Genomic DNA, 121,973 nt, shown 5'->3' on the forward strand with positions numbered 1-121,973 from the left:
TTTGGCAGCTTTAGGAATCCACTGGCATTTCAGATGTTTCTCTGCGGGGACTGTCTTTATAGTGACTGCAGTTTTCCTCACGAAAATGATGGCTATCAGAATCCCTCTAAATGAAAGTGATGACTCACTGGCTTCCAAACACAGAGTTTTGGTCCATCATCGCCGACTCTTTGAGTCACCATTACTTTATTTTCACTTATGTTTATCTATGAAAAACGTGACCCAACAAAAGACTCTCATCCCAGTGCCAACATATTTGTATTTTTCAATAATATAAGAAACATTTCCCTTATCATCTGTGGCTCAGTGGAGATAAACACTATGAATACAAAAATCCTGTACTACTAAAAACACGAACTTTACCTGTCGCTACTGCTTTATTTACACAAACCGCTTTTTTTTGCTTTGTTGAACTATTTCACTTCAAACCCACATTGTATGGTTGTTACTATTAGCACGATTGCATAAAAACCATATATCTCAACCATATATCTGCAGAAGAAAAATAGTTTCTAATCAAGTAATATGTAGTTCACTCTCTTCACCGCGAAATAAGCAAAATAGAAAAGCAACAACATTTTAATGTGTTTACAGATGACCAACAAGAACAAACAGAAGGTAGCTTTGCATTGACTGCGATATTTCTCAGTCTTTTCCCCTGCTCATAGCCAATGTGATGTGCCAGCATGGGAAAGTGGAGCACGTCTTCTTGTGGTGCTACAGACCATTGTTGAAATACACTTTTCAGCCTGAAGACACTTATGAATGAGGTTGTTGTGCAGTGGTTACTGGACTAATATCTAAAAAGGCTCTGCTCTTTATTTTTTTTGATGAATTGGTAAGATGTTGAGATGAAGGCAGTTCAGCACTAAAAGGTGATTTCTTTGTTCAGGTACAAGCATGTGCATTAATTCATTACCTAGCTATCACTACAAAGCAGCGCTATTACCAAAATGCGCAAGAAGTAGGTTTCGAGAAGGCAAGTGAATGCAATGTTCTACACTTTGCATGCATTGAATTACACCCCAGTTGTATTGTACAGTGGCTGCTACATGAGTGTGAAGTTTCTTTATTCTGGCAGTAACAGAAAAATAAAAAACATATCTACATGTTGCCCTTCTCAGAAAGATTTTTTTTATCACCTCCAGACTGCATCTGACATCAGTATTTAGTGCTATGGGAATGTTTTGAGCAGTAGATGATTCACAGAGTTGCACAGACCCTCTTCAGAACAGAAGTTAAATAGTTTCTTTGCTACTTTTCTCTCCCTTTTAATCTTCAGGTTTTGATTATTTTGGCATATGTGAAAATGGGTTTCAAAGTGGCACATCCGCAATTGGTAGACAACACTAGATTCAAACCAACAGCTTTTTGAAATTATGGAAATTCATGCAATCTGCAATGGCTGAGGTCATCGGGAAGTTTCTTGTCCTTGAAAGTCTGGGCCTGAGTAGGTCTCAAGTGGTCTGAAAGTGAGCCGCGCTCACGGCACCGTCAGCATCACTGCATATTAAATACACGTTGAAACACAAGATTCTGGTCAGACTTGGTTCACGGTCAGAGCACTTGGGGGCGGGGGACTGCTAGTTACATGGTTACTGTAACTGCTGTTCTGTGACGATCATTGTCATGGTTTTCACCACTCCGAGCAATGCGCTGACATCATTTCAATTTCAGGATTGTGGTTCACACTGGAATTACATGGCAATACGCAGCCGCAGGTCTTCTGACGGCCGCCGGTGTTTAGAGCTCGTTGAAGGTGCTGAATAAATCTCAAAGATATATTATTTTTTGATCAAAGATAGAAATTAACACACTCACAATGACCCACGCACTCGTACTGCAGATGTGTGCATAAGTGCCTATGACACACATATAGGCTATATACACAAACACACACATACTGAAGTTGCACTGCACGACTTTCGCATACTCTCGCATACTAAGACAAGTCCTCTTTTCGGAAGTTGTTTATTCCAATAATCTCTGTCTTCATCCCTTCTTCTTTCCAGAGTGGCCTGTCTCTCTGACTTACTGCTGGTGTTGCTTCAGGCTGAAAACAAAACACAGAAAAGAATTTGTTAGTCGTGTTCTGTCTCTGACATAGGCAGATCCGACAAGACAGGGCTCTTTAACCACAGGGAATATCAAGCCCATGGGGCGAAAGATATTTTAGTGTCTGATATGTTTGGTCCCGTGGAAGCAATTTAATTTACCTGTAAATCCACGTCTCATGCCGTTTTTCATATAGCGCAGTCGTCATTTGTAATATAACGAGACATTGTAACCTTGCATTGCTGTTATTATATCGTATTATCCGCTGCACTGAAAAGAATTCCCTTTTACCGGGAGTGACAGCTCGACTTTATGTAAAGCATTAACCAATAATCCGGTTTCACAATCTTCTCATAATTACAGCAGCCTTCTATCTGGCTATACTCCAAATTGAAACAAAGAGGAAAGATACGAGCATAAACCCTCATGTTTAAGGTGCGGTAATTACTGTGGATTTGGCCTTTATCTTGAACCGCTGATTGTTTTTCACGATGACGGCTGCTGCGGCTGCATTCTGCGGCTTTATCGCCACGAAACAAAGCAAGTGCGGCGGCAAACATGCCGCATTTAATTAAAACAAGGAGATAAATCGGATTGAAGATCACGCCACGCAACACACACCTAACTGAGTAGGCATTTTTAGGGCAGGGTGTTCAAAGGACTCAATTCTTGAGAAATCCCATAGCTGATCTTGAGAAAATGAAATGAGTGCTTGGTATTTCACTTTTCTAAATGCCATAACAGAAATCTCAACAATAATGCGCAACACTTCCTTCATCTCGGCGACGCTGTTGTGTAATTGCTCCTCACGTCAGTTTGAGGTGCCTTTTAACTTTCATGATGCTGTTTTGAGAGGTTTTCTCTCCAGTATGAGCTAAACTTCCACAGTTTGAGATAAAAGTCAAGTGAAAATGAGATGTTTGGCTTCATACGTCTGTATCAGTCTGAGTCTGACAACGTGTCCCCTGAAAACCACAACAAATTCCACCATTTTCAGCTCAGTCCTTGTTAAACTGTCATTCCTGTCCTAATTGGGCTGTTGTCCCCACCCACCCAGCATCTCCTCCGCTCACACAGAAACACACACACGTTGCCAGCTGAAATGGAGTGAGAGAAAGAGAGAGGATTCATGGGCACCATAGCTGTCAGCACCTATTCTGGTAATGGCTGTTAAAACAGTGGCCTCTACACCCTGTCTGGTCTGTCAGGATTCATCTAGCACGTTAGATTCTCTGAAGAGTGGAGGGCACGACTCTGGTAGCTTGTATTGTTCTCTCTGAAGGGACAGGTAGCAGCAAGGAGGGGCAGGAGGGCAACAAGGTGGGAGGGGCAGAGCGAAAACACTGTGGGGTAGAAGAAGGGGTCAAAGAAAGTCAACAGAATGATGTGAGCTGATAGAAAGAAAGGGCCTGAATCCAAATTCTTTGTACATTCTACATAAATATGTAAACATCATACACAAAAGGTGTTATTGATACACAAAGTAATTATCTAAACAAATAATTTTATCCAGAGATTTTTGTTTTGACCATTCTACAAATCCCAATCCAAGCACTTGGGACACTGAACAAAACAAAATGCAGCCATTTAAATACAGCATAAACAATTTATTCTGAATAAATAAATAATACCCATTTTGAATTTGATGGCAGGAACACGTCTCAAAGGACCATGCTCACCACTGTGTAGCATCCCTTCTTCATTTAACATCAGGTTTATAGTTTACGGTTGATTCTAATTAGTTTACATTTATTGATTTTTGCGACCACTCAGATGTGGACTGATATTTATTCAAACAATCTTCATATTTTAGGAGGTTCCATCAGCATATGTTTGACATTCTTTCTTGATCCAGAGCATTAATACCGTCAATGATGACAATGTTTATCCGGCTGATGATACATCACAGGTTACAGGTTATTTTAGTGTGTCAAGTACAGAAAGGCAGTGATACATTTTATTGTTGGTTGGCTGAATTGCACAAACTAATGAGAATCACAATTAATTAAAAAGTCAAATCCAGTACAAATGCCATTTTGCTAACATCTGACTAGGGATGGGTACTGGTATCCGGTGCCATGATGGCACCGGTTCTGACATAAACGGTAGTAACCAGACCGAAAAGCAGCGCACATTTCGGTGCTTTATTTTTCCTGAGATGTGATACACTTTGAATTCTACGTTTAATTTTACGGATAGTAGGCGGGCCCAGGTACGTACATTCTTTTAGAGCAGAGCTACAGATTAAAATGCCCAAGGCAAAGCGGTCAAAGTCTGGCTGTACTTCACAGCAAAAGATGCAAACTCAGCAGCCTGCAACAAGTGCTTTAAGGTGATACTGTGATACTGTGCAAAGGAGGTAACACCTCAAATCTGATGAAACACCTGGCGACGCATAGCGTTTTTTTTTAAAGCCGAAAAATGCGCCGTATTTGATAACTTGCTGCGAGACCTCACACCGAGCGCATCTACTGCGGGTGGGTTGCCTGTTATCGGACCGGAGTTAGCAACATCCCCCAAAAACACGAAGAGGAGAGTCCTGGCCCCTAGCCCTGCCAGTGTAACAGAAATGATGACGGATGATGATGGCAGCAGCAGCCGTTCTTCTCTGCGTGAGTCGCGTAATGTTGTCCGTGTGTAATTTACATTGAGTAGGCTAACCACGTTATTACATTAATGCATGTAAGGTGAACTAGCAAACACCGTCTTAGTTACATGTGGCTGTCTTCTTGTTTGATGGCAGATACTCCCTTCACCCTGGCCAAAAAGGCTAAAATGACCAAAGAAAAAGTAGAAAACAGTTAAACATGAGAGGTTTTTGGACAAAGTTAGTGTTTTTTCCATTGTTTAAGCACTGCTTCCAGCCAAGAGTGATACCATATATGCCCTATAGCTGCAGAAAAGGCTAACATTGTTATCTTTTTACAAAAAAACCCAGCTGAATATGAGAGGTTTTTGGACCAATTTTGTGTTCTCCATTCTTTAAGCACCGGTTTGAGCACCGTTTAAGCACCGGCACCGTTTCAAAAGTACCGGTTTGGCACCGGTATCGGATAAAACCTAAACAATACCCATCCCTACATCTGACCAATCATTCTGTGGAGGGACAGACGAACTCACCTTGCTATCGCATAAGTTCATTGGTTGTTAGCTTCAGCCTCAGGTAGTTGGCTAAACGAGCTTCCAGATTTTTTAAAATCTTTGTGTTAAATACATCATTAGACTGGTACAGTTAAGCGGACGATGTTTTTTTTCTTCAATCGCAGGAAGACTCACGTGTTTTACAATTTACAACTTGTCAGCAGGTACACCTTTTAACTCCATCAACAGTGACACGCTCCACCTGGTGGCACAAATATGTACTACAGCAAATCCACAATAAATTTCCACCCCATGTCCTTCAGCTTTTACAGTTGGTTTTCATATGAATGCACAATAATATTGCTAGCACCTTTAACATGTTCAGTGCTGCACAAGGTCAAAACATTTTTCACAGTTTTCTTGTGACTGCCATGTGAAGGGCATATCTCCAGTTGTTTAATAATGCAATATGGAGCGCAGCCTTTTTTTTAAAAAAAAAAATCTTTTTAAAAAAAAATTGTGCATGCAGTGCGCAAAGCCGTGCCAAACATTTGACAATAACTTCAACGGGAAGTCATGCCTGTACAATAAATAATTGATACACACTATAGCATGTTGAGCAATTCTATCACATCTTATGGTGCGAGAGGTACATATATATTTTTTACTCAAGGAGCTTTTTCCCCTGATGCTTGAAAACCAGTGGCATACTTTATTTATTTATTTCTTGTAAGTATAAAGCAATTTCATAAAGGGCAGTGTAATAACTGATTCAGGGAGCTTTATTTTCCATAAAATAATTAAGTAAAGTAAAGGCTGTGAATGGTTTCTAGGATTTATATTATGGTTTGAAACTTTCCCTGGGTAAATTGTAATTGCGTTTAAATTCAGGTCTGTATGTTATGTTTGCTCAATAATATGTTTGAACTTGCAGGTCCCAGCTTCCATTAATTACCAGGTTATTTATCATATTGTTTGGAAAATGTCCCTTGGCGGGTCTGTTTCTATAGAGCAAAATGGTCGAGGGATCTGCTGAGTGTGTAGTGAATACACAAACACCCAACATGTTCCTCCCTTTTGCATAATGCATTCAACTTTTACATTGAGTGCTTTTGACATAGTAAATTTGTAAGCACTTTCCTGTTTCTTTTTGACGTTTACTTAACAAAAATATTTATTATGATTGAATCAATTGAATCCAGTCAAGAAAACATTTTAGTGGTGATGACTATCCTTGAAAAAAGCCCTGCCATACATTTATTAGTCCAGTGTATGAGCAAGATATTACATGGTGAGGAATAGAACGATGGAGGCTGGAAAGATGACAGAGCCAAGAAAAGCAGCAGGACACTAGAAGGTGAAGCTGGGGAAGGGGTACAAATAAAGGTCACGGTCTGTGAGTGGATGAGGTCGTTAATAAATAGACTAATCCAATAATCTCTCCCAGGGCCACACATGTGGGATGTAAGATATATGAGGATGAGAATGTGTGTGCGAAAGAGGGCAGAAGGAGTGCACGAGCCTGTGTGTCCGAGGGAGGTGTTAGTGAGGATGTGAAGGTCACCTTGGCACGCTTTGGATGCGTGTGTGTGTTTTTGCGTGTCAGGTAAACAGTTCAGCAGTGGCAGTTGCAAAGGGAGCTGCGATGTGAGTCATGGTTCACGCATGATCCGGCTAACCCCATCCCCCAACACAAACCACCACCATAAAAAATAAAAATCAAATAAATAAAACTCACCCGTACCTTATTAAGTTAACGGACAGCAACACCCAGGGCGGTGTATGCGTAAGCTTGTGTGTACGTGTGTGTGTGTCTGCATACAAAGTCTGCCTGTTTGTCTGATTTTTGGGTGAAAGGTGTAAGGGAAGACAAGGACAAATACCTTTGGGGAGATGAAAAGAGCCCAAGGCATGAGCCTACCTCTGAGTGTGTGTGTGTTCAAGTGTGACAGAGGGGGCATGTGAGACGAGAGCCAACCGACGAATCCTGAATTAACCTTTTCCTCGCCTTAAGCAGTGAGAGGATGCACACACACATTGCTGGGGCTATTACACATGCATGCATATAGCAAGACTGGCCTATTAGCAGGTCGACAAGTCAACCATTTGCATGGGATTTATCTTACAATAAGCACTATAATCTCCAACTGTCGTTGCCACCCTCTCTCTGAGCCTTTCCCTTTTAAATGTGCATTAGTCTATTTTGTGTCTGTGTTCTCTGACGCTAAATAATTACCAGGGTGAGTAGGCTAAATGGATTGTCCCAGACCTCACCATCATACCTCTGGGGCTTACGGCAACATCAGCATCATCATAAAAAAGTACACACGGTGCACATAAACACACATTAAAGCAAGCCACAGGTCAAAATATATCAAAACAAAGCGCCCAAAAAGCAAAGGCCATGCAAACCTAGTAGGTGATGTGAATGGAAACAATATTAAATGGGCAGTTAAAGTTCAGGCAGTGTCATTGGTCAGAGAATAAGTATATATTATAACCATACTGACAGCTCACATCAAGTGAAATACACTCTACTGCACTTGGTTTTCACTTGTGGGTTCCAAGTAGGTAATTAGTGACCTTTCTTTGTTTACTTTTTACTTTCAGTGTATCTTTACACACATAGAATCTTATCTGGATCTGTCAGTATGCTTTATATTTACTGGAAAATAGCCTTAAAAAAGCCTTTAAGGTAGTCTTTATGTCAATTATGAGTTCTTTAATTGAAGTTTTGCAAGCCCAAACCACTCAAAGTAGTACTGTTGATTAATATTCTAGATTTGATTATAGGAACTAATTAATATTTAAAAAGACAGACATTTAATTGTGAAAAACACGTTAAAATATATAATAAAAACATTAAAAAATGAGATAGAGGCAAAGTTTCTGGCTTGTTAACTGAGTGCTATCCACCTGCAACAGCGCATACTGTGTTGGTGCACACCTAATGCAGCTCTCACTGCTCCAGTCTTCAGACACATCTCAGCAGGAGTAAAGACACAGAGAGAGAGAGCAGTGAATAATTTAGCTGGCTTTAATTAGAGAACATAAGCTGAGGAACTGAAGGTAAAAGGTGTAAACTCAAAACAGTTATCTGGCTCTAACCTTTCCTAGAAGTTTTTATAAATAAATAATAGTTAATACTAAGAGTAAAGCAATTACATACATGAGCTAACTTAATGGATGTAAAATAAAACAATTAAAGATTAAAAATATGAGTTTTTGGCAATTTTGACAGCCCTGAAACCCATCATAGTGAATTTTATTTATGTTTACTTACTGGGTAATATAAAATCTCTTTTATGGAAACTGTAAATAATGCAATATTTGTATGGAGGTAATGCAATTCCAATTATAAAAGGGTAAATATGACACATTAGTGTTAGTGTATTCGGCGGTTTCTTGCAATTGACAACTTTGTGAAAAAAAACAAGTGTTTCTAGTGCAAATCCTTGACAAACAGTTCACAGTAAACAGGAAGTTATACCCGTAGAGTAAATAATTGATAGATACTATAGTGTGTCTATGTACCGGCACATCTGGACCAAGATTCAAAAGTAGCTGACTCCTGCTTCTTCATGGAAAACCGTCCAAAGTCCGTTCACCCTGCTGCTAACTGGCAAGCAATACAAAGAAGCCGTATAACCAGACCTGCTAGGGATGGGAGACTTCTCAGTTCCTCCTGCACACTTCACAACAAACTATTTCTTTATTTTTACATCCTAATTATTAATTCAGTCATTTATAATCTTGTATTTGTAGCATATACAGACTACATCTGCATTAGATTAACTTGTGTTGTATGTCAGCCATCAAATTGATTTTTTTTTTGAGGGGCAAAAAGTTACATAGAAGTTTTAAAAGTTGATCTCATATTACCCATGCTATGAGTGCAGGCTTGCAGTCTCTGCTGGGAGCTGCTTCCCATCATGCGAAGACTTCCCAGATTTTTACACAGCAGTAGGGCTGCAAAAAATCCCAGCTCAGCTTTTGTCGGCTGATGGCCTTATGTTCCTTCTTTAATTTTCACTTTTTTCTACTTAGCCATTAGCACGCAGTAGTCGAGTTAGAAACCAACACGGGGATCTAATGCTCATCTGTCTGTTTCGGTTCTGTCTGCTGCCTACTTGTGTCTCTATCTCCTGGCTATCTTGGTGCATCAATTTAATTGCAACATACTGTAAAGTGTGGAAGCCTTCCATCCAGTTTATCAAGTTATATTTCTGCTGTTATCATCCTGTACAGGTCCAATTACAACAGCCATTCTGAAGCAACTGCTTGGACTCTGCAGCATTTCAACTGACCTGCAGCTGACTGTGTATGAAACAGGCAGCACTGATAAGCAGAGCTGGCAGGTTGATGCATCCAGCTGTTTAAAGAATACAGAAATCTCTTGTTGTTTTACAGTGACACATTCCTAATGCCAAACAGCACACGCTCGTACACAAACTCCCCAGAAACAGACGCACACACGCATTTTTCATGGATGTTTCTTCGGTGAGAGCTAATCCCCTGCCGCTGTCAGCCGTACTTTTTGGAAAGCTCCTTACACAAGCCAAAGCTCATCCTGAGTGTGAAATAACACACATACATTACATACACACACACACAGATTTAAACTTAGGGTGTAAGATTGCACATAAGTTTGCCAAAGTCTTGTCCATCCAGTCTTGTGAAAGGAACAATCATAGAAGCTTCCTTTGCACGTGGTTTTTCATATTTTAACACACATCCATCCATCTATCCATTCTCCTCTGCTCATCCTTTTTGGGGTCGAGGGGATGCACAAAAATATAAAAGACATTTCATCTCGACAGCTTGTTTTTTAAAGGAAATAGACTTGGCAAAAACATTTGTACTCAAGCCATGTGCCAGCCAGCCAACGAAACCAACTAAAGCAAAGGAAAAAAAATGCACTGCCCTCATTCATATCTAAACTAGCAATTCCTTAGAAGTTGTCTGGTCTTTTATTCGTGCTGCAGCCTTGGTGTGTGCATAGAACTGCGTTTGCACTTTTATGTCAGCAGGAAAATACTTTTCAAACGTTTTTAGCACAATAAAACGTGAAAGTGGAATATTTTCTATCATACCCAAACCTGATGCTACACTTTCATTGCGAAGGCTAAAATGGTAAGCGTGCTGATGTAGAAACAGTTAGGAGATGTGCGTAACAGAGATTTATTGGTTTCACACACACACACACACACACACACACACACACACACACACACACACACACACACACACACACACACATCGAGGCGGCTGTTTTCTGTTTCATCTGAGTGACTGGGTGAAGGCAGAGGAAGTGAGACTGATGAGGTGGAACCTTCGGTCTTGTTCTCTGTTTCCCAGTGGATCAATAACAGCAGTGCAACAGAGCTGGCAGGACTCTTTTTACAGTACCAGTTTTTGCTTTCATAGACTTCAGAATTTAGCATGTGCACGCAATAACGCCACAAGGGCTCACAGCTGTCACACTTTTAAATTGCTTGTGCTATAAAGGTCCTCTCGTGGACTTTTGCATACTTTTAACGATAGCAATAAAAAAACAGAAGATGGTAATTTCGAATATTTTTTGCATTATAAATGGTCAAGCCGCTACACTTCTTCTGTTAAACTACACACACGCGCGCACACGTACACACACTGGAGCCTGATCCTGGCTATCATATGATTGAGTGATTATCAGCAAGTCTGAGCACCTCTATAAAGTCAGGGGTACTTTGCTGCTCTGGAGCATTTAGGTGTGTGTTTGTAGCACAGTGCTACAATTTCTCCAGGAGTGGACGTTCCAGCAAATTCACAGCAATACTTAAAGAAAACCCAAGAGTGGCATCTCAGACTGTTCAGGCATCAGTTAACATGATAAATGTTAAACCTTATGACAGTACGTTACAAGAAGACTGAATAAGTATGGCTTGTTTGGTAGGGCTGTCAGTTTAAAGCCTCTTCTGTCCAAAAAGGACATGGCAGCGCGCCTTAGGTAAGCAAAGTACAGAGCAAAGCACAGAACTTCTGGAGCAATGTCTTTTGAACAGACAAGACCAAAGTGAAGATGCTTGGTGAAAATCAAACACAGCATATTAGCACGACTACCTCATGCCAACTGTGAAACGCAGTGATGATTGGGGTTTCTTTTTTAGACAGAGGACCTGGACAATTTGCAGTCTCTGTGTAGACCATGAATTCCCCTGAATAACAAAGTAATTTAGAGTCAAATGTGAGGCAATCCATCTGACAGATAAAGCTTGGCCAAAATTGGGTACATACAACAGAACAGTGCTCCCAAGCAAACCGGCCAATGTATAATACTGTGGCGGAAACTTAAGACAACTGTGTACTAATGAATGTCCACAAACTTCAATTAAACAAATCAAAGCTGTAAAGAAGAGTGGGACAAAATTCCTCCACAACGATGTGAGACGTGGATAAAATCATACAGAAAATTATTATTTCAAGTTACTGCTGCTAAACGTGGTTTTATAAGCTAATGAATCGTGGTTACACGGTGTCTTATGAGAGATTTTTTTCATGCCTATAGGATTAAAGCACTTATTGCATTATAAACTTTATGCCCTTATGTTTTGAAAAAACCTGAGTAAATACCTTTGTTCTAAAAGGAATGACTAAAGACGAACTCTGCAGACATATCCAGCAAACTGTGTTTGCAAACCTTCCTGGAAGCCTGTCAGATAAAATGTGTGAGGGACTTCCTCTGTTTCTGTTCAGTGATCTTTCAGTGGTTTCCCTGTAAATCGTCCTGGTACCTCTCCCTCAGTGGCTCATCTATCATGCCCTGTAAATCCATCACCTCCATCTTAAGCAGTAAAACCTCACAGCTGTCTGCAACAATGGGTTCATCTCACTGTCCACTATATATTTGCTCCACATATCTCTGGTCCCACCTTTCAGTTCAGTTTAAGGAGATTTACTCTGTTGTGATTTTGTTTTACTCTGCATCTTTCTGTCTGTATTACTTCATTGCTGTCTGTCTGTCCCTCCTTATCAGTTTTTTTCCTCAGCCTTTTGTCGTGTCTTGTATACCCATTTTATTTCTTTTTCCTCTGTCCCAAACGTAATGTGTCTGTTTGTATCTCTTGTCCCATCTGTCTCTCGGTGTCTGTGGTGCGTGCTGTCTCTCTAGTACCTATCTGTCTTGCTTACTCTCTCATTCTCTCTCCTAAGTATGACTCTTCCAGTGTGTCTGCCCGCTTCTCTGCTTTGCGACAGTAAAACTGACAGAAGGAGAGAGTTATGAGCCACTGGCTCCCCATGATTTACTGTCTCTGGACAGAGACATTATACAACTCAACAATTGCACATGTCAGGAGTTTAGCTTATGCTCTTATCAAGGTTGACTAGATTGAGTTACCTTTCTTACTGGTATGTGGAAGTAAATGAACAGTGACTTCTGAAATCAATTCTGTGACCTTCAGTCTTACCACCAAGTATTAAAAAAAAAACTTTTTCCTCCGAGTGAGTAGCATCTCTTCTGAAATGTAATCATGGAGTTACTCAAGGTTATTACCTGAACTTGTCATGAAAGTTCAACAACTACGAAACTGGACCTGCTAATTCTCATTTTCAAATCACACAAGCCTCTGATTAGTACATCAGATACTATTTGTACCGATGTGAGAAGCTTCTTTGCATCTCAGTAAATCACAGTAGGGCCAGACAGCACTGTGGGTAGGAAAAAAATGTGGTTAAACTTTGCCTCTATCTCTGTGCCTGACTTGTAGACACACTTTCTCCTTTTTTTAAACAGCCATCAGATGATTAGTGAGATTTCTAGGGTTAAGGGTGGGTTCTGGTTAACATCCACTGGTTTTTATAACATTTTTGCCAAAATCATCCAAATGAAAAATCAGAAATTGCATGAAGACTTTATTTGAAATGTATCACTGTCTGAAAATGCGCCTTTTTTGTGTCACTACAACAAGGGAAAAACTGGTTGTTGCAGTAAGTAGTTAATGTGAATTTTTGTGCATGCAGAAGGCAACAGATTTACAATTTTTGCCAATTGATCATAGTTAATCGCCTTATTATAACAAACCGATTACATGCATTTGCCAACCTGACCCCATTTAATCTCATACTGATGGTAGCAGACTGATACCATATTATTGGAGTTTCATCGCTGCAAGTTGCTTTGAAGATGGCAACTGACTGCCAGTTGTCACAGACCTGGACCCATTTTTAACGCAACTATTTCAAAGGCAACAAGACTGCAAGCTCATTGCACAGTTTCACCAATTTTTTCACCACTGTTTTCCATAGTGTGACTTAGTTAAGCAAAGTACAGGTGCAGGCAATGGTAAAACATATGTCAATTATTTTAAAGTGTCCTCACACTGTATAATCTTTAAAGCTGGCAGAACATGCCTGATGTTTCTCATGATAAACATACAGAGCATCATCTGCTCTTTATGCTTACAATACATATTTTTTCATGGATTAAAGAAAATCTTTGCTTTCTGTTTTTCTCACTTCTTTCTCTCGCTGCCTTTCTCATCCTTGTTATAGCTGCTGCTGCTTTTCTCACTACACCCACCAGTCTCTAAGAGTTAACTTGCTTACAGAAGTTTAGTCTGTGCAGCCCAGACAGCTATACGCTCTAGGGTAGTTAAATACCAAAAAATAAAAAAAGCTTCAAATTTCTAACAAAAGAAAAACAAAACAGCAGAAAGCTGCACTAACAATATAATATCCTCAAGCGCCCTTTTATCTGACAAATACATTCATAAAAGACTTAATTTACACTGTATTCCTTTTTTGTATTCCTAAATACAGACAGATGCATGCACGCACACAGACGAGCACCATTAACCTGCCTATAACCATGCCGACAGCTATCTCATGGCAAACGCATGAAATGTAACGGTTCCATATCACAGTCTCATCCTGCGGGTGGATATAATTTCTGTGATTTTTTGGGATTTTCTAAAATCAGTAATGACCCAAGCCTAATTGTGAAAGACTCATTATAATAAATTCCACATTGTTATTTTTGCAATTCTCAAATCTGCTGGAACTTTTATTATACTTCATTTTACTCACATATACATCCGATAAAACAGAAACTAATGGAACCATCAGTCCTTGCTCTTTGAAACAACATACCGCTTCTAATGTTGGAACTATTTTATAGTATATTTTGTGACGGTGATAAATGCAGCCCCAAATGGTTTTCCTCACACAGCATGGTAAAGTAAAAGTAATGTAAATAAGTGAACGTCAGTTTTTAGGCATTTACAACACAAGTCAGCTCTTGTCATTAAATCTATGTTGTTTTCTATTTTTGTTTCAAGTCAAGACTTTTATTAATTTGTAATAAACATGAGCATAGAAAGTGTATGATGTCACCCATTAGTTTGTGGTTTCTGTTCTGAATCTAATTGTATTTGCATTGCATTTGTCTTGTTTTTACAAAGCAAATGTAACCATATTTGGATAAGAGGGTAGAAATTGAGAGTTGTCAGCCTCTGCTGGCTAGTTAGCTCTTGGTTAGCAAGCCACAACCTTTGGGCTGTATCAGGAAGTATAACAATCCACTGTAGTGACCTGCTTCTGAATAAGGAAGCAACATTTAGCTTGAAAGTATCTTTAACTGGAATGCTAACTTTAGAAAGTGAAATACAAACTTTAAACAAAATGTATTAACTGAACAGCACTCACATGTGAGTCAGAGTTGCCACGCTCTTGATAATGTATAACTACAAACTGTAATATAGGTTCATATAACAACTTTTAGAAATGGGGAAATCAGACACCAAATAATTGTAAAAATGAATTGAATGAATTGAAAGTATTAGCACTGGACTTTGAGCTGGAAAACGAACCGTTCAAAGAAACCATTAAAAGCCCAAAATGACATTTTAAAATAATGCCTGGAATATACTTGCACAGTGAATCTTTATAGCTCTTTATACCCATCCAGGCTGCATTGATGGCGAAGTGTAGTTGCTTATCCAAGGAAGTGCATGCCATGTCATTAAGATGTAGAGTTAACACAGAAGTATAAATCTGCTGTATGTTGTTGTACTCACTTGTTCTGGTGCTTGGAGCCCTGGAGGTGTGCATGATACTGCTCAATGGAGTTGAGGACCACACTACAGACACTGCAAGAGTAACTACTTCGCAGCCCTAGAGAGACATAAACATAATATAGTTACTGTAAGTCACTTTCTGTAAGTATGATTTATAACAAAAGCTGTCATCATCATCATCATCATTTGGATCACCAGCTAGTAGTAGTGAGCCCGACATGAGCAACAATAAAAATCTGTACTGACACTAAGTAACAGTCTAATTTTTACCCTCAGTAGTGCTGGGTAATTTTCCTAATTAGAGTGCATCTGGAAAGAGATTTGATTAGACTGATCATTAGCAGAAAACCAGTTACATTTTTAGAGCCTTGGATCAGTTCCCCCTTCTTTTTAGTGGCTGTGTGTGTGTGAGAGGTTCCTTTTTAAAACTTGCACTAGAAAGGCGGGTACCGCAGAAGAATTTGGACTCTAGGAATCAGAAACGAACAGCACAGTGGGATGTGTGCATGCCTGTTTTGTGTGCATGCACAGTTGTATTGTGTTGGTGAATGCAAGCTTGAGTTGGTGCAGCTCAGACACAGATGTTAACTAATTAGAGGGTTTGCAGGTGGTCGCGATGAACACCCAAAAATAGATAGATGAATTTGGAGATACTCATGGAGTGGGGAGAAGGGAGATTTGGTGGTGCGGAGATGGGGATTAGGTAGAAGAAGCGAGTGAAAGAGAGGAAATATCCAGAGAATAATATGATGTTTTAAACAGAGGAGGGAATGGATAATGATTTATTACACTGCAGCATTGATGTAGCATTCATGCTGGGGTTTAATGACCACAAAAAAATCTGTATCCAAGCCCCAAAATAACGTCCCGTGGTAACTAGAGCACCGATTTTAAAATCTTCTTTCTTTTTCATAAAAGGAAGCAGAGGAAATGATCTCTCTGGGTAATCAGCAACACGCCATAATTGCCCGTGTTTCCCCTGTTAGAGATACAATGAAGAGCTATTTTTGTTTTCTCACTTTTTGCACACTGCAGAGCCGTCACTGCAGAACTTTACTTCCATCGGAAAAAAAAAATCTGCCTTGACACTTCGGGGTTGTATGCCAAAAACAAGTCAAAAATTAATGGCTTGAAGCCTCTCCCTCTCAGTTTGTCCTTTTTTAAATTGTAATTTTCTGACAATGGGTGTGAAATTTTAGTTATGCGGTGCAACTTAAAATTGGGGTGTGCCTGCTTGTGTGTACATGCCCTTTTCGCTGCTGTCATTATCGTCCTTGAGATTTATGACTTGTCTTAGTATTCCATCACCTTTTGACCTTTCGTAGCGGTAATTGGTGAAGTACACTGGGAGATGAAGTTGTAATATAGTTAGGAGTGGTGGGAGGTCGTTTAGGCTTGGGCTAGAGCTGCATAATGTGGCATATCTACTCCCTGTTGCCTCAAGAGTCCCTTAGTCTCTTTCAGGGGTGATTAAGGATAAGCAGTCATTTACAAGAAAGCCAGGACTGAATTAGTTGCCTGAAGTAACTGCTGTCTTGGTTTAAATGTTGATATTTTTGCAACTATTAAGAGCTAATAACTAATTCTGTGTGTATGTGTGTGTGAAAAAGAGACAGAGAGAGTGGGAAAAAAGAGGGCCGGCACATCTTCCACTGCCAAAATGTCATTACTTCTGTTCTCTCTAAATGAAAAGGCTATTAATTGGAGAAGCGATAATTTAGAAAGAAAGGAAAGATAAGTCTCTTTCTTCTTTCCTCTGTCTTCCCCGTAATTCTATACTGCTGCAAGGATTACATAAAGAGGTCTATTCTTTTATGTGTGATTATGAAGTGTGTTACATGTGCATGCGTTCGCAGACAAAGGCAGCTTCCCTGCTTTTAGCCTGATTGATGTCACCTCCACACTGATTGCCCGAGTAGCAGAGATATACAATATGCTGCAGTTTGTGTCAGCACCAGCCTTTTGTAAACACACGCATAAACATATACACATGCACAGATAACGTGTTTTGGTTAATAAAGCAGTTCTGGCATAAGACCACACTGTGCCCTAATCCATGTTAATTACATGCAGGGAAAGTGTGTGTGCAACGGTAGTGACAGCACGTGGCTCAGGGTTGTGAATGTAGGGGTTTTTTGCGAGCATGAGCAGTATTTGTGAGGGAGTTCTAAGCCTTGTTAATTACACAAGAAGATATGCCAAGAAGAGAGAAAAGAGGGGGTGAGAAGCGCTAAGGCAGTGGGTGTGGAGCTGTTTGTGGCTGTCGTTTAACATACAGAGCCTTCTGGCATTGCTGGCACCCCTGGTGTGGAGATGCCTAAACGGTTGTCAAAAAAGTAATGAGTTACATTTTGTGCTTAGAAAATTGGGAAAATGATGTTTGTTTCAAGAGTCTTGTTGCAGCGAAATTCAACATCCTGCTGCAGTTTCAGTGTGTGATGAATTTTAGCTTTCAGCTTTTTCACTATGTCCCAACTCAAGCAACATTAATGACCCATTTGGAGCATGATATTTGTGGCTCGTTCCAATACCATGCGCTGCCAAGCTCTGACTGCAGCTCCTTTTTATGTGAGAGGCTCAGAGGAATTTCAGGTAGCGGTTAGCACTAGCAGTTGTGAAATCTAGTGTTTTGCACACACTTTTGGTGAACGGTGGGATTGTTTGAAGACAAAGAGGGAGGGAAATGGGCCTTGTACAACTATTGAACATCAAGTTTCATATGGATACATTCAAGGTAGAGTTTCCTCTAATTTGCACTCACTGTAGGGTATTCATGTGTAATGTTATTCATGCTTCTTGTAGGATATTAGTTTATGGAGCGCTTACTACCCCAGAGCCTTTGTGCTTTAGTTCACCATGCGCTTTGCAAGATTAAAAATGAACTGAATCCAAGAAGAGCCCATTGAGATGCAATCAAAACTAACAGTCTGCAGCAAATACTTGACAGAGCCTCTCAAAGGAATATATCGCAAATACCATAGAAGAGAGGGGTTGAGATTTGGGTGAGAGTCAGATTAAATCCAAGTGGAATTTTACCAGCAAACTTTGAAGGACTCAGAGAGAGACTAATTATTTTTTTGCAGCCAGTGTGACAGTAATTGGAGAGACCATCTGTTTCAGACAAAGAAAAAATTACCAGGCGCAGGAAACTATCTTTGTGAACTATTGCTTTTAAAAAAGGATTTCCAGATTCTCTTAGATTTTTCTAGTTTTCTAGTTTCTTCACTGTAAGCAACTAATAATTCTTAAAGGTAGCTTTTTAAGATGAAGTTCATGGATTTGGGGATTATTGCCAGAGTCGTTCAGTAAAACCTTTGAAAGACACAATAATAATTATTATTGGTATAATTGATTTACCAATAGAAATGGGCAAAAGAAATGGAAACAGGAATGCATTTAGTGGCATCTTTCTCTTATCTCTCGTGTTTCATAGTCCACCATTTCACTTTATTTTCCTGTCTTTAACTGAGCTTTTGGTCGATAATAACTCCAGAGGGAAATACACAGGTCTTTAGCTGCTAAATGCTCCACTACATTCACCAGGGAGCTGCTTACTTCACATGATGTGTTGCTGGACAGGTAGTTGGTTTATCACTGGTGAGAACAGCTGCTTGCTGCTGCTAGAAATGACACCGTCGAGGGTGGTGAGCCTAAAGAAAGATGTGCCAGTTGCACTGTTAAACAACAACAAGGAGCTGAAAAAATGTTAAAATGCTCCACGCTGCCGAATGGAGCTGAGTGATAATTTTCCATGTTCTTCAGTATGAGTCACTTTTCCACATAACAATATTATTTGAGCCCATTTTATCGGGTTAAATAAGACCTTTTGGGTACTTTTAACATAACTGAGGAGATATATCCTCAAAGAATACTTAAAAAAGCCTAAAAGTATATATTGGTTTTCGGTAAATTTACTGCTTTGTTAGATAAACTGTTTTTAATTCCCAGAGCGAGCTGGTATTCGGACCTACGGTGCTTACACTACATCTTAGTTATGTGTTTCTGCATGTAATTCTGATGTGTGACTGTGTCACAGTAAGTGGGAGAGGAGGTCAGCTCCGTCTCACAACTCTGGCACAGTCATCAATTACACACAATTTTCTCTCGGCTTTAGTGCTTCACCCTCTCTTGGGTCCTGCACACACACATACGCAGACACACTCTCCATTCCTAGACGCTTATCTCACTGCTTCTAATTCTCTTCGGAGTCTCCAGAGAGCAGAGACAATGCGCTGGCTCTGTCTTAAGGGGTTTCTCCCCCTGTCATGATTTATGTAAAGACACAGCCGAGTCAGCCGGGCCCCATCCCTCGTCAGTAGCTACTCCCTCGTCCACCACTGTAATCCATCTCCAAGGATTTCGCCTGGCACCTAGCTGTGGAAAGTCACGACATTCTTGCTTGTGTGCCCGTCTGTGCAATTAAACCAGAGAAATACATATCAAAAAATAAGAACCTGCATGTGTTTAAATGTCAAGAGGTCTTATGATAAGTTTCGTTCATGGCCACAGGGGGATGAGACAACACAAGTAAAGGTCAATATCATCAATAGGACACAACAAGAAAACACAGTAGGCAGACTCTGTAGCCATAGTTTGGAGAGTAAGAGAATATTGGCGTGCAAATAATTCACCTGTGCCTTGTGGGGGAGATAATAAGGATGACAGATGATACATGATGTCAAATTGGACGCCACAGTGGTTTACACAAACACATACATTGAGAAACACTCTAACAAAAACAAAGACTGAGTATGGCAGAAGGAAGGGGGTGGGAAAGAGATAAAACGAACGTAAAGAAAAAACTATTCCACAAAGGGAAAATGAGGACGAAAGGACATAGATGAATCTGTGCTTGGCACAAGCCAAATTCCTGCTTTCTCCTCCCCCTCCTGTGCGTATTTTGCTTAGTTCAGCTGCCACCTCCTGTTCGACCCTCCCACTGCGATTACACTTGATACACCTGTGACTTCACACCTTAAGTGGTGATAAAAAGCCAATCTGACGTGAGAATCTCGAACCAATGGAAATTCGTCTAACTCAAGAGCAAACGAGTACAAACAATGGAGCTTCTCTGTAGTGAACAAAGCGTTCCAGACTAAAGGCCTTGGAACAAACACATGACTGACGACACGTATAATAAATCACGGCAACAGCAAGCTCACTTAGAAAACTTCGACCCGTTAAACGTCTCCTGTTCAAGGGCAGTTAAAAGATTTTGCAGTGCAGCCTTGCTCTTCAATGAGGACGAGTGTCTTAAAAATAAACAAAATTCTAATTAAATAAAAAAAGTGTTTTCCGTGGTTACATTATGAAATTTGGAGTCTGTGGGATCTGGGTCACAGTATGTGAATGGGGGATGATATCTAACATGACACCACTTAAAGCCTCTGAGCCAGTGTAGGCGGCAACATGACTCATGCTTTTAATATGATTGGCTTCTTGAGATGATGATTTGTGTCATGGCACCTGGAGCATGCAGCGAATGGCACTGCTACGGCTTCACAGGTGGATTTATGTTTGTCACAGGCTGTGTGCTGTGTGGTACGAGCATGCGTCAAACTTGTATGTGTGCGGTAGAGGTGTCGTGTGGCACTCATGAATGCATGTTGGACTCCTTTGCTGAAGTAGGATGATGTTTGGTGATATTGGATGATATCACTCCTAAGAACCCGAGAAGGGAAAGTGGTTTCTGTGCCAAATGCTATTCATAATTCAATTAAAGTACCCATCTGTTAGAAATATTTGTGTGAGTGTTAGAATCATTGCCCCATTATCTCCACATTTACTTGTTTAATTTACTAATGTTTGACCATTTCATGTGTCACTTTGTGTGAATCATCACACACATAAATATGCACGCATGTAATGTGGTGGATTTCACCTGTTGAGCCTTCTCTGCTCTGCACTGCATTATCTCTTAAGTATGCTTTTTCCAATGTGCCAGGAGACTTCACATACAGCTTTTGACATATACTGTTGTGTTGTGACCATCAGTGAGACAGATACCAGCAGTAGGAATGTAGAGGTAGTTGACTTAAAGAAGAAGCTTTGGCTAATCCTTGCAAAAACACTTCATGTTTTTATCCAAATGCATGTAAGCTGAGATCTCAACACTAAGTAGTGCTGATGGTGCTAAATTTATCAATGAATAACTGGTTTGCCTTACCTCAGTTTAACATATGATATGTACCCCCACACTGAAAGGCATATCAGCATTTCATGAATCCTCATTCACTGCTGCACATCTTGCAGCATCTTGCACTCCCACTTATCGTCTTTCCTCTGACAAAGTCGTAACACCCCTGCTGCCTTTCATTTGCCACTTTTGCTGGGATTGGGTCCAAGAGGCTGACCTGTGCTCTCTGTGGCATCCAGACTGCCTGCTAGCTGCTCCAGGAGGCGCGCCCTGGCTGCATTCCTGCGGTGTTTCTTGCCCTCGTAATGCTGCTGGGCCATCAGAGGGTTGTTGAACCAGGCTCCACACAGACAGCAATATTTCCCAGCCTCTCTCCCACCATTTCCACTGACCACCGCCATGGGCCAGGGTAGGGCAGGTGGAGGAGGGGGACACGACGCGGGGTCTGTGGGCAGTGGGGTGGAAGGGGAGGAATCTGGAAGCAGAAGTGAAAAGATAGGAGTTAGAGACAAGTCGAGGGTAAGATACTGTAGAAGGAAATGAGAACAGGAGAAGGAAAGGCAGAGTGAGGGAGGGAGGATATTAACATGAATTCAAATGCAAATCAAGCTCTAATGTGAAAATTACATGAAATGAAAATATTTTCATGAAACTCGTTAACATGAAAATTTGATGCATTTGCACAGATTCTCACGCACATACTCTTCGCAGACACATGAATTCTCAAATACATGCTTGAAAAACCACATTTACATTTAAAAACTCCGCAATCAGATTGTACTCATCAAGGCTGAGAGCAAAGAGCAAATGGATTGCTGTGAGCCACATATGTGGAGCATAGATGAGGGCTGGAAGGAGGCCATCTGCACTCCGGGGTCCAGTCTGCAAGTGTTAGAGACTGGCTTCTGAACCTTCCTGTTTTATCTTTTTTTTTTCAACATGTACCATCTCTCCTCTCCTCTCTTCTGCAAGGGAATTAAAAAAAAAAAAAAAGAAACGGCAGATTTCCAGGTGACCTGCTACTCATGACATGGCACTGGTTACCATGGTGATTGCCCATTAATAGCCAACAGGCACGGACATGTCCACAGGACGGGGTTGTAGCTCTCACAGCGAAAACTGCGTACAGGCGTGTGGCTACTCGTGTGTCTGTGTGTGAATGTGGGTGTTTGGGTGGCGGACAGAATGTGTAAGCCACGCTTAAGAAAACGTGTGAAGTCTTGTATATGTGTGCGCGTGCATGTGTGTGAAAGAAGCTCCAGAATAAGCTGTTTGCATGTGTAAGGTACAGTATGTGTACCAAACAAATCATCCTGAGAAGGGAGGGGGTTATGTCCACAGCCAAATTGCGTGAGAAAGCTTACAGTGCCAGATGGCATGTCCAAATGTGCCGATTTGCCATCCACAATGTGTCAATGACTCTCGAGTTATACTGACTGTGAGTACACAGCCCCGATGCCGCACGTTTAGTTCAGATTTTATATCACAAATAAAAGCCCACTCACACATGCTTTGAAGCTCAGATGAGTCATATCACTTCTTTCACAACAACCATCATCTCACTGCTAACAAATGCCTGCATGAATCCTTGACCAGTGACCACGGGTGTGAGGTGGGTTCGTTTATGTGTCTTTTTTAGTGTGGGGGCCTGCGCCGGATTGACTCCAGCCCTTTGAGCTGATTGGCTCCTCATACCTTGATGTGTCTTCAGGCTCTGTTCACATAGTTACTGTATCTATGGCTGTGTCTCTGTTCATCTCACCAACCACACCCACTCACATTCCCTTTGCTTGTGTTTGCCATCGTCTCACTTTCAAAACTCAACCCTGCAACTCTCTTACTGTCATTTTATTTTATTGCCGTTGAGCTCAAAGGAAAGTCCATCATCAAATCTCCGGTGTAGCATTCATGTGTGCTTGCGTGTGCCAGTGCGTAAATGACACTCCTCGGTTCTGACAGCTCTACGGAACTGCATGTGATGAGCAGCAACAGGGAGAGACCCTGTGATGTTTTTTTTCCTCTCTATCCCTTGTTGCACCACCACTTCTCCTCTCCTGAATGTGATCTCTGCACAGTGGAGCAGAAATAAGTGTTTTTCACAGAGTGGGGCATAGGCAGTGTGCACGATAGTGTGTGTTCTGGAGGAAGAGGTGTTGGGTTGAAGTGTATGGGGATGTGATGTGCATCGGGGAGGGAGCGCAGGTACGATCTCTGCTCTCTACCGCTCAAAGGCTTCTCCAACACACACGGACTCTACTATTTCTAATCTCACTGTGTTGTATGTTTGTGGGAATATGCGTTAGTGTGTTTGTTAGTGTCCAAGTGTCCTGAGATGCAAGTGAATGCCATGTGTGCCTGCGTCAGTTATCCTGCCTCTGTGTTTTTCTAATAATGATTGTGCGTGCATGTGTGTGTTTCTATGTCCATGTGTGCTCAAGCCTGTCAGCTTGGCTGTGCATCTTCTGTGGCGCGCTCATCTCGGAATGATCATGAAGGGTGCTTTTTGAATCTAATCTCTCCTGAAATCCTCTTCTTCTCTCCCAGGTCACTCTTTCTCTCTTCTTGTTCTCTTGTTTCTTTTCCTTCAGGTCCTACTGTCACAAAACGAAGCAAACTGCACGACAGTGCCTGTACAGAAGTGACACTTTTCCCAAAAGTAGGCCAGAGTTTAGCAAAAGTCACTCAGGGGCTTGATTATAACACTCCATTTTGTAGCGATTGTGCCTTTATAGCTGTGTGAGTTTCCCCTTTGAATCCAATTTGAATCACATTATGTAAAGCTCCCCTGGAGTCAACTTAGCAGCACAGACACTTAAAAACACACTAATCTTGAACAATCTTGTGCTTCAACAAAATAAATATCAATCAGCAGATGTCTTGATTTGTTAAGAACACATTTTACTAATCAGGAGACTTTTATAAATTAATATCTCTCTGTGTGCCTCATCTGCTAAGTTTTACTTCTTGGGCCTCTGGCATGTTGCCATTTTCAAACACATTTCCCCCTGAATCCCAGGCTAGTAGTTTTGACTGAACCATCACTAAAGCTGTCCAAATCCACTTCAGATAAAAAAAATAAAGCCTTTGAAGTAAAAATAGTTCTCAGTTCAGTAAAACATGTCACAAAGAGGGGATGTATACGAGCAGAGGTGAGAGTCTATTTGACAACTGAGTTATGGTCTCTAGTGATGACAGGCTTTTTGTGTTAAGATCAGGAATGAGAACTTATAGATGCATAGCTTAGCATGGAAGAATAATAGATTGTGTTCTGTCTGTTATGTATTGCTGAATGATTGAAAGGAATTTTTAACATACCTTTTAAATGCTAAAGAGACAAAATGCCTAGTGTAGCAGTCTAAAAGCTTTAAATGTGTTATATTATTAACCAGAATAAAATTAACACTTCTCATTCAAGCTTCTAATCATATGATGTAAAAAAGAATATAAGCCAACAATTAATGATTCAAACTCTGTCAAATTTTGAAACATAGACATGTATAAGAGCCCACGTGGAGAGACAGCATCCTGTAAAGCTCACCATTGACAGCATTTAAAGTTGTTGCCACAAAAAACACCATCAGGACAGAACATGTTTTTGCACTGTGCTCACAGAGCTGGGCTTTTGTAACACCTCTGCACTCATCAGGATCACTTCTCTTACCAAATCAATCGATATCAGCATTGTATATTTTAAAGAGGGTTTAACAACAGCAGTGTGCAAAAGCCTTGAGCTATCCCTTACTTCTTTATATTTTCCTAGAAAAATGGGGAAGAGGTGCAGTGAATTATTGAAATATGTGCAAACATTATGCAAATAAAGCAAAAACGGAGTTTGGACTATTCTAACAAGCTTGTAAGTCAACATTTGGTATGATGACCTTTATTTTAAAACACAGCCTGAAGGTACGCTTTGTTGTAATTTCTTTAAGTAGTCTTCATGAATAGTTCTTGAGGATTGTTGAAGGACATCCAAAGATCTTCTTCGGATCTTTGTGTGATGGGTTTGGGATCATTGCTAAGCTCAAAAATTGTTGTAATTTTCATGATGGTAATCATTGACTGTAGAAAACATGGACGACGCAACCCCGCCTCCTACCATTGTGCAAAAATTAAGCCAAAATACCCCGCTTGTGGAGGTTGCCATCTTGCAAATTTGGAGCCAGAGTCTGCGCAGTAGTGACTTGAGGTGGAGCGACTGTGTAACGCTCCCGCCCACACACCCGCTGGACGTGACCGCAAACACGCCCCCCTACACTTTTTACGTAGCCCGGCTGCTCGAGTTTTTTTTGCTGGTTTACCGCGACTGACGACTCGTTTAATTAAGGTAAATACAACCATGTCACTGTTATAAAAAAAGACACACAGCTTATCATCTTATAGTTCTAAAATCACTCTGTTGTTAATTCGTTAGTTAGCTTAGCCGCTGGCATACGCATTGTGTTGAAGGCTTGTTGCTAGCTAGTTAGCGATGCTACACACCTGCTACTCTTAATAGTCTTCAACACTTATGTTTTTTTTATCCATTTTTAGACAGCGATGAGATCAGCTGCACACTCCACAGAGGCCCAGAGTTACTGTTAATATCAAAAATATAATGCTGTCCTTTGAGATTTTAACATAAGACTGTGAGTGTAATGGATCTAAAACTGTTTAAATCTTCAGAGCCCTCTACAGCCTGGTAACATGGAGACTTTAAAAACAACAGCATGAGGTTTCAGTAGTGTAGTCTAATTTGTTCTTTTCATTTAATAATAGAGTCCATATTATATCAACAGCTACATTTACCCTGGAGATAAACTAGTGAGGGAGACCATCAGGACTAAGCTGGGTTTCTTGGGTCCAGAGGTTTGGAGAAACTTCTTCCCTTTCTTTCATCACAGTTGTCCTGTGCCAGAAGTTCTGTTGACCCGCTGTAAGAGGCATCATTTAAGAAACACCAGGAAGACTGAAGCTCATGGCAGTGATCAAGCAGGACTCATGATCTTCACCAGCAGCTCCCTCACAGGGAAATCTTCAGCACTCCTCCGTAGGTCCACCCCAGGAGATGGATAAACCCAGCATTTCATGAACACTGTGATGGAGACCTTTGTTTTGTGTAATGTTATAAATATTCTGATACTCCCCAGAGGCTCCGGACTTTTACATAAAGATATTATATTCAGTCCTGTAGAAAGTTATATATTTAAAAATATGTGATCCTCTCTGGTTACTCTGGTATGAATAACTCTGAATCACTTTATGGTAAATAACACTATCTGCAAAAAACTGTGAAAGAATTCCAGATGACAAGTTTGTAGTTCAACATACAAGTGACGACCTTTGACCTTCATCAGGTTTTATTTAATTGTGTTAGACAAAATCTCATATGCTCTTCATGCAGCTGAGTACATCAAGTGTTTAAAACGGAAGCTGTGCAGGTCTGAGATCAGCAGCTTTGTGAAACACCAAACTGAGGTCCTGTTAATGCTGATATATAGTGACACAGTTACATGAGTGATTAATCCTTTTGTTTTTTGTCGTTTTTGTTTAACTTTATCAATAAAACAGCTGCAGCTTTCACTACAGTACGTGTGGTACTTTAACCTTTGTACTGTTTTCATCAGTTCATTTTACAGTTAACATATGAACATGTTGGATGATCTGTCTGCTGTCACTCGATGGGGCTGAGGTCTGAATCTGAGGGCAGCTCCTGTAATCACAAAGACAACAGAACCATCAAACTCAGATATAAATAAATAAATTTTATTCCTCAATATTGAAATAAAGCTGACTCTTCTGTCCTCACACACTCAGGATCTGTAGTTCTTCTCTTACATTTTTTCAGTACAGTATTACAGTACACTACAGTACTTTAATCCATAGTTCCTGATTAATGAGGAGTTACTGAAGTACAAGCTTTTAAAAAAATTGTTTCTGTCTTTACAGATGTGGCAAGAGACTGAAAACATGCTGTTGTTTGCACATATTTAATATTCAGCTCTGCACAGGAGCTGAAGCAGGGTGCAGCCTGTTGCTTTTACAGTATAATATAATACTTATAATAAAAGTACAGTAACAGTAATTAGTGACTGAGCAGCCCGGGGCGTTTCTCTTGATTTCTTCAGTAAATTCATTCACCTGCACAGCTAAACGAACCCTGACAGCCGAGTGCTCATTTTAGCTAGCTAGGTCTCAGGAGCTAGCTATGGACGGTAGTTACGGATTAGCTTACAAACACATTTAACTTACCGAAAAAGTGCAGCGGGGCCTCCGGTCCTTCTGTCGGGTAGTCAAGTTTACTGAAGAACACCTCAGGCTGTCAGGTTAAAACACTCGATCGTGTTTTCGTAGCGTAAACGCTGGTCCTCCTCTCAGAGCCTACGCTCTATCTGCTATTCGCGAACAGAGATACGCAAGTTTCTCCGTGACTGCAGCTGTCAGTCAAAGCTCTTATGATGACGTTTCACCCCAATTTAACATCACCGCGGTAGGAATTAGAATCAAACTTATGGGAAAGGAGACCCCTTGAACATCAATCAGCGTGATGAGAACTATTGAAAACAAAAGAAAGAATCTTTGGAAAAAAATTATCTAAGGAGAATTAATTTATTTTAGTCTGACACCAGTCCCATCATCCCTAACATGGAGGAGGCGGGGTTTATGACCTATACTGCAACCAGACAGCAGGGGGCGATAGAGACGTTTTGGCTTCATTTTTCGGGACCTGTCGCGTCGTCCATGTTTTCTACAGTCAATGATGGTAATAGTAGATCAAATCCTGGCAGATTTGTTCTATATTAATAATGCCAGACAAGAACCCCAACCCCACTGGTGAAATGCAGCACCAAACAATGACAGAGCCTCCAGCACGTTTTTAATCCATTTAAAATTTGGATTTATGACTACAAAAGACAACTTGACACTGATTTTCAGTCCAGTTCTACCTACTTTAATACCACAGCATTTTATCCTTGTTTCCCTTCCATGCTTGTTGACAGTGAATATTAGATGGTTTAACTGAAGTGCCAAACACATCTCTCAGTTCCTCTGTCAGATCTTTGCTTGATTCTTTCCTGTTTCTTATGGACATGACTTGAGATATGGTTCATCTGCATTAGATGGTTTCATAGACTTCTTCTTTTGTTATTCAACTTGTCTAGTTTCCTTTGATTTTTTTTTGCCAAAATATGCCAACCTTTCAGAAAATAGCTATTTGGGAAGCATCTTGTTGGTGGTTTTTGAAAAAGAGTGCTAATACCAAAGTGACTAAAGAGACTATTTTCCTTTCATTTTTACTAAGTACACAGCAGTTTTTTAATGCCGAATGAGTCAGCTTAAACAATCAAAGAACAAAATAAAACAACAAAAACGTTATGAAAATGAGTGAAAAATCAGCCAATGTTTCACAGAAAAACTTTGAAAGAAATAAGGACTGGCTCAAGGGTTTTGCACAGCAATATAGCAACAATGAGCGCATGACAGAAGCATGTTAGCTAGGGCATGTTAGCTAGCTAGCTTGTTAGCTGGTAGTCTGTTGACTGCTGGAAGGGGCTTTGTCTCTCATCAACAACAGTAAAGAAAGATGGAGGATGAGGCAAAGAGAGCAGAGATCCACCAAAAACAACTTGTGACCAAGAGCAGAGCTGTGTCTGCTGTTTGTTCCTTAAAGGAACAGTTTAATGCTCTTTTTACTTTTCTGTCCGAACCTCAAAGAATATTTGGACACTGCCTTGACTTCTTCTGCTGCTGTGACTGCTGTAACAGAAAAAAAAGCACTGTGTGCCCGTGTTCATATCTGTGCAAAACAGCTTCTGTGTTGTCGGGCACATCTTTTTTCGATTTTATTCTCAGTAATTTCACTTTTGACAATCTATTTGCTGCATCTGGACCTCTGACATGTAATTTTCTTTTTTTGCAAGACTTGCCTGTCCACTACCATATGCCTTGCCCCTTTCCAACTATCAGACAACAAAAGTCCCTGCTGCGTGTGGTTCAAATCCAGCAAGCTTTTGAAATGGGCTGCGTTTCTGTCAGAATGGTTGTTTGGTTTCCAAGAGCCTCTTTATCTTGCCTGGCACTTTCTTAGCATTAGCAAACTTCTCACAGGTGATGCATTTGAATAGTGTTGACACCTCTGTAGCCAAGAGACATGCAGCTTTTGTGATAGTGTCTGCTGACAGTTTTTTTTTCTCATTTCTAAAAGTTGTGTGTCTTCTGCAGTGATAGGTAGTTACTCAACACAAGAAAATGATGTGTTTTTTCCCCTTATTAACTTCCTTGGTGTCCTTCAGTTCCTTTGATGTATCACACACGGATAAATCCCACCATCCAGCAACTGCAAAATGAGACTGGAGTTCCCTTCATTTATAACTATGGTTGTCATAAAATCTCACAACACACCAGGATTTGGCTCAAAGGCACACTAGCGTGCCTTACTACACCATTTGCAAACTGCTGCACAGCTTTAGTACGTTAAGTTAAATATCTGAGTTTAATCTTTATGTAAAAGTCTAACACGGGTCAATATAGCAACTAGACTGTGTGCGATACCTGTGTTTGTGGGGTTGGCTATGGCTGTGGGTACACTGGGTGGCTCCCCCAGCACCAGGCGGACTCTCTTGGCATGGGTTTTGCCCTGGTAGTGGGACTGTGCCACAATTGCAGAGGTGAAGAACATGTTACACAGGGTACAGCACTTGTTCCTGTCCACTTCTGTCTCTGCACAGTCCTATAGCAGAAACACAGGAAGAGAAATGGTAAAAGAAAGTGTCAGAAGGGTGAAGAGAGGTGTTGAGAGAGAAAAATAAATCAAAGTACAAGAGAGTATAGCGAGTGGAGAGGTGTAGGCTGATGACGAAGGGAATGGTGTGAAAAAAGGCAGGGAGAGGTAAAAGTGAGAAAAAGAAGAGAGACGGGTGGGGGGTGGAAAGATGTAGACTTTACACTGACCTCACTGGGCTTTTTCTCTCTCACTTCCTCTCACACACACATACACACACACACACACACATTCACACACACACACACACGTGCACACATGAAGGCAAAGCAAGGACTAATCAAATATTCATCTGTCTCTCTGGGCTGAGATTGTGGCTTCGGCCTTTCACCGCAGCTGGTTCATTACTAATGATGAGGGAGAGTTACTCCCTACGGAAGAGAGAGAATACAAACAAAAAGACCAACCAACTGCCTGATTGACACAAACATGCAACCACACACACACACACACACACACACACACACACACACACACACACACACACACACACACACAGTCATTCTTTCATCCATCAGAGTATACTGACTTGCCGTTAGGCAATAAACATTTGCCTGACCCCAGTCTTGCCCTAAATCAAAGCGTCAACCTTAAACCAATCCAGAGGGACTGTGACGATACATTTATGTACTCACAGGATGAGTAATACATGCACGCATGTACTTTACTTTGAGCCTTGTCCTGAACACTCAGAAACACTTTAAAGCCTACTAGAATGTGCAACATATCACACATATGACATATGCTGCAAATAACTGTCAATGTCAGTCTTTGTTGTATCTATCTATCTATCTATCTATCTATCTATCTATCTATCTATCTATCTATCTATCTATCTATCTATCTATCTATCTATCTATCTATCTATCTATCTATCTATCTATCTATCTATACATACATATTTTAACAGGGACATAGAACAGGGACAGGTCAGAGTAATATCTGATATTCCAGAAACAGAGACACTGTCATTAGAAGTCTTTATGGTTTATATATGTATAAAAGCTTTGAGAAAGGTACCTTCTTGTTTCACTATGTCAAGGACCTGTTACAGTCAGCTCTGTGCCTTAAATCAACTTAAAAATGGAGCTCGCACGACTGAATTACAAGTCAGCAGAGGAGACCTCTTTATCTCTCATATCCAAGCTGTCCAACTAACCATTTTCATTCAGCTTTAACTAGACTAGGTCAAAGGGTCCCTACACACTATTACTACTTTCATTATTTGCCAGTCAAGAGCAAAGAATTTGTTAGTGCAATGAAAGCAAAACATTTTAAGACAAGACAAGAAATGTATATTGATTTCTTTCTGTTACATGTTTGCTGGGAAGCATCAGGACCCATGCACTTAGAAAGATGCCCCCCAGACAACACTGGTAAGTGGTTTGAGTGATCTGTTTTTAATGTGCCTTCATAGTCTTATCTTACCCTTGTATTCAGCGCTGTCCACTTTTAAAAAGGACACTTTAAAGAAACAGCTGTAGACCGTGTCTACACATTAGTCTCTAGTTCTGCTAATGCTTTAGCATCTCAAACAAGTCAAATCCAGGTGCCAGAATTTGCGGATAGCCCTTGCCACACGACTGGAGGCTGTTATAGCAACGTTTCTATGTCTTCCTTGAACTCTTTGCATTGAACCTCCACCTTCTGTCTGTTCATCCGTGCTTTCTTTCTTTTTCTTTTCACACCAGCGCACATTTTAGTCCAGGTGTTAATTCGGGTTGGAGGAGAGAGAGACCTCACTCTCAGTGAGAGTACAATAATAGAAATGTGTCTGAGACACCACATCTGAGTATGTGGGTGCACACGGTGTGTGTGTTTGTGTGTCTGCATGTGTGCCTTATGTCAGCTCTGGTTAGCATCAGGAACACTGGATGTGAGAGTTAAGGACACCTTTACCTTGCAGGCTTAGCTTTGTCTCTCAGCTGTCCTATCTCTCTCTCGCTCCTTCTTCTCTTACTTTTTTGTCTCTCTGCCTTGCCTTCACTCTTAGCTTTTTTCTATATCTCTTTGCCTCCCTCCATCCTCTCTCCCCCCCTGGGCTCCAGTCTCAGTGACTCTCTGTGTTGTGGGATGAAATATTTATCTGTATTGGCAGGCCCGCGCAACCGCCTCTCCTCCTTCCTCTTCCCTCCTCCCGCCTCGCCTCCTCTCCTCTTCACTGACTCTCCCTGCTGTGATCATGTTAAAGGCTTGCTATGAACTGTCCCAGACCTCCCCCCTCCATCACCATTAGCATTAGAGCTACACTGTTATCTTGCTCTGCCAATATCATCCGCCAATATTGAACTCTGTATTATTTACGGTATTGAACACATTAACGGTATTAGTTATACAATTTTTAATTTTTAATTTTTTTAATTAATGGAGCATATTTTAGAAACAGTGTCATCTCACAGTTTTTCCAACAAATCAGGTTAGACTAAGACTTAAACCATTATCTGCACCACATGGAGCAAACTAAGCAGTGCAGCTGAGCAGGAGAAGCTTGTGGACTATTTGACAATAGTAAGTTGCTAAATAGGTTCTAAAAATCTTATTGGAAAGCACTGTTAGCAAAGAATATCAGCTGATATTTCAATAATGGAATTTATGCAATGGAAACTAATATGGAATTTTTATTAGTATCTTATTAGTAACCAAGTATCTTGGTTTCTTTATTAGCACATGCAGCACTGTCTAATGTGTATTTGCCTTTTTGATTTTGTTGTATGTAAAGTAAAAAACAGCTTATCAATATTTATCCAGTGTTTTTTATTCATGATTGCAGCATGGGGCGACAGAAACTCTGTAAGGACAAGCCTCCGCTTCTCTTTTCTTCTCTTTTCTTCTCTTCTCTTCTCTTCTCTTCTCTTCTCTTCTCTTCTCTAGGAAACTTTTTTCTCTTACTCCATCTTTCCTTCTTGCCTACATTTCCCCTCCTTCCTCATTACCATATCTTCCCCACTGCCTCTCAGTTTCTGTGCCTCCTCTCATCTCCTTCGCTATTTGTCCCATTGTTCTGCTTTTCCACTTCCCCCTCACACACTCCCTATACCTTTTCCTTCCTTGGGCAGTGGTGTTGAGCTCTTGTTCTACTAAGATCTTGCTGTACCAGAAGGAGGAAGATAAACTGCAATAGGCTGATGTCCCATCCTTGTGTGTTTTGGGGTTTTTGTTTTGTTTTTCCAGTTTTTGACTCAGGACAAAAAGCCTGAGCTGTTTCTCTGTGGCAGTCTGCAGCAGTCTAACCCGTCACAACAAACACTAAAAAGTAAGTGAAGCAGTCGACAGAGATGGAACTGAAACACAAAGAAGCATCTACTCGAAAAAAATCAAAGATGTTACACCAGGGATTTAGTGACAGCGCGGGCAATGTTTTAAACAATCTGAAGCATGTGTGGGTGACTGACATATGAATAATTGTCAGCTCATTACGGCTGCCACTCTACCAAACCACTTCAAACAATAAATAGCATCTCTGACTCACTGTTTTTCCTCCATCGTGCAGAAAGTCGTCACCTTTTCGCTTTCTTCGTTTTTGATTTCTAAATCTCTGCCATCGCTCATTACTGTGTTTCTCTCTGTTTTCCAGACCTCGCTGTCTCTACCTGTCGCACCTCGCGCATCTGTTGAGACCGATTTGCATGCGACCTAATTGTTGTGTGTGTTTTTTGTTTGCACATGCCGCACGTATGCCTGTTTGTCCGCTGCCTGACAGTGACGTCTGTATCGCAGATTTTGTTTTTTCTTCTTCATTTTTGTTTGGGTGGCTTCAATCTGCTCACGCACCTAACAATAGATTCCTAATTAGCTGTGTTTATCTTCCTCTCCTTCTGTTTTTCTTTTTTTCTGCTCCTCCTCACTTCTCCCCACTGTTCTGTGTTGGGGTGCTGTGGGAAACATCGCTAAATATACTCGTGGAGCAGCTCAGGGAAACAGAGCTCTCATTTAGAGCTCGAGGATGCTCTGAAAGTGTAAATTAGAAGTAGTCACAGTGAAAATACAGCAGTAGAGGAGAATAAAAGGTGAAGAAAAAAACGTTTTTTTCTTCTGTCTTGCCCTTTGCACAAGTGAAAAACTGCACAGATGGAGAGAGAGAACAGGGTGGAGAATAGGGCAGAAAAATGGATCATGTCTCCTCTTTCATCTGAGAGCACCTTGACGACCTACTTTCTCTGTTTGTTCTGTGACAAAAACTTTCACCTGTACACACATGCACAAAAACCTTAAAGCATGGCATTTTACACTGACATTTCAATCACTCTGCAAAAAAAAAAAAAAGGGGGGGGGAAGCATTTTCTGCAGTTCCCATTGGACTGCACCATGTCAATCAGCACAAAACAGGAGGGAAAAAACATTGGGATGAAGTCTAGAGAAAAGACGTGCAACGCTTCCCCTGGGAGAAAGAAAGATGAAAGAGATGAAAGAAGAAAAGTTTATTCCGAATTGAATGCTGACAGTTTCACCTCGGGAAATGAAATTAATCTCTGCTCATCTTACATCAGTTTTCCCGCCTTGTCAAATAATCAATGTCACATCTCTGCATGAAAGGTTATGAACAAAGTGCTAGCTGTGGCACTCACAGTAGGTTACAGTATAGCAGATGTGGGATGTGTGTGTCTTTGTGCACACAGCCTATTTATGTGTGTTTAGTGTCCAATATGAGGTGAAATCCACAGTGGGCTGAGTCATGTCTTATTTGGTTTTTAGAGAGACAGATGGAGACTCAGGTGTGAATACATCCACAGTATGTGTGTGTGTGTGTGTGTTTGTGTGTGTGTGTGTGTGTGTGTGTGTGTACCCATATTATATTATGAGTGTCTGCAGTGTTATGCGTTACCTTTTTACAACTTTTGTTGTGAACTATGGTTCCATTGGTTGAGTGAGGCCGAGGTCACACAGTCCTAGAGACTAACTAATGACCCTCTTGAAACCACAGGCCACTAGGGGAAAATGTACTATCCCTGACTGGTTTGTGAGTCAAATTGACAGCCTCTAGGTAAAATTGATCACAAAGAAGTATTTGGAGCTGCACCCAAAACCTCCTTGTGGTTCCAGTTTGCTTTCTACTTTTCCGTTTCACTAGTGCACCAGTATTTGGCAAGTATTTGCAGACAAGCTGGAGTCTACTAATGCAAATCGGCAAGTAACAAAAGCAATCACAGGGAGGTTTTTTTGTGTGCGCAGCAAGCTTTGTGCAACCGATTTTACTAAACAACAGTCAGCAATCTCTAGCAACCACTTGCCATTCCCTAGAGACCGGTGGTTGCCACGGAGTCGCTGCTCAGTCGCTGTCGCTGCTCGGTCTTTCATCTTTCATTACAAACCAAATCATAGTTAGTTTTTCTTAATTTCACTTTCCTTTTCAAAATATTGTCACACAGCTATTTCTGACACGTGTGTAGAAAGTAGGCAATATTTATAAAAAAAATAAACAGGAGCTGGCCTTTTTTTTTGTTTTATGTTTTGCCTATAAACTTCTTCAACCTTCTGACAGTTTAGATAACAGATCCTAAAGAGTGTATTTGAAATCTCATAGTTTTGGATTGATCTACTGATCTATGTTTGATCTAAAATAATGCTTCTTAAAATTTAAACGTATGCAATCATTGGGAAAAGAAAGACTCTGCATAGAAGGATAAAGGAAATGGTGTAAAATGATCATGGCTCATGTGAAGGTAAACAGTGGGGGAACAAACCAGTCCATGGACCAAATAACGTAAGTCTGTCGAGAAGCATAGTTTAAACACCACCACTTGTTTGCTCAAGCTCTAGGGCTTGAAACTGTTAATCCAGGTCTGTTTTTACGTTTTGGTCTCGCTGGATTTATTTTCTGAAAACTTTAGAGACTTTCACCCTCTTCACCTCTCCCTCTCTCTCTCTCTCTCTCTCTCTGGAATTGCTAGATTTATCAGTTAGTTTTAAAACCTTTATTTTTCCACCAGCTGTGTCCTCACAGTGTGCACGGCATGTGATTTTAGTGTGTGAGTGTATATTTTATGCCACATGGGACGAGCAAGATAATTGGGACACACAATGTAATATTGTAAATCTTCCTTTACACAATAGTCAATTACACACACACACACACACACACACACACACACACACACACACACACACACACACACACACACACACACACACACACACACAAATTAATCATTACCAAAATAGCAGTTATACTTAATGTTTGAAGCCCAACAATTCAATGTAGGGTACAAATGCCATCTCAGCATTTACCACAGTTACAGAATGGGGCTCTAGAAACAGGGACACAATGGCTTTCCGACTGCACATGCACACGGACAGACACACAAACATTGGTAATGCACTGACCTCCTTTGCTATGGCCTGCAATAGTCAGATACAGAGCTGCTTGGCGCTGTCTGCCTTCACTAAATGTGACCAGAAGCAGGCATAACCTCTCTTGGGAGAATTATAGCCCACAACTGCATACAAGAGATCAAACATTCCCATGAGCGCTTGGACACAATGGTTAAGGATGAAAGTGGACGAGCCTAGCAAAGGATTAGACTAAAGCTAATCAAAAACTTAGGTATTTGTCATACACATGTGATAAAGGGCATTCAAAATAAATGCCTTTATTCATACTAGAGTTTCCATTTAACTGCAATGCAGAAAATTCTTTCAACTTATTTAGTTCATCAGTAAATATTTAATACATTTTTACATACATGTAAAAAGTTTGGCGTGATAATATACATTTTAGGTTTATATTTTATATATTTGCACAGAGGTAGATACACACACACACACACGGACACATGCAAACAGTGAGTGGAAGCATACTGGATTATCTGGCCTCAGTCTTTTGGAAGGTGGTCCTCCATCTTCAGGATGAAGCATGTAGAACAGACGTACCTTGTTGGCATGTTTCTTGCTCTGGCAGAGAGAGAAAGAGAGAAACAGAGGGTCAACTAGGAAGTGAGGTTTTTTTTTTTAATCAACTGTGCCAAGTGGAAAAAAATCAATGACTGTCACTCTATCTTAGCAACTCCCTGCAAGCTTTTAGCTTTCTTTCAGCTGATGATGCTAGTAAACATTTTGCTCCTGGCCAGGTGACTAATGGACTGGCCCTGCCTTAGCTTTGTGGATCCCTGACTAAGATGTGGAGAAGTGTGTTAGTGGTAGACGACTGAAGACTCTTTGCTTGATCTGCACACATTGAACACTGTGAAGTGCTAAATGTTGGAAGTGAGGAAAGACTTTTATATCGGAGAGGAGAAATCACATGCTAATATTCAGCGATAGGTATAACTCCACCGTGTGGCAACATGAAATGACAAGCTTTATACTTTCATATACTCCTTTTGACAGGCTATCCATATCCACCTCAATTGCAACCCAGTATCATGTGTACTAGACAAGCCAGTCCACTGTGTCCATTTCACGCTTTGCCTCTTGAAAACATAAAATTGACACATGCAGAAGTTGCATGACCAGCAGAGGGCGATAGTGAGGGAAAATACGTATGAAGTACATTCCAGGGCCCTTAATCACCAGACACGGTTAAGCTAGACAGCTAATATATATTTACATGTAAATGTGTTAATAATGTCTGCTTAAATGCTTTTTCGTGATTATTTTCATCTTGGCTTGAAATAAAATCTCTCTCTCTGCTGTTACCGCATCTTACTGCAACTTCTGCATGTGTGTACATTTCATGTTTTGGAGAGGCAAAGCATGAAATGGACACTGTAGGCCGACATGTCCATTACACGATTTGCATGACAAATGTGTTCAGAAGAACTTTCAGACCCTAATGATGGATATAAAAAAAGAAAAGAAAAGTGGGTCAGTGGGTGGGAAAATTCATGAAACCTGGTAACCTCAGATGTAATTAAAAACTTCTTGGCGATACTAAGCTTTTCTGTTTTGTGGACACGGTAAATGTCAAGCATAAGCACAAGGAAATTAACAGTGTCTAGAGACCAGGTCTGGAGATATCAAAATGTTGATACTGAGTCACCGTCATAGTCTCTCAGGGCAAAGGTAAATCAATCTTGTGCAACAGACACCATGTAGTAAAGATTTGCATTGTTTATTCAACACATGATATACAGCAACATGATCCTACAAACTCTAAGTGGTGCAAATTTTATTTATATGTCATCCACCTGACCTATGGAGTTAGGGTTGTGGCCATGTTGACCAACAGTTGGCCTGACCAGGGGCATTACTAAGTGGGTGGCCAGTACTGGCCACCCCCAAAATTTGTTGAAGAAGAAGCAGCAGCTAAACGCGGGATGCACAAAAAGGAGTGAAGAGGCTGAAGCTAACGCCACAAAACGGGCAAAGCATTTTCCATTTATCTATGTAGTGCAGCGAGCACCGTCAGGGTAATAAATGTAACGAAGCGCTGTGAGGAGTTAGCATCTAGATGTTTGTTGACATCCCGCGTTCGCACTTGCTGTGCGGTCGGTTGCAATGTTAGATCGTATGACTGGTAAGATAATAAGCTTGAAAACGGTTTATCTTTTCATTCTTTCCCCACCTGGAAGCAACATGAGGCAGCTCATGTATCGGATGTTACCAAAAGAAGGTGTCTAGTCTGGATAGCAGCTGTGAGACGAACTGATATCCAGTTCTCTTCTATCTCCAAATATCTGTTGGTGCTCCAGACATTTTCATTCAGGTAAGTTCTAAATATGTTCATATCACTCTTTATAGCCTATTAGTTTTATTTTCGATGCACTCTGAGGTCATAGCAAATTAGAACAAGCATCCTAATGAGTGATTTTGCAGAACTATCTTCTATTTATAGAGTTGCTAATTATTTGGCATTATTGCGGCAAACCAGCCAATGAAATGGATGAAACACATCGTGACTGGGTTCCAGCGCTACACAAGGGGCACTCCGAAATCCATGCTTCAAACATACCATCTTGAAATGCCTATGTCCATCTGTATTGTATTAACCCCAACATGCACCATGGTGCAAGGACATGATCACTGCTGCTTGCAGCGTTCATTTTTCTTGTATTTCCTTCTGTTCTGCTCTAAACAAGGCGCACTCCAAAACAATTCAATTTGCTCTTCTTACTTTATTGTGTTAACCTGAATATAAAATACTGTAGGAGGCAATCATTCTCTCCTAAAACACTATTCATCAAAGGTTCTTTTACTTTTTTATTTTATTTACTTGTATTTATTTCAATAAGCAGTGAATTAGTTTACACAAATCCAACTGTGCTAACACAAGGACAGTAATCAATCAAGCTACGTACTGCACTCTTGCTGTCAAAGCTTCACTAGCATAAACATGAATAAACACAACAAGAGCAAAGAAACTGTAAACAGGTATTTAACAACCCTAGAAAAACGAATTATTACATGATACGTACGACATTTTAACCAATGTTCAGCCACGAGGAGGTTATAATTCTAAATATGCTTGTCATGTAACCATTTCAAATGACAGTAAAAGCCATTTCAGTTGAAAGAAACCTTTCATTTCAAGGCTTTTGCTGTGGATATTTGCAGGAATATGCAGCACACACGCTCCCCATCATTATCTGAGACTCACCTCTTAATTGACTGTAGATTTTACTGCTGCGCTTGACTATTCTGTTCTGGTTACTAATATGTTATTCTCGCTACACCTAAGCTGTGTTTCTTTGTCTGCATTTATTACTGTACTTAAGGGTATAACCAATATAAGCTATAATAAGCGAGAGTGGTATTTACATGAAAGGACAGCGAGCCGTCCTTGAAGCTGCTAACTGTCACTTTAATGCGGGACAATGAAAATCCCCCGAAACACTGCAGGGTAAAGATTACAGAGTGTGTATGTGTTTTGACAATGCTATCTTGGTTGACACTGCTATCTTCCTCCATACACATAATTTTACTGCCATGCTCTGGCTTTCATTCCTTCCTCCTATATAACGTATATCATCTATAAATTCTAGGGCTGCCATTATTTTTTCAGTGTTGACACAATCAGAAAGATTACACCTTTACTACTCCATATGCAGCAAACACAGATTGTTCAACCAAGTGCAGGCACACAAGTAAAGACGGTGATAATGAAATGCGTCAAAAATGTGGAATTTTTGGATTAATGAGAGAATAATGTGATTAGATCAAAGTAAAAATATTTGTCAAATGCTTTTGATCTATATGACATCATATCCATATGATATGAAAGTAAATGACAAGGCATTGTAGTTGATGCTCCAGTGCTTTGATTGGATTCTTGGCCCTGAGGAGAAGAACCCGACCACAAACTCACGTCTCTTCACTTGTCAGACTACTGTTGATGCATTTTGTCAGTGCCTGTGTGTGTCTTGTGTTCATAGGTGTATAAATGGTCATGTAGTTGATGGCTTTGGGATATGGGCTAAAAGCAGGACCTCATGTCACCATGGTGACCCTGCACTAACCCTCCGTGCTCGCCCTTCTCTAATGGACTATCCATGTCTCTCTGTGTTGTCTTCCCCTGTTTCTCTGAGTGTAAAATCAAGTTGGAGGAGATAGACAGGGCTGGAGACAGCTACATAAAAATGTCTCCCACAAAGGCATTTAGAGCTGTGATATGGCCAGGAGTGACATGGGCAGAAATCAGCCCCAAGATTGAAACCACTAAAGTAAACATAGTTGCAGAGAATCACTGTGCCACCAGAACACTTAAAAACCTTCCTACCTCTCTGGAAAAACTAATTGGAATGGTTTATGGAAGATGATAAGCCCCAGATGTTGGTCCAGCCTCCAAACTCTACAGATCCTAATCTGGGCTGAGAACACTTGTGATGTGCCTGAACAAGCCTGATTGATGGAGGCCCATTCTGCAACTAACTGTGCCAGTGCCAGACAGCAAAGGACATTCCTAGGTCTTATATTCATGTCCTGATATGACAGAGATGCTTTGGCCATTCCATGGTTGAACTTGCAATGTTAGGCATGGCACAGTTATATGTGTGTAGTGATGGGAATTACGGCGTTACAAGTAACGGCGTTACAAGTAACGGCGTTACTAACGGCGTTACTTTTTTCAGTAACGAGTAATCTAACTAATTACGATTCCTATCGTTACAACGCCGTTACCGTTACTAACAAGAAAATGTGGTGCGGTCGCGTTACTTTTTTTCAACAAACAGACAGTTGAAGCTGCGTTCAGCTTACCGCATCTTATATCAGTTGCACGGAAGTAGCTGTCTACGTAAGTAATCTGGGCGCTACAGCTTTAAGCAGCTGCGCGCGCTCCCGCGGACGGTAATCATGATCACTTTTTGGCACAACACCTGGAGCTAAGGGGGCAAACCAATCACATGAGTGCTGCTGTTTGACTGAGGAAGATTAAAGTAGCCGCGGTAAGCCAATCACATGACCACTTCAAGATGACAAGGCAACAAGGTGATATATACCAGTTTTTTAAATTGTGTTGATAGGCCCCGTAAAACCATGATGTAGATGATAAACAATATATATGCGGCATTTTTTCCTCAACAGTTTCGTCTCGTCTAACATCTAAGGACAGCGGTAGCAAGCACTCTCTGCTTATGAGCAAAAAATAAAAAAAACAAAACAAAAAAACTTAGTTTCGTGTTGGTGGAAAAATGCACCATGTCGACCAATCAAAAAATGATATGGCAACATGACATTTGGTTGTTCAGGAAGAGGTGGAAGTTTTATGAGTGATGGCGAAAGAGAGGGAGAGAGACAGAGAGAGAGAACGACAGCAGAAAGAGAGAGAGTGAGTACGTACATATTGAATGCAGAACACCTGATTGTTATATAAATAGTTTGAAATGGTTATAAAAAAAAGAGGGTAAAAGGTAAATAGCTGCAAATAACTTTGTTGTTTGCAAAACTTGTGCACATGAATTTAAAATCGTAAAATTTATATTTGCATTTAAAGTTATGAAATACGATTCAATAAACATGTTTGTGATTGTTAAAAAATATAACTTTTTCTACTCGGATTTTATGTTTTTTGTCTGATTTCAGATCAATTGTGTTAATGCAGTATGTCAAAATGAAAACATAACTATAAATTCAGAAAGGTGAGGTTTTGCTGAAAAGAATGATACCAAACAAGGCAAAGTAAATAGTTTTTAGAGGGAAAATGTGGAGGGAAAATCAAAAGTAGTTAAAAATGGCCAATTATACCCTGGAGCCCAGAGGGTTAAACATTTTTTTAAAAGTAACATAATAGTTACTTTTCAAGTAATTAATTACTTTTAGAATCTTGTAACTCAGTTACTAACTCAGTTACTTTTTTGAAGAAGTAACTAGTAACTATAATTAATTACTTTTTCAAAGTAAATTGCCCAACACTGTATATGTATAAGCAAAAGAATCTTGAATCTTTGAATCTTTGAAAAGTGTTTTGAATCACATGTAGGACATCTCAAAATGGAAAGCAGTATTGATTGGCTCACAATTAGAGAAGTGTCTCATCAAACAGTGAATAAAGCCATCACACATACACTGTCTTATGCTACGGAAGAATAAAAACGTGCCAAGATAATGCTAGAGTTGTCTCTATTCAAATCCAATAAAAAGGATATACTTGTCAGTGTCAGTGGCAGCTGATGGAAATTTCCCCTCTGCCACACACAAAGCAGAGGGGGAAAAGGCTATGAAAAAGAATGAAACCAAGAAAAAGACCATGATGGCTGGCGGTGATGATGGAGGAGCATGTGGTCAAAAAAAGTAGGCAGACATGCAAAAGACACTGCACTGTGAAAAAAAGTGGAAGGGGAACTGAGAAAAGGAGGCTTACTTAAAGGGACTTAATGAAGTGCTTAAATATATCTTTGTTATAACCTTTACAATCAAATGCTTAAGTGTGTGAGAAATGAAACTGAAGATAAAAGAAGAGCTAGTGCAATGGCCCTCAATGCCCTAACACACAAAGCAATTTTAAAACCTTTCATATAAGGTGCTAAAACCTAAAGCACTCAAACACTGGCAACTTAAGTAAAGGCAGGTCAATACTGATTGACGTGCCAGATTCTTACCAAGTGAAACGGACATTTCTAGTCTGAGACCAGACCTGGTCATCTGGTCATGTGTTAATCGCTATGTTTATGTTGTTGAACTGACAGGCCCTGGGAAGATAAAGTAGAAGTACCTGTACAAGAGTGGAGGGCACTTTGACATTTTGGCATTGCAGCAGAGGGTGAAGACGGAGAACAGACGTGTTACGTGTGTCAAGATAGAGTTGCTATAAATTAAAGGAAGGGCTGAAGGAAATGAGCATCTCAAGATAGACGCTCAAGAAGGTGAGGAATTCACTTATTGATGCAGCAGACAGAACCACTGACTGTGACTGAAACAAAGGGGCACATGCTGGGCTTATAGTTGACAGACAGGTCACACACCTGGGTTTGTTCAGCCTTTGGTTTTAACCTTCGATAAAGCGCTGGAACATAATGCATTTAATGGTCCTATTGACCAACAGCAACACCCCTAATAGGCTAAAGACAGCCTGATATTGACCTGGATTTTGTTCATTAGTTAAGTCCATTTTAATTAGTCCAAGTGGAAGCAACTACCTGAAGTTCAACAATTTAATACATATAAATGATCTCAACTCAAAAGAGGATGCATGAATTGGTTAAGTGAGACATTTAGGGATGTTTGAAGAACAACTGTGGGGCTTCTGACATTTTTTTTTCCTTTGGTCGGAAATGAGAAATTATTTTTGTTTTTAAAATGTGCTCCTAGTAAATTTGCCCATCTTTGCCCGCTATCTGATTAGAATATAACATTCAAAATATTCCTGCTTGCAAATGATTTGTTTCCTTGTCTCCTTGATCTGCTAACCTCTACAGAGACCTTTTGGAACTGATGAAATGCAATGACTCAGCTTGCCTATTCATCTGCTCTACTCAAGGCTGTGTGTTTTTGTCAGGCTCGGGAGGGACAGAAATAGATTACTGACAAGTGAATGACGTACTGTAGGTGCAGAAACCTACCGTACACACCATCATCGCCCTTGCTTTTATCTGCCTAGATAAGGGCCTCACCCTCATTAGTCTGCTTGTTAATCCCAATTGTATCTTGTAATTAAGTACGACTTTAATGCAGTACACTCACGCAAGCACACATTCACATGCACAAACGCACACATTTAGATTCTAGTTAAATAATGCAAGGGCTGAATGGCCATCCAATAAATTACTCTGAGAGAGTCTGCTGAAAGCTATACTACATTAAAATAAAAACTGTGTGTGCACATTTGTTGTTGTGCAAGTAACTAACATTACAGTGCTGCATTAACACTATGTTTAATGGATGAGCACTATTTTGAACGCCACAAGCAGAAATTGGTACAAATAAGGCATTTGCAAAATGTACCACGCAGGAATCTGCCTGAAAATGCAGTAAATGTTGCAACATTTTGGCTTGCTTTATGCATAAGAACCTTTGTGTCTTCTTCAGATGTTGAACACATGTTTATTCTGGAATAATATGAGAAAATACCTCAGAAACTGAGCAGAGGAGATGGACTCACCTCATAGTGAGCGGTGCGCTGGGACTCGGAGATGAGCTGGGCATTGCAGATGTTACAATAGCTCTCTGTGAACAAGCCTCCATCCACAACGCCCGCAGACTTCATCTTCATCTGAGACTACAAAAACACACACACACACACACACACACACACCCAAACATATGCAAATATGAATATGATTAAAATGCAGGACGGAATAAAATGTCAGTGAACCTTACTGTGTGTTTGAGATGCATGAGCATGCAAATATCTCAATTTAGAAATCGTTTTTCCTTCAGAATGACAGATTCATTATGACAGTGCAGCCTAAAATATGTTGATCCTCTCTGTCAGAACGTCTTCTCATGGATTTTGGCTCTAGACTTGGAAACAATGGCCTGAGGCTCTTGCTCGAGTTTTCTGCATTTTACTTAGTAATAAACTTTTAAAAAATTATTCAGTAAGCTCTAACATGATGTTGAGAGCAGAAGCTTACTTAGATATGGTTTTATTGATGACAGACACAGCAGAAAAAACAGAATTGGTTCCTGACTGTTTTAAATATCAAAAGTGCAAATACTCAAAAACAAGAATGTGATTTACTAAAGTGATTTACTTTCGCCCTAATCTTAACAAATTCCTAATTTGAGGTATATTTTATTTTAATTGAATAAATCAAACCTGGTAATAAAACCAGTAATGTAAGTGTTTCTTTCAAATGTGGATCAGAAGATTTACATTTTTAAATCCAAGCCTCACCATGCTGGCTCAGCTATCGCAGTTATCTCAGCGTTTAAGGTTGTTAAGCTCATTCATGTTTTCCATGTAATGTCAGAATTTACTGGGAGCATTTTAAAGGACTCTTAAAATTACTTACAGTATTTTAGAGACAAAATATAACCATATATAACAGACCATAAAAATACAGTGTTGTTGTTCATTTTCTGATATCATATGTGTTTGCTGTTATTAGTTTTATTACAATAACTATAACTCTGCACTGTTTTCTTTAGAAATTAAACACCATAGTATGGATTTGTTTGCATATAGTTAGTAGACATTTATGCAAAAAACAAAAACCACAAAAACCACAAAAAAAAAAACAAGAAAAAAACTTTTTGACTACCTTTTGCTTTTATTTTTATTAGCATTACAGGCCAGACAAATGAGAATGTGATGACTTCAGAAATAATGAAGCACAAATGTCTGCTTCTTTGCACAAATGTAAACAGGGAAAGTACAAATGAGTCACGACTTTATTTTAGACATTAATGAGCTTGTGACATCATAGATGTATTCTTAAAATGTGCACATTAATTTACCCCAAATCATTTGGGCAGAATTTTTACTCTGGGTGAAGTTTTTATTTATTAATATCCCGATCATATTGTGAACCAACCTCAGTGAGAGTTTGCATGGTTCAGTAAAATTCCTTACAGTACACAGTTTTGCTACCTTTTAATTAGACACCCAACCTAAGTACATAACACTTATGGTACTTAATAATAGGGTAATAATCATTAAGCTTGGCTTCTAATGACTGGTTTACGATAGATATTTGGAACCATGCTTTCTTTTTATTCTCGTGCTTGTGTTTCTACTGCCTTTGCCACAGACATGAGCGAAATTAACGCGCTATCTTAGACTGCTAAACTTAGATTTTACTATATTTATCTTAGTCTGCTGTGTGCCATTTAGAAAGTGCAACTTGTGGAGGTGTTCTTGTAAAAATGAACCAGGTAAAAAATTTCAGCTGTGCCAACCATAATAAGCAGTAGTGTATGTAATGGAAATGCTGTAAGCAACTGAAACTCCCAGGAAGTTTTGAACATTGGAAGGAAAGTACTAATGTTGTAAGGCAGAGAGAGGGTTTAACATCTCTGTGAACCTGTTTCCAGTAACATTTCCCTGTGAGAAAAGGTGTGTTTATACCTGGTGAGCACTGGGAACCACTTAAACCATAGAAACATGAGGATCCTACTGGGAGTGATGGCTCGGAGCCTAGTACAGTGCTTTGCTTATATACAGAGTACAATAATAGAAACAGCTTAATGATCTGCTCTGGGGTCTTATGTTCAATTTTCTATTCTCTTCATTATGTGCGCCCTATAGGCACCGCTCTGACATGTTAAGAGTGAGTAACTGGTCTGTAGGGAATAGTGAACAAACCAAAGCCATTAAAACCGTCTGAGGTCCTTTCGTAAAGGAAGTGGCAGGTCGGAGGGCTTGCAGAGGCAAAGTCTTTCACAGCTACGAAGTACAAGGATCCTGCCGAGGTCAGCTCTGGTAATTTTGAAAGAATAGGGCCTTTTGTGTATCTTGAGAATTACAACATTTGTGATGAGATCAGACAAAATGTACTCCACGTGTCAGCAGGGAAAATGAATTGGTATTCTTTGTTTCACACCTAGTGTTTAATTCCATTTATCCAATGTGTTTGCACAACGCTCCACACACACACACACACACACACACACACACACACACACACACACACACACACACACACACACACACACACACACAGTTAGTGGTAATTACTCCTGTCTGTTCATCTTGTCTGTTTAGTGCACCCTGGACCTTCCAATTAACTGCAGACACGCTGTATGGACATTTCTTTCATTATCTAATTGAAGCTGTAGTGAGACCCACATAATGCACGTTAAAATGAAAAGGCACTGCATTTGATTTACAGTAACAGAATTTACTATCGTCTTTACTTGTGTTCAGTAAGTTATACATGCTTGAGAGGCACAATATTCAATCTGAAATGCCACAGATGACAAGCTGTAAACTTGTTTTGTCTGGAGGCCTAGATGCATTATTACCTCCACAACGTGAAGTGTCCTGTGAGGCATGATGGAACAGATATATCTTGGAAACTGACACATTAAATTTGCAGCAGAATTTGCAACCTCCTATAAATTTGTGACAGGAAAAGACCTTGCACTGCCAGCCTGGACGTCAGCCAAGCGGAAACGAGTCTATCTTTTAATCTTTAGGCTAATTAAAAACGATTGTGACTGCAGAAATATCCTTATCTTCCTAATATCTCAATTACCTCTGAATATTACATGCAAGATGGGGGATGTAGACTAATTAATAGAGGCAATCTGTTAGCAAGATTAATAGAATGGCAGGCCCAGTGAAGCGAAAAGATGGAGAGACAGATAGTGGGATACCTAATTGAAGATGGAAGGAAAGAGGAAAAAAAGGTTGGGGAGGCAGCAGGAGGGTTAAATAGATGCGCTCTTCCTGCTTTAGTATCAATTTGAACCACAGGGCATGTATTATATATGTGTTATATTTAGTATCAGTGGAAAGTTTACCTTCAGCTCATCTTTTAATTTAGAACCTTTTTTTTCACTTGGATGCATGCAGAAGTCATTGCAGACAATGTGATCACTTGTGACAAATAAAGAGAGTTTTTAAATAGAAGGGGAGTGGGAGTGAAGCTGTTGTATAGTCAAGCCCAGAAAAGCTATTTTCTTAATGAGCTACTTCTTAGTAATAAAACCGTTTGGTAACTAAAATAGTGTGAACACATGGATTTCCTGCCAAACTTGCAAACTTGGGGAAGTTCATTAATAGACTCTTACGTCAAAGAACTGATCATTTGCAGTTAGGATCCATGACATATATTTTGTGTGTGTGACGAATGGTATGAATTATTGCTGCAACCCAATTAATTCATACAGTCATTAAGGACTTGTTCTCAACTTGTATGTGCATGAGCCAATAACACTTACAAAAGCAATAACAATTGCAATATAATTCGTAATTCACTTTTAACTATTTCAATTTTGACTTAAAAATGCATAGTAACATTATAATTTTGTCGTTTTTAATCAATATTGTTTAAAAGAGCTCCATCAAACACTAATACGGTGCTGGTGCCCAATCTAGAATGGGTGGAGGTGATTCTAGAGTGGCCACTAACTCTGCATCAGCAGGAAAAGGGGAAAGTGTGGTGGTAATTTCTGGCGGCACCAGCACAGCAAAACAAAATTCCTGGGCCAAAGCTTGAACTACTGATCGGTAGCTATCAGAAGGGCTACCACAAGAAACTGGACAAGGATTAGAAGAGGCAGCTCAAAGATTTGTGATTTTCTTCTGACAGAATTTGTAAAAAGAGAAGTGGCTGATGCACTGCACTGTACAGAGTCAGCAGAGAGGTAATGTGTTCTGCTGATATAGGAAGACTGATTAAGAACTAGACTTAACCTCTGGTGAGAGTTAACAAATTGTGCATGTTTAATAAAAATGGCACACACAGTCTGCCCAGCTCACAATTCCCGGCATGCTGTAGCTGAAGGACAGCAACTGTTGTACTGCCAAAACTTTCCACATAGAGCTTGCATTTTAGAGTTTTCTCTCCATGAATTGACACGAACAGACAGAAATGCAATTTAGAAAGTAATTATTTGGCTTACACTTGCACCAGAAGGTCGTTGATAGTGCATACAGTTTCAGTGATAACTTAAATGAAACATGCCATTTTTTAGACTTGCTCCTGAAAAAGTGTTATTAGTGACAGAATCACATTAACTATCAGCCAAATGCCACTATATCAGCAAAAAGGGTATATTAGGGCTCATAAAGGACTCGTTGTACCAATCATTATGCTTCAGTTCACCTCATTGTTGCAAACTTAACTCATTTAGTGGCTTTTCATAGACTTGCAGTTACTTTGTTCAATAAATAAATAAAGTGTTGAAAATTCTGCAACAGTACTGTTTCACAGTCATTTTACTTATTAAACCAAAATTCAATATATAAACCTAATTCCAAAAAAGTTTGGAGACTGCAAAATATAATTAAAAACAAAATAAAATGATTTCAGAATGACAATGGTTACTCTAGTTTGTATTTACAATAGAACCCTGAAAAATATAGAAATAAGAAAAAGATAAAGTAATTTTAATTCAATGGCTGCAACACATTTAAAAAAAGATTGGGATGGGAGCAACAAAAGGCTGTACATTTGATAACACCAATAATTGTCCTTTTAGAAGTCTACCTATTCACAATCTACCTGTTCTGTCCTCCAAGTATAAAGTCATGCTACTACACAGGAAATGTATTTGCCTTCTCTTTTATTGCTTTGGTGTAGGACATGGGTGGGGAATTCTAGGCCTCAAGGGCCGGTGTCCTGCAGGTTTTAGATATCACCCTGGGTCAACACACCTGAATCAAATGATTAGTTCATTACCAGTCTGGAAAACGTCAAGACATGTTGAGGAGGCGATTTAGCCATTTAAATCAGCTGTTGGATCAAAGACACATCTAAATACTGCAGGACACCAGCCCTTGAGGCCTGGTCCTCCTACACAATGGAAATCTCATTGTTACATTCTAGAGAAAAGGTTCTGATGTGAAGTTGTCAGATGATTTAATGAAGCTAGATACACACTGGAAGTGATTTGCTGTAACCATGAAAGGGAATGACATTCTGTGACATTCTCAACAAGCGAGCCACTGTATCAACTACCAATGAGAGTGAAGAATATTGCTGATTGACACAGCATCTGCACAGACAGGATGCTGGCCAGGAACCCAGAGTGATGTTAAAACTAAGGAAATGCCTACCTCAGCCCAGCAGCCAGGCCCTGAATTTCAACAGTTAAAAAACTGATGAGCAGTCAGGCTGCAGCCGCTGTTTTCTACCTCTTCGTGTTTCTGAAGTAGAATCACTGTCTTCGTGCTGATTTTCACCTTTGCTTTGTGTTGTTGGCTTTGTATTATACTATGAAGATGATCAGTTAATTTGGCTTCGATATTTCAAGAGAAAATCTTCATTTTCTTTGTCCAAGATGGAACTTTTCAAAAACTCTTAGTCACCTAAAATGCAATGAATGTGTGGACCAAAGGCCAAAACACATAGAAAAGATGTGTTTCAGAATACCCATGCAGATGTGGACAGGGGTTCGAAGGGTCTGGTAGAGGAATAGATGTGAAGAGCTTGGAACCTGATGGGGTAGCTTTGGGGTAGGTTTGAGAAAAGTACACTATATTGCCAAAAGTATTCACTCCTCCATCCAAATCATTGAATTCAGGTGTTATAATCACTTCCATGGCCACAGATGTATAAAATCAAGCACCTAGGTAGACTGCTTCTATGAACATCTCATATAAACAACCAGGACAAACCTCCAGACTTAGTGTGGCCTTCAGATCGACGAGTCTGGGTTTGAAACAGTATTTGTCTGACTGCATTGTGCCAAGTGTAAAGTTTAGTGAATAGGGATTATGGTGTGGGGTTGTTGCAAGGTCCATAAAGACATGGATGAGCAAGTTTGGTGTGGAAGAACTTGACTAGCCTGCACAGGGTCCTGACCTCAACCATATAGAACACCCTTGAGAAGAATTAGAGTGGAGACTGTGAGCCAGGCCTTTTCATCCAACATCATTGCCTGACCCCAATAATAAGCTTCTTAAGAATGGTAAAAAAAATCCCATAAACACACTCCTAAACCTTGTGGAAAGTCTTCTTGGAAGAGTTGAAGCTGTTATAGTGCAAAGCGTGGTCTACCGTCACATTAAACACTATAGGTTGAGGATTGGATGTCACTCAAGTTCATATGTGTGTGAAGGCAGACTAGGCAATACTTTTGGCAATATAGTGTATGAAAGCAAAAACAAGGCTTAGAATTAAAATGTGAAAGAAAGTTAAAAGTCTTTAAGAGTTAAAGTGAAGACAGAAAACAAAAACAGCATCTCCAGTTAAAAATGAAAAAACCTCCAAATTCAATTGGACAGAATTATAAAAAGTAAATGAGTCTTAGCCGGCACATGCACAAACCTTCTGTCTTCATCGGAAGGAATATAAAGACAAAAGGGAACGCTCTTTTAAGACCACATCAAGTATTTAACATCGATGTGAACTTTGAAACTTCCTTAGAATCTCAGCCTCTGGCCCACTCTTCAATAAATAGCTGGCCTTGGAATAGAAGGAACTTTTTGTTCTTTCTAATAAATGCAGCTAGTGGGGCTGTGTTTGTCACATAAGCTTAGAATATTAATTAGGTTGTAATATTACTTGCAACTAGATGTAGTGTAATAGTGTAATAAACAAAAGCCCTACCCTACTGTAGACAAACATATAGCATCAAGTGTTTGCCCAGTGGGGAACTTTAGAGACACTACTCCTATCACAGATACATTTTTTATAGCCTGACAGCACGCCTTTATTGGTAAAATGTGTCCTTAAGATGAACTTAGAGGGTAAAAAAGAAAAAAACGGAGACATTTTTTTTCCAAGATCCTATCTTCCCTTCCCCCATTTCTCAGTTTATTCATTTATGCTCCATCAGGGGGTAGCTGCTGTGAACTGGACTGTCTCTCCTCCTCTTCCATTTTCTGTGCTCACATTTTCATACAGCTTCATTCAAAATAAAGTGCTCCCCTCATTTACGTGTCAAATTATGCATGCGGACGTTGAAATATTGACATCAGCCTGTGAGCCAATGACCTGTCGAATGAGTCACAAGCCACAATGACAAGAGCAAGGGTTGGAGGTTAATAATATGGAACCCTATATCGCAAAGGCGCTGTGGCGTGTCACTTTGATGTTCCACATTACAGTTTTTTTTCTTGTTTCACGCCTGGTAATGTAATCTTTCCCAACACTGTCTCCCCTTTGTCAAACCCCTACACACACACAAACACACGCATACACACTCCAAGATTCATAACCCTCCCCTTTGTACAGTAGCAATCAAAGGTAATAGACTGAGGGAACAAAGTCTTCAAAGGAGCTGAAGCCAGAGTCTGAATCCAAATACACATTCATTCTGTTTGCACTGCAGGAGCTTGCTTTGTACTATTTTTGTTAAATACTGCAAACTGCATACGTACACAACCTCAAATACAGCGTGGGTACAAGCACATGGATTTGCTGTCAAATAAAAAAAATAAAGCCAAAAGCTTAAGATATGGAAACAGAGGTCCCGTCTGTTCCCCAGAGTTAAATCCAACAAGTTCAATCAAGAAGTAAAAGAAGAGAGTGTGTGATTGCGATGCAGAAAGAAAACCAACAATACTTTATTCCAAAATTGGCTGTGTGATCTTCTAACTTTATGTCTGCATTTTGTCTGTGCATTTGTGCTTTTTAATACAAAGCACAAATGCAATAGAATACAATTCTCACACATCAATTTGCATTGCGAATCTGAGTGACAATCGCCCCGTCAAGTCCTGAAATCTTCTCACAATAACCTTGGTGACAGCTCTGAGATGCTATACTTCTTGCCCGAGTTTCCTTCTATAATGACTGAGGAGTGAATGTTACCTTGAACCGAGGTCAGTACTTCAGCCAGTTTGCTGTATAAGTCAAAAAAGCTGGACTGCTCTAGATTTATAAAATGTCAGGACTTTAATCATTACTTATTATTAATCTCTGGCTGTCTTCCAGGTCCTGTCCTCCTACCCTCAACCCCAGCCAGTCATGGCAGACGGCTGCTTCCTCTGAGCCTGGTTCTGCTGGAGGTTTTCGTGTCATCTAATTGCTGGGGTTTTCTCTGTTTTTCTCTGTGTTATGTAGAGTCTTGTCTGTTGTTGTAAATGAGCAATAGATAAATTGATTTGAATTGAATTGAATGTTGACCCTGTAGGTATTACACTGTTTGCATGTACATAATCTTTGACTTTTTTTCTTTCCTCTTTTAATTCATTTTAATTTTTTGTTCATTACTTAAAGAAAATACCACACTTTTAAAACAATCTTCTCTGTCAGCCGTGACCAAAGAGCACACAATATAAACGCACAACAATCGTGACTGCTTGACAACTGCCACTGCAATGTTAAAGTAAGAAATTTCATAACATCAACTGTTTAAAAAAGTTTAAGTGACATAAATACTGATCGCAGCACCATTTTTGGCCACTTATTTTGGAAAACACTGAGTGTGTAATCACTCACATGGTACAACCAATCTCATCCCTAATTCTGATACTGTTAGTCAAAGACAGTCACAGTATGCTTTTTATCTCACTGTCTCTTATCTTCATCTCATTTGCCTCTTTTCTCTCCCAGTGGTGGAAATATGCCCTTTAGGGCAGGGATTATTCATGAAAGATGGTGTAGGCTCGACTTATCCACTCTTGGGAGAGAAGAGGAGATAAGCTGCAGTATTATGCACCTTACTACTGGAATGAATTTTAGTGAAACTTAAAGTTGGAGACTCACATTCGTCTGAGAGGTATATACTGGTATTTTATGTAATATTTGAGATGGATGTATATGTGAATTCTGAGCTTATCCCAGCCAAGGAGATGATCATTATAATAGTAATAATAACAGTAATAGTGACTTAACAAAATAAGCTTAACAGAAACAAAACAAAATTGTAAAAACACATTTTCCTGATTAGTCAGCCTTTAGCATACAGACCCAATTACGTCTATTGTGCAACGCACAAGAATTTTTCAGTGTAACTTATCAGGGGTTTGGCAGCTTTGACAGATGGCTGGCAGCACAGGTAGCTGTAGCTGATTTGAGCTCATTAGAATCACTGAGCCTTTTAGCAATGTTTATGGTTTTGGCGTTATGTCTTTTTAGCAGAATACACAATATGGGCTGCTGTCTATGACAAAAACACAAACACCAGCAGATGCCATGGCAGCCCAAATCATCAGAGACTGTGGAAACTTCACATTGGACTTCAAACACTTTAGATTCTGTGCCTCTCAATCCTTCCTCCAGTTTCTGGGACCCCGATTTCCAAATGAAATACAAAATTCTTTTAAATCTGAAAAGAGGCATTTTCAGACGAAAGCACAGTTCGTACAGGTAAGATGCATCTGACGATATTCAGTTTTTTAAGGTACACTAGTACATAGATATTTGCTTCTATTAAATGCACCAATCCACACAGACTACTAGAGTTTAGACTCTGATTATGTACCTGTTTTCTGGCTTTGCTGTCAATACAAAGCGATCAATGAAACGACTAAATCTATAAACACTGTTTATTGCTTCATTTGACTGTTTCCATTAAGAATATTTATGCTGTCAGTCAGCTTGGTGAAGACAGTTTATCTGAATGCTCTCCTTTCAGCTCCTCTGTACTTCTGAGAGACAGACTGGTTCTGAAGGCAGTGATGCTGAAGGCAGATCGGTGCTGGTGTGGATTGAATAGATCAAATGCTTCAGTGGTGCTTTTGTGTTTTGTGTGTGTCTGATTTTCCATAAGTGAAAGTGTCTATTAGTCATCTCTATTTATCAATAAATTTATATTTTATAACCTCTCTGGCTTGATGAGACCCTTGTATTCACGAGGGTACTCTGTTAGTTTTATCTCTGAAAATCTCTCTCAATGGACCATTAGCTGTTAATGGTATTAATAACAGATCTAACCCTTTAGGCCATAATATGGGCTCATTAGAGGGAGAAAGAAGACCATTATCCTGGGCAAAGCTAGGTTTGCAGTTTAACAGCTCACATTTCCGCGTAGTGTCTCTCTGCCTGTGTGTGTGTATTCAGTAACAGACGTCTAGGCAAACTGAGTTAATGGTGGGAGACCGAAGGCAGCCTGAAATTTGAATGGGGGCTGTTAAGTTACTTTAACATATGGGAAATGCCATGTTAGATAGCAACAAAACTGTTGGGGTTTATCAGTTTCATTAGCAACTGATTGGATTTTCCTTTTATATGCTTATATAGTTTGCCCCCTTATGGCCAGATGTTCTTTTTCTATGTTATGGGACTTTCTGGACATGTTTTCATTTTAAAATCTCTTTTTGAAAAAGGTAAAACAACTTTTGACAAAATGCAGACTTGGTATTTGGATGGCACACCCCCCAAAAAACTATGTGACATCAAAGAACAGTCTGAAGATCCAATATAAGCAAGGAAGTGGAGAGGAACTTTGTACAAAAGAACATGCTGCAAGGATTTTGGCATTTAATGGTTGTCTCATTGTACATTATGGCAGCAGCTATACACACAGAAACCCGTTCTGACAGGCAGTGAATGGAAGTGGGATCAAGGCACTAAAGATAAGTCAGCGTTTTCATGAATATATTTTCCCAAGCCCAAACAAAAAGTCATACAGGAATAATATTGTTCCTTTTTTTCCACATAGAAACCATATTATACAAGCAGATTAGAGCAGAAGTGAGCAAGCAGACAGATTTCCCAAGAGGCAACATGCACCTCAATGCGAAAGATATACATTTGAGACCAAGCAGGAGGGAGATGCACACAATACGAGGACATACTGGAAAGACACAGAAGTAAAAAATGAATCGGGCATAAAATTTAGTGGAACAACTAAAACGACACAAGCCACATAAGCTGACATGATTTCATAAAGCTAATTGCCAATCGCTCTTCCTAATTACTAAAACAAGCTTGTTTAGCTTCAAAATTCACAGAAGCATCAATACATACAGATTATTCCACAGCATCATTCAGTTAAATAACCGCATGTCTTCTTAATGCATGTCTGACTATGTAGCAGGTGTGTGAGTAGATACAGTACAATACAGCTGAGAGTTGATTTTCTATTTACATCCTCAGAGGACGTTACAAAGACATCATGGTACGATCATCTGTCGGTCACAGGGCTTCTGTTTTATATATGTGTGTAATGTGTGTCTGTGTAAAGTGTGTGAATGCAAGCTGAAGTGACAAACCCATTGATGTTACTTTTGCGTGACAATTTTACTCTTGCATGTCAGCAGGCAATGTTATCTGATGCAACATTAAAGCGTACAAATACTGTACACCACTAATTGCTGGTGTATGCGCAGAGAGCTGTTCAGCTGCACAGAGCCAAGCCTGGTAACTGCAGTTGTGATAAAGGATGCTGCCTGCAACTTCCAATTTGACAATTAATTCTGAATAAAATTAAAACTGTAGAGATTTTTTTTCAGTGTGCTTTTTTTTAAATTTAATTTAATTTTTTTAATTTCAGTACAAATAGAGGCTTGACTGTTAGAGCTTGCTTGGCCCTTGGGTGTTTGTTTGAGAATTGTACTTCCATCAGCTGCAGCTCCAAGATCAGGGAAGCAATTAATGAGATTGATTACTGCAACTAGCTCAACTCCTGAAACAAAGGGAATAAACTCCATATTGAAATTAACCAGACAAGAAAGCACCTAAAACTTTAAGCCATTTTAATTTTGAGCTATAACTTAAACATTCTGTAACTTTTAAAATAATGCTTTCCTCCACAAGGCTGCATGATGACACAGTGGTTAGGACTGTTGCCTCACAACAAGGTCTTTCTTGCTTTCTGTTCTCCCTGTGTCTGCATGTGTTTCATCTAGGTATTCTGGCTTGCATGCAGTTAGTGGGGTTAGGTTAGGCTGAGTTGGTGATTCTAAATTGCCCATATGTATATCTCTGTGTTAGCCCTGCAACAGAGTTGCAACCTGCCCAGAGTGTAACCCGCCTCTCCCCCTATGGCAGGTATTCATTCAATCCAGATATCCACATGTTTTGACACTTCAGTATGTGCCAATAAAGATGTGGATATATGAGCAATAGAATTGTTTCCAGGTTTTTTCCAAGTCAAACTCCACAGGCAGAGATCACACTTGCTAACTAAATAGGCCTGAAATATGTCAGAATCTGCTCAGTTGAAAAAAGAGCTTCAGTGGTCAAGCAAGCTTTCAGGAGGTAAAGCATTAAACGTTAATAAACACTCACTTCCATGGCATTTTTGGAGTGAGTGTTTTGGTTTTGGGTCAAAGCCAGAGACGTAGCTTAAACATCAGTGGTGATCCTTCATATAAAAGCTAGGTAAGTTTGACCAGAGAAGTCGTTTTCTCTCTGTGTCACTTTGATGGTAAATTTATAGATGTGATCAGATCAGAACAGGGCTGCAGGCAGTGATCAAAGAATAACAGCTGGGAGCGGTGCAGCCCTGCAACAAGAGATGACCTTGAATGGGAGATTGACCTACTTTAAATCAAGCAGAGTTATGGAACTTTGCAGTTGCACCTCGTGTGAGTTTGGGAATCCAATTAAAAATGAAAAGGTGGTTTTTATTTTGCGTTTGAGAAATATTTTCAATACAGTACAGCACCGATTCTTTTATAGAGCAGCAAGGCTATAGGTATATGAGTTTGTACAGCCTCCACATGAACATTGTACTGCTATCGACAAAGTTAGCACACTCGCAGCACTGTCTTCACGCTGTGTGTGCACGGATGGCCACACACACGTCCTCACAAAGCAATGTGACACTGATATGACTAAATGTAAAAAACATGCTGTGCATCACACAAACAGATATATACACACAGAGACACACACTGGCATGAAGTAAATAGGGTATGACCTTGCAGCACCTAGCCTATATAAATAGCCTGTATAAAGTGTCTTTGCTTCTTCGACTTGCATCTGTTCCTTTTGGTGTGAGTGTGTTTTTGAGAACTGAGTCTGAGAAAGAAATAAAAAGCAAAAGCATGAATTCTACATCTGATAAGCATTTTTTTTCTTTGCTCATTCACTAATGCACCCACAATATTCCCCTCTCCTCCCCATGTTACCTCCCTGTCTGGCAGCAGGCCAGTTTCCTAACACGGTGATGGAGCAAAAGAAAATTGATTTCTAAAGAGCTGCTATGCCCGGATATGAAATACGTAACCAGTTATTAGTCTAACCCCGATATTAACACAACACGACAACCGTGTCAAGATGTATATTTGAGATGTCGCTCTTGTTTCCTTTGAGAGATACATAAAAAAGGCTAAAAATGATAAACTGCCACTTGTTCAAAGCATTACAAATCAATGTCAGTATTGCATAGTTTTGATGATATCTACTTTGTTTGAGAGAAAAAGGAGAACAAAAAGCTCTAGTTGGCAATGCATTGATGCTGCTATGAGACGGACTCAGTATCTTGATTGTGTAGACAGTCAGAGCGAGCGGGTCCATATTACTTACTATGCTGCTATTAATGAGAGGCCAAATGGCCCACACACTGATGTACTGTACATGGTCTCTCTTGCACGTACACTTATTAACACAGAAGCAGATGCACCCGTGCAAAGACAGCACACAGTGAGCAGTAAGGTCAGGGCTCACAGTGACTGAGAAAAAGATATTTGAAGAAGATATGCTGCCTGTTGCTATGGAACACTCTGAGAGGAAAACATACACACAAAGACGCACACCTACACATGATGCTCTATCAATCCTAAAGAAAATGGAGCAATCGCACACCCGGGAAGATAAACACACATATACATGCATGTCCATACGCACACGCGCAATCAATCATTGTCCTATTAAAGAAAGTAATGAAGCTGCAGCATCTTTCAAGAGCATCTCAGCTTCAGTTATTGCCCTCGGACTCTGTGTGTGTGTGTGTCAGCGTTTGTGTCTTTTCCTTCATATGTTTTATTTATATTTAGAAAGGAAAAAGGGGCCATTCTTCAAGAACAACATTGCTCTTCCATTTGTTCCTTTAGGACAGGGTGAATTATGCCAGTTGGTTAATCAGATTCTTCACCAGAGAGGCTCAGAGAGAAAGCGAGGGGGAGAATGAAATAGGCTACCATACTTCTAGACGCCTCAGAATTGGGAAGAACAACGGCACAGCATAATGTGTGGCATAATGAGCATGCCTGTTAATTTGCTTTATTTTTTGAAGGGTGATTTAAAAACTTTAATTAGACTATGAACTCTGTTGTTCATCATAGAGGGAACTGGCACAAATAGCTGGAACAATTCTATTCACGTCAATAACAATACGTTAAATGAGCCATTATACTCTTCATGAACCCGAAAGAGAAGAATACAATAGAATGTAAAGCATAAAACATATTTACCATTGTAAATAAATGAATATGTTGTAAAGCAGTGGTAGATGATTTAGCACTCTATGTATTTTAAATCCTCTCAGATACTTTTTAAAAAAAAATCTATGTCCATAAACTAGCACTTTGCAATAATTCATCTGCTTTAGCTCTCATATTTTGGAACTGGGAACCTTTTACTGTAATTATTTAACAAATTTCACAGTGATATGAATGATTAGTTAGTTGTTGCCTTCAGAGGGTGTTTTTCTTTTCCGTTCCAGTGCTCAGAGACCCAGCCCACCTGCCTGCCTTCCTGCTGCACTGACCTAAAGTACAGTAAAAGTCAGCGCTGGCTGAATCGATCACAGTGTTGGACTGAAGATCACTTGCGATGACTTGGGATCGATAGTGTAACTCTATGTAAACAGAGCATGAAGGTTCAGTGCTGTTCGGACAGTTGAGGCAAATGTGGGAAAAACTGAACCAGTGCCACTCAGTGGAAGTCATATATGCTCATTTCAGAGACAAAACAAAAGACTGAAAAGGACACTGAGATGATGGCCGCATGTGATATTAGTAAGTGTAATTGTCCAAATTCATATTTCATCACATCGTGCTTAAGTGAGGGATTTTTAAGGAAAGCCTGTGCTGTTTATGTGTGTCTGTCCTGTTGACGGGTAGGTGAATGCCTGAAAAGACCATAAGCTCTTATCACTCTGCTACAGACACCCGGTATCAAGCTGACTGGACATTCCTCCCAAAGTGACAGATGCTAGCAACAAGAGTGCTCTAAATGAGAATGGATATGGAGCAGTGAAGCAGCATCAAAACTAATCCATATTACATCCAACGCGTCTCATTTTCATGTTTCACAGGAAGTCATTGAATGTGGACCAGATGCTTTGAACAGTTTCAGAATGAGAAAATTTCCTGCACACAATTTAAACTCAAGCTCAACTTTCTGTAACTAAACTGAAAAGTGAACTCGACCTGGGATGTTTAAATCATTCCAATAAGAAAATTAAAACGATTTCAGCAATGCACTGTTCATTAAAGTCATTTAACCAGCAGTCCATCTGTTCTCTGGTTTCATGTTTTCCAGTGTTGCATCTGCTCTCTTTTTGTCACTCCACTCTTTAGATTGCAAATGTTTAGACTCTGGCATCCTGTGATTGACGGCTTTTCTGATATTTTGTAGATCAGACAAATAAATTAACAACCTAGATTAACCGGCAATGAAAACAATTTTTAGCTGCAGACCCAACTCAGATTTCTCCACATCAGTTTAACTTATCATGTTCAACACACTCAGAGATGGCCCCAGCGGATGAATGAATAATAAATAACTCAAAGTGCTGCTTTTTTTTTTAAATAATAAAGCAGCTAAGAAAGATGTTATGAGCATTAGATGAAAACCTGTGACACCATGCAGCAGCATGGCTGTACGTCAACATGCACTGATACCACGTTTCTGGTTTGCCTACAGTTAGAGAACAAAAACAAAGTTTGCAAAGGTTGTCCCCAAACCGACGATGAGTATCCCAGCAATTCCACGTGATGCTCTGAGTGGTGTAAAAACTTACGTATTCTACAACACAAATCAAACAAGGCCAATCAATACAACAAGTCATCCAATGAACAAACTGATGGGAGGACATAGCGACGGTGGAGTTTAGAGTCCATCGCTCACCTTCCGCAGAGGCACTGACTCCTCTCCGCGAACCCGATGCACCTGCGCACCTGCACCGCGAAATCCGTCAAAACTTAGCGCCAGTCCTCCCAGTGTAGCTGTTTGATTTGTTCCTCGTCTTAAGCTGCGATGTCCCCCTCCAAGAAAAACTCCCTCGCGCCGCCGTCTGTCGTGATGCGCTTGTCCCCTAGCGACTCCTCTCCAATCCTCGGTATCGCGGAGGTAAGAAGGAACGAAGCTCTGTTGATATCATCCACCACTACTCCGCGCGAAAGGCACCGCGGAGAGGAAACAAATATAGGGAGAGAAAAACACACACACACAAAGCGAGCTATCCCAGCTTGAAGTAAGCGAGAGGGGGACAGAGAAGAAGAAGAAAAAAGTGTGAGCAGCCTTCACTGGGATGAATGAGAGACAGAAAGCGCTCTCGGCTCACGCAGCGTGTGAGTGATACACGGAACGCTCGATTTGTAGAGTGAGTGAGTGGGAGCACTGGTCGAGTGAGTAGGTCTTCGCACCCACACGCATGTCATATTACACGAGCATAACCCGAGAGAGCACCCAGATTCCCTGTCATTCCAGTCACTGTAATTTCGATGCTCTGTTTCCATGACCCCCCTTTACAAACTAACGCGTCTCTGCTCACACTCACTTTTTAATCCCCATCATTTCATTATAAGGCATATCATGCACTGTTACTGTCTTGTTGAGAAGATGTTGTGTAGTTTCCAGCTGTGTGGTCTTCATCAAGCACTCAGAAGAACCATAGGGTTCATGTGCAGAGGTGCCCCGAAACCATAATCAAGGCTGGGAATTTGACTTCATCCCAGGCCTCTCTGTCAAACAAACCACCAGACTGCAAATTCCATTTGTAGGCTAAATCAATGCGTTGATGTAACACTTACAAGACTAGTCATGAATATTTCCACTGTGCTCGTTTGAGAGAAAAGTTATCCAGATTTTTTTTTCATTTTCAAGAGGAAAAAATTATACAAAATGTACTACTTACCAAGAAATGCATCTGAATGATAACTTTTAAAGGTTTGTTAGGGCTCTGGGTGCTGCAAACACTTACACCTGCACTTTCCTCCACCTTTACTTTTCTTCTGACCACCTGTGCAGCCGGGCTTCTATATGCATGTTTGCCACATTTGCAGCGACAATGGTGAGATTTTGAGACGTGCATCTACTCATTAGAGTGACACATGAAACAAATGCAATAGAGTTTGAGATGAAGCAGCACGCTATATGTTAAAAAGTTTGTTCTCTTCAACCCAGAATGGTCCTCTAAATCTAAATGCCGTGAGGTAAAAAAATAAAATAAAATAAATAACAGGGATGTCAGTCTTTTGTTATATTGCTCACCGTCCACTGATGCAACTGTTTAGGTGGGTTGACATCCTGCAGACCTGCAAAACATAGAACCAGTGTGACTTTTCCTCTGTGAACAGGTTTTTGTTTTGTTTTTTTTCCCTCAGCCACAGAGTCCATAAAATGATTATCTCAGAAAAAACAAGAAAAAGAAAAACAAATTGCTGCAAATGAACTCAATGTTTCAAGAGGAATTATTTTGAAGTGTAATCTGAATAAACAAACCGTTGCCTTTGAATCCCAATCAAACCTAGGCAATTTAATACAGTCGTGAGTCCCAGTGAAACTCACAGGAACCCAGTATCTGAAGCCAGAATGTTTACCACAGCCAAAAACAGAAACCCCCCCCCCCGCTCTTGATCTATTAGAAATGGCATTAATTCACTGTGGCCTGCAAACAGTTCCCAAAGCAATCATGCACCAAATTTAGAGCTTAGCTGAAAAGAATGACATTGCCATGCCCCCCCTATCCTTTCTTTTTTATAATTTTTCTGCTCGATTATCCCGAGTCTTTTTGAAATGCCACATTTTCTCACTAGTGTATGGATGTGTATTCATTCCGGCAGAATGGGCGCCTATTACACGCTTTCAGAGGCTGTGACAGCAGCCCTCAGTGAGGAAGCCAAACACTTCACAGCTCAGACAATGTACCCAGGCAGACGTGCATACACACACACGCACACACACACATACGAATGCATGCACTCACAGATTCAAATACACACAAACCCACTGACACAATGCACATCGACGAGATGAAAGGGCCAATTTATCAAACCACCAGCTAAGGCAGGCCCGAGGACGTATAGTGTCAGCACTGGTCTGTAGAAAGAGGACAGGATGTGCCTCTCTTTCTGTGTTTGTGTGCAACTTTCTGTGACTTTCCTTGACGGTAAAATCATTTTCCTAACATAATGTGCATTTTTGCCCCGGGCTAATTTTCTCAGGTAAAATGCATCAGCGGCTGATGCCTGCTGACACGGCTGCACGAAGCGGGGAATTTGTCGTTCTTTTGATTGCCAGGTGCTTTAATGCCAAGAAAAGAAAGTGTGCACATGAATTTGTTAGAAAGAGCCGGGGTGCTAAAGAGAGGGAGGGAGCGATGATAGAGGGGTCTGTCCCATGTTATTTCTCATTAAACTGCAAGATCGATGTTTGTTGTCAGAGTTTTACAGCATTTATAAGCCCAAATGAATCCACTATTAGACTGCCGCAAAGCAGACAAAGTAAGCAGTGCTTGGGAAGAGTGTGTTGAAGTGACAAGCAAAAGGGGATTTCACGACATATTGCCGTGCAAGGATGTCCTTGCTAAGTGGCACTGGTCAGCTCTGCGATGAAGTGAATTCTGAAACTGTCTTTCTGTTTTTGCTTTTCAGGTGAAACAAGAGACAGATATAATACAAAGTAATTCAATCACAAATCAATAATGATGTAACTGCACTCTTAATTCACTTATTTCAATGATTTTGTGCAGATCTTTGATCATGTAGAACAGGTGTGGTGGATGTGGATCATTGTGACTTGAGGAGAAGCTTATGCATTGGAAATAATCTCTTTGCTGTGGCCTCAGAGTGGATTAAATATAACACATACATGTAAATCAGTCCTGAGGAAGTTCCTGAGGGTACCATGGATTAATACAGGTGTACTGCAATGCCCTTTTAAAGCAAGCAAAAAGTATCTCCTTTTTCATTAAATATCTGAGACGAAGTTGTGATACTATCATTATTAACTCTGACCTTTTCAACTGTACAGTAAGCTTTTTTTTTCTTTTTTTTTTATAAAACAGCGAAGCACCTGCAAGGACAAACAGAAAACAGCAGAGATTAAACTGAGACACCAGATTTTACTTCCACTCATCTGCTAACTCCCTTGCTGAGGCAGTGTTTATATTTAGCTCAAAATATGAGTGTGTTTATGTGTGAGGGAGAACATTATAAATGTAAGTCCCATGATTTTGTGATGTTGTCTTCAGTGTGGTGCATCTGTTGGGTTTTGGCTGCTAGGATACTGGCCCGGTCTGCTTGATACCATTCCAAGGTCTGGGGGCAGCCTGCTGGCGCTGCCAGTTGGTGGCAAGCCGAGCAGGGTGGATTGCCCATTATATCTGGAAAAAGAAAAAAGGAGTGAGGCCAGCTCCAAGAATTGTGGTCCCCAAAGAATTTGAAAAAGTGATATGGCTGTTTGTACACCACAGGTCAGAGAGGCAGAAATGCATAAATAGAAGTGAGCGTGCTTGAATGTGCAGCGTGCCCGTGTGTCTAAGGAGTTAAGTGCATGTAAAACTAAGAAGATACCGGCAAATAAAGGTCCGATGTTCTCTCCAATAAGGTGTTTATTGGCAACAGGTGAGAGCAAATCCAGGGAGAGAGAGAGATTTAATTTCAGGAGCATCAGCAGCTCGTACTCTTACAGCTTGGATCGCTTACAAAAAGCCATATATAGAGGACAGCTGACACTGAGGGTGTACAGAGGGCGCTAAATCAAAATTAACATGATCTTGTCACCACCCTGAACACTGGGATGGGAAGATGGAGTGAGAACAGAAAAGTAATTGATATCTACAAAGTCGGCTCCACTACAGAAATATCTTTGTGATTAGTGTCTTATTACTTTTACCAACAAACCTGTTAAAAGCGATTCAAAGATGAAGCCCCATTTTTGCCTCTAAGGCAAATATTACAAGTGTTTTCACCATCAGCTCTACCCGTTTATTTATTCCAATTAATATTCGGGCTTTTTTCCTCGAAACCCATCACCGAACACGTGTGACCTCCGAGTGTGTGAAAATGATTTACCGTGAGGTGACAGACAGATCTATGTCAGCCCCAGTGTACAGACCCGATACTTGTCATCAGATGCCAAGAGCTGTATTTTTAATGGTCTAGAATATGCATGAGATTCTGTCACAAACCTGATGTGTGAAAAACAAATTAGCTGGACTCTTGTGAATCAATTTCTGTCATATTTGTTTTTTATAAAATACCAACGCTGCTCATTTTATAGCCTCCCACAGCTCTCTAAGTGAATTTCCTCATTTTCTTCCTTGTTTTTGTGCTCTTTGATGAAATAACAAGCACAAATTTGGAGTTACAGCTTCTGGAATGCTGATTAGAATATAATGACTGGTGTGCTGCAGTTAGAGAACAATGGCTTTTGTTGACCTTCACACATTTTTAATAAGTCCTGTGGTGCTGCAAATGCTGTGTCCTTCTATCAGTCTAGTGTGTAGTTGGTAGCTGTCTCCATCTAGAGGAAAGATAAGTACAGTGAGGGTTCACATGCCTTACACTAAAAGCTCTCACACTGCATTGGTGGTTTTCACCTGAAAATAATCACTCACTTCCCAATGTTATGATGAATATGTGAACATATATGTGATATATTTCATTTTTAGTGTATTTTTTCCTACAATCCTGTCATTTATCGTATGACTTGTTCCCTCGAGGGGGTTAATGTCCATGTGCCATAAAACTTTGTCTAGATTCACTCCGAAATCTAAATGTACACGTGCAATGTTTTTGCAAGATTTTTAGGTAATTCGCGACCCTTATTTATGAATCTCAGCCATCTTGAATTGCATGTAATCTTCAATCTTCAATTGCATGTAAAATCACTGTTTGTTTCACAAGTTACTACAAATTGTAAGCAGGACAACTGTAAAGAAGCCAAAATTTACCAAATATCAAAAATTAAGAAGAGAAAAATGAAAAAGAAAAGTGTCTTTGATTCACTTCCTTGTTCAATCATATAGAAAAGAGCTGGACTATAAATAAGAGACAAAACAAAACAAACAAATATCAGTTCGTGCAAGTAAAGCACATGGTTAGTATTTACAGCACCACAGTTATCGATAACAACAATAACAGGAACATTCTGTAAAGATTTAGTACACACATAATCCCAAATTACACATGATTTACAAGAGGAAAATTCTTCATAATAATGTGGACAGAGTTGCTTAAAAACAAAGAAAATGAAGCAAAAAATGGAGCTTATGACAAACGGATTGTTTTGTTATTTGTTCTTTTTATCATTTGCCTTTCTTTGTTTCACTCTTTCGGGCTCAACTTGTTGTAAAAATGTATGAAATGCGTGTAAGATTTATTTTTTATACCAGTGTCTGTGGGGGAAAATGCTTATACAAATACATATACATATAAATTGCAATGCTCAAAAACATTAAGGGAAAACTCAGTCATCACAGTATAACACAAAGTCAAACTTCAGTGACATCAATCTGTCGATTTAGGAAGCATAAACCATCGTGAATCAATTCGACCCGCTTTGGTGCAAATGAAGGTGACAACAAGTGCACTGGAGAAGCAACGGGAGAGATCATTGCTGTCTCCTTATCGTTCCAGACTCATTTTTCTCTAGTTTTACTTTGTGCGTGTGTTTGTCACAGCTGGTACCATGAGGTCATACTTATTCAGCTCATTCAGGTTGCCCCAAACTGCAGATGCATAAATGCTGTTGCAAGAAGGCTTGCTTTGTGTCCCACTAATCTCAGAAGGAGAGGTATCTGCTTCTCCGTGTTGGGAGGAACATTCCCAAAGTCCTGCAAAATGACCTTCAGCAGGATACTCATGTGCATGCTTCTGCTATATTAGGGGTGCAACGATACACAAAATTCACAGTTCGGTTTGATACTTTGGTGTCACGGTTTGATATTTTTTTGATACAAAAAAATGTTCATGCTTTTTTAATTTGTCATTTATTAAAATTATAAATATATATTTTAACTCAAAAGTACAGTTTTTAAATTTAATGTTGCTGAAACAACAAAATAATAATAATTAAAAAAAAATCAATCTGATCGAGAAATCACTCATCTTTGGAAAAGAGAGTTTATTACACAGAAATGGCTCTTTCCAAAAATAAAAGCTATACTATAAGCTTCTTCTGGGCTATATTCTCAGCAGCATATTAAACATATCAGGTCCCCATCAGGAGAATCATGTGCTAACGGCTATCTAAATGACTCGGGTAGTTTGTAGCATGCGTGCTTGTTGTTTTTGTCTGCTTCCACTTGTCTTTACACTAGGATGATGTCGGTGTAAATGTGCAGTCATCTTCGTTGTGTTCCCACTAGTGCTGTCAGCGTTAATCTCGTTAAAATGACATTAACGCCATAACGCGGCAAATCTCCGTTAACAAGTTACCACAGATCGCCCTGTGTGGGGCTGGATGGTGTCAACACCTTAACGAGCAAACTGTGCTAATGCACTAGTTCCCACAAATTGAGCATTGCGTGGCACATCCGACATACTGTTTTACTTTTGTCCATGACGCGCTTACCATCAGGGTCATGCTTCACATGAAAACCAAAATAGTACCAAACGGCAGATCTGAATGAGGGTGGGGGAGGTTCAATTTCAGGTAGTGTTGAAGCAGTTGCCATGTTGAAACGAGCTTAGCTTCTGTCTTGCTAGCTTGTTGCAATGCGCTCAGTGGATCTGCACTCCAGCCTGGGTGAACTAGTCGAACGCAGATCCACTGAGTGCTCAACACAGACAGCGTCGTCAGAAGAAAAGTTGATAAAATAAATAAAAAAAATTGTATTGTTCAATACATATGCGTAGCGTACAGAACCGAAAGCACTGTATGAACGGTTTAATATCGATATGAGTATTGCTGCACCCCTAATATATATATATATATATATATATATATATATATATATATATATATATATAAAGATTTCTTACTTTTTTTTGACAATATTTGCTGTTTGTGTGACACACTACTAAAAAATATAAAAAGCATACAGTACTGTACTTGTTTGAGACGTAATATTTTAACAACAAAAGTATAGATACCCCCCCCCCCCCCCCCCCCCAAAATGGTTTGTTCCAGCTCTCTCCTGCTCTGGCTCTAGCGCTCCTGCTGCCAGAGCGATGGTGGCTGAGACGCAGCCGAGCGGAGGTTTAAGTGGCTGGCTTAAAACAGGACATATTAGCTGCATTTAACCTTTAGTTACTCTTTATATAGTTAGGTAGGAGTCAGACCATGTTCCTTTTTAGCTGAAAAGCATTACACCAGGTAACCTGCTGTGTTGAAAACGTGTTTTCTGACAATGTTTGCTACCCTACAATCCGTCCTGCTCTGTAGTAAAATCCGCGACATTTGACCGTCCTGTTGCTCCCATTGAAATGTATACAGCCTATTTAAAATCTAAAACTTTAAATTGTCCGCAGCCTACTGTTGTTACCACTGTCCTGTTTGAAATGGATACTAACTAGCTAACTGACTGAATGCCCATTAACCTTATAACTCATGTTGTGTGTGTGTGTATGTTTGTGTACAGAGAGACAGCAGGTTCATAATGGATATGAGGAAGTTGTTTTCAAAAAAAGGAGCCACATTCAGGTAAAAGTGTAAAATCAAATGACATGTGAATCAGGAATAATATTGGATCAGTGTTTCATTGTTTATATATTTTATTGGTTGTTCATGTGGTTTGGTTATTTTCCTTAGACTGAGAGAGGACTTTTTGTTAGTGATCTTAATAGAATTCTTTTCATATTAATGTAATTTTTCATCTAATTGAATACAATATATTTGTGTATGATTGTCAGTCCAAAGAGGGAGAGAGGAAAGAGGGGAACGTGAGGAGAAAGGACAAGGTCAGGAAGAACCAGGTAAGAAAACAGACAGGGAATAGTGACAGGCACAACAGAAACTGTTAAACTGACAAAGAGAAAAAAACAAATTTTACTCAACACAATCTGGAAGTTGTGTCCTCACTATAGCAGTAAAGCTGCTAAATAGAATCTGCAAAACAAACAGGGTTGAAACATTTTTGACCCTCTTTAACAACATTCCAACATAACATTATAATTGATTGGGGAGATTAAAATTCATGATATATTTTTATGTGGTTCAGCCACAAATCTACTAAAACCTCAGCCAGTAATAGGTAGGCCAACTTTTGGACCGTCCATCACATTTGCATCATCACATCAGAAAGTGCCAAACAGCCCTGGTGGAGTGAGGAGCTGTAAAGAGAAGCAGATGCTCTGTTCATATTCTAAAAATGTTTTAAGCTTGTTTCAAAGATTCTGTACTGCAGCTTTAAATGTTTTCCAAAAGCACACATACGCTTATCAGTGTTTCTCAAACTTTTTACAGTGTGGACCACCTGATAAAAATGTCAAGCTCTCCCAAGGACTACTATGAAAGCATGAAACTCATAAACACAACACAAAATTAGTATCTGCAGTAAAGATTTTTTCATGCATGGTATACATTCTACCACAGGAAAAGTTGCCTCCATTTTTATATTCTTTTTTTAATATTTTGTAATAATTTATTCTTTTTTGGGAGTGTTTTGTTTCTGTATTATATTATACATACACATTAAAAGTGAATCTCTGACCAAAAAATGGACTCAGTTTACTTTTTACTCACTATGAGCATCATTCATTATTCTCCCGCAGTAATTAAGGTTAGGATATGTATTTTTTCTATTCCAATCCATTCTTCGTTTGCAGCATTTAAATAACCTTGATCAGATTTGATGCTTTTGTTACAGACTTTTCAAAAAAGTGTTTTGATTTTCTTTCACAAATGTGGGGATTAAATTGTGTTAAAATGTACAAAACAGTGATGTCATGTTTTGAGACGAGGACCCAGGCACAGAGAGACTTGATGAATTTAAATTTATGATGACTGATAACGGAGACGTTATCAGACGTCATATGTACATATGTATATGTGTATATGTGTATATATGTATGTATGTATGTATATATATATATGTGTATGTATGTATATATATATATGTGTGTATATATATATATATATATATATATATATTAAATATAATAAATTAAATAAATATAGAATAAATAGAATAGATTAAATAAAATTTCATTTTATTTATTCTATTCTATTTTTATAATTCAAATTAACTTTCAAAAATAAGCTAAAGGAAAATTAAAAATTACATGTAAATATAAAAAAATGTAAGCAACAGTAAACCAGCATTGTCACATTTTTAAGATTACCAAAAGAAAATGAATGTTTATCATTTGTAGCATAGATGTTGTATTGAACTGCATTCAGTTTTTTATACTTGTGCCCCAACCCCAAAAATGTAATCATTCAAAACAAGTGCAGAGGACAGTCTCACCTGTTGTAGGGGTAATTAGAGAACACAAGATGGCGCTAGAGAGCTGCAGTTTCACTCTATGCTGGCTGAGCTGAGATTAGAGGAAAGACAAATTAGAGTACAAGAGTAAGAGAGACAGAGGGAGTCAAGTCAAAACCTCAGCAATGTTTTATGACACACAATAGGCTGAGCGCTTCCATTTAAACCAACATTAATTAAATTTATGGCGAACTGAGTTTACACAGCGGAATTGAGTTTTTCTATACTGAAATCACTTTGAGTTGATTTACTTCATCTTTTCCACTTGGTTGCCTATAATTACATCCAAATGACTCGGCCCTCATTACACATGTCTCCTTGGAATTTAGACGGTTGCGTTCAGTCGCTGTGCATCTTCCTGTGCCTGGGTTTGTGTGTGTGTGCGTGTGTGCTTGTCTGTGTGTCTATACCCAGATCATTTTTAATTATCTTACAGTACATGTAGGTATTTACATTCTGTGTGCACTGTGGTATGTCTTCTTTGCCATACCAGTTAAAGAGCATGTTTTTGCAATGATTCACTGATGTTCCCAGCCATGTAAAGTACTTTGCTCCTTGCCAACAATCTGTGTGACTCATGATCTGGTTCCCCTCTTGCTGAGGAAGTGGGGACATTTTAATCCCTTCAGCCCCCACTTTCTACCTTTGGACTTCCCAATCCAAACGTTTCCCTTTGCACATCCAGGTCTTATCTAGATCTCTCTGGGATATTTAAGCTGTACTGAGGTTGTACAATGCACAATTTATTCACATGCACTGAAATCCATGTGTTTGCATGGCTCAGAATTTAAATAGACACACCTACAGATGTATTTGTAGATTAATCTCACCATCATCGTTTCCAAACATGCCTAACCACAAGTTGTACCTAATCTCTGTGAATTTCCATTCCCCGTGTATCCATGCCACTCTGAACAATGACATGATCCTCAAATGGCTTTATTCTAAATCCCCAGAAATCTGTAACAACCACTGGTATGACAGTAAAGCATGGTAACCCTTTCCAACAAGCCATTATTCTCTTTCTTCTGAACAAAAGGGACTCAGCTTTCCAGCTAACAAGACTGAACTCATGGTTTCGTGGTTGTAACTGAACAAAAACATTAACAGAGACCGTATGCCGCGGGGTCTCTGTGTAGTCGCATCCATGTATTTGTGCTGGTGACTGTGTGCATGTGTGTGCGGTGTTACTGCATATTTGTTGGGGTTTTGAACTGTACCTTGACAATTCGTCTCCGGCAGTTCGTCGTTCTAGCAGATGATAGGATTACAGTCTACTGGAGACTTAGAGCAGAGCAGCCTGGGTGAAAGTGAAACTTTACACTGTGACCCTTCTCCTCAGTTGCACTTAAAACCAACAATAAGAACATACCAACAAATACAGTTTATTCACAGGCGCATTATAGCTGTTGGACACTCATCCCTGCAGAATAAGGGCTTGCTTCCTGTTTTTGTGTTTGCTGCCAAATTCATTTGGACATTACAGCCAAACAGTTTAAAGTCTCAAAACTGTGTCAATAAGCTGAACGCACATGATGCTTCCTTTCGCATCTGGACTTGATTTGATTAAGAGAGAGGGGAAAAAAAGAAGAAACAAAACAAACATGTTTTTCACAAACCTCAAAATGTTAGACACGTTTCGACCAAAGGAACTCGGGACAAATGTGGTATTTTCTGAAAAGCTTCAAGATTAACTGAGTCAGAAGAGATTTAAACCTTCACATGGCAATGTTCCAAGGCTTGGACACTGGTTTATGTGGGATAGTATGCAATGTTTATTTCAGTGAAATATGGTTCTTTGTGCGTCTTGAAGCAATGCACAGCTGGAACAAATACTTTTTAGAGTTATATCAGACTTCAAAAGGACAAAAGACAAAGAAAGCAGAGGAAATGGATTAACTTTAAGTGCATTTATTTATGAGCAATATATTGCACAAACTTGATAATTCACCGTGCAGCCGTGCACCACCATCTCATGCCTAGTCGGCTTCATGTGCTGCAGACAGCGTTGAGAGTCAGTGGAAGTCTGACGGCACCAGTTCTAAATTATTACACAAAAATTTCATACATCGCCAGTTATGATAGATGTCTATAATAGACTTCTATTTACTGATATTATTATCAGGCCAATCTTGCATCTGTCTCTACAGAAAATGCAGTCTCAGACAAATTTAGCTATAAATCTGACTTTAGGTTAAAATTTGCTTAAAGCTTTAAGCAGAAGCAGTTATTCTATGTTAATGACAGGATCAACTTGCTTGTCAAGTATTTTTGACCCAAGGAAGTGGGGGGAAATGAAGAAAATCTGATATGGAGAAATGTCTTAGACATGCAGAACAATTTGTGAAGTGAACCCTGGACTGATCTGAGTGCAAACCCAAATCTGTTCTGGGCAGGTGTATTTAAAAATAATTTTAAGTCAAAATACTCAGTCTTTTTTCCTCCCGTCACTCCTCGCGCATTAATAAATGTGACAATATCACTCTGCGAGGGTACTCCAGTCTGCTGCGCACACTGGAATCTGCTGTGCACACTTCTTACCTTGTTCCAGTTTGGCCTGAACAAACATAACATTTAATATTACACTGCAAGTGTTTAAACAGACAGTCCAAGAAAAATGGAAGTGGTGACTTGTCGAAGTCATCAAGGAGAATTACCTGTGAGGCCTATACCCTTTGTGTATTTTTTTGGTGTATGTGTCTGTGAGTGTGAAGACTGTTATTCCACTAATTCGATATCCATCATTTCCTACATTTTTCTTCTCCACTTCTGGTGTGTTTTGCCAAAACATGATTGACTGCTGTGCCAAGGTGGCTCTCTTGTGTTTGGCGCTCACTCACTAGGTCTAGTGGCAGTGATTTATGTCTCTCAGATGGACACACAGTTTCTGGGGGAAATATCAGATGGTGCAGAGATCGGTAGTGTTGTTTTTCTCTGTTTTAATGCCCCAGTGATGTCTCTTAAGAGAGTGTGAATGTAAAGTAAACAGGGGAAAAGACTTTGGGACTGCACTTTACAGCTGTTACAGCTTCTGATAACAGGCTGTTTGTTTAATCACAACTGGAGATCCATCACGCAGAAGACTGCTGGCCACGCCATCACATCACAGCACTGTGTCTCTGTGGTTGCTCCTCTGCATCCTGTTGCTTCACATCTGCTCCTCTGAAGCTGTTCTCCTGGTTTCCTCACTAGCGTAGTAGAAAGCCCCATTTGTCTGTTCACTCTTTCCTGTAACTGTGGGACAACTTTTTTTTGTATTGTGCACCTCTCTGCACTAATGACTTGGCATGTCCTGTGTGTGTGTCTCTGTGTGGGGATGCTGAATATATAAATGTGTCCCTTAATGACGTGGCATTTGGAACAAGTATCCTTTTGGAGCAAGATACTTAGTGAGACACAGAAATGTGTCATCAGGCAGGGACAGGGTGGGGAAGGAGATTTATGAGGTGCTGAGGCGGACACAAGCCTTACTCACGTTGGTAACGCTCAGTCAGTTTTTTAGATAACGAATAATCATAAACACTTATAGCCAAGAAGTTCCCAGGGTACACATACATATTCAATATGTAGGGCAGGCCAGTGCATACAGTCACATACGACCACACACACAGAAACGCTTAGAGAAAATGTCCTTGCCATTCTTCTGTCAGTAAAACAGTAACACATTCTAAATGAACAGACAGGGAGAGGGAGGGTTTGACATGAATTTTACACGTGATTTATAAGGTGCAGATGGATCATTAAAATGTTACCAATCCGAGAAGAGCATTTAAGGTGCAGACTGAAGCTTCACTCTGTGCTGTATCATTCGTCTGGAGGCTTTGAGCCCGGGTATCCTGAACCCAGGTGCTTTAGCTGTTCTCCTGCAGCATGTGTTGACCATGACGGGCTACACTTTGGCTCACCTCAGGCCCGGAGGGCTCGGTTAGCTCCAGATGTGGATTCCGGATAATTAGGCACATAATGGAGGGCCAGTTTTACCTGCCCGAGGGTTCTTACAGGGTCAGAAGTGAGTGCTGCGCAGGGTTATATATCATACATACAGTATGTGTATAATCAAGGTAGACCACGGTGCCACTTCTATTTCAGTAGGAAGTGGGTAGTTTTGTCATTGAAGTGGTCCAGTCTGTATACAAAACATGCTTTATGTGTCTGTAAATTGCACTGAGGTGTGTTTTATGGGTTGTGTTTAAGCTACCAAGTAGTAACCAAGGAGCTAGTTAACTTCATTTCAGGCCTTTTCTCTCTGTTGCATTTCATGTCCAACATGGAAAGAAAAACATGCATGGCAGCTCAGAGGGAAAAAAATTAGGTGCCGTCCAAAACACCCAATATGAAAAGGTTTGCACAGTATTTAGCTTCAGTTGATAATTCACTTCTTGTATATAAAGAAAACTTTTTGATCCATAAGCTTTTCTTCAGGAATTTGTCTCACAGCAAAAGCCCCAAATCTTTTGAAGGTGCTCTGTATCGTCTTTTCAGGGCTTTGATGAAGCTGGCATTCTCACAATATATTATACTAATGTACACTTATGAGTGGCTGGCATAAGAACTGAGACTTCAGAAAACTGACGAGATTAAGAGATCTAAAATAAAAAGTATGGTAAGTAGGCCAAACTGAATCAGAGACTATTTCAGATGAAACCTGGTATTTGACACCACTGCATCACAAATGAGTTAAATCCCTAAAAGACCAGAGCGATTTTTGTTTTTCTCTGCAGTGCTGCAGTTAGTCAGTCACTTTATATAAGAAAGCCAGTGCACATACAATCTGCACCTGTGATGTGGCAAACATTGTACCATGCACAAATACCATACACTGATATAAGTGCATGCATGTACTACATGATCAGAAACTGACGAATCAACAGGGAACCCACAGTGAACATTGGACAAGTAAGGATTAAACTTTCAGTAAGCAAATTCCTCTGTTCATGTCTTTCATCAGTGTCTAATTGGCATTTAGCTGCTTCAGTGGAGCTGGGTCAGATAGAGAGGTAAAGAGAAAGAAGGCGAGAGAGAGACAGGGAACATGGGTGTGGGATTTTTTTTTTTTTTAATGTCTGTTGGTGTTGATGTTTTAGACCAATCCCAGCCAGAATTACAGTACAGCGTTTTTAATGAGGGACCCGACAAGCAACAAATGCATGTGTTTGTGTGTATGGATACATATCTGAACATCCACCACGTCACTTCTTCACCAGTTTATTACAAACGTGTCATCTGATGAAATTTCAATAGGGGTCAGTCAGATAACAATCATCGTCAATCTTCAAACGTGCTTGTGTGTGCAGTTGTTTATGTGATTTGTAATTAGTATCTACCTGACTCATACTTTTAACGTGCTTTGTGCAACTGGACCATCTAAGCTGCTTTCATTTAACGTGACGTCGCATTTAGAGGAAATTAGAGGGGAAATACCATAACCAGACTAAACAGGCTTTACCTGGGTGTTTGCATGTGCGTGTGTGAGACTAAACAGGATTAAGAGTCAGAGACAGTAGATGTGGTTTATTTCAGAATAACAAGTAGCCATTCTGTAAACAGACAACCGGAAATACGCAATTACAGTAATGAGCGCATGTGGTTCAGTGGTGCACATCTGCTTAACATTGACACCAAGTAAATGACCATTTGTGGTGGAGTCAAGGATGAGACATGCATGGGTTTGTGTGTGGCAAGTTGGGATGTCAGTGTGTGTTTGCACAGACTACAGTGATGCAAACAGGCAGCTCTCCCAAGGGGCACTACAGTGGCAAAAACAGACACATGCACATACTTTAATGTCCACCACCACATTTAACACTCTTGGGCTCTAAGGATATTATTCCCCTCTCTGTTATTTACTTATGCTGTTAGCACCGCCATGGCAACTAGCAGTGTTTTGGAGAGTGCTTACTCAGGGAATGTGAGTCTAGGGATGGATAAAAGAATACATGGGACCCTCTCTGCTTCTTCGGGTTCCTGAGAGGGGGAGGGAAGTTAAAAGAAAGACAAAAAGGCAAACAGAAGACTTAGTAAATGACCTTTTATGTACACCTTGAATGGTATTTTACATATTACTGAACATGTCATTCAAAAGCATACATGCTCTGCGTAGTCCCAAGTGATAAATACATTTAAAGAAAGAAAAGGAACATCAAGTAGACATGTTGTATGAAAAGGTGCCATTTTCGTGAGTAAATCATAGTACGAGACAAAAAGCACACTAAGACAACTGGTTCTGGAGGAAAATTGTATTAGGTGACTTTTCAAAAGCACCCTAGCCTGGAGCACAGTTGCGTTATTGAAATAAAACACATTTTGTGAGTTATTACGACATTAGCTCCGTGCCTCCTGATGGCAGACAGGAGAGGAAAATTTTTAAAATCAAACCTTTCTTGTTAGAAATGGAGAAAAAGCCCTGTTTGGCAGAGCACACGGGGTCTCTCGCAAGCAACAGGGAAAAATACGTTTTCTGTGATGCACACATTTCTATTACATTATCTGAGCTTTAATAATAGGTCCACTTGAGCTTTAAGTGGACCTATTATACACTTCCTACATTCTGTCATATATATACTGTTACAGTGATGGATGGCCATATTAAATATTGCCAGAGATTCGAATAATGAGGTCAGAGTAGGTGCAAGAAATCCATGGGAGCCAAAAACTCGGGCTTTATACTGCTTTAATTGCTCAGTTTTTCAACTCCTGTCAAAGAGTGAGAGAGTTTACAAGACAGTACTGAAACTTGCTATGATGTATGGTTCGAAGATGGTGGCCCTCGCAAAAAAACTTGGAGGTTGAGCTGGAGGTGGCAAAGATACTCAGAGTTTCATTTGGAGTAACCAGGATGGACTGGATTAGAAATGAATACATCCGAGGGAGAGCCTAGGTTGAATGATTTGGAGCCAGTGTTAGAGAGGCAAGGCTGAAATTATGGAGGAGTATAGGGAATAGAGTACAGACGGATGTTGAAGACCGAGCTGCCAGGTGGAAGGGAAAAGAGGAAGTCCACTGAGAAGATTCATGGATGTGGTGAAGGAGGACATGCAGAATGTTGGCGCTACAGAGGATGCTAGGGATAGAAGTCAAAGACAGAAGCTATTCATAAATATCTCAGGCACACCGCTTTGGCTCCTAACACAACAGTCCCAACTCACATGATGTTCAAGTCTTTTGTTTGCAAGGAAGAGCTAATAAGAAGGAAGGAAGAGGAACTGAGGCCCAGTATGTGATAAATCACTATTGTTTCTTAACTGTGATTTTTTTTGTTTTGTTTAATATTTTAGGGTCTATAGCGTACAATATAAAGGATGGCAACAGCTGTGAATTGGTGTCATGTGAATAAAACTGAAATGAACTGACAAAATATGGAGTTACTTATCACAATTTTAAAAATCTTTTGACTTTTAGTGCAAAAATCACAGAAATGAATAGTAATTTATTGCAAAAAACGACACCAGTAATTCCAAACTTCCCTTAATTTAATAAAGGAAAACACTTTAGCCATTCAATTCAAGGTTAAAAGGCCAGAAGAGGGCAGTCATGTGCAGGATAAATAAATACCGGCTATGTTTACAGATAAAGCTTTTTTTTGCGTGCTAAAATGTCTTATGTGTCCGTATGTGTGATTTTATCTATTGTGGGGGTGGAGGGGTTCATGCAGTGGGTTTCCCCTGCAGAGCAAAGAATCTGAGGAACGAGTATGACCTGATGAGTGAACCGGTCCAGTGGTGAGGGTATAAATCCTTCTGTCACATACTCAGCAGATACACAGTGGCCCTTTTCCTTCTCAAATAGCCAGATTCAACTGTTTTTGCTCATCTGACGCTGTCCATAACTCAGCTTCAAAGAAGGGGCTGCTTTGTGTGGTTGGAGTGATAAAACTCCCCTTGAATGTAAGAATGTTAATGATCAGGGCTGCTCTGCTTTTGATGGAAGAATATATATATAGAGTCAAGTGAAAGCGTGTGAAAGGGACTAAGTGGGTGTCTATGGTATTTCACAATAAAGGCAATAAAGTGCTTAACATGATGCACAGCAGAATCACAGAGATAAACAGCACTGTTAGAGTTTAATGACGTATCAGAGGAAAGAGTCCAGTGTGGCTGCTCTGGGTACTGGGCAGGCTTGTACTGTAAGTTAATGCCGGTTAAGTGTGTGACCACAGACACTGATGAATAGCCCGTGTGAAAGTGAGGCCTGCTATGCTGTGCTACGCAGGGGGGGATTATGATTCAGTTCCTTTTGACACTACAACTAGAATTTGGGCTCAGAGAGAAGGAGAGAGATAGAGAGAGAAGGGCATGGAAAAAAATCAGGGAGGATTTACGGTGTCTGAGCCCTGCTGTGAGAGGGCCTTTCCTCTGAAAGGCAAGGAAATACTTCTTCAATCTGTCTCCCCGCTGACAACGGTGCGTAACAGACGCATACATGCCCCCTTAACCCACCCCTTGCCTTTCACTTTCCTGTGCTGCTCTTCATCTGCCCTGCCTTTAAATCTGCTGGTAATGATGCAGCTCATTGAAAGTGGTGAGAGGAGGGGAAGAAAGACTGTGAGTGGAAAAAAAAGTGAAAAGAAAGAGAGGGATACGTCCAGTCCCCAGAGCCTCAGGGAATTCTCAAACTGTGGAAAATGTGTGCTCGTCGTCTCTTCATCCTTCTCCAGAGAGCACAGTTTCCAGGAAGCGCAGGGGTTATGCACACACAGTTTTTTAGTGACCTCCCACCTCTGATTAGCCTTGCGTAGCTGCTAAGTGGTTCTCTGTGACTCCTCTGCTAAGCCTGCCAGATCTAAAGCATTTTCCACACAGTAGCAGCAAGCATGATCTATTTCTAAAGTCATGTTGTCCCAGGTATTGTGATAAACTGGTATGGCTTACTAATTAACGTAGCTTGGTTTCACTTATGGTGCAAATATGCATGCCCACTGTACGACAGATCTACAGCCAGTCGAGTGGAACTGAAACATGCTACCAACAGGCTTTGGTTCCGATGCTCTGCACAAACGCCTAGAGGCAATAAGTCCAGCTTGCTTGCGGCTTTGTATTGTGTGATTTTTTTTAAAAGCTCTAATGCTGCGAAGCATAACCACCAGCTTTGCCATTGTTTTTTCCTCTTCTCCCACAGCTGACCCATTTCTGACCCGTTTTTTCTTGTCATGCTTGATATTAGAAAAGTTTAATCATTGCTGGGAGACATACAAAGAGGATTAACATTCCTAGGTCTCCTAAACTCAGACATTGCCCTTCTCCCTCCCATTTCTCTTTCACCCCCAAGCACCCCTTTCTCCCTCACTTCTCCAAATTTTATGCCTGCTTTCATTCTGCTTGTTACTTTTGTCTTGCCCTTTTTATAACTCTGCTAGCAGTCCTGTCACCAATCAGATATCTATTTGTCTTCAGTCTGAAAATGTTAACGCTTCCGTTAATGTCTGTAAAAGCATGTGGACTTGTCAGCATCAGATGTTCTTGTCTTTCCTCCCCCTGTCTTTGTTTTTATCTGTACAGGATATGACCAAATTGTTTGTGTTTGTGCTGCATACTTAGGCTGCAATTACAGCTTTTCACCATGGAAGCTACTTTTGCTCTCAGCCTGAGGGCAGAAGACTCTGTGTGGGCTTCCCGGTGCCATGTCCTGTATAATACTTACAAGTTTTGTCTGCTGTCTATGTAGACTGTACTCAAGTGAGCGTCTGTATGCTGTCATCTAGTGTATACAGTTCTCTCTGTGTGGACAATAATAGATGGTCGGTATATCACTTTTAATGAGTTTGAAGTGAGATTAGTGAGGTTAGAGTGTACAGCTCTATGTTTCTAAACATCTCCGTGCCTCTTGCATCTACAACTTATCGTGTGCACGTTTGTCTGTCTTTATGTTGCTGATTTTTCTTACATGAGATAAAAATCCAAATTTGCCCTTATCAAGTGTGATTGAGCAAGGAGATGACCACCATCCCGTTCTCCCTCATTTTGGGTGTAACTGCTACTCCCTTTCAACACACCCTCCAACTATTTACCAAAGGAATGAGTGAAGGAGTATTGAATGTTCAAAATACTCGTAGCAGGCATGCAGCAGTTGTACATTAGACCTTTGATTTTAAAGAAGAAACAGCTGTCAGATCCTGTTTTACTGTGTACCCTTGTAGCATGAGTTTAAAATCGATACGTAGGCTCAGGGTGCTGATTGTGCAGCGAGATTGTGAAGCGCATGCTGAAGCTGGATGTTCACAGTTATAGAAACTGTTGAAGTATATTGAAACATTCCACGTGCATGCTTTCCATGGAGAGCCTTGTGTGGGCTTAAACCAGATCACTTTCCACTGCAGCCAAAGAGCAGGGTTGTATTTCCAGGGTTTGTTTGATGTATGATGCTATCTACTGAATGTATAGCACCACCTCAGTGCTGTCTCCAGACTGTTGAGTAGTCTCCCTTAGGCTATACAGTAGAGACTTGGCTGGCCTTTGATGCTGATGAGGTCAGTCATCATTTGTCACAGCGTTGTTTGAGCCTCCTTTATCATGCTTCAAGAAGTTAAGTATTTTCTGGAATCAGGTTCTCAAAAAAGAATTTTTAAAAGCTACACTAAAATGAAAACAATTTGGGTGAGACATAATTTACACTTGTGATATATTTAGCAATACACTACTATCTTACATTGATATTTTTAGTAAACATGAATGAGCTCCCCCCATATTCTCCCATTAGACCTCCTCATGGAGGTGCTTATCATTCATTAAATATCACAAATGTAGATAAAGTGAACAGGAGTTAATAACTGGCATTTAAAATAAGAAATAAAAAAAAATCATTGGGAAAAATGATAGAAGATTTGAGAAACCACATCAAAGAGCTAATTAACTTAATTGAAATAATGAAAAATACTGTATTGAAATAATTCAATACAATACAATACAACAAAAAGACAATGCAACAAGCAAATACAAATTGTGGCTCTTTTTTCTTCTCAATTATATCCTGTTGTATCATAGATAATCTTTTCTTACAATTTATCAATTATCGCAGAATCACACCATCACGATACAATGGTTATCATGTAATATTGTACAGGTGGCATGGATCTAAAACACATGATGAGAGAGTGGCATGCATCTTCCTCAAGACTACTGACACCCGAAAAGACCAGATTCTAAATAAACTCGTCTATTAAAAAACTAACAAAACAACCACAAAACTGCTGGTCACACATTGTGATAAAACACAGACATAAACAGTGTGTTAAGAGTCAGTCACTCAGGCCTAGAGACCTCCTGGCAAAAACCGGTCAGTAAGTGATGCAGGTTGCAAAGAGGTATATGGACTTGCACTGAAAATCTTCTTGCAGATTGACTGGTTGCATTAAAGATGTTGACTTGTCTGCAAACACTTGTAAACAATTTATCAAGTGTGGTCAAACTGTGAAATATGTGACAGAAACCATAAACAGAGACCATTTGACTTTAAAGCAAATGTTTTGCTTTTTGGTTATTGGACTTGTCTCTGCATAGTGCTTTTGTGCTTGCACTCAAAGTGCTTCATACAACTTCACCCATTCACACACAGCAAGCTCCAGCAACCAAGTACATTTCTTTGGTGACCAAAGGATTCCAGGGGGTATTTGCGTCTTTAATTTGAAATGTTATGGTTAAGACCTGTCTATTACTGACTCTTAATGCATTTACGTTTATATATATGTTACATAAATATTTAACGCACACAAATTAATTTAGACAAAAACACAAATAGACTAAAAAAGCCATTTGTTGTGTAGTCAAAACTTTTCTAATTTTAGGACACTATCTATCACATTTGGAAAATAGGTTTCCAAGTCCATAATCTAATTTGGTCATTGGTGCGGCTTTTATTTTTCTTTGTCAGTGTGTTGGCCAAGCAGTAAATAGTGAAATAGCTCTGTCATTAGTGTTATCTTGCGTATGCTGCGGTGCACCCTACCACAATCTGACCCCTTCCTCTGCTTCTGCGTCGCAGCAGCTTTCATCAGTCAAAGAGCTGTTCTTCTCAGCCTATCATCAGCTGCCATTAGTGCTCTGAGAGGCCCATGCTGTTACTCATGCACACACATTCACACACACATGCACAGGTGACACACTGCGAGCTGTTCTTCAAGGTTAGGTCTTAATGCCTCACCACATGGGAGTCTTTAATAATAGTTGAGTCACATGTCTTAGTGAATAAAATACATTTTCATCATTTAGCCATTTATTTGTTGGAAATGACATTATTAAATGAAACTTTGTGACAATTTTCATCTGATGTTTTTGACCTTGTCTAGGAGGAAGAACCTTTACCTAGAAACCTCAGCACACACCCTAATTGATTGCTATTTGCCATTGACCATGACCGGTCATAACACACCAACACACAGACGCATAACTGCCCTGCTCTGATACGGTATCTTCTCCAAAGGCATTTCTTGTTGACAGGTGGCCAGTAAAGCCATCATTTTCTGGGGCGACAGGATGAATTATTGTAACCATTCTGTCCCCGTCTCTTTCTGAATACACACATTCTTCTTCCCCTGTAGTTCCTTTGACAAAGACGTGACCCACTTTGCATTCTTGAAGCCTGCAACCAGCCTTTATCATTACTTGCTTTTTATTGGTACATCCACATCCCTTCAAGCATGCTGTTCCTTTTCTTATGTGAGTGTTTTTAATCCTTGAAAAAAAGTCTTTGAAACTCTCAAACATTTGGCTTAGCTAATAAAATATGAACAGTGGTAGTATACGCACCGCCTGCTGGTTAAATCCATCAGATATTTACATGCCATATTATATGCTGTTCCTTTGGCTGTACTACATTTTAGAAACCAAAGAAAGTAGAGGAACAGATGATAAGCACAGCTATGGCTGTGTTTTTTGTGTTTGAGAATCCCCATGCTAGGAGCTGACTCAGTTACAGTAGCTCTGGCTTTTACTGGAATCTCTGGCTGATGTGAATGACTCTCAGAGCTCTTGTTGTTGTTGTGAAAATGTGTTGGTGTTTGCTTTGGCATAGGGCAAACTTGTAAAGGTCTATTCTAAGCCATTGAAAAATTAAATCAGGCAGCTGCCAAGCTGCTGGCTGTGAAGTGAGGTACTGTGTCATGTTTGTGCAGGGTAAATATAGATAAAAACATATCAATGACAATTCTGTGTGTTTCAAGTGTAACCGTGAGACTAATTACAGGCATTTGCATTTATTTGTGCTACTAGTATGTATACGTATGTGTGCAAACTCCTGTCCATGTGTGGATGAGCCAGTGGAGCACAGTTTGAGTGTTGTATGATGAGTTCAGCACAGGAAGCTGCTCGTTTGTTGACTTGTCCCTCTACACCAACAGAGCTGCCAGCAGTTGATCTACAGCTAGTGAAATGACAGAAAGAGAGGAAGAGAAGTTGAGGGGCGCAGAGACTGGGCTGGACCACAGTGCGGGACTGGCATCAAACGGATCATAGTCTCCTGTAAACTGTGTCCTGAGGATATACACACACACCAGACAGCACTCAACGTATGCATTTATCATTCATTTAGGGCTGCAGTTTCTAAGAGTGCAAACCCGTTTCAATATGAACATCTTCGCATTGCAGTCTGGTGCCAGCAAATGTCACTCACTGTGTAGTTCATCAGTCATCCGACTCTAATTAATTAATTTTCCATCACTTAACCAAACGTTTTGGCATTTTAACAGCTCATGTGGTTTCGATCACACTTGTATGTGTATAACAATGCTTTCACCACTTTTATCACAAGAGCTTTCACAGCTAACAGTACACTGCAATAACCTTATCCATGTGTCATACGCTGCATCTATTTTAAACAACTTTGACAGAGATTAAACACATGTTAATTGCATTTGGGTATATGGGGCATATGTTGATTTAACTGATCCTTATAATGCTATTCAAACCCTTAGCACGCAGAGAACAAAGCATATGACAGAAGCTGCTCATGTGAGTGAAACTTACACGAATAGGGTCACTACACATGAATTTTTGAGTGGTGAGTCTTGGCTTGGATTAAAACCTGACGCCGTGCCTTCCAGGCAAAGGGTCGGTCCCCTGGGTAGCACCAGTGACACATCCAGCAAGTACAGCTCATCCAAGCCTTTGAGTGGTGAATAAAAGGAAAGTTGCTTGTCAGAGCTGGTCAGAGTCAGAATGTAAGGATGGATGGGGATATTTGATAAATGTATATTAGGGGAGGGCTGTGTTTCCAGGAAAGGGGTCTAAGGGATAATACAGAACAAGAAGGGGTGAGGCAGTGGGGTGGCAGTGTTTGTTCTGCACCCAAAGCAGATAACCCTCTTTTACTGGCAGCACACATTCATAGGCTAGGAATCTCCCTTTTGATTGTGCCAGTCTGTTATATCTGAGAGAGAAAAGGCAGGATACCAATGCAGGACACAAACAGGCTTCAGAAGATGAATTTTACTGAAATAAAAACACTGAGTGAGCAAGCCGGTGCAGAATCCAATAATAAAAAATAAATAAAAGCCAACGAGAAGCACAGAGAATGAACAGAGGCAGGATACTAAACATAACGAAATGTACAATGTCTAAAAAAAGGCACCAACTTGAGTCACTCAAAAAACACAGGCAATGACCAGAGGCAGCCAGGGAACACAAACAAGCTGACAACTAAAGCAGGACGAGACAAGACTATAAATATACTAATTGCAAAACAAGATGCTAGTGAAACCAATGATGGCAGAGCAGACAATCAAAAATGAGTGTATGTTTGTGTGTGCTGTCGTCCTGTGATGACTTTTCATCTTTATAAGCTGGTGTTGACAGACAGAGACAGAGGTTGTTTAGAGTATGATTAAAGAACCAGGGAAGCTCTTTCAGATAGCTGAAGGTCAAAACCACCTTCTAGGGTTTCACATCAACTACACAGACCACTGTGCTCTTCCTTACAGTACTTATAAGAAGATACAACTATAAAATCATCTCTATGCTTTTTATTAATGATTTCTAAAAGCACATGTTGCTTTTAACATGGAGGAAAAAAGAACAAGCCTTAGACAAGACAAGAACAAGACAAGTTAAAATATTTAGAAAGTCATAAACTAGGATTTCAACCAAGCTCAAGATTATAACCTTGTATCTGCTTCTTTAAACTCGTAGCGGTTGAACTGTTTTCACTGTGAGGCAGCCATAAGCCTGTAGATCATGCAGATGAGCCACTGCACATGTAGGGTCTAGTAACTAACAGGAATAATAAACCTATTCTTGTTCTGCCCAACGCCTGCAGTTGCAGCACATGTAACCCAGGTAACAGGAGCATCTTGTAAATTTTGTGGTGCAGCGTGCCTTAATGCACTTCCCTATCAGCGAATACGACAGGAGAAATCTTAAGACTGTATTTAAAAGATGGACATAACACCAGCGAGGATACCCCATTTGTCACGGTTCCGGGTCAGTTTTGACCCAGTATTTTGAGTTTTCATGTTTTGGTTTGATTTTGTATTTTTTGGTTATCTTCTTGATCTATTTGATGATGATGTTCTATGTTCCAGCTTATTCTGGTTTATTTTTAGTTCTGCCCGTGTTAAGTCTGTGTTTCCTAGTCTGCGTCCTTGTGTATTGTTTCCTGTTTTATTTTGAAGGATTGTGTCTTATATCAGTGTGTCCAGCTTTGCTCCTCCTGTCTCGTTAGCCCCAATTTCTCCCAGCTGTGTCTCCCTCCTGTTACCCATTCCCTGATTACCACCCTGTGTATATTAGCCCTGTGTTTTCCTCAACCCAGTGTCGTGTCGTACCATCAGATTATGCCTGTGTTTCTGTTCTCCGTATTCAGTGTTCACTTCATGTTTTTGTTTTCTTGCCAGCAATAAAGCTAAGGTTTTGAGTTGTAGTCAGTGTCCGAGTCTCGCATTTGGATCCTCCTCTCCATCTGTCTGCACACAGAGCCCTGACACCATTGGTTTGTGTAGTCTCATTCTGAAGCCTCAAACACAATCATCTTGGTTTCTTGGACCCATGTATAACAAACATGGGTCTGAGTAACACTGGTAATGAGTAACAATCACAGGAAAACCACAGTGCTTTATGATCTATTTTACACTACTTATTTTACAGGCCTGCAATTTACTTCATCATTTAATAAATAAGACTTGAAACTAGTGATTGAGACCATAAAAATATGGAAATGAAAGTGTTACTGAGGTCTTAGATCATGCCAGCAGCAGTGCAATTATTACCCTGTGTTTATAGTAAAAAGACAATCAGAGGAGTTGCCCCCTGCTAGCCATTAGGAACAATGCGGGCTCAACATTAGCCTAACTTTTCAGAGTCATCTTTCATATACAGTCTATATATGATGGCTTTATTTAAAGTGCTTCAAGGTGATTCAAGTGTTCCACAGCTTCTTGTAGGAGATTGATGGCTCTTTTTTTAACCTGATATAAAGAACATTGTAACATGCCATGTGTTGAGTTCAGTGTTTTTGCAACTCATTTGAGTTACTGAAAAAATCCCATGAGGAATGAATTCATGGCTATATATGATTGACATAAATGCTTTCAGCTGCACTTGCCTTTACTGTACCTACACATAAAACGTGTGGACATTCTTAGAGTCTGTTCCGCTGTTTCATATTTTTACCACATGTGAGAGGGGTTGCCAGTAGGTCATGCAGAGAAAGCAGGTTTTACGCGATTTATGAATGATTTATATGTAAAACGTTTTTGTAAAGAATGTGGCACTTGATCTGTCTTTTTAGACCAGGGATTTTAAACTTTGTGTTACCAAGTTGCACAAGGTGATGGGCCAAGATTTCATGGCACACCTCTATTCATATCTATGCAAAATAGCCTGCGTTATCTGACATCGTATCCCTTTTTCTTTTCAGACTAATGCATTTTTGACAGCCCATTTGTCATGCTAGGTATAAGGTCCTAGCACCTTGACACCTACATTTTTATTTTTATTTTTTGTGAGCATGCCACAACTACATTACCTCCACTGACTTGTCAGCTTTGGTTACAGATCCAGTGCTGTTTGAAGTATCCCAAGCATCTCATAAAGGATATTTTGTTTCCATTTCCAAAAATGGGTCTTACAGGGGAAAGATGTGTGTACAAAGTACTGATAAATACTTTAAATTATGAAATAAATTAACAATTTATGTTTTTTTGTGCAGTTGTATATTGCAATAGTAATGCAATAATTGTAATGAACTCCCAGGGCACAAATAGACTTGCCACACCCCATCTGGGAACCACTGCTCTAGACGACCACAAAACCTCCATGGTAGAACGGAATGGCGTGCCTGTACTGTTTGAATCTCATGGCTGCATACTTTCTGTATGTGTGTTTTTTAACATATAAAAAGGTTTCAGGTTAACTATTTCATTATCTATGCATACAGTCCACTAGAAAATAAAGTCTTACCTCTTCAAACAAGTTAGTAGGGTAAGTTGTAGCTAGGTGCTGCTGATACTGAACCTACTAACTTAATGTGTAACCTTATAATGGCTTCTTTCCCTGATGAATTCACGACGACGCAGAAAAAGAAGCAAATATATATATATATAAAAAGTTCCTTTTGATAGTCTTTCTATCAACAGAATAAAAATCATGATTGTTTTGAGTCAGTAGCTAAATACTACTTTACCAACACAGTATCCCATTAAAAACTTGTAATAGCAAAGTTCACGCTTTGCCTCTCCAAAGTGTCAAATGGACACGCATGTAGACGTATTAGCCACCTAGCTTAATCATTTCTGGTGAATAAGTGACCTGGAATGTATTTTATGCCTTCCTTACAAACTAGCGACTTCTTGGCTTTAAATATTTCCCCCTGCTGGTACTGCAATGTCTGCATGCACTACTGCAACTTTTGCATAAAATACTGCTGGGCAATTGATCAGATTTTGCTTTCAGTGGTGACTTCGATGCCTAATTAAAACAAGATAATTCTGTCTTGCAGTGGTGCTCAATGTTTTGCTATAAATTGGACCCCCCACCCCCCCAACCAGGCAAGGTTTTTTTTTCTTTATCAAATGTCCAAGCTTACTCACCACTCAGCAGTGGGAATCAGCTGAGTTACAAAAAACCCCGCAAATCATCCATGGAAATTTTAAAAAAGTGTAACAAATGAATATGTTTTGTTTCCAAACCCAACCATGTCAGCACTAATCCTTTCAGCATTGACCAGAACAGCTTTGATTATGGTTTTTGTCATAATCAAGCTGCCCTACTTTAAAATAAGGAATGCGTTTGTTGATTTTTTTTTAATAGCGTGTGATTGCATTAGAGATTATATGGTTTGTAGAGTAATCAGTTATTAATCATCAGTTCCTTTGATAATCTCTAGTAATTCTTAAATGGATATTAGACATCATCTAGTTTTGGTTTCTCAAATTTAAAATTAGTTGGTTTTTTATGTCATAATTTCAATCGACAAAACACAAAATGGACAAAAACAAGATGTTTGAAGATGTCACGTTTGGCTTTTGGGAAATACTTATGAGGCCACAGATCAGTCAAGAAAAGGCTTAAAAGACTGATTGATAATGACAGAGGAGAGAATAGTTGTATCCCAGCAGCATATATCAAATGAAGGAGCAGATCTGACAAGAGGAGAGCATGACATCTGTAAATCTGAAACCTGCACTTGTGTCCAAGAAGCTCTGACGTCTACTTAAACACCTGTTTTTCATTGGTCGTCTTAGATGTCGCTGTGGTTGGACACTTGATGTTTTGACATCCCTGGGGTACTCACCCAACCTAGACCACACAACCCTCATATCCCACACTATAAAACAACACAGCTCTTCTGATGAAACATTTTCCCATTGATGCACGCTCTGTCTGCTTACCCAAGTGCTCCACTATGCCAAACATGTGCTGGTCTTTTGAAATGTTGGACCGTTAATGTCCATAAACACTTCAAACACTGAAGAGCAATTTCTCTGAAACCGAGCTACATTTGGTGGGGTTATTGTTTCAGGCAGGAGAGGGAAAGTACAGATTTCTATTTTTTTTCCTTTGGGCAAGTGATCTGCTCATGGAAAGGATTCAGAAGTTTAAAGATTTTGATGATTAAAGCTTTGCAGTCTGTATTCACACCAAGGACAAATAGCAGTGGAAAACATTTAAGAACCTCAGTTAAAACAGATTTGTGTGAATATTTACTGCTTTACACTTTATTGTAAATTTTCTGGCAAAGATTTCCAGGTCTTTGTGATATATTATGAAGTTCAGAGTACTGAAAGAAAAGTGATACAAAAAAGACTGTGAGTAAAACATTAATTATATGGCTTGTCATCGGGGCAAAGAGAAGCAAAAGAAAATAAGAAGAAGTGAAAACATAGCAAAGGACTGAAAGCCTAACAAGATGCAAAAACAGGGTTAGGTAGGGTTTAAAACAGCTGAAACAATGCTCAACAAAGCTGATTACCATGAGAACACTTGTGCAAGTAAATCCAGCTTTTCTGTTAGAATGGTGCATACTGCACAATTGTTTCCATAAGATTACAGAAAGACAAACGTGAAGGAATCCATTTGCCAAGTTCTTTGTCTGCCTATAAATCAAAAGGAAACTACACTGTACGTGTTCTTTCTCTTTTCATTTCTTTGCATTTTAAAAGTGACATCTGTTATGGCTCATTTTCTGCCTTCCAATTTGAAACCCTTTAATTAGTTTTTAAATCTTGGACCACAACACACCGCACAAGCCTCCCTCCCCATAGTTGGCCTGACAACACATGTCGACAACATTTTCAGAGTTATTAAGGAAACCAAATCTTACTAGGCAATTTATTTTCACGATTGGTTCTGATTATATTGATTTTTTCTAACCAAGCGATTCAGTAAAAAGTCTGCTCAGATTCAGGTCCGTTAAGGAAGAGAAGGAGAGCTCCTGGCAGCAGAGTGAACAATAACCCAGGGACTATTTTCACTGCACAATAGTGGTATGCCACCCAAAGACACTCTCCCCGAGACACACTGGTCTGTTTGAAAAGAGACTGGCGAGTGGGAGATGGGAGATTATGTCATTTAGTGGCCACAGTCCCACCTGACCAAACTGCCTTGTCTCTCAGGGTCTGATGGGGTCAGAGTTCATGACCTTGCTGCCAAAACATGGGGGCTCCTAACCCCCAGCTGCAAATGAGGGCTTTGACTCTGCACACAGTTTTGTCAGCCTCCAACCCCCCCACACACAAACACACTCAACAACACACTTTCACCTCCCTCCAACCTTCTGACTGACCTTGACCTTTGCTGTTGTGCGTGTGAAAAAAAAAGAGAGCCACAGAGGGTCAACAGGTCGCCAGGGAAACAGATTTATTTATTGGCCGATGCTTGTCTTTCCAAACGGGTGTAAATCTCCACTCCAGCCAAGTGTTTGTGCACGCACGTGGGCGTGCGAAGAGCATGAGCATTAGTTTCTGCTTATGTGTTTATGCCAATATTTGTTTTGTCTGAGCCATTGCATCCTGGCAAGAGTTTGTATAAATACGCATGGATGCGTGTTTGGCTGCACCTGTGGGTGGATCCTCTTTGATGTTTGTATGTGTGAGGGTGTCAGTGTGTGGGCGTGTGTTTATGTGCGCGCTTTCCATGTGGCAGTAAATCTCCAGACTGACATGTTGGTTCAGTAGTGAAACAGCAGGTTTGGGACACACTGATGGCCTTCACAGATGGCGTCAAGGCCCTGCCCATGGGAGGCCTTCTACTCCACCTATTAATTTATTCATTTTCCACTGCAGAGGAGGCATTGAGGCCAATGTGATTGTTTCCGATTGCCAAAGTCCCTTGAGAGTAGCTTGGTTGTTTTCTTATCCAGTCATGTCTTCCCCCCCATTGTTTTCCCAAGTCCCTGTCCCCTGTTTTCTTTTTCCTACGTCAGTGTTGTGTATGTGTGTGATCTGTGGATGTAATCCCTGTGCTGCAGGCTAACTGATAGGTTGTGAATTTGATTTTATTAGTGTTTTTGTGTTGGTGAGTCAGTGTGGGAGAAGCAGCTCACACTTGTTCACATTCTACATTTTTGGTTAGTTTTTTTTTTTGAAGTGTAAATTCAGTCAGCACTTTAGAGGAACTGCTGTTGAATGACTAAGAAGTAGTTGGCTTCTTGTATTCTAACCAGTGAATGTGCTTTTATTGTATGGGTTTTCTATGTGCATTAGACCTACACATTGTCATCAGATGGCATTTCTATTAAGGAGGACGAAAGAAGAAAGAAACTACTAAATGATCTGAATGTTTCTGACAGATTGTTTTTAGCAGTCACACCTTCAAGAGTTGCAACACGTACAGGGAAAACTAGACAGATGCAGTCAGATAAGTTATCTAAAGTTATAATACACGTTTTATCTTTTTATGAAAAATGGGACCTGGTACATGTAAACACACGTGAACACCTTTAAATAATGATGCATTTTCTTACAGAGGGTCTTACAGAGAGCATGAATGATGAAGAGTGCAGCAAACGGAACTGGTGTGTTAGCATGAGCGAGTATGCATGTAAATAAGAACAATGCTGTGGAAAACAGACTTCTCACTGGGAGGACCACATGTAAAAAGTTTCTTTGACTTTATTAACCCTTTAAAGCCGGTCGGAGCGGGCACGCTTCGTTTTGCGTAACTATTTTTAAATCCCTGTAGAACCTTAACCGCGTAAGCTAGCGCAATAATTTTTTTTGCATATGAAACCGGAGGAGTTGTACTTACATCTTATGCCATCAGTTGTCGTGGTCACGGTTTCCTTCCACATATAGCTTTGCAACTATTGCATAAAAAGCGCTTGCAGGAACAAAAACATAATATTCCAGAAACACGCTTTGCCGATCCGATCAGCTGTTTGTAACACTTCCCACATTGAAACAGACATCGCATGTCCGCCATTACCTGCCCGAAACCGGATGACGAAATGTAGTTTTTTTTACTTGTAGGCCTTAAAAGCCTATACTGGTGTTTTTATAAGTCATGTTTGACTTTATGCTTTTGTGAATAGTTTCTGGGATGCTTAGAACTCAAATTGCACTTCATAAAATAGATTATTTTGATGCACATGCTGTTTTCTTTGCAAATTTGTATTACAGTATTTATTTTCGTTTTTCCTGTAGTATATAAAAATTGGTGTATCTCAAAAATAAAACTATGAAGACACTCAAAATAAATTTCCTGTTGTTGTAAACTATTTTTTGCAACTTTTTTGTATTTAAAGTTTTGAGGGATAAACCTCTTAAATTTCTCCAGGTAGAAATATATGTAAAAAAAAAACAAAAACGATTTTCAATTTTTTTGTAGTTTATTGCACTTTTTTGCTTTTTTTATGTAGTTACTATGGACTTAATGCATACATATTATTAAAATATGGGCTATAACAGTTGTATTGATGTATAGCAACTTGAAATGCTCCCAAAAATGGCACTACAGCATGTAAAAATATAAAGTAAGCTCTGGTGGCCTTGGCTCTATGGTAGGTCTTAAAGGGTTAAAGGGAGAAAATGATTCATTGGCTTGCTCTAGGCCTTTTTAAACAAGTGTTCTTAGCAAATTTATGCACATGCACAAGCACACAACAAAAACATGCTACATCTTTATTGCATTTTACTGAACAAGGCAGGCCGGAGCTCTGAGACAGTGCAGTGCTTCTGTCAGAGCGCTGCTGTTTCCATTCCATTCTCTCCCTCTCTCACTCTCTTCTTCTAAATGAAAGAACAAGTCTGTGTGTCCACCCTTCCTGCAGAAAGGTGGTCTAGTGCTTCAGACCAGAAGGATGTTGGCTTACTGTCTAATGCTGTTTTAATGGTACCTTGTGTGGTGGTTAGAGGGAGGCATGCAGCACCTAATAGAAATTATTCTGACTCTCCAGGATGTTATATAATGGTCTCATTCTTTGCAGGCAGACTAGTCAGATTTGATTAACCTGTGAGCGTGTGCGTGTTCATTCATATGCTGACTGGTCTGAGAGTGGATATTTGAGTCTGCGTCATGTTTCTGTTTAAAGAATTTTAAAAACCTGAACAAATATTGAGATTATTCATAATTGTCCTGATAAATATGAGCGTATGAGACTTATTCTTGTAAATACACAATTTCAGGTGTGAATGATATTTTTCAGTACTTTCGATTTACAGCAAGAAGGGTCCTGGTTTGAACTTGCATGTTCTCTCTGTCTGGCTTTCTCACAGTCCAAAGACATTATATTAGGGTAATTTGTGATTCTAAATTGGCCATAGGTATGAATGTGAGCGTGGGTGTAACCCACCCTTTGCCCAATGACAACTGGGACAGGCTCCAGCCCCCCTGTAACCCTAAATTGAATAAATGGTTAAGAAAATGGATGGTATTTTTGTTTTATTAAGAAAAAATGTTCCTTGTTGCCAGTTGCCAGTTCTCCAGGAGCATTTAATGTGAGTCTTTTTGTTGTCAGTTAAATAGAAGAGTGATGATTTCCATCCAAACTTTCCTGTAGCTCTCTCCCACCCTGAGTATTGGATCAATGGAGGTTTTTTTCTTTCATTGCCCATAACTCAAAAAGAAATCAGATGAAGTTTAAGTAATAAACAGTTTTAGGATTACTTAAAAAAAAAAAAGTCAGTACTTAACAGCCACCGACTTCACATACATTCATGCTTCACAAGCTCATTTCCCAAATGAATGTTATCGCATATGCAAAATATTTTTTCAAATGTTGAAAGAAAAAGTGGTTGTAAGTCGATCACACCCAGCTCTCTGGGTTTTGTCAAAAGAAATTAGTGAAAACTCAGGAAATCAACAGCCTAAAGAAAACAAGTGGGTGGATGCTGGAAAATGTTTAAAAATATACATGTTTTTTTTTTTTTTTAAAGGAAAATCAATTTGCAATGCACACTGTATGACAGGGTGCGAGTGGCCGTGATCTAAGATATGCTTGCGCGTGTGTGCCTACAATTGACAGCGTAACAGACTGCCACTATTTAACTGAGAAAAAAGGTCGTGCTTATCAGGACTCTGCAATAAAAATACACAATGTGGCCATTCTTCTATGGTGTGTATATGTGTGGGCATGCATGTGTGTGGTGATCCATTTTTTTCCACCATTTTTTTTCTGGACCCAATCAAGTGAATTTGAATGGATGCCTCATTAGAACAAGGCATGTCAGTGTAAGTTTGTCATCTTATTACATATTCCCAACATATGTGTCTTTTGAATGGATGTGAGCATTTTCCACGTGTGTCACTGGTCGCTCCCTCATCAGGCCCTCATTAACTACACAAGTGACCTTTGAGGAGCTGCTGATGGATGCCTTTGGGACTCAGCCAAGCTTTCCCTTGTCTCCTTTTCCACCTTCCCTCTGCGCCTTCCCCTGCTTTAACTTACGTCTTGATTAATGAAAGCTGCTCATCATTTTCTTTGAAGATACATTTTATCTACTGCACGTGTGCTGATTCACTTCTAAAGGAGAGGTCAACACTTTCCAACAAAGGCTTCCTCACTTCAGCTTCATGGCATTTAAACTTTTATCTCAGTCTTTAATCTGTTTTGATTAAGTTTCCAGTAAAGGAACACTTGTCCAGCATATTTCTACCCAATATGCCTGTCCCCTCCTGTTTCTGTCATTCCACAGCCTAGAGACTGTGCTCTATCTCAACAATCACTTGGAAATAGGTCGCCACTCCACTGGCGTTTACGCTTGAAACAGCCTCCAAAACTCTCCACATTCCGGGAAATATGGGTGGAAGACAATAAACACTGTAAAGTGTCACAGTTGATCCGTTTTGCATTTTGGAGAACAAAGATTCCAAATCTTTTTTTTTTTGTAGTAAATTAGTAGTGTATGTGTCTGGAGTGTTCAAGCTATGTATGGTTTTGATAAAGTTGGTCAGTTTCAGCGCAGCCTGCTGTCTATCTGCATCACCCCTTCACTCTGTCAATAAATACTGGTGGCTTTGTTGCCCAGGCTTTGCTTAGAGCTGAGGGCCCAGTGTGGATCTGAAAGGTTTTGGAATAGAGGAGAGCAAAAATGAGATTTTACTTCTTTGTTTCCTTTTGCAAATAGAAATGAAGGTGTGTGGCAGCCTATGCGCACTTTCACGATCCTTATCCCCTGATGTTTTTGGAAAAGCTGCAGCTTATATTGGGTGTGTGTAACACTGCCTTTGGTAACCTAAAATAATCTCCAACCTGTTCCTCAAATGACCACTCGCCCCACAGGGAAGCCAGTCCACATCAGCTTCCATGTTTAAGTGTCCACCTTACCAGCGGAAGCAAACAATAAAACAAACTGTCAGTTTGTTACCGAAACTGTTTGGGTCTCAGTGGCTAATACCCCCATTCACAAAAACAAAACAGATTTGCTTATTTTTGACTCACTTGCTTTAAATGATGTAAAACTGAGATTGTGAATCAGTTGTACTAAGAGCTATACTAATAGCTCAGTCACACTATAGTAAAAATAGGATGAGAACCTATTGGTGGTTGCCCTGTTTTGTTTTTTGTTTTCACTTTCAGAGACCAATTCCAAAACCTAATACAAACTCTGGATGACCACTTTCAGTCACACCAGGAGGTTCTGGCTGGAATGTGAATTTAAATGATAAATAGACAGTGTGCTTTATGTCAAACACATCATAAGAGAATAGGATGGCCAAACCAACAAACAAAAATCACTGTTTTGGATTTACAGCCTACAGTGAACATTGAGAAACATCAGACCAAGACATTTTCAACTTGTCAACTTTATTTTATGCTTTGACAGTTGGTGTGGTAGATTAAAAAATTTAAAAAGTGTAAATCAGAGTAGTTTCCTTTTCTATTCGTCCCATTTTATTGCATCTAATTGGCCAGTGAGAAAAGTATCTGTTTAATATGAAAAATGTTAAAAAAAATAAATGAAGTCGTAAAATACTGAGCATCCTCATTCAAGTGTGTTAGTTACTTGCGCGCTTTTTTTTTTTTAAACCAGTCGAACATTTTATGCAGATGATAGTCTGAAAATAATTTTTTTAGGCATGAATATACACTTTGTGGTTTATTGGTAATAAATGTGAAACATGACATTTCAAGCAGGTGTTCTTTATAAAAATTTAAAATATATTTTATTCATTAACTTTTTCTGTAAAACAAAGATCTATTTCAGTAACAGAACTACTTACAGGTTAATAGGTTAGAAAAAAAAAATCTCTCATTGTTACATCAACAGTGTATTCAGGTGCTCTTTGTGTAGGATTTTTTGTTTTCATACCATAGATGTTTAACTGAAGCATTTAAAATAAAATAAAAAAGTACAAGAAAAGAAACATTTGAAGACTGATAGTGAAAAATAGCGAGTACAAGAGACTTATGAATCCAACATTGTTGGTTGTGTCCAGAGTCTCTCTCTCTTTCTTTCTCTTTTATTCTCCACTTGTTTTCCAGACGATGCCTTCACTGCCCTAACTTTATTCTCTTTCAAAATTAAAAAGTAAAAAAATATTCAAGTTTCCCTCTTTCAGGCCACAGAAATGGTTCTGTACAAAGTCAGTGGAAGCATCAGTCAGTCTGTCTCATTCCATCAGTCTTCGTTCCCAGCATGGATAAGAAAAAAGAACAAATCCCAGTTTTCTAAGCATTTAGTATTGGTCTGAATTACCTACTTTTTACAACATGCAGTTAAGAGGATCATCAATATTTCTGTGCTTTGATGTTGTTCCTTGGAGCACTGTGCCAGCGTGTGCACTGGTACATCACACAACCCACATACGTTCACTCTCTCATTGCTCTCGGCACTTTTTGCACAGAAACAAACCTTCCCATAATTTTCATTTCACTACAGCGTCGAGCTGAGTTTTCTTTCCAGTAGTTAAATTTCCATTTCTTAATGCTGATGTCTAAGAAGATTGCTTTAGGATATGATTTAAGTGATTCTATAATATCAGAATAGGCAAGCATATTAATGAAGAGTACATTAGATTCCAGGGTGTGAATCAATATGAAATCATTATTATTGTCTTTTTTTGATGGAAGGGAGGGACTTGACTTATTTAAAAAGCAGTTTTCCTCTCTCCAATAATAATAATAATGATCTCTAACATCAAAGGAGAAAAGGACAACTACCTGATTCGTGTTTAGCTTCGGGGCTGGTAAAAGATTTTATAGGATTCATGACTCAGGGATGCATTAGTGAAATAACTGCTATAATCTAAGTGAAACAAAGGTTGAATCTGAAAAGCAAAGTTGTGGAAAGTTCAGCGAACACTGCAGTGAAGCAGGTCACTGGAAGACGGTGTGGTAGGTGGGGCACTGATGGGACTTCATGTATTTGATGGCGACCTTGAGCTCCTTGCTCTTCTTGTCCCACTTGTGAATGGACGTGAGAAGCAGTTGTTGGTCCACTTTGCGGCCCATGATGAGGAAGTTGGAGCCCAGGCTGTCCAGCTGGGAGCACGGACAGTTGGCACCATTCTTAATGTACAAGGTCAGCTTCTTCAGGTCCTTCTTCCTCAGCACGCCCTGCTTCAGAACTTTCTTCTTCTTTTGTGCTGCAATTAGCTTCCGGTCACCCTTTTCCTTTTTCACCTCCTTGATTTTCATCTTTAGGACTAAAGCAGAAGAGAAGAAGATATTTAAATGGATTTTTATTCAGTAAAACCCTAAAGCTCTTAATGCATCACTCTGATCCCAGTGTTTCACTCTTATTTAAGCAGCTGTGGTATTTTTTTTAACTTCTGGAAGTCTAGTACTGAGCTCTGTACTGTTCTAAAGCAGTAGCTATTTTACACCTCCCCCGAGTATCATCATTTAGACTTTCCTGAGCAGTGTGCAAAAGCTGCATCCTTGTGAATGTCTGACTCGGGAAAAACTCCACAGTCCAACATCTTTTCGGAATTTGGTGTACATATTTTGGCAATATAAATCACAAGTCTTCTCTTTGTTGTTGTTGGGCTATTCCTGAGCAAAAATCATCTTAAATGATTTTGCTTTCAAGTCTCAGACAAAGTCAGATTTATAGTCAGGTTCAGGACATCCATAAGTCTAAAAAACTGCTTGCAGCATAAGATTAATATTGCTACATGGAATCATTATCATCTGTTGTCATTCTGCCCTGCCTGTGTCATTGTTTACACACTTGCAGTGCAGTGTTTTGCGACCAGTGGTGTATTTTTAGGCAAAACATATATAGAACAGAGAACCTCTGTGCACAGTTTTTATTACATGTAGGATCTGGTTACAGCAAACTCAAAGTTTATCAGCCTAATGAAGTACTGACTTGAATCTCCCATTGCACCTTCTGTTTATAAGTTCATATTTTTATATGCGAGAGATTAAAATTGAACTGCCAAACATTCAAAAGAGGAATTCTCTGGGTGAGAATTTTGACAGGTGAAATTAATCACGGGTCGGGCAAAGGTGTGGGGTCGGTATGAAGCATCGCTATGTACTCCGGCCTACTGGAAGATCGCCATTTCACTTCTCGCCTGCTTGTCTATGGTTGCATAAACATCCCTCGGTACACTCAGATAGGTATACAGTACATGTGAAGTGATAGCGTGTTCAAAAAGGAATGTGTGCATTGAGTTGCCCCTTGTTCACATCCTGTTTCACATCCAGCTCCTTCGCGGCGAGTGTGTTTATGCGCTGTATTTGCCTGCCTACATGCCTGAGCTGCGTGTGTTTTTGTGAAAGACCGCATTCATGTGTATGTACGGCGTGTGTTCAGTGAAGGTACGGAGGATAATTCATCTCCCTCTGCTTCACTTTAAATGCCCACCCGTAATCAGTCATATTTAGTCATAAGTGATGCAGTGGGGCCCTCTGTGCTGCCTGGCCAGCATCTTTGTGACAAGCTGTGCCCACGTCTTTATACAAAGTCGCTCTCTTTAAAGTGAGCAGAGGAGGGCGTAGAGGTAGAAGCAGCTGGAAAGAGAGGGAGTGAGGAGTATGCCGTCGTTTTGAGGAGAAACAGGTTTTCTTCAAGCTGAAGCAAGCAATCTACTCTAACAACAAGGTGTCGGCTAGACAAGACTCTTGTCATTTGTGCAGCAGCTGGATAGTGCAGTAAGAAATGTCATGAGATCGTCCATGAAAAGCAGACCGTAGCAAAAACAGTGTCCAAAGATGAATAGGTAGCAGCATTCATGAGGTATGAGCTCAAGCACTACAGAATAACATTGTAGAGTTGTTCCTTCCTTGATCTCCAAATCCATATGTCACACTTATCTTTTCGACGCATTCCCTTGCGAAAACATCTTTCTGCGGCTATCTGCAATCATGTTTCATATTAATGAACAGAAAGAATCTGTGTTTTCCTTTATGATCCCTGAAGCAACCTCATGTAAAAGATTGAGTTATATAATCCCGCAATTAATCAGACAAATAAATATCCCTGATTTGGTAACGTCACGTTGAATTACAGGAGACGTGTCTGCATTTTGGTTGCGGCTCAGAGAGTCAAGAAGGTGCGCACGGACGTGTTTTGTTGTTGTTGGATGTGGTTTTATCATTTATTATGGGTCATGCTCTGTATATTCTGGCTCTTTTGTACATGTGGTTATTTTGTAAAACTGTTTTATACTGCAGGCATCGCCTCTGCGGGAAACATGAAATATGCAGAGAAAAAAATGATCCTGGCCACACATGCTTTTGTAATTTCACAACTTTTTGTCACCATTCCTCATTTGGTGCTTAACGTGTTTGGAACAGAGCAAATAGACAGCAGTTTATCATTAACTGTAAACACTGTAAACAATTCAGCTGCTGTGATGAACTCAAATAACAGAATATTTATATAATTATACTCTGGCATCATCTTAAGGTCGTTACTATTGTGAAACACGAAGGCTGGAAAGTGGAAAGTTTGAAATTGGGGCTAAGAAATGAAGTCATTTATCAGCTCATGTGAAGAAAAAGTCGATTCTAGCAGCGAAATTAACGCGAAACGGCTGCAATAAAGATTTAACCGAAGGGAGGATCAGAAGTGAGAAACAGGGATGTGCAGATGAGATTCTCTGTGTGGTTGCACGTGCTTTTTAATTCATAATCAAAGGAAAATAGCGTAAATACCACTTAATCTTCATTTTATGTAACCACTGATAGCTCAAAGTTAAGCTTTCGTTTTAGGTGATTTTGCTATTTTGCTATAAATTTATGTCCATGCCATTTATGTTGATGGGAGTTTTTAAAGACACAGTGCTTTGACTTTTTAGTTTGTTATTACAACTTTTCAACACAATATTAAAAAACAGATTTTATAATTACGTCATGAAACAGACGTGTAAATCCAAATCAACACCGTGGTGAAATGTTTTGCTTGCACTCTTGTACTTGGCTGACTGTTGTACACAAAGCAATTGCACTTTTCTGCTGTGTTGTCAGTCTCTCACAAACTCCAGTTTACCAGACTGCAGATAGGTAAGAAAGTTTCCATAACCCTGCTGTATGCTAGTGACCGTTTGTATCCATAGTCGGGTACTACGTTTTTCAGTTTTTTACTACTTACCAAAGTCACTTGCACAGTAATGCTCCATGATGTTGTCTTTCTTCAGCTCATTGTCACACGGTGGGCACACCTTTGACACTGAAGGGAAAAAAAGAAGGAAGAAGAATTTGTCGTCACCTATATTCAATCTCGTTTCCTTTGGTGCTTTTAAGACCAGATTAGCTCATATCTAACGGCAGCGTTGAGGTCAAGTGCAGTGAGCAAAACCAAAGTAGTGTCAGTATGAAATCGTTAAGCCCTGAGCACTTCTGAGGCACTTATTTGCTGCCCCCCCTCCCCCTTGTCAGAGGCTATTTGCTGCTGAGTGAACGCAGAGTCCAGTAGGCTGACTGATGTTTGCCCTGCAATTACACTGGAGAAAATGTTTTTATTCTGGCCCGTTGTATATTTTGGTGGCGCAGGCGTGGTCTCGGCTGTTCAGAAAGGTAAACGGTGCGGCGGGAGCTGCTGAACATGGTGAAAAGTGATTCAGTACACAGACGCAGCCATCACTTAGGCCACACAGCAACCGCACATTGTGAAAGAGCGAGGGGGAAACCAAAGCAACAAGTTCAGTTTATTTTTAACTCAAAATTTACGGTCATGCATGCTTTACTCAAGAGCGTGTTTGGCCTGTCTAACTTTGATATGAGACTTTGTGATTGTTGTTGTTGTTGTCTTCCCACACAGTTGAGACAGAGCACACGAGGGAAGAAATACAAGCCCTGCATAAAATCCTTTTTATGTATTTTTTGCATGTAAGGCAAATAAGGCCTTGCCATTCAATTAATAGGATTTATAAAACATCAGAGACTTCTCTGACACACACATACACGAACACACACCACCTTGTAATTTTCCCCTCGATATTAAACATTATCAAAACAATTACTGCTTCGATTCCATGTATTTCCAGAGTATTTCCAGCTCTACTCATCTAATATCAGGCCACTCATCCACCAAACAGAGCCGCAAGCCAAGAGAGCAAAAAAAAAAAAAAGTATAATATTAGAAAGGGCCACAGAGAGAAGGATGTGGTATAGAAGCATTGCCCTCACAACATACCTATACACCTAGGGGATAAATTTGACAACATGAAGGGAAAACAGTGCAGAACTTTTGCTGAGTTAGCAGCCTTTTTTTTTCTCGAGATAACTGCTTATAGGAGAGTTTAGTTTTTCTGACATTCCCTCATTGCAAGATCCAAAATATGTTATTCCCCCACCCCCTGAGTTCCCTGTGCTTTCCCTTTCCTTCTGTGTCTCCCACTTTCCAGAAACACACCTATGCAAAACGACACGCCTCTCCTTGCACTGTGCAGGCCCTGGGTTAAAAGTCAGGGTTCAGAGGTTATCACCTCAGCCCAAACCTCAGCGTCTGGCCAGATAATGAGATGGGTCAAAGTTTAACATGCTTCGCTGCTTGGGTCATGGGGAGGTGAACCCCCTAACCACCAGTGAGTGTATGCATGTGTGTGTCTGCCTATATGTGTGTTGGAGGTAGCTGAGCCATGTTCTTGTAGAGCAACTGCCAGTTTTTTCTCCTCTGAGTGTTCCCATGCTTTCATAGGCAGGAGACCTGTGAGGCCTGCAAGGTCAGGCTTCTAATTGTTTGGTGCTGACATGCAGACTGGGACAGAAGCATGGAAAAACACACACACACACACACACACACACACAGAACAAGAGACAACAAAACTTCTCTGGATTTGTCCGTCTTGAATGGTCCCCTTGAAGCCGTTCGGTCTTATTCAGACTCGGTGGTAATTCATTCTGGTTTCACAGGGGTGGTATTTTGGCAGAAGGCCCGGTTGCGCTGATGCCAGAGCATGTGTCAGGAGAAAGCAGTCCCTCCATGAAACTTAGTTGAGCTTGGACCGAAAACCAGCGTTTGGATGGCGCTTAGAAATCACTTAAGGGACGACTGCCCTCATCGTCGGTCTCTGTCGAGGGAATCACCGTCATGTTCCGATGGGAATCACTGCTGCGTGGCTTGGTACTTTTTTTCCTGGACACATTTCTGCTCAGTAAATATTTTGACTTTGAGCTCATTAATATATTTTTTGCCATCATCTCAAAGCAGCTGAAGAATTTTTTACCATGCAATTAAATTGTGAAAATCTTGCTCTCACTCTGGTTGACTTTGGACTTGACCACCTCTTGTGTGCTACTTTTGGCATTTACCTACTGCGTTATAAACTTAATTACAGGAATTTTAATGTTCCAATTTATTATGACAAATGTTACTGTCTTACAGAGCTTACAGAACCTGTGGAGGATGAGGAGGTTGGGAGTTGATGATTGAGGATAAGAGGAAAGGGATAATGGGAACGGGGTGAGTAGGGAGGAGATCTTGTGGAAGGCCCTGCTGTTAATCTTTAAACAGCAAGCCAGGGTGGAAATGGTGCACAGCAAGAGGGGGAAACTTCTCCAAAACTTCACTTACTCATAGCTCCGAGGTTAATAACATTTCAGTCTTTCTGCAGTGTCTTTTGTCTATAAAGAAATCTCCAAGAAAAACCTATTAAACTTATGAACGTGAAAACTCATTTGCAAAATAAATTTGGAATACAAAGCAGTGGCACCGTGTACCAATGCAAAGGAATATCTGTTCTCTTTAATGACATAGTCATTCTTATTTTGTTTTACTTAGCTTAGGAAATTGCTTTCTGGAATGAAATTTATTGGGCAACAACACAAATCATCGTGCCTGTTCACAGTGAATTCCTAATAGACACCGCTTGTCATCACATGATATTTAACAATCTAATTAACGTACTTTAAACATGCAGCTGAAATCACAAACACTACAAATCATATTTTATGTTTGTTTCATTTGACTGATTCGCTTGGAATCGTTTTTATAGTTGGGTAAAAATACAAGAGGTTACATGCCGCCGCTGCCTCTTTCTCTTATGCGCACTTTTGAATAAACACAAACACATGTTTTCACACATCTGACGACCACATCTAACAACACCGTCATCTGGTTCTCTGACATTTCTTGTACCTTATTGCTCGTTGCCCGAGCTCCACAGCGACTTTTATAAGAAGAATGTGCGCCGGTCACTATCTCATGCCTTATTTGGGTCTTTTAAGTTATGAGCAGCAGCACTTATGACATAAAATGGTACAATCCCGGAGATGAAATTCAGCGTGATTTACATCGGAGAGCCAAACATCTGTTGAAATTCGGGGCGGAGGAGAACTAAAGCATGACTCGGGGAACCCACGGGGCCCCTAAAACACAGCATGCTCCTTGCATCTGTAGGAAACCTACACAGAAGAGAAAATACATCCTCATAACGCCTCGGCAGCGCTCCATATCCAGACCATTGGATCATATTTTCCTTTTCATATAGTAACCAAGTTCATATGAGCAGTGACTGTTGTGCTGCTGGGGTCCTGACAGTGCTGCCTGTCTCCTTTAATGTGGTTGTAAATCACACTAGTCACATTTCATCACAGATTTCAGCAAGGACAGACCTTTCCTCCCATGCAATTTTACTGGCATGCACATATCTTGAGTGTTCATTTCTGGTGCAAACATGCAAACTAAGTTAAGAAACAAAACCAGAATCCAGTCTGTGATAATCATGCCTACTGATTTACAGATGCTGACAGCAGCTAAAAGTGGCATCATTAAAACAATGAGGTGTAGTTGATGGTGTGGCAATAATTGTTCCCTGTCTGACAGACTGAGCTCGGCTGGCCTTTTCCGCTCCCGGGATGCCTGGGCCCTCTTTTGTCAGCAGTCAGCTTGTCTTCTGTGGTATAATATACAGACTTGTATTTCACATAATCACACCCCTTGGGCTCTTCACACACACACACACACACACACACACACACACACACGCACGTAAAGGCACAAGTGCCAGCACAAAACCTGAGCTCAGGTGGTGGTGAGTTTCTGCCAGTTTTGGCTGTGACACAGAGGTGGAAAGTGAATCTTGCTCTGTACTGTTAGTTTCCACAAGAGTCCTCGAACCGTGCTATATCATGTAATTGCAGAATAGCTCAGATAGCATCGGGGCCTCCCGGACTGGGAGACCAGCGAGTAAAGCTATACTAATTCTTGTGATTGATCCAACTCCCAAAGATTCACCTTGATTACCACAAGATTCTTCATGCGATCCCGTGTAAAGAAAATCGTCAGTGTCCTCCAGTGACATAGAAGCTTCCCGGGAAACTCACTTCTAAGAGCTCTTAGCTGAAATTCCTTTTTATTATTGCTGGCTGTGTTTTCATGTGTGTGTGTGTGTGTGTGTCTGTGTCTACGTCTGTGTGTGTGCGGGTGTGCATCCGTGCGGAATTAGAAGCCAAAAGCTTGTCCTCGGGATGGCCTCATCGGCACATCTGAGAATCTCTGGTTCTTAGCGAAATGTCAGTGGCTGAGCCTCCGGGCTAGAAGTGATATGGGTTCACTCTCAGTTTGAAACACTCACAAGAATACACGCACATGCACACGCCTAAAAAAGCACACACCCAAATTTAACTTTACCGTTATTTCATTTTTGTTTTTGAGTGTCATTTTATTCTTTAAAAATTAAAATCAGCATATTTTTTCTTTTGTTCTTTGTATGTAAAATTTCCTAACACTAAAAATCCTTATTTCCACTGATTCTTCAGGACCCTCTGTAATCTATCCTCCTCTGATCATTATTTGAATAGATGGGATCAACAAACAGTTGGCTGTTTGGGGAGGTGGCAGATGAACGTCAAGCCGCCTCCTTCTCAAAGTGCACGTAGAAGAATGAATTATAACTCCGCAAACCAAAATGTCACATACTTGATACGAGTCCTACAAAAACAGAACGGCCATTTTCCCTAATGGAAAAAGTCAGAACTGCATTAATTCACCCAAGAATCTTCCACTGGTCTTTTTCCCACTGCTTTTTGCAAATCAGATTAGATACTTAGATGTCAGTATGCTGTGACCATTATTGATAAAAAGGAAAGATATGTCACACAACTGACTGACATTGTTTTTGTAATGATTGGTTTTCAGCGCTTTAGGAAATGTGTTTATCTGTCAAAGAACGTCTCAAGTAACAGAAAGGACATTTCAAGTGAAAAAAGACCTTTTCACCATAAACGTAAGAAGATGAAAAATGAGATTAAACGGTTGAAAGCAAATCGTGAAGTAATGTGAGCAATATGGCAATGGCCATTATATTTATATAGCATTTTTCAGCACGTATGAACTCAGTGTCCTTAACATAAAAGATAAATTAAGGCTTAGTTTGTAAAAATAAAAAATTTAAAGAGGGTTTTTGATTTTGGACACAGTTTTAATTGACTTTGGCTCAACAGGCACCTGCCCCCACCACCAACCCACACACAACCACAGTAACTGAAAGCACCTTCAGCACACTTAGATCTAATTCTAGGAATAGTTAAGAGATCTGCACCGTTTTCTAAACCGGATCTAAACCGTTTTCTTCAGGTTCTCATTGAAAGCAGAGGCAAACACTTCTTATGCTGCAGGAAGCAGCTTTTCTCCTCTTTTATTCGCTGTGTGCCTGTCCTTACTCTCCTGCTTCCCTCTCCTTTCACTCCTCTTCATTCTGCTCTCTCAGGGACAATCAGACTTTAGCGATTCCCATTCTCTGCCTGCGTCTCTTGTCCTGTCATGTCGACTAATTAGTGGGAACTCAGTAATTGGCCTTCTAGCTAATTGGCCTGCTGGCTGCCAGACCCAACAATGGCTGAGCAGACTGGGACACAGTGGGGACTGTCCCCCTCCACTGTCTAAAGACTCTCATCAACTCCCTCTCTCTCCCTCTCAGCGCTGACTGCTTTTGTGAAGAGGCTGCTTAAGTAGTTGTGCTTCTCACACACATGCACACACACACATACACACAGGCATTTGCACACCTCTTTGGATTTAGTTCCCACTCAGTCCCACTATTCACAATTGATACTCTTACTCATTGCTTGTGAAGAATAATATATTCTCTTATTTTTGTGAATCAAATCACTCTCAGAAACTCTTGATAAAGATTTGTCCTTTGTTTCATCCAGCTAAGGTTAATTTGGTAATTTGACTCTGTGCAAACCATGAAATAAAACATGATTCATTCACTCTTTGACTGTTTCGCTGTAGATGGATGACTACTGATAAGGGTGTGTGTCCATGCATGTGCCTCTGTGTAACTTTCAGTTAATACCCCCGCAGTCCATCTATCTTAACTCAATGCGCGATCTGGCTGCTGGAGTCTCCAAGTCTTCTGGCTCCCTTGGTCTGTCTCCGTACCTCCCTGAGGCATATATAGATGGCCAGAGCCGTCCTCAACTGTCCACTTAGAACTTTCCCCTGTAGCATCTTCCTGCTCCCGTCTCTTTCGCTGACCTCCTTTGGCTAGTTTTCCACTTAATCTCTTGTCTGTCATTGTGGAAATGTATGGAAGCCATCTGATTCTCTCATCCTCACAGTTTACAGACTCTCAGTGTATCCGATTGCAAGGACTTGAACGATCATTTGCTAAAGTAATATTATGAAAACAATGAAAAATTCAGAACTTTATCTCCTCGTTTACTTTCTGCTGAGTTTTCCATCTCAGCGCCTGCGTCTGCAAAACACAACATATTTTTCGGGGCATCTTTTCCTTCTGTCGAATTTAAAACACATGCGCATTCATATATCTCTTGTTTTCAACTAGATTTTATCAAATATACCAGGACAGAATATTTAAACACTGCTTTTTTATTTTAAAAAAATCTCAAAGATTTATTAAATGAGCATTTATTGAATTATTAAATCTTTTAAAAGAGATTGCTAAAACATAATATTTACATTTTGTGGAAAGCACCAGATTATCTTTTTGCTGCTGGAAAAGCTATAATTTTAACCAGTAGCCTCTTCAGTAGTTATCCAAATTAAAATTGGTTATGATTTTATTGACATTTCTCTTCACTGTATTTTGCAAGAGCGTGCATGAATGAAGGTGGCCTACCTGGTGGCTGGGTCGCATGGTTCCCGGTGAACTGCATGGGGATGCACAGGTCGTTATCAATGGGGAACTTGTCGCAGGTCAGCATCTCCGGCCAGGGAAAACCGTAGGTCTCCATCACCGGAGCACAGCTGTCCCTGACAGCCTCGCACAGTGAGCGGCAAGGGTAGATGGGCCTGTCTAGGCACACTGGTGCAAACAGTGAGCACAGGAAGACCTGCGTATCAGCATGGCACCGTTTGGCCAGGAGGGGCACCCAACTGCCTGCCTGCTGCTTAACTTCGGGCATGGTCTCGTGGTCCAGGAGGTTGGGCAGCCTCATCTTCTTGTAGCCCACATTGTGGCACAGGCGCAGGTCAGCTGGTATGTCCAGACACTGGGGCTGCTTGGTGTAGAAGCGGCCATTGTGGAAGTTGTCCGACTGCCAGCTGTAGTAGTCATACTCATCTGCGGCCGAGACGGTAAGGAGGAGGAGGAGGGAGAAGGGCGACAGGCCCAGTGCCAAGCTGAAGGAGCCCTGGGTTAATGCCCACCTGGGGCTCTTTTGTCCGTTTGCCATGCCTCTACGAGTTCAGACCAACAATTCAAGAAGGTTATATCCAAAGTCTCCAAAGTAACTCAGTGAAGACAAAATGCAAGGAGAAGAGAGAAACAAGGGGGGGCAGGCGTGAAAGCTGTAATCCCTTTTTTTCTCCTGAGTATGAACGCAGCGGATTGAAAACAAAAGTGTTTAATTCCCTTCTTCCCTGGAGAGTCGACCCTCTAAGCCTCCCTGAAACACCTCCCTGTGTGTGTGTGTGTATGTGCCTCAGGTAGTGGAGTGGGGAGGCAGCAGTCAGGGAAGAGTGAGCTTACAAGTAGGACTTCTTACTTTTCCTAACTTTCCCTGTTCACAGTTTCTCACTTTCTTTCCCTGGTGCTCTCCTAGAACTGCCTCCAGCTCTCTCCTGCTCTCTGTCTATCAGTCTGTAATGAGGAGTACCTAGGTTTTAAGAAGCAGTGGTAGCTGCTCTCGTCTGCTGCCTGCCCCCTAGCAGGCGTCCAGACCATTCACCTTCCTACTGGCCTCCCCTGGACTCACTCAGAACAGCTCCAGCCAATCACAACCCCAGGGGGAGGCTCCCACTGGCCCTCAGGACACTCCTTCTGCCCCTTATTTTCACCAAAAGCCCTCCTCCAGAAGAGCTTAACAGGAAAGAAAGAGAGAGCAGCCTGTGGCAAGTTTCTACAGCTGCATTTTTATATTGATCTCTCGAATATGCACACGATTTTTTAGTTGGAAACACATCCAGAAGACACTGCCATCCTCTTACTCATGTTGTTTTTGTGATGGATTTCTAAACTCTTTAGCCCACTTCCATTTACTTGTGAGAGACAGACTCTACGGGCTCCCTGCAGATTGCTCCACGTGTAACAAAGGATGTGTGCTTGCAATTCAAGCACGCTCACTTCATTAGCTCAAAACAGTCTGGCAGCAGCTTTGGCTGGCATCAGCAGTGAGAAAACTTACAAGCGCACACATTCACATGCATAACTGTAAACGTGAGAGATGCAGGAGGAGAATATGAATGAAGTTGAGGGGGGAAAGGGCACCAGCATGGGAGAAGTGAGGTTACTGAGTTGTGCAACTACAGGTGGCTAGGTGGTTTATCCGCGCCAAGGGAGTTATGCTAATGTGTATGTTGGCTGTGAAAAGAGGCACGCTGCATATCTGTCTCTTTCTATCAGTGCCACTGACACAGTGAGGGCCTTCATCTTTGGAGCAAACTCCCTAGAAGGGTCACATTCAGATTCAAAAGCCTGTAGCATTGTGAACAGGATGTGGGATCAGTGGCTCACTTGGAGGGTGTTCCTGCATTTGCTATTTGATCTGCGTCATGCATTAATGCTTTTCCTCATGTGAATAGACTGTAAATGCAGGCCAATACAAATGATTTTAAAGTGACTGTTTTCTGTACTATATCAAGATATATGTGGATTGTGAAGACACCATATAGATCATCCTGCAGATGGATTGTGGAGAGACTAAGACGAAGTAAACAAACTGTATGTGGCAGTACAAACAAGGGGACCGGGAAAGTGCGTGCATGTGTGTTTTGCAAACAGCTGGCGGTGTACTTGGATGGGAATCAGGAACAGTATTGTTCTGCGCCTGTAGGGTGGAAGATAAAATTCCAGAAACAGCAGTGAGTCCGTAGAATCTAATTCAATAAGATGATATGAAATAGAGAAAATCATGTTTTAATAACAGTTAACCAAGCACATCAATAAAATAAGTCCAAGAGCCCGTAGAGTTTTATAGTATCATGACCAAACATTCACTTATTTCCAAACCCGGGGCACTGAAGAAGATTACTGCACCATCAAATCGTTTTTTACTCGACAATGGAGTTGAATGTGTTTCAACTTTATCATGCTGGGCTGCGCTTCAAATCCCTGTTAGTACGCCCTTAGTGTGTGCGGATACTTTTTTCAGTGGATTGGAAAAGCTGCCAACAGAGCGAACAAAATCTGCAGTTTGCATAACCTTCAAATGAAGAAAGATAAGATGGTTGTTAGCTGATGTAGCCATTTTTGAAGGAAAATTATAAATAAAAGCATTGTTGAGTGAGCATAAAGCACTTATTTTGTTTTCAGAACCTCACAGCCAAGACTTACTTGACTCACCGTGTCTTTCCCAGCAGTAACACTTTCATCCTTCAACATGCTGTACTGACTGCTAACCTTTGCACTACAACTAATCAACGTAGCTCACAGCTAATGATCTGTGGACCTTACTCTTTTAACAAGGGGTGGTGGGACTGTCTTGTGCATACCTCACTATCTTGGTAAAGGATTTTGTATGCACGTTAGCGCACTGGTGACCTATTTTAGGCCTGCTAGTGTTTCCTCTCGATGCAAGCACAGTGTCCTACCTTCAAGTCAGTAACAAAAGTGTCTTTCATGGTAATCAATCAACAATGGTTGTCTCCTCTTGTTCTCTTTCCCCTAACTGGCCCCTGTGGCCACCGGCCAATCAATTCCACTCTTCAGTTTCCAGCCTTCTGATTGGACGAAGGTTATAAGATTAGGTCCAGCTTTCATTGTTAGGCCGAAAGATTTAGCATGGTTTGAAAAGAGTGTCTCGGCAATTGTGTGAGTATGCCTGTCTGTTTGGAGATGGTGGTAGTGGGTATGGATGGTTGTGTGTGTGTGTGTGTGTATGTGTTTGTGTCTGTGTGTGTGTGTCACAGTGATTCTAAAGAGGAAAGGCTTGAGAGCGAGTGAGGTGGCTAGCCGCCCAGATATTCCCTCCAAGCAGAGTTTGAATACCAAACCACACAAGAAGATGGAGGAGATGATGTAGAAGACAACAGACATGCCAGCATTTTGCATGTCTTTCTCTGCACACAAGCAACAGAAAGTGCAGGGAGTGTCTTTAACAAACCAAGTTCAGTACTGCGTTACGTCACTTATACTCAAGTCAGCTGAGTAAAGAAAAGCTCAAAAGTCTACCAGAATGTTTTTCGGTGCTGTAGAGCATGGGTAATTCATCAGATTTTCCGTAACCTTTCAAAAATGTGTTCATGCATTGAAATGAGCAGAAAGTAGACAGATTCAAACCTCTCAGCAGATGCTCCTCTGCAAAATATGTTACTTCAGTGAACAAGAAGTAAATATAATATCAGCGGAGGAGACTTTATCTGTGCAGTAACAGGTTTTGAATGAACCCACTTCTCCTCACCATGCTCACACACATACACACACACACACTCAACCTACTCTTGTAAAGCGACAACAAAGATTAGTTTGCAGAACTGTCAAAACACAAAAATTTGTGTCCAACATAAATTTTCTCTCTCTCTTTCACACATACACATTCACACAGATGCACCAGCAGACACACACACATAAATACCTTCAAGCCTGATTATTTCTTTAAACTGCAAAAGAAATGGCAACCTGTGAGACTTTTTATTTGCTTTCTGAGTTCACGCTTAAAGATGCAGTGTGTGAAATTTTGCCATTAGATGTCAGTACAATGAACACTGCAGTCAACTGAATTCTGAATTATTATGTTTTTACCACCCCCAGTTCTTCTACGGTTTTTTTATAGAGCCATTTTTGTACACACTATATTTGAACATATTTAAACAATGTCAACATTCAAGATTAAATCAAGAATAAAACATGAATATGTGTCAATGAAGTATTTTTGAGGTATTTTACTTTTTTACATCTGAGTCACCTCAAAAACTCACCAAATTGGTGAAGGCTGTCAGTCCCCTCAGCTGTCGGGTGAGAAGCGTCCCTATCAATTTACTCTGGAGCAGTCTGTAAAATCTTTTGAAAAGTGTCCCCTGCAGGTAGATGAGACATTGGAGCTCACGTCTGTCTGATGACAGCGATACTGAGTTAAATTGTTGAGGATGTCCTGAACTTTTTATCAGCAAGGGCTGCTGTTTTTGCCACTGTTAACTGCTGTTAGCCTGTTTTAGTTGCTGCTAGCCAGCATTGATAAATCTTTCTTTGAATTGGCTCTAACTTTGTTGGATTCTGAAACCTACAGAAGGCACAATTACACACTGATAATGTACATTTATAAATAACTTTTTTCTATTAAATAACCTCAAAGGATGACTGACTGTAGCTTCAAGTTTTAATGTCACATATTAAAAAAATATCAGCTTGGTTGCATGCATCATTTTAAGTAATAATAGACTTAACTTTGACCTGTTGACTGTACTTTATATTGTAAGGAAATACCCTACAATAGTAAAGAAAAATCTCCAACAATCAAACAAGCCCCTTTGGGTAAGCACTTGGCAACCGTGGGAAGGAAAAACTTGCTTTTAACAGGAAGAAACCTCCAGCCTTCTGCCACAACCATTGGAGGTGATGGGAGGAAAAGACACACTGGGGGCACACTGGCTTCAGGTACAACTGACAGATTTGGGACTCGCTCTTCTTTGTGCTGCCAGTGCTTACAAAATAAAATAACTTGTAATTTATCTTCATAAAACAGACTATTTACCTGCACAACAAAAGAACAAAATTTTCACTTGTTCCTTGGCTACAATTCTACTTATTGATATGGAAAATTTGTAGGTAACACACTATATTTAGAGGTTATTCATCTACAGACCACAATGGAAAAAGAAAAGCGAACCCCAGACAGGCAGACACAAACCCAAACAAGAGAAATAATCGGAGAGTGTTAGTATGGGTTTGCGCAATAAGTGTCAGTGCCACCAGGAAATATCAGGCTTATGAGATCTGACCGACTTCTGCTTCAGTTCAGACCTCAGTCAGTATACACAGTCACTCCACTGAGCCTGAGTTGAGGAACAACTTTGTCAGAGGGTACTATTGCACATAGCTGCTGAAATGTGATGAAATTATGTTAGAAGATTTTAGCACCACAGAGCAAAGTGCTATAACCGCAAACACCCATCGCACCGGGCAGTGGTAAAAAGACATGCTGTATATAGGTGATTGCCATCGTCTTATGAACTCTCTTACACAACTTAATTGTTATTTCAAATATTTTTTGTTTGATTTTTTGTTTTTTTACTTTGTCTGTTTCCATCAAAACTCCTCCTGTTGTACCGTTATGGCACTGGAGACTTCTCGGGGCAGTCAGAAGGTACATTCACTCATTCAGTCAGACAGACAATTACTCAGTTTCTCATCCTTTGCCCACCTGCTACACACTTAGACACTGACACGCACAGACGTCAAATTCTTAACAACTCGCTCCAGCTTACCAAGTCGGACTCTTTGTAAAGGAGCTTTGACCAGCTCACCGTCATGGAACCCAATGTAAAGAGACAGAGAGGAGAAAGGGAGACCCAAACGTCAGCTGAGGCCCTTTCTTTTTATGAGTGATGGGAGATTTCCTCTGAATCTTTTGACACACATACACATGTACTATAAACACAAGTAGCAGCACATCTCCAACAGTGTGTTATTGTAAAAGAGTCATAAATGATGGCTCTTGTCAGCATTTTGCATAAACTTGCTACCACCGTGATACATTTCACACATTTGGTACATATGTGTAAGCGTGAGCATGCTCGCATATCCAGTTTGCATTTCTACCTGGAAAAATGCGATTCCTCCAACTGGGATTCGCAAGTGACACCTTCAGTGTCCCATTTAGTTTATTTAGTATTTTCAGAACTTTGTAGTCAGCTAGAATAACAGAATCAGAGAGGAGAACAGCAGAGACAGTGAAAAGGGGAAAAGAGCACTGGCTTTAAGAGTATATATCCCACAGAGGAAATTCAGTTTCACAGACAAAGCACATTCATGGAACATTTAGTCTTAACTCAAAAAAGCGGAAACTCTTTTTGACTGGTTTGACTAACTTGATTATGAGCTGGACCAAGTTGAGACTAATCGTTACCCCCATGACATTTTAGCACTCGATCTGTGCATTTTTGAGGCAATCAGATGGGAACACTTCAAAGCAGAGATTTTATTAGTTTTGAAAAGTCAACAGAGGCTCAGCAAGTTCCATTCAATGAAACCTGACTCAACTATTAGCAGACTTCTTTTGGTGGGAGAGATAAAGAAAAATAAAAGGCTTAAAGCAACCACAATTCCGGCTTTATTCAGGCATTCAGAATAAATGTATGTGGAGCTTTTTAAAACACAGATTTAGTCGTGTGTGTTGAATGTTTTGGAATTGACTCGGATTGTCTTTAAATGCATCGGTTTTACTCACAACCTGCAGGTGAGCTGGTGGGTTTTAACGAGACTTTTACTCATTGGTGTCGTTCCAGGAGTCGCTGTTCGTAATGTGAACCCAAATGTGAGCTGTGTGTTTAGGCTGTTGCTGCAACATCGGCTGTGATTTATGAGTCGTAGTTGTCACGTCAGACACTTTCCTGTCACTTGATCTATTTGCTGTGTGTGTGTGTGTGTGTGTGTGTGTGTGTGTGTGTGTGTGTGTTCTGTATCTATCGACACATCTGCTTGTCTTTCAACATTCATTCCCAAGTATGTAAAGCAAAGACAGTCAGAAACCATTTTTCCTCTTCAACTCTTTCTCTTCATCTTTTTGGTTATGTGCATGTGTATCCACATGCCCTCTCTGATTATCTCAGTAATGGCCAGGGTCATCAGTTAGGGATCAGGCCTCACCTCTATTGGGAAATAGATAGATATGAGTTTCAACAAATGGAAAGGATTTTCCAATGATTGCATGATAACATTTTAGTCTTACACGGGAACAGGTCTTGGCATTTATGTAAGCATTTAGCAGTCATTATTTCCAAAAAATCATCAAAGTTGTATAAAATCCTTTAATTTATAGTCTTGGGGGTCCTTTTTATAAATGAGCTGGAACAAGTGATAAACACCACTGGAATGCATCGGATACCTCAAAGCTTGAAATGTGATTTAATAAAGTGAGCAAACCTAAACTGATGCTTTGGTGTAATGGAATAACAATACAATAGCTTCTTGCCCAGTGCTGTGTGCGACTGCATGTTTCTGCTTTCCTTCTGTAGTGTTTTATGGGCGCTTTGTTATTGAAATGTTAAGCAGCCCTCACAAGGTTATTTTCACGGCCGTCCACATTTATCAAAATGAACAACGCTGACACAAAGTCAAAAGCAAGGGAATAACGACTCTTTAATGATGTCACTGCAATAAAAAATTCTGGTTGTTCTCCAGTAATCAGTGTTATGGACACAGTGGCAGCTCTCTGGGTTATTTCAGTCCAAGATCAAAATGAAATGAAGTTCAATCAGATGGCAAAAAATAAACCACAATTCCAGCTAATTTCAGTCATCGAGTTTTATCTCATGCAGATAAAAAGCAAGTACTTTTTCTTTATATAAAACTAAGTGGAGTTGATAGTAAAGCTTCAATTTTAGACCTATCTTGCTAAATATGTCGAAGTATAAAGGTAAACCAAAAATTAAACAATTAAACATTGAATTAAAAAAATGCTAATCATTTGTACATTTGAATTATCAAAAGTGCGATCGCTTTTTTAATAAATGGACATTATTTCAACACAATAGGCTACACACCAAGATGAATCCATTACTAATATTCTTCCATAGCAACTCCTGTATATTTTAGCAGTCCTTGGGTGAAGCACATAATTGAAGCTGTCAGAAGCCAGCAGTAGACGACTGGGAAGTACAAGACAGATTGTGCATAGCTGCAAGAATGTGACATATTACATAAGACCATGTGTTCTGAACAAACCCTGCCCAGATAAATGAAGGTAAGAATAAACCAGTTAATTGTTAAATACAATGGTGCTTTTCACTAATCCAGTGGGCAGACATGCTACTGTACTGTGTTAATGGAAGAACAGCAGTCTAACATTGGCAGCAAGGCCCTTATTCCAAACCACTTCATCTGTCCTCTTCCAGTCTGGTTACCATACACCTATGCTAGTTTTGGACAACACAAACTTTGGAGTAAGAAAAGCATAATTCTCTCGTGTCTCTCTCCCACTTGATCACTAAGTGTGTGTGTGTGTCTCTCTCTTTCTGTCTCATGGTTTTTACCCCACACAAACCAATTTCCACAGATGAAAAATGTCAAGGGCAGACCACCTGGCTATTCCATGCCTGCTCAGAGGAAAATCTTCCCCGTCTTCATCAATGAGGCGCATGTTCTGTCCCACTCACATATCACAGCCATTAGACAGGCATGTGTTGGGCCGGGTCCAGGGCACAGCCTGCTGTTCGACTCACTGTAGTCTCATTCAGGGTAATCTACACCAACCTAACCAATTTTGCAGGTGCAAAAATGTGTAACAAGAAGAACTTGAAACATTATTGGACTGTTCAGATGATCCTTGGGTGGATTCAACCACCCGGAGAGTTTGTTTTACAAGCTAAAATTTGGCCTATTAAAAAAAGATTATTAATAATTAAGCGGCTCCAAAACTTTCCCATTCAATGACTTTGCAGGCAGCATCATTCAGATACTTTTGTAATGAGTGTGCTGGCATGAAACATAATTTTAAGCAGTGCATATATAAATAAGATTTCATATATTACATTTTATTCTTATTTCATGCAAGTACACTGCATCTATATCATTCTAGTGCTCAGTATTTTGTGAAAAATATGCTTATTTAGTATAAATGATCATTTATAATTTTGTAAAAAAAAAAATCCAACAAGTTTAATTCATAGCTGTAGTTGTTCTTATGCTACAGTGATTGAAAACATTGTTAATTTAAAGCATTCTTTATCACAGTTACAATACACCACCACACCACAGTAACCAGTTACTCTATGTTGTGTACATTTACTGCCCAGCTCCAAAAGATAAAAAGCAAAGCAAATATTAGTATCTAGCATAGATTTTGCCAAGTTGAATGAAAGATATTGCCCCATATGTGCTGGATGCATAAGCTACTGGTCCTCGGAGGTTCATCTTATCAACCTAACAGGGGTGTAACAACTCTGAAGGCCACAATTCTAATACCCACACTATGGTGCCCATGTGGGACTGCTGATAGCTGATTAAAGCACGAAAGCATAAAAAGAACTTTTTCTTCTAAAAAAGAAGTGACCGCTTGGTGGACACATGCACACATGCAGGGATTCAGTGTGTCCTCTAGGAGCTTAAGAATTTGTAGGAAATCAAGACTTTAAAAAAATATATTTTAATAAGATTTCTTGATCAATGGTCTTTCTGTTTTCAGCTTATGAATTGTTGCCATTATTATTGTGATTGGACTGATTTTATACCTGTCTCCCATGACTCATATTGCCCCTACGTCAAGGTATGACTGATTGTTTTGTGGTCACACATGCAGTTGATATTTATACCGACAGGCACATTAACATTTTCCTTTTCCCCCAACGTGGGTGACCTGAATAAGTTGTGACTAAAAAGAATTACCACCTGAAAACGCTGAAAAAAAAAATCAGCTTGCATATTTGAATTCATGAAAGTGTTCTTGTGTGCATGCCCTGTATGTGGTTATACTTAACTTGAGCCAAATGAGACCACTGTACATGTACAATGTTCTATACTTGAGCCTACGGTCATGAAAAGGCCATACTGTGTTCCTACTGGATGATTAGATGTAGAGAAAGAGCTTCAAGCTGCAGAGGTCCTGATTATAAACATAGCTGTTCCCTGTCAAAATCATATCATAAGCTGCTTTAAATTGAATTACAATACAGCCTGATTCTGGCACTACTGCCGTTTTGCAGACAAACCTCTGTGATTCTCTTATTCTCTCTCTGTGTAACATCATTTTAGATTAGCAAGCTGAACATGGTCCTTGTTGCAATTCATCTAAATCCATCCAGATGGCGTACGGTTTAAGTTTCATCCGCTGCAATGAAGAGCTATTAGCTGATATGTTCCTTGGATCCGTTCCTTCATTTGCCCTTTGTGGTGACGGGACAAGTGTCGTTCCAGAGTCGCAAGACAACTGTCCTCCACCCTGTAATTATTCAATTCCTTTCTAGTTGTTGACAGGTACTTTTTCCGTCGCTGTGTGCATCATTTTGTTTTATTGGGTGATTAAAAGCTTCTTTGGTCGTTGTCTTCACCCTGATCCCTGATCATATCCTCCTGTGATTGTCTCTGTGTTTGTTTCCTGTGAGAGTGCTCTGATTATCGTTGCAGTCTGGATACACTTTGTGCCACATGACAGCTGGAATTTCTCCTTACTTCCTCTAAAAGTCTGCTGTCATCTTGTACATATGCTGCTTTTTTATTGCTGTAATTGTTTCCATTTGATGCAATAATTTAAACATTACCCTGAATTATGAGCATGGACTAACTATATAGTTCATATGCCGAAAACCAGAAATAGCCAATAAATAATTTAGTGGAAATAAACATGAAAAATAAATATGAAATCAGGGCCCCTTTCTTGCTTGTTTAACTGTGGAAATTTTCATTGATTCGCTTGATCATTGGTGCTGTAAGCCCAGCACTGACCTCAATAAAAGCTCATTCTTTGACTTCAGATATTTAAAGTGGAATCCTGGCAGAAATCAAACTGCCGCACAGCTACATAACCGCGCACAAAAAGAAAAAAACTCTTTTCATATTCTCCAAGATCCCAGACATATTTATTAAGGTCCCAAGTTCTCGTCTGCACTCCCAGATCAAATGGTTTCAGTCCTGGCTCCAATAATCAAACCATCCAACATTTTCAGAGCATTATCCTGCTACTCTTGTCCATAAAATGCAAGCATGTGGACACTGATGTTGTGCAGCCAAAGTATTTCAACACAAATCCGTCTCCTTCTCACTGTATTGTACTTCTCCTTCTCTCTGCTCTCACCCCTGCTGTGGTCTCACACCTCATTCTCTTCCTTTATTCCCTGTAAATGTCAAATACATTTCTGCTGATGTATTTGACATGTCTGCTAGTTTGTCTCTGTCAAATTTTGGAGATGATGTGCGATTTGGAGGACAGTTAGGAGCTCATGTTCCTTTGAGTCAGAAAACAGGAGAAGGTGTAATTTCCTGAGTCTAAAAGCTCAGCTAATAGCTCTAAAAAATAATCCAGGCTCACTCTTACACTTTGGAAAAAATGGCTGCTTGATTAAAGATATCTGAGCCAAGAAGTTCCCAGATCAGGGCCACCCTGTGCAGCGTGGCGCTAAGAGAGCCAGGTTTATGGATCATAATAACAGAAGTACTCCAAAGAGAACAAAAATATAGAATATTTTGAATATCAAGTGCACTTCTCGGATAATTCAAGAATCATAATGAGTGGAGAGTGACGAACGAAGACATCACTTGGTGTAATTAGATGGAGAAATGCTTGGGGGTTTATGTGCAGCCTCACACACAGACACACTAACACACTCCGCCTTAATTAGCGGCATATCTGTATTTGGCCCTTCCCCGTCAGGACCGGGCCAGAGCTCAGAACAGGAGAGGAAGGCTGTCTGAGTGTGGAAAGCGCAAAACACTTCAAAGCAACAGACGACTAGCAAAGACAGCAAGATGTCTGAGGAGATAGAGAGGGAGAGGTAGCACCCGAAGAGTAACACGGGAAGGAGAATGTGTCTCTAAATTGTTCTCGGTGAGATACAGAACGACAGACACGAGAGGAAATGGAAGAAGAAGGGAAACTGAACACACAGCACGTCAAAGCTAATACGCTAATCCACTTCTCTCCACTTTTCTTTGTATCCCATTTTTATATTTGTGTGAAAAATAATGCTTCTAATTAGGGGAAGCATACATTTTTTTTTATCATTAAAAGCAATTGAAATGATCATAAATTTTATTGTGCATGTCTAAGTATTTGCATGCCTCTGTCTTTGTTGTTCTCACGCGCTCACACTCTTCAGCTCCTCTGATTAAGCTCAAATAAATTAGCCAACAGTTCTGGGAAGACGTGGGCAGGCTTCTGCTCTTTGTGGCTGCTTCCCAGTATCTGTGATAATACAAACCCTGTGTGCCTTTGTGTCTGTGTGTGTGCGTTATTATGTGTCTGCACTTCTTTATTCATTTGCTGATGTCTATCTTTCAAAAGACAGTGCAGCTAGTGTTCATTATGTGTTCAGCAGTTGTTGTTGTTGTTGTTGTTGCTGCACTATCATGTCTTTAAGGACAAGATGTTGATGAGCATCTGTTGTTGTATTCTCCATCCTTGTTTAAAGCCGAGTTAATATGAGCTTCCTGTATGGTCAGAGAAGCGGCTGACTGTGCAGCAGAATGAAAAATAGGATAGCAGATTCCTACACCCATCCTGGGTTTCTTTCAGAATAAGTTTGATTGAAAATATGTGCTGACTTGTCAAACAAAGTATTCAGTGTCCTTGGCTGACTTACTACTCCCTTTCCCTCAGTACCACAGAACTGTTTGTATTTAATCATTCTAAATGTATGTTTTGATTAAGTAATTAAAACATTATCTGTGGCACCGAAGCAGGCGATGGAGGTTTATTAAATACAGGCAAAAACAATCCCTTGGGATGGATTAAGTTCCTTCAGCAACAACATGAACCTTTCATTCTTTCCATTTTATACTGTTTATTTGCCAAATTTGTTATTTGGAAAAGAATTGCATGCATTATGTATCAGATAATCAGTCACTGATTAAGTTTCTCTTTGGAGAACTATTTTTTAATAAACACCCAAACCACAGCCCTAAATATTAGCATTTCTCCTGGTGAACTGAGTTAACATTGGATTTATTTTTGTCATTTTGGCCTCTTTTTTCCTTAATGCCTGTCCACTAGAGGGGGCAGTGAACACATGTGACCTTTGGCCTCTGGTTAACCTGTTGTGCTAGAAGGTCTGATGTTTTTGTTTTCAATCCAAAATCACCACATACCTCTATAACTGTGGAGGAAAGTCACTTTTATAATACAGCTGCAGCAAATAATGAGATTTGCTTTAAAAATCAGACAGGTACTCTGGGTTCAGTTTTGCATTTAAAACAAACAACAACAAAAAAAACCTTGCAGTGTTCATAAGAAACGTTAAATTACACTCAGTGATGGGGAAACAAGTGCTGCCGATGGAGAGTTAGATTACTGTACTGGCTCTCAGGACTCTCAGGTCATCTGCTTAACCATCAGGAAACCGAGCTGGCTCTAGCTTACCTTCCACTACAGACCCCAGTAGTCTGTTCTGTACTTCAGCCAGAGCAAGAACTAAGCTTCCCAACAGCCTGGAATTCACTGTGAGCTATAACAAGGCACACTTGGCGTTCAGCCTGAACCCTCACTTTCATTTATGATGACAGCCACTTTCATATGTTAAGAGTGAGAGGGGTGTTGCTGTCTGATTTAATTTAGGAAACATGCATTAGTTTGTTTATCTGAAAAATGATTACTTGCAGCTATCAGGCTTATGAAGGGCACATTATTGTGACAGTTAAAATTCCTTCTGGTGTACACCTGAAGCATGCGTCCTTGTTGCACGCATGCCACAAGTCCCCAGATCAGCATAGACCTGCTCTCAGTCCTCATTCTGAAAGGCAGATTCTTCCACCCTGTAAACAAACAGCAGCTGGATAAGTGGCAGGTTGCTTTGCGGGATGTTGATGAAATAAGTGCGTTTTAATCTGTACAGAAACTTGGCTGCGAAAAGCAGATACAGAGCCAAACTTCAAACTTTGAGAGGGCATTTTTTTTAATTCTGTCTTTTTCTTTTCTTTCTCCTGACAGGCTCATTTTTCTTCTC

The 121,973-nt window shown here is 40.1% G+C and overlaps 2 protein-coding genes across 3 annotated transcripts; both read right to left on the reverse strand.

The window, feature by feature from the left end:
• Positions 1 to 565: 565 nt before the first annotated feature.
• zgc:171482 (zinc finger protein) lies at positions 566 to 61,463 on the reverse strand. 2 transcript variants are annotated; one of them, XM_006783893.3, is made up of 7 exons: positions 60,979 to 61,463; positions 44,556 to 44,672; positions 36,881 to 36,973; positions 29,857 to 30,034; positions 21,545 to 21,802; positions 15,192 to 15,288; positions 566 to 2,053 (listed from the first exon to the last, which is right to left on the reverse strand). In XM_006783893.3, the coding sequence occupies exons 2-7, from the start codon at positions 44,664 to 44,666 to the stop codon at positions 2,032 to 2,034; spliced, it is 759 nt and encodes a 252-aa protein (XP_006783956.1). In that variant the 5' UTR covers positions 44,667 to 44,672; positions 60,979 to 61,463; the 3' UTR covers positions 566 to 2,031. The 2 variants fall into 2 exon arrangements, with proteins under 2 accessions (XP_006783956.1, XP_006783957.1); XM_006783894.3 differs by lacking the exon at positions 44,556 to 44,672.
• A 34,723-nt stretch (positions 61,464 to 96,186) lies between these two features.
• Positions 96,187 to 108,861, reverse strand: sfrp5 (secreted frizzled-related protein 5). The gene is made up of 3 exons (XM_006783895.3): positions 107,845 to 108,861; positions 100,908 to 100,985; positions 96,187 to 98,010 (listed from the first exon to the last, which is right to left on the reverse strand). The coding sequence occupies exons 1-3, from the start codon at positions 108,398 to 108,400 to the stop codon at positions 97,682 to 97,684; spliced, it is 963 nt and encodes a 320-aa protein (XP_006783958.1). The 5' UTR covers positions 108,401 to 108,861; the 3' UTR covers positions 96,187 to 97,681.
• Positions 108,862 to 121,973: the final 13,112 nt, after the last annotated feature.

This window comes from Neolamprologus brichardi, chromosome 13 (assembly GCF_056152115.1).
Source record: "Neolamprologus brichardi isolate AB-2024 chromosome 13, ASM5615211v1, whole genome shotgun sequence".
NCBI lineage: Eukaryota > Metazoa > Chordata > Actinopteri > Cichliformes > Cichlidae > Neolamprologus > Neolamprologus brichardi.

Coding starts and splice junctions, on each gene's coding strand:
- zgc:171482 (XM_006783893.3), bottom strand. CDS start 44,666: ATGAAGATGAAGTCTGCGGGCGTTGTGGATGGAGGCTTGTTCACAGAG. Junction 36,974..44,555: donor AGCGCACCGCTCACTATGAG/GTGAGTCCATCT, acceptor TCTCTCTGCCAG/AGCAAGAAACATGCCAACAA. Junction 30,035..36,880: donor GACTGAGGCCAGATAATCCA/GTATGCTTCCAC, acceptor TTTCTGCTATAG/GACTGTGCAGAGACAGAAGT.
- sfrp5 (XM_006783895.3), bottom strand. CDS start 108,400: ATGGCAAACGGACAAAAGAGCCCCAGGTGGGCATTAACCCAGGGCTCC. Junction 100,986..107,844: donor CCATGCGACCCAGCCACCAG/GTAGGCCACCTT, acceptor TTTTCCCTTCAG/TGTCAAAGGTGTGCCCACCG. Junction 98,011..100,907: donor TTACTGTGCAAGTGACTTTG/GTAAGTAGTAAA, acceptor CTTCTGCTTTAG/TCCTAAAGATGAAAATCAAG.